This window comes from Malania oleifera, chromosome 3 (genome assembly GCF_029873635.1).
Source record: "Malania oleifera isolate guangnan ecotype guangnan chromosome 3, ASM2987363v1, whole genome shotgun sequence".
Taxonomy (NCBI): Eukaryota; Viridiplantae; Streptophyta; class Magnoliopsida; order Santalales; family Ximeniaceae; genus Malania; species Malania oleifera.
The window spans coordinates 123642497-123786675 of NC_080419.1; the positions used below are offsets into that span (position 1 = coordinate 123642497).

The window sequence follows — 144179 nt, forward strand, 5'->3', positions numbered from 1 at the left end:
TGATAGTTGTAAAGGATTTAACTGAGGTGAATCAGTTAAAGGACTACTTGTATAAGGAATTTGACATGAAGGATCTTGGTTTAGCCAAGAAAATACTTAGGATGGAGATTCGCCGTGACAAGACTGTAGGGAGATTATGGTTATCTCAGGGCAGTTATGTTCAGAAGGTGTTGGAGACGTTTAGCATGGCTGATGCAAGACCGGTATGTACACATCTAGTGAATCATTTTAAGTTGTCTACTGCAGTTTGCCCAAGTTCGGATGAGGAAATCCGGGACATGTCAAAGGTCCCCTATGCTAGTGTTATGGGGAGTTTAATGTATGCCATGATATGTACGAGGCCAGATTTGGCTCATGCGGTAAATGTGGTAAGCAAATTTCTCTATAATCCAGGAAAGCAACATTAAGAAGCTGTCAAATGGATACTTAGATACTTGTGGGGTGCATCGGGATATGGTATCATGTTCGGCAAGCAATAAGGTTGTCCTTCAATTATGGGATTTGTCGATGCAGATTATGCTGGGGATATGGATGACAAAAGGTCCACAACGAGATATGTGTTTACCCTTGTAGGAGGACCGTTATGTTGGAGATCTATAGTACAATCTTTGATTGCATTATCCACGACTGAGGCAGAATATATGGCAGTTGTCAAAGCTGCAAAGGAAGTCTTATAACTTACTAGTTTAGTTAGAAAGCTGGGGTTACAACACGATGGTGTGGTGCTGCATTGCGATAGTCAAAGTGTCATTCACTTGACGAAGAATTAGGTATACCATGCTAGAACCAAGCACATTGATGTAAGGTTCCACAGAGTACGAGAATTGATTGCTTCAGGTGAACTTATGTTGGAGAAAGTTCACACTTCTGATAATGCAACAGATATTCTGAACAAATTAGTTACTTCAAAGAAGTTCAAACATTGCTTGGACTTACTCCATGTCTCCAAGTGTTAGAAAGAAGATATACCCAACCACACGTTTTCTAGTTCAAAGTGAACCAGATCATGTTTTTGAGATTCTTTTAAGGGGTGTATAATCGCCAAGGTGGAGATTGTTATTTGTGACTCTTATACTTCTATTTTGATAAGTAAAGAAGGAAGGAAGAAAAACATGAATGGGACAGCACAGTAGGATTTGTCGATGAGGAGCCTATGCTCGTCGACGAGGGAACAGCAGAGGTTTGTCGTTTCCAAACTTCTGGCATCGTCGACGAGAGCCCTGTATTTGTCGACGAAGATTCGTCTTGGTCTCATCGATGAGGCACTGTGTTCATCGACGAGAGGCGCCTGGGCTGCGGTAGTTTTTCTGAATTTTAAATTTTTGAACGTTGAGTGGTTGGGCAAGCGGGGAGAAACCTCCGAAGAACTTCTATATATGTCATCTAGGCATATTTTGAGAGAAGAAATGATCATTAGAGAAGTGTATTATGTACATTTAATTTCCTTAGTGAAACTTGTGTGTTATTACTTCCATGGATGTAGGCCTTGCCGAACTACGTAAATCTTTGTGTTGATCTTGTTCTAGTTGTGTGTGTTATTTACATTTACTTCTTATTGTTTATTCCGCTACGTATCTTCATTCTACGATCCATATAACAACATATATAATTTAATGAGTTGATTAATGTTTTGAAATTGACACATAAATAAAATTATTAAGATTTTGAAACTATGTGATAAATTTGTAATTTAACTTTTATACAACTAATGATTATTAGATTAAAAAGTTTTTATAACCACTAATCGTAATTGAATTAAAATTTTGTACAGCCACTTGTATGGGTTGATGTCTCCCATTGGTAGATTTTTTTTATTTTATCAATGAGACTATTACTCATGATTATTATTTTAAAACTGCCCATAAATAAAATGATTATTTTATCTAACAATAAATCATAACTGAATGAAAATTTATTGATATAAATTTATATTGCAGTCTAACCCTCCTTATTAATTTTTTTTTTATTTTATTAATAGAATATGCTTTTATTCATGTTATTTATTTATGTTGTTAATTTAGATATATGATATATTAATAAATTAAATAAATATTAAATTTAGAGCTTGGAATACATCTACTTATAATTATTCACAATTAAATTTAAAACGAATGACATGAAGAGTTTATGTTTTCAGGTAAATAAAAAATTTTAAATAAAGTTTAAAATGTTAGAATAAGTTAATTATGTAAGTGTTTGCAAACGACTACTAGATGAGAGGCTTAATACTAGCATGGTCTAACATTATAGAAATTAATAAATGTAATTTAAAATTTTAAACTATCCAATATATTTGTAATGTAATAGGTCATCTAATTTTTGAAACTAACCGATAAACAAAATTGTTAATATTGTAGACATCCCATTTTGTCTTGGGACTTATATAATACAAATGGGTAAAAATACACTAATGCAATAAATGAAAAAATATAGGAAAAATAAATATATAGGGAAAATTAAATTTTTATATTGAAAATAAAAAAAATAGAAAAGGAAAAAAATAAATTAAAAAGGTGGACCAGATTCTCCATGCTTGCACCTGCACACAAGAATGTTAGTTAGGAAATTAGAATAAAGCCAATTGGTTTTTTAATGTGACTGAACAATTTAAAATTGATTAATCAATTTGATTAACCAATTCGTCATAAGTTTGATTGAACAATCAAATTTAATCTAGTTTCTTCCCTCAAGCCTATAAATAGTGGATTTTAGAAGAGACAATGACACACACAAAGACTGAAACATAGAGTGAGTAAAGAAAAGGATTTGTTCATTAAGAATTTTGAGGAAAAATTGTGAGGGAAAGGTTGACTGGCCGAGATTGAATAAAATTGAGGAGGACCGAAGATTGAAGAGCTACAGCAAAAGCTTGGAATTAAAGAGGCTCAAGGGAAGGACAGAATAGCAGATTCAAGAACAGAGGTTGGTCCTTTAAATTTTGTGATTAGTCAGTTTAATTTTGATTGAATTCTGCAATTTAAGCTTAAATCTAAACAAAATCCTTAGAAGGAAATCAAATTTTAAAACAGATAAATTTGAGACTTCTTTTGGATATTTGATACGGATCTAAAAATTTAGATCCAAATTTGGAAATGAATGCTTATACCCTATTATCCAAGACCCAACCTGAAAACCTAGGTCAACTTAATCCAGTCCAAGTCAACTAATCCAAATACCCATACTCGGATGTTCCTTGATCCGATCCAACAGACTTGGATCAACTTGACTTGGTTGAGTCAACTTGACCCGATCCAAGCCAACTAATCCAAATACCCATACCTAGATATTCCTTGATCTAGTCCAAAAGACCTGGATCGACTTGACCCAGCTCCAGGTCCAATAACCCAGGTCCAATCCAATAGCTCACAGCTCAACTCGGCTTACCCAAATTGATCAAATCATTTCCCAAACTGAGCCTATTGACCTAGGCCCAATCACCTATGAAAAAATAAAATTTGAAATTAAAAGTATAGGCCTAGAGGTACCCACAAAAATATATATTTAATTTCTATGATAATAGAGCTGGAGCTAGAAGATAGCCAGGAGGAGCTGAGTTGGAAAACGTGATGAAATTTATTTCATGTGGTGCAATTTATATCTATTTATCTCTCCGTTGTAACTTCCAATTTGATTGATTTTATCTTAATCGTAATTTAAATTCCAAGCCCTATAAATAGAGGGTTGTGGAAGATGTACAGTACAGTGCAGAGAGAGCAGGCAGGAAGAAGGGAGGAAGAGAGAGAGAAAGAGAGAGAATTGTAATATTTTTCAATGATAGTGAATATTTGGTGTGTGCTCCGTGGACGTAGGTCGTTATTGATCGAACCACGTTAAAATTGTGGTGTCACTTTGATCTGGATGCTCACAGGTTCCTAACAAGTGGTATCAGAGCCAGGTTGGAGCAGAAAATCCAGATTGGAAGTGATCTCAAAATTCAGAGCTCTCTCTAGTAGACCAAAAATGCGTTTTGAGGCGACCATTGCATTCAGCTCGCCGATACGAAGAGAAGGGTGCTAGCCGGAGTTCCAAAGGAGTTCAGAAGAAGCTGCACGCCCTCCCACGTGCCATGCTGGAGCAGAACACTTCGCCATGCACTGAACACGCACCGACGACCTATCCCTTACGCGCTGCATGTGTTACATGCGTCTTCCTCGCCCGATCCGTCTTGACTCGACCTAGTTCACTACCCGACCTGACCCGGCAAGTTACTCAGACCCGAGGTAACCCGAGATCCAATTCCTGACCCGGGTTTGACCTCCGCCTTAGTGCCACGTCAATAGGCCCTTGCCACGTAAGATGCCACATCATCAGTGGGCCCCTCCCCTGCCACATCATCAATGGACCCCACTCTGCTACGTCATCAGTGGGCCCCCACTCTACCACGTCAGCGCCACATCAACAATGCCACATCAACAAGTTTGACCATGTTTGACCAAACTTTGACTAAGCTTTTCGGAGTCTCTTTGGGTCCGTTTTTCGAGCGACTTGAACCATTTCTAGGGTTTTAGATTGTTCCATATCCAACTGTACTATCCATTTGAGCTAATTATATCTTTAGATCAGTGAATCGAGATGTCAAATGAAAACAGCTCAAAAATCAAAATGTTCAATGGAAACAAATTCGGTTTCTAGAAGATGCAGATAGAAGATTATTTGTTTGGGAATGAATTGCACTAACCATTGAAGGGTAAGCCAACATCCATGAACGAGGACGAGTGGGAGTTGCTTGATTGAAAAACCCTCGGAGCCATTAGAATGACGTTGTCGAAATTTGTGGCGTTCAATATCAAGCATATAACATTCACCAAGTCTCTAATGGATGCGCTCTCTAATATGTACGAGCAGCCTTCAGCCGCAAATAAGATACATCTCATGAGAAGACTATTTACGATGAACATGTCTGCAGGTGAAAGTTTCAGCGAACATTTGAATAACTTCAATGAGTTGTCTGATCAACTCGCCTCAGTCGAGATAACGTTTGATAATGAGATTTAGGCCTTACTGATTCTTAGTCAGCTGCTTGAAAGTTGGAATGGTGTCATTACTGCCATCAGTAGCTCCGTAGGAAAATCGAAGCTTATATACGATGAGGTCGTCAACATGATTTTGACGGAGGAAATAAGAATGCAGTCGAACCATGGCTCCACTTCGAGTTCAACCTTGAACATGGAGAGTCGAGGCAGAGGAAATAGACATGGATGATCAAACAACCGCGGAAGATCTAGGCACAGACGGTCTAAATCCAGAAATCACAGAGGTACTCAGGACACAGGTTCCCAAAGCACAAAAGTTATTGAGTGCTGGAACTATGGAAAAACTGGTCACTACAAGAACCAGTGCAGGAGTTAGAAGAAAGAATTCAAGATGAGGGCAAAGACAGATGAATGGAAAGTTTCAAAAGGTGTACTAATGATTGTGCGAGGTAAGAAAAGTGGGACACTTTTTCTAACCTCCAATGCCTTCATGTCTATTTCAGTTGCTGCAAGAAATGACGACAGCAACATCTGTAACCAACAACTTGGTCACATGAGTGAGAAGGGACTCAGGGTGATGCACTCAAAGGAAAAATTGAGTGGTCTACAGTCAGTGCAGATTGACATGTGTGAGGATTGTACAATCAGGAAACAGAAGAGGGTTAGTTTCAAATAAACAACACTCATGCCCCAAAGAAGAAGGGACTAGAACCGGTCCACTCAGAATGTGTCGGGACACATCAACAGAATACCGAGAATCCTCAGGTGGAGGAACGAGTGGAGCAGATCGTCGCACCACCATCTCCTACTCCAGCTCCGGATCTTAGGAGATATACTCGGCCCCATATACCAAACAAAAGGTATATTGATTACTTACTTCCTATAGATGGAGAAGAGCTCGAATGCTATGATGAAGCATGTCAGGTGGCAGATACGAGCAAGTGAGAGCTTGTGATGAAGGATGAGATGAAGTCCCTCACCTCCAACAGGCCGTGGAAGTTGCTCAAAGGCCTTCACAACAAGTGAGTGTACAGAATCGAAGAGGAGCATGATGGCTCCAGAAGGTACAAGCCTCAGTTGGTAGTCAAAGGCTTTTAGCAAAAGAAAGGGATTGACTACATCGGCATCTTTATACCAGTTGTGAAGCTGACAGTCATTAGATTAATCCGCAGAAATCGAGCAGATAGGAAGATGGTGACTACAGAGAAGCTGAAGTTGTGTTCAACTTCAGTTGGTCTTCATGCCTGAAGTTATATTTTGAGCACATCATTTATTCATGATATTGGTTGAGGAGGCGTCTCTGTCTCCAAGTGAGAGATTGTTAGAGCTGGAGCTAGAAGACAACCAGGAGGAGCTGAGTTGGAAAACGCGGTGAAATTAATTTCACTCGGTGCAATTTATATCTATTTATCTCTCCGTTGTAACTTCCAATTTGATTGATTTTATCTTAATTGTAATTTAAATTCCAAGCCCTATAAATAGAGGGTTGTGGAAGATGTAAAGTACAGTGCAGAGAGAGCACAGAGAAGCTCAGAGAGAGCAGGCAGGAAGAAGGGAGGAAGAGAGAGAGAGAGAGAGAGAGAGAGAGAGAGAGAGAGAGAGAGAGAGAATTGTAATATTTTTCAACAATAGTGAATATTTGGTGTGTACTCCATGGACGTAGGTCGTTATTGATCGAATCACGTTAAAATTTTGGTGTCACTTTAATCTGGATGCTCATAGGTTCCTAACATGTGAAATCTAAAACTCATTAATTGATCATTAAGTAAGCATAAAAAGTTTATATTTATTTATTATTAACTTTTTGTCTGCCCATAACATATAAATATTATATTGTAATATTTCAAGTAATTTTAAGCACATCGTATAATATATTTTAAAGGCTTTTCTTTCTTCCCCTAACAAGATATCTCTCATGCCTATATTTGTATATGTTTTAAAATTTCAAACTAAATATAATTTTTATAAATAAAATTAATCCCATGTTGCGCGGATTGAATGGAGTATGTTTGCATGACCGTAGCCAACCATGGCATCCCTAAGTTTATATATTCCAACCTGACCTGAGTTGCGGGTGCGTCCTAGACCTCCTCACGTGTCTGTAGACCCTCTCCGCAAAGCTTTTTATGAAATGGTGTGACCTCCTCTGTGAGAGAGCCATTCTAGGGCTTGAAAAATGCAACTACCCATAGAAGTAGGACAAGATATTTCCAATATATATATATATATATATATATATATAAAAAATGCAACTACCCATAGAAGTAGGACAAGATATTTCCAATATATATATATATATATATATATAAATTTACACTATAAATTAATAAAAGTACGAATAAGATAAATTATTTTATGTAAAATATTTTTACAATTTAAGAGTAAGGAAAACTATATTTTAAAAAAGTAAAATTTAACCAAAATTAGATAAACTATATGTATAAAATATATTTTGGATAAGCTAAACGTTTGAACCTAAAAAGAATTTTATTTAGCTGAAAAACAAAATATGCTAGTAGTGTAAAAGCTAAATCCTATCTATCGTATATCATTTTCTAGAAAAAAGATATTGTTATCCTTTAAAATTAAGACAAATATATTTCCTTAAAAAATATATTTAAGAAAAATTAGATAAATTTATGTTTTAAAAATTAATTTAAAAAAAAATGCCATTCATTAAAAAATAAACATATATTATAAAATGTGTGTATCAAAATAAAATAGAAAAATTCCTCTTATGCCTTGTAAAGTTATTATAAAGTGTCTAACATAATTTAGTTAAATAATAATATAATATTTGAAAATAAATTTTTTTTCTGAGGTAAGCACAGGAGGGGAAAACTCACGACATGCGTTGCACATTGGTACGATTGAATAGGAGTGAAGAAAACCGCAATAAGCATATCACATCTTAAAGAAATATTTAAAAATAGGCCTAGAAATACCCACAAAAATATGTTTCAAATTTCCTTGAAATTTAAAGAAATCATTCATTCATCATTAAGTAAACATAAGAAGAATAATGATGAGTATTTTAAGAATCAAATCACAATTTAGAAATTATAATAAATTTATTAATATTTTCACTCAATAAATATATTTATTGAGATTAAAAAAAAATTACATGTATTTATTATTAATTTTTTCCATCTACACATGATATATAAATATTATATTATCATAAATTAATTAATTCTAATTAGAATATTCATATCATATCATATCATATCATGTGTTTAGATGGTGCCATAGTAGTTAGTCTCTCATATCTATATTTTTAAATGAAATATACATTTTTATGAATATATTTAAATTCACTTTGCACCGATTACATTGCCTAGTGCATCTGCATCATCATTGACAACCATGGTATCCCCAAGGTTATGTGTTAGTCGGAGATGCGAGCATATCCTAGACCCCTCACTTGTGACTAACCCTCTCGGTGGAGCTCTACGTGAAATGATGCGACCTTGTCTGCAAGATAGTCATTCTAGGGCTCGAAAATTGCTACTACTATTAGAAGTAGGACTAAACATTTTCAAAAGAAATAGATTTTTATATGGAATATAAAGTGTAAATATTTTAATCATTTTGTCCACAAAAAGATCCTTATTAATTAAATGTTAGATTAAATATTTTTAAAATAGTTTTTTTAGAAATTCGATCAAAATTAGATAAAAGAAAAAAAAAACTTTCATTCACTTAAAAAATAAAATAAACTAAAAATATATATACATATATATATATATATATGATTAGATAAATTATTTTATGAAAAAAAATATTTTTATACTTTAAAAGTGAGATAAAATATTTTTAAAAGCTAGTAAAATTTAACAAAAAATACATAAAATATGTGTATAAAATATATTTGGCGTAAGTTAAATGTTTGAACATAAAAAGAATTTTACTTGGATAAAAAAAATCTGCTAGTAGTATAAATACTAAATTCTATGGTACATAAAAGCATAATAGTGTATCATTTAGTTGACAAAAGATATTATTATCCTTTAAAAGTAAGTCAAATATTTTCTTAAAAAATAAATCCAAAAAATTTAGATAAATTTATATTTTATATTTTTTTAAAAATAAAAAATATGCTTAATTAAAAAATAAAATACATACTATAAAGTGCATTTATCAATATAAAATAGATAATTTACTCTTCTATATTCTAAAGTTATTACAAAGTGTCTAACATAATTTAGATAAATAATAATAATTTCTAAAATATTTTTTTTCTCTAAGTCAAGTTGTTTTCACTTTATTTTAATTATTTTAAAATAAATTTATACCTAAAAATGCGCTTTATTGACAAAATGATTGAACATTAATTTAAAGTAATTTTACACGTCATTTTAACATATTCAGGCTACGAGTTAATTTTCTAAAAGAGTAAAATAGTGAATTTTTACTATGTTGATTTGGGAAAATAAAGGATGAATCTATACATGGCCAGGAGTAAAATCTCTAAATACGAAGACTCCACATAAATTGAAACTAGAAAACAACAATCCTCCTTACATACTAGGGTTCGCAATTTGAAATTTTAATCTCATAAGTTTTGTACAAGCACTTAAACATAGAGTAATACATACTACTATGGTGCAGCACCAAAGTCGGGAGGGGGTGAAAGCCGCCCGTCCTTTGACGAATCCTGTTAATTCACCAGCGTAATGCATCAAGAGAGAATTGAACCCCTGATCTTGGACACTATGTCAAAATAATGGTGTTTATAACTACCAATGAGAGTGTTAATGGAGAGTTATAAAGTAATATTCTAAAATGTTTCATAATCAAAATTATTTTATTGAATAATTATGTATCCATGGGCTATAAATCATGAAAATATTGTATTTTTTTTTTTTACGAGTGAAAATATGTTGATAATGATAATTTTAAGGGAGATGGAGGAGAAGTGAAAATTGTTTTTAAATTTTAAAAATGGAAATTACTTTACTAAGTTATTTACACGTGCACAAGCTGTAAACCGTGTGAATAAATGATATTACTTTATAGGGGCAAAAACATGAATGACTCATCAGCTCTCATTTAATCGTGGAGATGACTATAGCTAAATAAAATAAACAAAAATAGAGTTTCTATAATCTCTTTTCAAAATTGCTCCCTTTACATTGAATCAAATCATTCAATGTATAAACCTAGTGTATTTGATAACTTCTCCATCGATTCTCTTATCCCTACTCGACATATTCCTCAATGTCCCTCACCGAACGTGATCATATAATAATCCAGGAATTGCACCGAGGTATGCGGATTGGCTCGTGCATACTATATGGATTCAACTTCAGTATAATTCGAATCAATCAACATTAGTTGAAGCAATGAAAATTCTTCCGATTGTATAGTCGAGTACGTCTGCATCATTGTTGCCGACCATGGCATCCCCTGAGCTGTGGGCGCATTCTAAACCCCTCTCTTGCTAGTGGACCCCCTCACAGAACTCTTCGTAAAATAATGTGAGCTCCTCTTTAAGAGGGTCATTCTAGGACTCGAAAAAGTGCTACTACCTTTAGAAGTAGGACTAGACATTTTCAAAAGAAATAGATTTTTATATGATGCATAATGTGTAAATAATTTAATCATTTTAATCATGAAAATATCCTCATTAATTAAAAGTTAGACTAAAATATTTTTATGAGAAAAATATTCTTATATTTTAAAAGTAAGATAAAAATATTTTTAAAAGAAATGAAATTTAACCAAAATTGGATAAAAAAAATAAATATATATGTGTTGATTGTGCTTTGGTTAAGTTAAATGTTTGAACCTTAAAAAAATGTTTTTTAGCTAAAAAATAAAATATGGCAGTAGAATAAATACTAAATTTTATCATACTTAAAAGCACGAATAATGTATTATTTTGCAAACAAAAGATATTATTATCCTTTAGAATAAGACAAATAATTTCTTAAAAAATAAATTTAAGAAAAATTAGACAAATTTACATTTTAATTTTTATTTTATAAAAATAAATTTAATTAAAAACTAAAATATATATAGTGGTATTATAAACACTAAATAAAATGGGTATATCAAAATAAAATAGGTAAATTTCTCTTATGTCTTGCGAAGTTATTATAAAGTATCTAACATAGTTTAGATAAATAATAATATAATTTTTGAAAAATAATTTTCTTTTAAGTCAAGTAGGGGAGGGAAATATTCATACACTTACAATACACATTGGTACGACTAAATCGGAGGAGCGAAGAGAGCCACAACAAGCACATCACATCTAAAAAATAAAATTTGAAAATAAAAATGTAGGCCTCGGAGCACCCACTAAAATATATTTTTAATTTATTTGAAATTTAAAGAACTCATTATTTGATCATTAAGTAAACATAAAAAAGAATAATGATAAATATTTTAAGAGTGAAATTATAATTTAGTAATTATAATAGATTTATTGATATTTTCACTAAAAGATTATAAACTGACATTTTTTAGAAAATTTAAAAACAAAAATTTATATGTATTTGTTTTTAATATTTTTGCCTACCCATAATATATAAACATTGCACTACAATATTTCAAGTAATTTTAATTAGAGTATTTATATAATATCATATCTTATCATATATTTAAAGATTTTTTTTTTGGTCCTAACATGCATTTTTGCTATAAGTTTTACAGCGATGTTGTTCAAACTAGTATTAAGGTTGACCCATGCTCACATGTAGGGGTGAGTATAATTCGGTTTTAACCGAATTAACTAACCAAATTCGGTCTGTTCGATTCGATTAATTTTAATTTGGTTTAGTTCAATTTTATAATTTGGTAAATTCAGTTATTCAGTTTGCGGTTCGATTATGGAGAAAGTGAATTTCAATCAACTGATTTAACCGAATTATGTAATTAATTAATAATTAAATATAAATTATATAATTTAGGGTTCCCACAATTCTATAAATCCATAAAATTCCTGAATTATGTAATTAATTAATAGTTAAATATAAATTATTAAGTTGAATTTTGAAAGTATACAAATTATACAATCATATTTTTTTTTTCTATAATTAATTATAATTTGATTCAGTTAAATTCGTTTAACCGAAAAATATTTTGTTGGCCTTTCCAAATTAAAATATAAATTGATATGAAAGCGAGTTTCTTCGAAAAGAAAAAGTTTAATTTTTTTATATTTAAAATAAAATCGAGATTCAAATTTTGAATATGCTAATTTTGTTTAAAATCTAAAAATATTCTTAAAACTGTAAAATAAGGGTTTGAATTTTGAAATTATTCAAAAATCAAAACAATAAAATTGTGATCTGATCTTTTTCAAAATAAAGCACAAGATTTCTAATTTCAAAAATTCTGTTTGGATGCGTATTTTTAAAAAAACGTATTTTTATTGAAATTTTGAATTTCTAATATTCAAATTTTAAAATTATGAACTTTTTACTTATTTTAAAAATAATTTTAAAATTAAAAATAAGAATTTTTTTTAAAATGTTAAATTTTTTTAAAAAAATGTGACATGAAATTTCTTTTCCAAAATCAAACAAAAATTTTATCTCTTCAATTCTCTATTATCTCCTAAAATAAAAAATTTAAATATATACAAGATTCATATCTCTTAAAAAATATTAAATTTTAAAAAATAGATATTATCTCTTTTTAACTCAAGATTCACTCTGCATTTTTTTTTTGTCACACACGCCATGGGAAATTCTCATCCAAAGTTCAACAGCAATGCCCATGAAAAGCCCCTCGAGGAAGAAGAAGAAGAACACCAAAATCCTTCCACATTCACTTGTGAAATATGCATAGAACCCAATACGTCGAGTCGGAAGTTCAAGAATGGGGGAGCCTGCTGTCACCCATTCTGTGCCGACTGCATCGCCCAGTACGTCCACGTCACCGTCGCCGACCACGGCTTTCCCGATGTTATATGTCCCGGCCTGAGATGCGGACGCCTCCTGGACCCCCTCGCTTGCCGGCAGATACTTCCGGCGGAGCTCTTCGTGAAATGGTGCGACCTCCTCTGCGAGAAGGCCGTTGTTAGGCTCGAAAAGTGCTACTGCCCCTACCGCGATTGCTCCGCCCTGATCGTCGACGAGTGCGGCAGGCGCGGAGGGAGGAAGAGCTCGGAGTGCCCCGTGTGCCGGAGAGGGTACTGTTTCCGGTGCAAGGTCCCCTGGCACGCCGGGTACCGGTGCCGGGAAAGTGGGGAAGTCAGAGACCCGAACGACGTCATGTTTGGGGAATTGATGGAAAGGAAGGAGTGGGTGAGATGTCCTGTGTGTGGACACTGCGTTGAGCTTCGCTCTGGTTGCCCTAAGGTCATTTGCAGGTATTCAACTGGAAGCTCAGATTTTTCCTAAACAATGGCTTCAAAAACTTCCCCTTTTTGAAATTAGGCTTTCACTTTGTATCATTTCATCCAAATTTTGATTATTATTATTATTATTATTTTTGGCGAAAACTTAAAAAAGGTAAGTGCCTTTCACCTTCTTTTTTTTTTTAATAAAAAAATCTCGTAAGAGTTAAGTGTTCATGATGAATGTATTTGTTCCTAGACTTGGTATTAGATTTGATTTATTAAATTTTAGAATTGATGAAGGGTGTGGGGATGTGGATGCAGGTGTGGGACAGAATTCTGCTATGCATGTGGAGGGAAGATTTCATCATCATCTTGTTCATCTTACTTAAGGTCAGGGTGTAGGTGCAACTGGTGGAATTGGGATCCCTTTCATGACTTCATGGTGCTCTATCTTTGCCTAGTTGCTGTGGCTTTGTTGCTTGTGGTTTGTTCCATGACTGTAATAGGTGCATCAGACTCCAATGGCTAACCATGCCCCCCCCCCCCCCCCCTCTCCCCCGAGCAAAAAAAACTTAGATCATGGATTTGAACATTAACACTAGTTGACACATGCACAAATACAGGCTATGTGTCTTTGGAAACAGTATGGAAGCTCCCGTCACTCTCTCTCTCTCCAAATTATTCTGACATGGATGTATGAATGAGATAGTCATTTGTTAATGGAATAACTAGTATTTAGAAATGATGTATGATAAAATTAGAGACTATGAGCAAAAGTCCAACTCAATATTTCAGTTTTTATACAATGCTGGATGGTTTACTTAGGCCAACAATGTACTTTCTTTTTTAAAAAAATAAAATAAAATAAGGAAGCCCCCCTCTTGTACTTGCAATGAATCTTGGAGCTCAAGGCCAAGTTTCGATAATGTACTTTCTTCGGAGTTATTTGGAAGACTTGCCATCCTACTAAGATTCATTCTAAATTTACCTTTCTTAGTATTAATGTTAGTCATACTCGTCTCTTTTCACAATCTTACACACCAACAACACTTTGATTATAGATACAAATTTCCAATTTTGAATGGTTAGATACCATTATTTATGTTGAAGATTAAACTTGAGAACAGTGAGACGGTGGCAGCAAAAATTTGACTGCAGAAGCTTCATCAACCGGCAGCCCACCTCCATTGAAGTTAAGCAAAATTTGGCCACCAACCTTACCAAACTAGCCACCATTGTTGATTATTTGTTTTCTGTAATTGCTATAAATAGGTGAGTGTGTGTGCATTATATATGTGTGGTGTGTTGAGAGTGGAAAGCCAGTGAGTGAGCGAGAGATTTTGTTTTTGAATTCCTCTTATTTTCCAGATTGAAATATATTTGTTTAGTATTTATCCTCACTGAGTTTCAGTCACATCCAGTGACTGAGCGTTCCTCTCCACCCATCAGTGGTATCAGAGCGTCCAGAAATGCTGAAATCTGCCAAACAGAGGCAAACAAAGAAAAAATCTGATTTTCTCCCAGTTTTGAAGTTGCTCAAAATTCAAAATTGAGCCTATCATTTTGAAATTCGATTCAAGACGATTCCAAAGGTGAAAACCACGTCTCAAACGGACACCGGAGGACTCCTCACGCGCTTCCACGCACTTCCCACGAAGACAGCGCTCCTCCCACGCGCCGACGAAGACTCCGGCAGACCGCTACACGCGCCTCACGCGCCTGCACGCGTCTTCTTTGCCCGATTTGCGGCTAGGATCCGCGACCCGCAAACCGGATCCGTACCTGAGACTTGACCTGCACCGACCCGCTCCAGCAGCGGACACGCAGCACGTGCAGAGAACGCCACGTGGCGTAACGGGATCATTAACGCCGTTAAAAGGCCGTTAAGTTAAACTGGTTAGTTTAAAAAATTCACCAGAATTTCCTATAGTCGGTTCAGTGATTTTTGGACCGGTTCTTTGCAAACCAAAACCGGTTCCTAAGGTTTTTCAATCTTTTGAATTTATTGGTGGCATTAGATTTACCAAAATTAGTCCCCATCTCTCTGTTTTTTATATATTAAATTCGATGGCTAACGGTACCATCCAATTGGTCATTCCAAAATTGACCCGAGAGAATTATGACAATTGGTCCATTCAAATGAGAGCCCTTCTAGGTTCTCAGAATGTCATGGACATCGTTGAAGATGGGTACAGAGAAAGCCCATCAAAAGAAGTCGAAGCAGTTATGCCCGATGCTCAAAGAACGACCTTGCGAGCCGATCGAAAGAAAGATTGCAAGGCAAAATCCATAATCTACCAAGGCCTTGATGAGGCCACGTTCGAAATCATCGCCTTCGCGAAGACATCTAAAGAAGTCTGGGACTCTCTCCATCGAACACACAAAGGTGCAGATAAAGTAAAAAAGATACATCTTCAGACATTGCGAGGTGAGTTCGAATCTCTAAAAATGAAGTCTATTGAATCCATTGCAGACTACTATACACGAGTAATGGTAGTATCAAATCAAATGAGAAGAAATGGAGAGATTCTCAATGACGAGAGAATTTGTGAAAAAATTTTGCGATCTTTAGATCTAAAATATGATTATATAGCTGTGACCCTAAAAGAAACAAAAGACTTGGAAACAATGTCTGTAGAAGAACTTGTGGGCTTACTCCAAGCCCATGAGCAAAAAGTCAATAGAAGAAGTGATGATAAAGCATTGGAGCAAGCTCTCCAAACGAAGTTGTCCCTCATTACAGATAGATACGACAAAGGGGGGACATCACAACAAGGAAGAGGACGAGACCGAGGATCTCGTGGAAGAAATTCTGAAAATTTTAACTCTAGAGAAGGTGGCAGAGGCAGAAGAGGTCCCACTAGAGGAGGAAGAAATCAACAGAGTTATGTCCTACAAGGCAGAGGACAAGGAAGAAGAGGAGGATACAATAATCGCTATAATGTAGACAAAAGAAACATTCAATGCTACAATTGTCACAAGTATGGGCACTATAGCAATGAATGTTGGGGGCGACAACAAGAAAAGGTTAGCGAGGAGGCCAACCTTGCCGAAACTGATCACGCAAATGGAGAGTCGTTGATGCTGATGGCACACAATGCAACTCCTCAGGACCAGAGTGTTTGGTACCTTGATTCTGGAGCCAGCAACCATATGACTGGCAGAAAGAACCTATTCTTTGAACTTGATGAGAAAGTTCAGGGGGAGATCTCTTTCGGCAATAATTCTAAAATCCCAGTCCAAGGGAGAGGAGATGTTTCATCAAACAAAAGTCTAGAGATCATGCTTACATCTCCAACGTCTACTATGTGCCAGCCATGAACACTAATATACTTAGTCTCGGACAGCTCGTGGAGAGAGGCTATCGAATTAGCCTCAATGATAAGCAGATGGTGATAATAGATGCTCGAGGAAAGCTTATTACTCGAGTTCAAATGGCAAAGAATCGAATATTTCTGCTCACCATCCAACATGATACGCCAAGGTGTTTGAGCGCTATCATTAATGACAAAGACTGGCTATGGCATCTAAGGTATGGGCATCTAAACTTTGAAAGTTTGAAACAATTGGGAAGCAAGAAGATGGTGAAGGGCTTACCCAATATCCATCATCCAAATGTGATATGTGAAAACTGTATTTTGAGTAAGCAACACAGAAACAGCTTTGGAAAGCAAGCCGACTGGAACTCAACCATGCTGCTCCAGGTAATACACACAGATGTGTGTGGTCCACTAAGACCTTTTTCGAATGGACAGAATCGATACTTCTTCACCTTCATCGATGACTACAGAAGGAAGACCTGGGTCTACTTCTTGAAAAGGAAGTCAGAGGTATTCGATACGTTCAAAGAGTTCAAAACTCTTGTGGAGAAACAGAGTGGCTACCGCATCAAGTTACTCCGGTCAGACCAAGGAGAAGAACCTACACAGACAAGAGAAGTGGCTATCGAGCCACAAGTTCCCGAGCTGCAGACACCTCCATATGGTTCACCACAAAGGAATGAAGCTCCATCACCAATAGAGCGTGAAATCTCAGACATGAGACCTAGAGGAGCTCGAAATCTAGCCGACCTGTATGAAACTACAGAACCAATAGAAGAGTATGTTACTCTATACTGTCTATTGTTGACAAGAGACCCAATTAGATTTGAGGAAGCCAACGAAGAAGAAAAATGGAGAAAAGCGATGGATGAGGAGATTCAATTCATCGAAAAGAATAAGACTTGGGAGTTGACAAATCTCCCAAAGGGCCGCAAAACCATTGGTGTGAAATGGGTCTACAAGGCCAAAAAGAATGCTCAAGGAGAAGTTTAGAGATACAAAGCAAGACTTGTCGCCAAAGGCTACAAGCAAAAAGAAGGGATTGATTATGGAGAAATCTTTGCCCCAGTTGCCAGACTTGAAACCATCAGATTACTTATTTCACTTTCAGCACAAAATGGATGGAAAATTTACCAGCTGAACGTGAAATCAGCATTTTTGAACAGTTTTCTGGAAGAAGAGATTTATATCGATCAACCACCTGGATATGTCAAGAAGGACAAAGAAGATAGAGTGTACAAGTTGAAGAAAGCACTCTATGGCTTGAAGCAAGCACCTCGTGCGTGGAACATGAGGATCGATGACTACTTCCAGAAGAATGGATTTGAGAAGTGTCCCTACGAGCATGCACTATACATAAAGATGGAGACAGATGGAAGCATGCTGATAGCTTGCCTATATGTTGATGATCTAATCTTCACCGGCAACAATCCAGAGATGTTTGCCGCTTTCACAAGGAGCATGGTCAAAGAATTCGAAATGACGGATATTGGCTAGATGGCTCACTTCCTTGGCATAGAAGTCGTGCAAAGCGAGAAAGGAATTTTCATCTCCCAGAGCCACTATGCAAAAGAAGTATTGAAGAAGTTTGGGATGGACAAATGCAACCCAGTGACAACTCTAGTTGAAATGGGATTGGAGTTGAGAAAGAATGAGCAAGGAGATGTTGACCCCACATATTTCAAGAGTTTAGTTGGAAGCTTGAGGTATTTGACGTGCACCAGACCAGATATACTCTATGGAGTTGGACTTGTCAGCAGGTACATGGAGACTCCTGACCAGTCCCACCTGAATGCAGCGAAAAGGATATTCCGATATGTCAAAGGTACCATCACCGATGGTATGTTTTATTCATCAAGAGGTGATTGCAAACTTATCGGCTATTCAGATAGCGATTGGGGAAGAGATTTTGATGAAAGAAAAAGTACGACGGGATTCACATTTTTTATGGGAGATACATCGTTTACATGGTCTTCGAAGAAACAACCCATCGTAACATTGTCATCATGTGAAGCTGAGTATGTTGCTGCCAGCTCGGCTGTTTGTCATGGTATATGGATTAGGAATGTACTAAAGTATCTGGGATTTCTTGAATATAAACCCATACAAGTTTACATCGACAACCGATCAGCGATTGCACTTGCGAAAAATCCAGTTTACCATGAAAGAAGCAAACATATTGATACTCGGTATCATTTTATCAGGGAGCATGTCAAAAATAAAGAAGTGGAATTGATATCTTGCAGAACGTATGATCAGATTGCTGACATTTTCACAAAACCACTCAGGCATGATATTTTTGCAAGACTGAAGATAATGCTCGGAATGACAAAGTTAGGAGAGTCAAATTTAAGGGGGGATGTTGAAGATTAAACTTGAGAACAGTGGGACGGTGGCAGCAAAAATTTGACTGCAGAAGCTTCATCAACCGGCAGCCCACCTCCATTGAAGTTAAGCAAAATTTGGCCACCAACCTTACCAAACTAGCCACCATTGTTGATTATTTGTTTTCTGTAATTGCTATAAATAGGTGAGTGTGTGTGCATTGTATATGTAACGTCCCTCAATTTCTTAATATAAAATATCACATAATAAATAAAATGGTTAACCCGAACCTGTGGGTAGCGGGGACACCTGTCATACACAGCGGAAAACCTAGCAGCAGTACACATAAAATCTCAAACATCCAGTTATAAAATATAATAATAATAATAATATATTTAATTAATATTAATAATAATATATTTTATTAATAAATAAAAATAAATTTTAATTAATTTTTTTTCTTTTTTTTCTTTTTCTTTTTAAATCTGATTAATTAATTAATTAATTTTTTTAAATTTTTTTTTATTCTTTAATTCTTTAATTCTAAATTTTTTTTTTTTTTTTTTTGGAAATCAATCCACTAATCTTTTATATCTCTTTTTGGGGTTTTTACATTCTCCCATCCTTATAAAAATTTCGTCCTCGAAATTTGCCATTCCCCTATTTCCCTTCTTTAGTGAAAACACTTCTAATTTTTATTGATTACCCTCACTTATGGCGGAGGAATACCGTGGTTACAACGAGGGCTCTGAGAGATTACAACTATTCAAAATTCTCTCAAAACCATTCACGTTTCAAAACTAAAAACTCTATCTATCTCACGTTACACTATACAAATAAAAACTACAATACTATTCCATTCACTTGACTGGCTCAGCTCTACACTCAACCGAATAAGTGCGGATATCTCTGGCGCATTTGATTCTCTAATTCCCAAGAAGCCTCCTCAATGGCATGGTTGCGCCATAGAACTTTTACCAATGGAATCTTCTTTGTGCGTAGTTCCTGTTCCTTCTAGTCAAGAATCTGCACTGGCACTTCCTCATAAGCTAAAGTATCACCCAACTCCAGTGCTTCATATCTAATCACATGGGAGGGGTTTGGGACGTATTTCCTCAACATAGAAACGTGGAATACGTCATGGATCCTAGATAGGACCGGTGGTAATGCCAAACGATAGGCAACTGGACCCACTCTCTCAAGAATCTCGAATGGTCCAATATACCTAGGGCTCAGCTTACCCTTCCTCCCGAACCTCATAACACCCTTCAGCGGTGCCACCTTCAGGAACACGTGATCTCCTGTGTCAAACTCCAATTCTCGCCGACGAGTATCAGCATAACTCTTCTGCCGGCACTGCGCTGTCCTGATCCTGTCTCTGATGAGTCTGACTTTATCTTGAGTCTGCTGTATCAGCTTTGGCCCTAATACCTGTCTCTCACCAACCTCATCCCAGTACAATGGGGATCGACACCTCCTGCCATACAGTGCCTCATATGGTGCCATTCCAATGCTGGCCTGGTAGCTGTTGTTATACGCAAACTCAACTAATGACAAATACTGCATCCAACGACCTTCAAAATCCAGCACACATGCTCGTAGCATATCCTCCAAAATCTGTATCGTCCTCTTTATCTGTCCATCTATCTGAGAATGAAAAGCTGTGCTGAACAACAACTGAGAACCCATGGCCCCTTGCAGACTTTTCCAAAAACGAGATGTAAACCGTGGGTCTCTATCTGAAACTATAGACACTGGGATGCCGTGGAGTCTAACTATCCCCTGGATGTATAATTCAGCCAATCTGTCCATGGAGTAGCTAACTCTAATCGGCAAAAAGTGGGCAGTTTTCGTCAATCGATCCACCACTACCCAAATAACGTCCTGTCCATGCAACACTGGTGGTAATCCTGAGACGAAATCCATTGCTATATGCTCCCACTTCCACTCAGGAATGTGGAGTGGCTGCAACGATCCCGCCGGTCTCTGATGCTCAGCCTTCACTTGCTGGCACGTCAAACATTGACCCACAAACTGAGCTATCTCCCTCTTCATGTTGCTCCACCAGAAGGACTCTCGGAGATCCCTGTACATTTTAGTGCTACCCGGATGTACAGTATATAGGGATCGATGTGCTTCCTCCAGAATGACTTTCTTGATCTCAGGATTGGCAGGAACACATAACCTGGTATGGAACCTCAGGGCTCCATCATCTGAAATGCTGAACTCTAATTCCTGACCATCCTGTACCTTTCCCATAAGCTCTACTAGTTCTGCATCATTCCTCTGAGCTGCTTTAATCCTCTCCTGTAGAGTTGGCTGCAAAACCAAGTCAGCAATGAATGCCTGGTGATCACCCTCTACCAGCTCCACACCGAGCCTCTCCAGATCCATCTGAATCGGATGCTGAATCTCCATTGCAGATACAGATGATTCCACTGATTTCCGACTCAAAGCATCAGCAACCACATTAGCCTTTCTCGGGTGGTAGCTAATAGTGCAGTCGTAATCCTTTATTAGCTTCAACCATCTCCTCTGCCTCATATTCAATTCCTTCTGCGTGAAGAAATACTTTAAACTCTTATGGTCAGTAAATATCTCACACCTACCCCCATATAGATAGTGCCTCCAAATCTTCAGCGCGTAAACAACCGCCGCCAACTCCAGATCGTGGGTAGGGTAGTTCTTCTCATATTCTTTCAACTGTCGTGAGGCATAGGCTATCACTCTCCCCTACTGCATCAACACGCATCCGAGCCCCTTATGGGACGCATCGCTGTAAATTACGAACCCCTCTTCTCCTGAAGGAATCGTCAACACAGGCGCAGTGATGAGTTGCTGCTTCAACTCTTGGAAGCTCTACTCACATTCATCAGACCACTCAAACTTTGCTCCTTTCCTGGTCAATCTGGTTAATGGGCCCGACAATCGAGAAAAGCCCTCAACAAACCTGCGATAGTACCCAGCCAATCCCAGGAAACTCCTGATCTCATGCACGTTCTTTGGTTGTACCCAATCAACTACCACCTCAATTTTACTCGGATCAATAGAAATACCACCCTTGGATATAACGTGTCCAAGGAAGGTAACCTGTTCCAGCCAAAACTCACACTTCTTGAGCTTCGCATATAGCTTCTTCTCTCGCAATACCTGCAACACTATACTCAAATGCTCCTCATGCTCCTCTGGACTCTTCGAATACACCAATATATCATCAATAAATACTACTACAAACCGATCCAAGTACTGGTGAAAAACCCTGTTCATAAGATCCATAAACACCGCAGGAGCATTCGTCAACCCAAACGGCATAACTAGAAATTCATAGTGACCATACCGTGTTCTAAATGCCGTCTTCAGAACATCTTCCGCCTTGACTTTCACCTGATGGTACCCGGAGCGTAAATCTATCTTCGAAAAGATCTGTGTCCCATGTAACTGGTCAAACAAATCATCAATACGAGGGAGTGGGTATTTATTCTTGATAGTTACTTTATTGATTTCTCGATAGTCGATGCATAATCTCATCGAGCCATCCTTCTTCCTCACAAACAAAACTGGTGCTCCCTAGGGTGACACACTAGGCCGAATAAACCCCTTAACTAACAGCTCCTGCAACTGCTCTTTCAATTCTTTCAGCTCTGCCGGTGCCATTCTATAAGGCGCCTTCAAAATCGGTGCTGTCCCCGGAACCAGATCAATAACGAACTCTACCTCACGATCAAGAGGTAGTCCCGGCAAATCCTCTGGAAATACATCAGAAAAATCTCTCACCACTGGGATATCCTCCACCCTCAATTCCCGTTCTGATACAGCCTTCACATAGGCTAAATATCCGTGACAACCTTCTGATAGCAATCTACACGCCTGAATAGCAGATAATAACTGAGGTGGGGTGCGCACACGTGATCCCACGAATCTATACTCCTGTCCCTCTAGAGGTCTAAACACTACCACTCTTTGATGGCAATCAATGCTAGCATAGTGGGCAGCTAGCCAATCCATGCCCAAGATTACCTCAAACCCATGCATGTCTAAAATCACCAGATTAGCTAACAAATACCTCCCTAGAATATCCACTGGACAGTCCCTGAGTACCTTCCTACATACCCCTACGGTCCCAGTTGGCGTAGCAACAGACAAACTAATTTCTAACTGCTGAGGCTCAAACCCACACAATTTAACATAATCCCAGGCAATAAATGAACGCGTCGCCCCAGAATCAAACAAAACAGTAGCTTTAAATGACAGTATTGAAACAGTACCTGTCACCACATCTCCTGCCGCCTCAGCATCGCCCGGTGTCAAAGCAAAAACTTTGGTTGGGGCCGTATTCCTCTGCTGGCCTCCTCGTGGTGCCTGGTAACCTCCTCGTGCAGGTCTAGGAACAATACCAATCTGTGTCGGACACTCCCTCATCATATGTCCTGGCTCCCCGCACCTGTAGCAAACACCTCGCCCAGCACGACACTCTCCCAGGTGTCTCTTCCCGCAAGAAGGGCAAGCGGGAGATGGCTGTGCACCCTGGAAACCGCGATTCCCTATCCTCTGTCTCCGGTCCCTATAATAGCCAAGTTTCTTCCACGCGGCACGGTCGGCTCCCTGCTGAAAATCAGAAGGTATGGATCTCTTCTTCTGCCTCTGCTCCTCAGCCTCCAATCGCTCACCAATCTCTGCTATAGTAGCTCGGTCGACCAACTCGGTGAAGTCCTGCAACTTCAATATCGATACCTGCTTGTAAATTTCTCTCCTCAAGCCTCTTTCAAACTGTCGTACATTCTTCGTCTCATCTGGAATAATGTACGGGGCGAAGCGAGATAGCTCGATGAACCTCGCCGCGTACTGTTGTACCGACAGCTGTCCCTGCTTCAGATTCAGGAACTCCGTAATCTTAGCCTCCCTGGAAGAGGCTGGAAAATACCTGTTGAAAAATATCTCTCTAAATCGCTCCCAAGTCATCTCTACAGGTATAGTCCTCTGCTGCTCTAATACTCTCATCGCTAACCACCTCCTCTCGGCCTCTCCAGTCAGTCTGTAGGTGGCAAACAGCACCTTCTGCTCCTCTGAACACTGCAGTACTGCAAATATTTTCTCCATCTTCTGCACCCAATTCTCAGCAACTGCGGGGTCCATTCCTCCTGAGAAAGCTGGAGGATTCATCTTTATGAACTTCTCAATCGTACAACTGTGGCTTACAGACGGACCACCCTGTTCTCTTGAACTCCTGGCAATTTCTGCCATAACCTGCTGTGCTACGCTGTGTAAGACTGCATCTGAATCACTACCCGCAGCGCCTGAGGGTCCAGCACCCTCACTCCCACTGGCGTGGGCACTATTTCCACCGTGGTCCATCCTGAAAGAAGAAATAACTTAACTCAAAACCTCATTCTCTATACATATCACTCGGCTCATATGGTATATTTTCCTAATTAACTCGTCACTCTTGATCTTAATTCAAGGTTCAATCCTGAAATCTAGATACCCAACCCGACGATAGTTTACAATGAATTTCCTGAAATCGTCACCCCAGGAAAATCATACAAACCACCACGGAAGTCCTGCATCTAGACTACAAAACCAAACCTCCAGTTCCCTTATCCTATACTCTGGTATTAATACTGCTGCACTCTAGAGTCTATAGAACCTAGTATCCTAGGCTCTGATACCAAATGTAACGTCCCTCAATTTCTTAACATAAAATATCACATACTAAATAAAATGGTCAACCCGAACCCGTGGGTAGCGGGGACACCTGTCATACACAGCGGAAAACCTAGCAGCAGTACACATAAAATCTCAAACATCCAGTCATAAAATATAATACCAGAGCATTCTATACATCCTCACATACATCCAAATATCTCTAGGGTCAAACACAAAATAACTCTGACACTATTACAAAATCTTACGCTTCTCACAGGGTAATCTCACTAGCTCAACGGCGGCCCTGACCCGCCAGTCTCTCAGGAGCTCCTGAAAAATTAATTAAGTTTGGGGATGAGACACTTCTCAGTAAGGGAAAATAAACTAAATACAGCTGTGTGGCAACATGAATATTTAATGCATTTGTACGTATACAGTACATTTCATAATTCTATAAACATAATCATATCGTACTGGGTAAACATATATTTTCACATCTGTTAACAAATCATATCATACATAAAATCATCTGTTATAACTGTAGTACTGAAAACAAACTCAGGATGACTAGCTAGCTGGTGTCATGTATTACCCCCCATGACGGGTTGTGCAGCCCGAAGGCGGGACCCGACAATGGCTGGCCGACCACTGCCGAATCAAATATGTCTGTAAGTACGATGAGCCCGCCACACCCTGGTCCGGACTGCTAGGTGGACGTCCATACTCTACTGAAAGCCACATCGACTATCCATCTCCCATCCCCTCGTGGGACGGTAGCACTAATAAGGCCTCGTGCCAAAATAAACCCATAGCTACGGTACCGAGCTCCTGGTCTGAACTAAACTAACATCCTGGTTGTGAAAACATATAATACATGATCATACGTAACATCATTACGGCCTCGTGCCGAAAACATAGATACGGCCTCGCGCCGAAATCATACATATGGCCTCGCGCCAAAATCATAGTAAATATGGCCTCGCGCCAAAAACATAGATACGGTCTCGTGCCGATAACATAAATATATGGCCTCGCGCCAAAATCGTTTCAGGTATATATATACTGAAAATACAACATTTATCACATAATCGTCAAAACCATCACAATATAACTCATATTTTCATAATACCTGAAATCATGCTTTGTTCGTAAAATCTTTCACATCATAATATATTTCACACAAAATAATATTCATGCCACACATATACTGTTAAAAGTCATACTTCATATTCTAAAATCGTGAATTACTTACATCTCATACATACATATACATTTTAATCATCATAGCAGTATTTTCCCAATCTTACATTTTATTCGTAATACACAATATAACATATGCTTTTCTAAAAATAAATTTAGAAATAATCAATAATAATTTGTATGAAAAATTACTGCTTTAGTTTATTCCCTTACCTGACTATTGAGAAATTCCTTAGGACCCAAAATTTCACGCCCTTGGCGCCTGAAATTTAATTCCTGCAATTTACATTTTCCCCAGATTAATTAATTTATTTCTCCAAAATAATACTCATCTAGCCTTCCCTAGGCTCCAAATACCTCAAATTAATATTTAAACTATTATTTAATATCCCTACTTAATTTTTCAAATTTTACCTGCGGGTCCCAAAATTACACCCGCGGCGCTCACCCGAGCCCTAAATTTCAGAAATCCTATTTCAGTCGCAGATGCTTAATATTTTAGCATTTCTAAATTAATGCTAATTAATTAAATTTATTATTATTATTATTATTATTATTATTATTATTATTATTATTATTATTATTGTTATTATCCTCCTGAAGTTTCAGCAAGCTTCAGGAGAAGTTACTTTTCTTTTTCTTCTTCTTCTTCTTCTTCTTCTTCTTTATTTATTTATTTATCTTTTTTACTTGCAACTCTCAGAACTCTCTCTCTCTCCTCACGTCCTCTCTCCCTCTCTCCTCGATTTCGTGACGGATTTTCGCCCGATCGAAAATCCGAAGATACCACTGGACTCCATTCGCTGCTGCCGTCATTTCTACCGAAGCGGATCGGTGGTAGGAGCGGCGTAAGCGTATTCCCTGGGGTAAGCCATTTTTCCTTTTTTCTTTAATTTCTTGCAAAATATAAGCCCAATTGACGAACGAACACCACCACGAGAATCTAGAGATGATTCTCTACAAGTCTAGTGGGACGAAATTCTCGTGGGGGTGTCGGGCCAAAACTCCAAATTTGGGGTGCGGCGATTATTAAGGGACTTATTTTTAATTAATTAGCATTAATTTAGAAATGCTAAAATATTAAGCATCTGCGACTGAAATAGGATTTCTGAAATTTAGGGCTCGGGTGAGCGCCGCGGGTGTAATTTTGGGACCCGCAGGTAAAATTTGAAAAATTAAGTAGGGATATTAAATAATAGTTTAAATATTAATTTGAGGTATTTGGAGCCTAGGGAAGGCTAGATGAGTATTATTTTGGAGAAATAAATTAATTAATCTGGGGAAAATGTAAATTGCAGGAATTAAATTTCAGGCGCCAAGGGCGTGAAATTTTGGGTCCTAAGGAATTTCTCAATAGTCAGGTAAGGGAATAAACTAAAGCAGTAATTTTTCATACAAATTATTATTGATTATTTCTAAATTTATTTTTAGAAAAGCATATGTTATATTGTGTATTACGAATAAAATGTAAGATTGGGAAAATACTGCTATGATGATTAAAATGTATATGTATGTATGAGATGTAAGTAATTCACGATTTTAGAATATGAAGTATGACTTTTAACAGTATATGTGTGGCATGAATATTATTTTGTGTGAAATGTATTATGATGTGAAAGATTTTACGAACAAAGCATGATTTCAGGTATTATGAAAATATGAGTTATATTGTGATGGTTTTGACGATTATGTGATAAATGTTGTATTTTCAGTATATATATACCTGAAACGATTTTGGCGCGAGGCCATATATTTATGTTATCGGCACGAGACCGTATCTATGTTTTTGGCGCGAGGCCATATTTACTATGATTTTGGCGCGAGGCCATATGTATGATTTCGGCGCGAGGCCGTATCTATGTTTTCGGCACGAGGCCGTAATGATGTTACGTATGATCATGTATTATATGTTTTCACAACCAGGATGTTAGTTTAGTTTAGACCAGGAGCTCGGTACCGTAGCTATGGGTTTATTTTGGCACGAGGCCTTATTAGTGCTACCGTCCCACGAGGGGATGGGAGATGGATAGTCGATGTGGCTTTCAGTAGAGTATGGACGTCCACCTGGCAGTCCGGACCAGGGTGTGGCGGGCTCATCGTACTTACAGACATATTTGATTCGGCAGTGGTCGGCCAGCCATTGTCGGGTCCCGCCTTCGGGCTGCACAACCCGTCATGGGGGGTAATACATGACACCAGCTAGCTAGTCATCCTGAGTTTGTTTTCAGTACTACAGTTATAACAGATGATTTTATGTATGATATGATTTGTTAACAGATGTGAAAATATATGTTTACCCAGTACGATATGATTATGTTTATAGAATTATGAAATGTACTGTATACGTACAAATGCATTAAATATTCATGTTGCCACACAGCTGTATTTAGTTTATTTTCCCTTACTGAGAAGTGTCTCATCCCCAAACTTAATTAATTTTTCAGGAGCTCCTGAGAGACTGGCGGGTCAGGGCCGCCGTTGAGCTAGTGAGATTACCCTGTGAGAAGGGTAAGATTTTGTAATAGTGTCAGAGTTATTTTGTGTTTGACCCTAGAGATATTTGGATGTATGTGAGGATGTATAGAATGCTCTGGTATTATATTTTATGACTGGATGTTTGAGATTTTATGTGTACTGCTGCTAGGTTTTCCGCTGTGTATGACAGGTGTCCCCGCTACCCACGGGTTTGGGTTGACCATTTTATTTAGTATGTGATATTTTATGTTAAGAAATTGAGGGACGTTACAGTATATGTGTGGTGTGTTGAGAGCGGAAAGCCAGTGAGTGAGCGAGAGATTTTGTTTTTGAATTCCTCTTATTTTCCAGATTGAAATATATTTGTTTAGTATTTATCCTCACTGAGTTTCAGTCACATCCAGTGACTGAGCGTTCCTCTCCACTCATCAATTTATACAGAGTTCAATATTATTGCTAAAAACAATTTACATCCAGTGTACACTAGCATAGTAAAGATTGTTTAGATGATAATCACTCAATTAGGTTTTTTTTGGGTTAGTTTCTTTACACCTCCCTTGAAGCTTGAAAGAAGAAAAAAGAATAGAGAGAAAAGACAGGACCCGGGGGGGGGGGGGGGTTGGGTTGTTGGTGAGTTAAGGGTCAGAAGGGCTCAGTGACCTTAGATTTTTTATCATAAAAAATAACAATAATAGTCAAGAGGCCTTTTCGAATTTAACTAAAAAATGATGGATGGAGAGGAATACTCAGTCACTGGTTGTGACTGACATTCAGTGAAAATAAATACAACAACAATGTATTTCAATCTGAAATATAAATACAGAGAAATTTCAAAGATAGCTCTTACTCTCTTGCTCACTGGTTTTTCACTCTCAACACACCACATTACATTACACACACACTCAACTATTTATAGCAGATACAGAAAACAAATAATCAATAATTGTGGGAGTAAATTTTCAACGGAGGTAAGCTGGTAGGTGGAGTAGGTTGCCTACCGATTCTAGAAAAATCAACGTAAGCAGTTCATTTATCCACACATTGGTTGATATGGTTGTGCGCCATAGTTGGAGACAGAAGCCACCAACCCTAGCAGCTTATGTTGATTTTGCAGAGGAGACCAGTAGCCCTCCACCAACCTTGCCTACCATGGTTGAAATGCAGCCACCAACCCTGCCCACCTTGTTTGAATTACACCCCCCTTTAAAGGCTATATAAAGGAGATGTGTGTGTGTGTGTAATTGTAAGTGGGGCAAGATGTAGAATTGGGCATGACTATGTGTGTGCGCAGCAGAGAGCTGTGTGCAGAGCTATGTGTGTGTGCAGAACAGAGTGTCTGCAACAATTGTGCTGTGAGTGGGGCAAGATATAGAATTGTGTATGGCTGTGTGTGTGGCAAGAACAAAGAGTTCATGTGTGCAGAAAGTGTTGTGTGGTGTGTTGTGTGCAGAGTGTGCAGAGAGTGAGGAACAGAGAGTTGTGGCGAGAGAGAGAGGAGAGAGAGAGAGAGAAAGAGAGAGAGAGATTTGAGTTGAGCAGTGTGGCTCCTCCTCCTTGTATTATTCTCCCAATTTATAGTGAAGTTGTATGTGCTCCGCGGACGTAGGTCGATTCGGCCAAACCACGTAAATCTGGTGTTCCATTTTTGTTATTTATTTTTGCGCGTGTGTGATTGTTGTTCGTAAATCCACCCCAACAAAAAATAACTCATAGAAGTCAATTAATACTCTTAACCCAAAAAGTAAAAAAAAAAATTGAGTTATCATCTAATTGAGGATTGTCAATATTTTATAATTTTCACCGGTTATATGGACTTATTGCTATAGTACTTCAATATCTAAAATTATTTTTTTTGGAGATTAAACTATTCATGTAAGATAAATTTTTTATTGAAAATTAAAATAAAATTGACCGGTGAACTTTTAAAATACAATTAAAATAATAATATCCTATCACTTAATTGTGAAGAACCAACTTGGCATTAGCCACGCTCAATATATGACTATATAGGTTCGAATTGATTGATTTCATTCAATTTCTTACACTTGTTCTAAAGCCCAAAATAGGAAAAAAATAAAAATTGGTGAGGGTCAAATGGCCTTACTACCCCAGGTACTCGGTCATTTAAAAAACAAAAGAAAAACAATAGCAAAGAGGCCTTTCAAAATTTAGCCCCATCAAGGTGAAATCAATATTCTCAAGCAAGAAAAATAATTGATCATCCGATGAAAAATTATATCTATATAATCACATATTTATAGTAACTTCCTATTAGTTTTGGCGAAAAAGAAATTTGATATTCTTTATATGAAATTTTAAAGATGACTAAAATGTGTCCGTATGAACCATCTTTACAAAGGTATCACTAATTTACAAATTATCTTTTAATTATAAAATGTAAAAGTTATGAATATATAGATAATTTAATAAATTATTTTTTAAAAATTAAACAGAAATTTTATCTCCCCAATTCTATATTATCTCCTAAAACAATAAATTTAAAAATATAAATAATTTAGATCTTATCTCCTCAACTCAGTAATATCTCTTAAAAAATTTTGAAATTTTTAAAAAATATTATCTTTTTTTTTAAATTCAATTAAATATTTATATATATATATATATATATAGAGAGAGAGAGAGAGAGAGAGAGAGAGAGAGAGAGAGAGAGACACACACACACAGACACACATTAATTTCCTCACTCTGCATTTGTTTTTGTCACACGCCATGGGAAATTCTCATCCTAAGTTCAACGCCAATGCCCATGAAAAGCCCGGCGAGGAAGAAGAAGAAGACCAAAATCCTTCCACGTTCACTTGCGAAATATGCATAGAGCCCAATACGACGTCCAGGAAGTTCAATAATGGGGGAGCCTGCTGTCACCCATTCTGCGCCGACTGCATCGCCCAGTACGTCCGCGTCGCCGTCGCCGACCACGGAGTTCCCGACCTTATATGCCCCGGCCTGAGATGCGGACGCCTCCTGGACCCCCTCGCCTGCCGGCGGATACTCCCGGCGGAGCTTTTCGTGAAATGGTGCGACCTCCTCTGCGAGAGGGCCGTTGTAGGACTCGAAAAATGCTACTGCCCCTACCGCGATTGCTCCGCCCTGATCGTCGACGAGTGCGGAGGGCGCGGAGGGAGGAAGAGGTCGGAGTGCCCCGTGTGCGGGAGAGGGTACTGTTTCCGGTGCAAGGTCCCGTGGCACGCCGGGTACCGGTGCCGCGAACGTGGGGAAGTCAGAGACCCGAACGACGTGATGTTTGGGGAATTGATGGAGAGGAAGCAGTGGGTGAGATGTCCTGTGTGTGGACACTGCGTCGAGCTTCGCTCTGGTTGCCCTAAGGTCATTTGCAGGTATTCAAATGGAAGCTCAGATTTTTTCATAAATCATGGCTTCAAAAAATTTCCCCTTTCTGAAACTATGTTTTCGCTTGGTATGATTTCATCCAAAATTGATTATTTTTTGGGGGAATTTGAATTTTTTCTAAGGGACCGGGATTGATTTCTATAAGGGTTTTTGGAAAAATTCTTAAACCTTTTTCATCATTTGGGCAATCTGCAACCAACATCAAAGTAAACAATGAAAATATTTTTACAAGGGCCAAAGATTCTGACTTGCTTAATATTTGTCAAAAAAGGCATTAATTTTCTCTAATTTTTTTTTTAAAAAAAATCCAGGAAACTGTTCCGAAATTTTTAAGAATTTCAGATTCTTTTGGATTCTATTTGGAATTCAAAAAACTTCGAGAGAAAGGTAAACATGAAGGAATTCACGTTCATGTTAGAAAAAAAATCAAATTTATAAACAAAATTTTAATTTTACACTCCATTTTTAGTTTTTATCAATTTTTAAACATATTAAAATATATATTCATTTTGAATATGATATTAACTTAGAAAAAAAATATAATGGAAAATATATTTCCTTCTCATTTTTTTTATTCATTTTTCAAGTAAAATTCTTAATCCAAATAGACCCATAAAATTTATCAAAAAGACACTAACTTATCCTTATATTTTTTTTAAAAAAAATAAATTTTTGAAAGATATAAGTGTCTAAAACATCATATGTTCTTGAAAATTTTAAAATCTTAAGAGAGATTTATGAAATTTTGAAATCTCAATGGAGGTCAGTATATTATTTGGGGAACCTAAAGAAAAGTTAGCGTCTTTTATGTTTTTTTATTTAAATAAAATATCATATCGAAATAGAAAGTTAAGTATTCATCATAAATGTGTTTGTTCCTAGACTTGGTCTTTGGTTTGATTTATTAAATCTTAGAATTAATGAAGGGTGTGGGGGGTGTGGATGCAGGTGTGGGACAGAATTCTGCTATGCATGTGGAGTGAAGATTTCATCATCATCTCGTTCATCTTATTTAGGGTCAGGGTGTAGGTGCAACTGGTGGGAATGGGATCCCTTTCAGGACTTCAGGGTGCTCTATGTTTTCTTAGTTGTTGTGGCTTTATTGTTTGTGGGTTGCTCCATGTTTATAATAGCTGCATCAGACTTCAATGTCTAATCATGGACCCCAAAAGAAAAAAAAAAAATGAAAAACTTTGATCATGGATTTGAACATTAGCACTAGTTGACACATGTACAAATATAGCTATGTGTCTTTAGAAACAATGGACACACATACATTGGTTCTATGTCAATCTATGGAAGCTCTCTCTCTCTCTCTTCAAGTTATTCCGACATGGATATATGAATGAGATATCATTTGTTAATGGAATGGTTAGTAAATATTTTTTGAAAATTATATACGATCAAATTAGAGGCTATGAGCAAAAGTCCAACTCAATGTTTCACATTTTATAATAATGTCCCCTCCCTTCAAAAATTGAGAGAAGCCATATCCGTGGGGATGAAAACCCTTATCTTCTCAGAGGGAGCCAAGCAATGAACCGTGACATTCAATATTAAGGAAATTTGCTAAGAATCCTAACAGTTGAAGATTTGCGAATATCCTTCTGTATGCAGCGATATGAGATTCTTCAGATTGTATTACTTGAAATTATGTTTGTATTTGATAGTCTAAAATCTCTTTAATTTAGTATTTAAATACTTTTGAATTTGATAGTTTAGAATCTCTTTGATTTAGTATCTAAATACTTTTGAATTTGTAACAAACTATGCCTTATATAAGTCCTATATATAGGATATCTCTACATCAATAAAAGCGTCCTGCATTTTCTATAGGGTATTAGTGCTCTTTCTCTAATGAGCTTTTTTTTTTCTTCTCTTTTCCTTCTCTTTCCTAATGGTTGTTTCTTCTGAATCTGTTGTTGTCATCACCATAGACACTCCCAGCAGTGGCAACTCTTCTCTTATTGCCATCAATGTCGGCTCCCAGCTTCCATTAAAGCTTACCCCTTCCAACTTCCCTTTTTGGCGCTCCCAACTGACGTCATTGCTTATTGGCTATGACCTTCAGGGCTATATTGACGATACAACCATTTGTTTGTCACGAACCATTTCTCCTAGCACCTCCTTTGCTAGTTCATCTTCAGCAGATGTCTCCAATCCAATTTTCTGGCGTTGGCTTAAGCAAGATAAGCTGATCCTCCATGCCATCCTTGTATCTGTCTCCGAGCCGGTTATATCGTTCATTGCCACTTCCACCACTGCTCATGATGCTTGGTCCAAGTTGCAACGATTGTACACCAATCGTTCACGCACTCATGTTATACAAATTAAGGTGAGAGTCTCGCTTGGTCTTAGAGTATCTCCACGCCATCAAGGTATTTGTAACGACTTGAAAATTTTTCTATATTTTTTTTATTTTTTTTACATAATAAGATCTGATACCACAAACTATAAACAAAATCAACTCAAATCCAAAGTGGGATACCAAGGTTATACCTATCCATACATACATACTATCTATGCAACGAAAAACATAATGACCATGTTCTCATATATAATACCAGAGTACTACTGTCTCCATAAATATACATGTACATCCTCAAAAAGAAACCATAGAATATTCCAGGGACACATAAAATCCATCTCACATCTCAAACACTTACCCTGTAGTTAGGGTAGAACTAAAATCTCCTCTATCTCGGAGCTTGCTTCACTTGTCGATCTGGATTTCCTGAAATGTTTGAATTCTAGGGTGAAACACCTCTCAGTGAGTGGGATAGAATAACATCAGTGTGTGGCACATGAGTTCTATTGTGTTATAAAAGTATATTGTACATAATTAACTGTATCTGATAAGTTAGGAAAATTTGTACCCATACTTATATAAGTATGATAAAATAATACTTAATTTCTCAACATAAGCATACTGCGACATAATAATTCTGTATACATGTAAATCGTCTACTATAACTATACAATACTGAAATTTACCCCTCAATAGATAGTTAGCTGATATCATGTTTTACCTCCACATGATTGAGTTGTGCAGCCCGTAGGCGGGACCTAGCAATAGTTGACCTACCATGTTAAGTCAAAACTGACTCATCTGTAAGTATGATTGGCTTGTCCAGTCTGGTGCGAACTGACAGGGGGGCACACTACTCTTCTTTGGGCTAAATCAACTATCCATTCACCAACACTTTATCTGAGACGTGTGGTGGCACTTATCTAGATTGATAACTACGGCACCGTACTCTAAAACTAAACTAAGTCATTAGGGTTCTGCTATCATATTGTACATATCATAAATAATTGTAATATAATTCGTCTCATGTTTCTGTGTAAAATCTGTCATATTAACATTTCTGAATAAAGTGTTTTATATATATATATATATATATATATATATCTAGTCACGACATTTGGGCTAACTGAAAGTATCCTGCATTTTCTATATTCAAAGCCTAGTTTCGATAATGTATTTTTTTGGAGTTATTTGGAAGACTCACCAACCTACTAAGATTTATTCAAAATTTCCAATTTTGAATGATTAGATACCACAATTTATACAAAGTTCAATATTATTGCTAAACCAAATTTTCATTTAGTGTACACTGACATGGTAAAGATGATGTAGACATCCCATTTTGTCAGGGCCCAATTAAACAAATAATAATAATAATACATTTATTATTATTTTAATTGTTAACAGCAGAAAAAAAAAAAAGAAAAAAAATTAGAAAATACAAAAAAATGGAAACTTGCATGCCTGCACAACGACACACGCACACCACCACAGCCGTGCAACTCTTGCAGCCCCTCACACAGGCACGGCCACCACAGCAGCCCACTCCAGTCATCTTCATCCCCATTCCCTCATACTCCTCCTCCCTGCAACCCAGCTGCACCACCTCCTTCCTTCTCCAGATGACGCAGCACCTTCACAACTCACCTTCACGGCTTCCACTTTCTCACACAACAACTCACAGCCACCCTCCTCAGCAGCATCCATCTCCGGCCACCACCCGACGTCACCTCCCACTCTCTCACACACAGCCATGGTTAAACACACGCTGCACACACACACACACACACAAAATGATGCACTACACACACACACACACTTTAAACACACACTTAAACACACCGCAAAATACACACCAGCACACACTTAAACACATGCACACACTTTTACACACAGCAAAACACACACCAACAGCACACAAAACAAAATGCACAGCAAAACACGCAGCAAAATACACAGCAAAACACACTCAAACACACACTCACGCAGCAGCGCACACGCCGTCCGGTGTTTCCTTTTGGTTCGTAAGGAAACGCCGCTCATGCTTTGGCTTATATTTTTCTTCACGGATCTCCATTTTTTTTTTCTTTCTATGGAAATTTTTTCTTTGGATTTGATTATCGACATTTATTATTATTCATGTACTTTCCCAGGTTTTGATTAATTCATGTTTTTATTAATTTAGGATTGTTGTTCATTGTTGTGGTTTTATTTTGTTCTTCCATTATTGTTGTATTATTTATAGTTGTAAATTCATGTTTATTGTTATTTAATATTCATTTAGGCTTTCATTGTAGTATTATTTAATTTTGTATATTCATATTTATTATTGTTGCATAGTTGTCTAATTACTTTGATTTTTATTGTTGTATTATTCAAGCTCGTATATTCGTACTCATTATTGTTTTGTTGTTTATTCATTTAGGGTATGATTGTACTATTTAATTTTTCATGTTTGTAAATTCATTATTTTTACATAGGGATTATTTGTTCATTTAGGTTTTTATTGTTATATTATTAAATTTTTTTTTAGTTTGTATATTCATACTTGTTATTGTTAGATATTTGTTGCTTATTCACTTGGGTTTTTATTGTTGGATTATTTAATTTCGTATATTCATATTTATCATTGTTATATAGTCGTTTATTCATTTAGGTTTTCATTGTTGTTATATATTTGTTCATTAATTTAGGTTATTGTCGTATTATTCAATATTTTTATGGTTCTAAATTTATATTTATTTGTTGTATTCACTACAAAAAATAAGGTTATTAGTGAAGAATCAAAATCGTCACTAATAATTACAAAACTGTCACTAATGGTATTGGTGACGGTTTTGTGATTATTAGTGACGATTTTGAATTAGTCGCAATAACTGCGGTTACTAATACCATTAGTGACATTTTTGAATTATTTACTATTTTTTTATTTGTTATATGTTCATAATTAGGGTTGTTCTATTTGAGGTTTTGAGTATGGCAAGGTTTATTTAGGGTTTTAATTATCATATGTTATATTGAAGATTTGGATTAGTGCATGTCTCATTTAGGGTTTCAAATGTTGCATGTGTATAGTAGGGTTTGATGTGTTCCCATATTTATTGTTGTATATTAATGGTAAAGTTCTAATAATTATTGTGGTATAGTTTACACATTGTTTCTAGGATTTGTTTGGTTTTTATGATATTCTTGTGTATTAAGGGCGATGCTTAAATTATTTTCTTTAGGGATTGTTTTGTTTCCATAATTTTGTTTTAATTTTGTTTCCATGTTTATTTATATTACACTTAGCTTTTAGGGTTTGATTTATCGACATGTTTGCTTATTTAATTGTATATACTTAGGAAATTTGTTTCTTTAAATGGAGTAAAACAAAAGGTTATTGAAATTTAATTTGGGATAATTTTTAATTAGTTAGGTACCGTTTGTAGAACAGGTGTATAGGGGGTGCTAATACCTTCATCTCGCATAACCGAACTTCCAATCCCGATCCTGATATACGTAGACCAATACTATTTTTAATTAAATATTAATCAGGTGTTCTAATCACACTAATACAAAGGGTTAGTGGTGACTCCATTTCCTATTTTTCCCAAAAATCAAACTTATCATTTTTATTCGCCTCCTCGGGGCACCCTCACTCCCGAAACGTCACCACAAATTGTTTAAGTGATAATCACTCAGTTAGGTTTTTCGATTTGGGTCAATTTCTTTACACCTCTCTTGAAGCTTGAAAGGAGAAATAAGAAAAAAAAAATTTTGGGAGGGGGGGGGGGGTGTTGGTGAGGTAAGAGTGAGAAGGGCCCTGTAACCCTAGGTTCTCTATCATAAAAAATAACAATAATAGTCAAGTGGCCTTTCAAAATTTAGCTAAAAAATAACCTTTAGAAGCCAATTAATACTATTAACCAAAAAATCAAAATAAAAAATGGACTGATCATCTAATTGAGGATTGGATAACCACACGTATAGTAACTAGTTGCTAATTTTGGCAAAAACTAAAAATCAATATTTTATAATTTTCACCAGCTATATCGACTTATATAGTAAGTACTTCAATGTCTATTTTTTTTTTAGACTAAATTATTCATGTAAGATAAATTTTGATTTTTTTTAAAAAAAATAGTCATTCAAAAGACATTTTTACTATTTTTCATTTGTCAGTCATAATAGAATTATTCTTGTAGAATTAAAAACTTAACAGGAAAATAAAATAAATTGTAAATAATTTGTATCTTTATTTAATATTTTAACTAAATTTATTTTGTTTTTATTATTTTAGTCATATTTTAATTGTTATTTATTCAAAGATTAAATTAGCCTAGTTAGGGTTTTAATTTGTTTTAGCTTTGAAAATAATGATTTGAGTTTTTAGTTTTCAGTTATTAATTACATGTCTAGAAATCACATTTCTAGAAAGAAGATGTCACCCCCATTATAATTTGGATCACGAATAGACTTGTGTTATGAGCATAATGCAACAACAATGATAGTAAGTTTTGAATCCCACTATATATGTGAATTCTTTTTCTTTATGCAAACTTGTAATTTACTAACAAATAAATCACAAGAGTGCGTCTAAGACAAAATAAATGGTACCATTAATATTTTTCAAAATACTTTTAATTTGTATTAAGATTTAACAGTATCCCTCTTCACAACCCCCTACCCTCCAACTTCAATTGTCAGAAACATGAATTATCAATTTTAAATCATCAGGCGTATTTATAAAGATTGTAAATAACATGGTAAAGATTATTTAGGTGATAATCACATCTCGATATATCATAAGTTAAGTACTTCACATATTGTGAAGGATTTTACATTTGTAAACATATTTAGCCTACTTCTCTTGCTAAATGCACGTTACCTTTGAAGGTATTGATAAGGAATTATATTGTTTCAACGATTACAATATGATTATCATTTACTTACATGAATTTCTTACTAACCTACTTTGCATTCGAGTGCATTGTAAACGTGTTTTCATGATTAAATCGTTGTATATTTTGTTTAACTAGTAAAATGAGAGTACTTTGACTAATACAACACAAGTTTTCATTAGATGCAAAGTGTTCGATCTATGCTCCATGACTAGTGTGTGTGCCTCTATATGAATACTAGTGACATATATGCAAATACATCTACAAGTTCTATAGAATTTACATAATGTGTGGTGAAAACAATGAAAGAGAAGTACAACAATTCTATGTTAATCGACGCCCAAGCTCGTCTTTCTTTCCCTCTACACAGATTGTATATTACATGTATAGTAGTTAATTATTTTTGTTTCTTTTAGTTGAAATTGTTTTCCTAATATTAGCTAGGCAAAAGAAAAGAATGATGGGTAATTTCCTACCTATATAAGGAAATATGCATTTTCCTCACATTACTTAAAAGGATTATTCAAATATAACTTTACCTTTATATTAAAGTTAATTCCCAATTTTAAATAGTTAGATGTCTTTCTTTATACAAAATTATCAATTACTGTTACTTGTATAAATAAATTTTACATCCAATTGATGATCAATACCCCCTCCATCATGAGAAAAAATTAGGTCTTTCGAGAGGCGTAAACTAAACTTGAGACCCATGTAACAGAAAGACATGAATAAGCTTCAAAAAAGTCACATTTAAATGTTATTATTTTTAATAATACTTACAATTTGACATATCCAAGTACTAAAAATTAAGATTAATTATAAAATTTAATCAAACAATACTTCTATAAATAGAAGTGCTTGTAATATTAAATTTCTAAATTAATTGTAAAACTTATTCAAACAATATTTTTGAAAATTCAAAACTCACCACGGCAAATTTTTTTAAAAAAATCTCATATATATATATATATTGTGTGCGACACTTGTTGATACACACCATGGGAAATTCACACCCTAAATCACTACCCCAACAAATCACTACCCCAACAAATCACTCATCAGGTAGAAGACGAAAATGCTTCCACTTTCACTTGTGAGATATGCATAGAACCCATTACGACGGCGGCTCGGAAGTTCAATAACGGTGGAGCCTGCGCTCACCCCTTCTGCTCCGACTGCATTGCCCAGTACGTCCGCGTCACCGTCTATGACAACGGCGTCGCCGAAATCAGGTGCCCCGGCCTGGACTGCAGGCTGCTCCTGGACCCCCTAGCCTGCCGACGGATCCTCTCGGCGGAGCTCTTCGTGAAATGGTGCGACCTCCTCTGCGAGAGGGTCATTCTAGGGCTGGAAAAATGCTACTGTCCTTACGCCGATTGCTCGGCTCTGATCATCGACGAGTGCGGCGGCGGTGGCGGCGGAGGACGAGGGAAGAGATGGGAGTGCCCCGGCTGCCGGAAGGCGTTCTGCTTCCGGTGCAAGGCCCGGTGGCACGCGGGTTACCGGTGCCGGGAAATTGGGGATGTGAGAGACGCGAACGATGTGGTGTTTGGGGAATTGATGGAGAGGAAGAAGTGGGTGAGGTGTCCTGTGTGTGGACGGTGTGTTGAGCGTCGTTCTGGTTGCTTCCAGATTCGCTGCAGGTATTCAAATGGGGATGAACTGAAAGCTGAGATTTTTTCACAAAATCATGGCTTTAAAATTTTCCTTCTTTTTTTTTTTTTTGGAATTTGAAGTTAATGTGCAAGTTTTTTAATTGGTATTTCAATCCAAAAAGTATTTTTTTTTATTGAGATTAGAAGTTTTTGTAGGTTTTTTAATCCCAGAAATGATTTTTCATTTGAATTTTAAAGGTTTCAATTCAGTATTTAAATTTTTAATCCAAAAATGATGTGATTATTAATAAGGCAACATTGGTTAGAGATTGAGATTTTTTTTTTTTCCCAAAAATGAAAAAAGAAAAACTTGTGTTTTAAGTAAATTCCCTTTTAAACGTCAACTTTGTATTTTAATCTAAAAAAATGAAATTTTTATGGGGATTTGAATTTTTTTCATGTAACATTTTCTTAATTTAGGTATGAGAATTGGGATCCCAGGTGGTGATTTGACGTCGTTTTGAAATGGATGCAGGTGTGGGACAGACTTCTGCTACAAATGTGGGGAGAAGATCTCTAGGTCAGGCTGTGGGTGTACCACTGTAACTGCAGGCTGCCGTTTGGTTTCTTTTGGGATATCTTTTATTTTTATCTTCTTCTTGTTTTACCTTTCTTTTGTGTATTGTTACCACAAAATTCAATCCAAAGATTAACCATGGTCCAAAATTATAAATAAAAAGTAAGATCATTGGTTCAAACTTTTATTTATATTATTAATATATATACATGTAAGTATTAATTCGTGTGTAGACAAATGTATCGGCTAATTTTATAGAAGTTGCATAATACGTTTCGAAAACTATTTTTTATGCAAGTTTTTTCCTCTTTTACTCTTTCTACATAGAATAGAAGAGGGTCACAGTTTGACATTGCTTTTGGGATGAAAGAAAATAAAATCAAATAGTAACAATTCATAATTCTCTGTATAGAATTTTGAATCATTATGTGGTACATTTAAACATGTAATTTTCATTCATACCCACTTAACTATAGGGAAGAAAATAAGGAGAGAGATTGCTGATGAAGAAAACAAAATGGAAGCATTTGCATATAGAAGTGAAGACGTAGATGGTTGAGTAATAGGAGCAACACAATTTGAAACATTTTATTATTTTATGTCTCCATTTTTATATATATTCTCAAATTTTCATATCATATATCTATTTTTTTTTTAATATTTGAGTTATCAAGTCTTTACATAGAAAGAAGGGAGGATTTTTTTGTATCTAAGTTAAAAAATGCAATGGTTTCCTAGTATAAATATGTTATAGGAGAAAGTGCACTTCTACAATTATACCCCTTAAACTATATCTAGTGGTGACAAAACGAGTCGAAATTCGATGGGTGACTCGTGACCCGCTGGTTTAAATCGAGTTTGAATTTAATTCAAATTGATCCATTTATAAATGGGTTAATCTAGACCCGCCTATTTATTAAACGGGTTAGGGGTTCGAGTTAGGTCACCTATCGAGTTACTCGTTTATGACCCGTTTAAAAATAAAATGAAGAAATAATTTTTTTTAAATGTCATTGTATATGAAATGTTTAGTTTTTTTTTTTAAATAACTAAATTATATATTTTTAAACCGATGATCCATTTATTAAACGGATGGGTTTGAGTTTACATAATAATCACCCATTAATAAACAAGTTGACCCAAACCCAAACCCGTTTAATCTCGACCCGTTTATGATCCATCCGAACTTGACTTGTTAACCTGTTTTGTCATCTCTAACTATATCATCTACCATAAATGCTCCCTTTGAAACATTTCTTAAACTACCTTCATGACTATAAAAAAAAAATCATTCTATTAATAAAAAAATAGTTAAATTTAACGAATATTGTAATGCATATTAGTATACGACTGATAATAACTTTTTTGGACAAAATTACCCTTATAAGTCTAAGGAATAATTGATAAATTTTAAGGAATGAGTATGGCAAAAATGGCCATAATGGAAAAAAAATGAAAATATTTTGGGACACGACAAGAAAGTAAAAGAAATAGCATTTTAAACACATAAAAATTAATTGAATTATACAAATAAATTAACAATATATCCGCAATACAATGATAGCATAATGTACTTAAATAAAATAGCATATATTATACACATTGTACATAGCATATATCTTATAAATTACATTGTACTATCCCAAAAAATTAATTAAAGTAATAAATTAACTTAATGAATAAAATGATTTTTATTTATTCATAAAATTTGATGCATTTGATGCATCATGAATATAAGTAATATTCGAAATTTAAGTTTATAAATTTTATTTGAAAGTCAAAACTTTTTTTTTTTTTTTTCACTTTAACAATTTTAAATAGAATATAACTGTTTAGTCTAGCTAATTGTTAGATATTAGCCTAAAAACTAATTAATCAAATTTTGATTTACTGCTTGAGGGGTATTATCCAATTAAGCGCTAGCCATGTGTGCTGCTCATAGGAGTGAGCACAATTCAATTTTAATCGAATTAACCGATCAAATTTTGATCCAATTTTATAATTTGGTAAATTCAATTATTTGATTTTCAATTCGATTATAGAGAAAGTGAATTTCTGTTAACTAAATTATGTAATTAATTAATAATTAAATATAAATTATATTATTTAGGGTTCCCACAATTCCCTAAATCTATTAAATTCCCAAATTATATAATTAATTAATAATTAAATATAAATTATTAAGTTAAATTTTGAAAGCATATAAATTATACAATCATTTTTTCTCATAATTAATTATAATTTGATTCAATTAAATTAAGTTAATCAAATTAACTAAAAATTTGGTTCAATCGAACCGATTAAGTAGTGTAATTCAAACTGTTCACTTATAATTGAGAGTTAATAAAAAAAATTCAATTAATTGACTAAATTGGCCAAACCAACCGCACACCCCTAACTACTTTAGAGGAGGCACTCTCTTTCTCTCTCTCCTCAATATTGTAGCTAGCCATCATCTTTTTAAAAAATATCTTTGGGAGAATCATTCAATTGGAATATATCATCGAGATAGTCATATTTTATTCAAAATGGTCCGAATTTGCTTTTGTAAAAGATACAACAAAGATTATGAGCAAAAGTTCAATTCAATATTCTTAATTTGGGCTTTTGCTTACCCCACTACATATTAATCGTTTTTGTTTCTTTTAGTTTCTTTAAAGCATTTCCAATATTAGCTAGGCAAATGGAAATGCACTTCCCTTGAAGTTACTTGGAAGGCTCCCCTTCCAATGAAATGTACTGAATTACCAAATACTTTTTGAGAATTATAAGCTCAGAGAATACAACATGATCATCCAATTAACAAATCAAGCGGAAGCATGCACCTCCTGAGCACAAAGTTCTCAAAGCTAAATTGTAATGGGAAGGAAGATTGTGGCGCAGGCTACAAATCTACGTTGCATAAGTTGTGATGGTGCCATAACAGTCCTCATTTAATTTAACATAACCAACTGGGAATACAAATATGAATGCTGAAACAGGGAGAGTTCCCAGGGGAAAACATTTACAGATACTGTTACATGTCAATGCATGAGTACCCACTTGGGTTCATTGCAGTTCACCCGGATTGCATCATTTCTTAAAGGTAAGAGATTTTTGGACCTTTTTCAAGAGGAGAAACATCGTCTGATCACGCTTAAAGATGGCCAACTTAGGCAAATCTCCTTCCAGCTCCAATAGGAGTCCACCAAACGAAACATGTATCACCCTGAAGCCCCAAACAAAACAAGGTGAAGGAGGCCATCAGAGTCTCAGACATGACACATTAAAGTCAAATTAATGCTCACAGAGGAAATGAAGTTCTCTTTGCACTAATCATCTAACTGAGAAATTATCCAATATTTGTAGTGGTGTATGAGTAGTTATTAGGTGATTGGAACGGGACATGACATGCTTAGGAATAAGATGCCAACCATCCCATGAGAATCTACACCACCAAAGAAATATATGGACATGTTCTATGGGCGTAATGGATTTCAAGGATTCTCAAATATCTGATGGATTCCCAACTCACATTCCTGGGAATCTTCAAAGATTATCTAAACCAAGCAGTTGATGAATGTAAATTGAAAATTGTCCATGTCAAAGAAAAAGCAAAATGACCATCATTACTTTTCCTCTCAAGGAATGAAGAAACTGTCTCTTTAAGCTGATGGCAACAAATGGGTCATAACCAATGCAGCAAATATATGTTTAAAAGGTAAGCAAACGTACTGTTTAATGTTGGGTTCAGAACCTTTCTTTGTGATATCATACAACGTCCCATGCATTACATAATCAAAATCATCTGCAAGCGACTTTCCCCGTGCCTGAAATTGGGTTACAATTCAGTATGTTTTGGAAATTCAACATTTTTGAAGTTTGTCATAATATAACAAGAAGAAAACTCAAAGCATGTCAAAGAATAATGCAAGTACCTAATATTCTGCAACTTCTAATTTCATACTTAAGACCAAGTCCCCTAATACATTTCTACAGATTATAAGCATATCGGCAAGATTGAAGACTGAGCACCATTTTTGATCTTGAAGTACAATTAGAACATTGGCAAGAAATGTCCATAGCATTTCCAATAGCAATTTTATAATTAAAGAATAATACCAAACTTTAATACCAAAGTCAAAAATCCAAAAGAAAATTGGCAATTTTTGACCAAGAAGTCTTTACAACTTTCTATGTCAGGGAATCTCCAAGGTAATGGCAAAATCACATTGGATTTATATTAGATAAAATTATAGAACTTCTAAAAAGCAAACCTGATAACAAAAGGGATACGATTAAAATGGAAAAGTGCTCCTCAGCTATCATGTAGTTATAGAATGCCTATTAAGAAGATAGGTTTACAGAATGGCTGTAAAACCAATCCTGTTATGTGGATAGAAATGTTTTTTTCCTGAACTACTTTTAATGTACACTATACTTTGTAAGCCAGTATTGTTATATTTCTGGTAAGTTTAAGACAGAGTTAGGTGCCACGCCTATATGGATTATGGATAAGAAACTAAAGAAAAATCATGATCAAAGAAGTGCAATGAAGAGAGAATGTTAACATTAATCTAGATAAGTGACACACAAGAAAAGAGAGATTAAGAAATAACTACAAACACAAGAGGCCCAGGTACCATCAATTGAAAATGCAAAGAAAAAAAACTTGAAGAAAGAAGAAGAAGAATAAAGAACCAATTTTAAGATAAGGACTATGGGGCAAGTGTATTAGAAACAAATAGATACACCATCAATAAAGACAAACTCAATTGAGGTGGAGGACAACTATGAAGAACATAGGTGATGCAATAGTGGCAGCAAGGGTAATGAATCAAAACAGTATATGTACCGACTGCCCAGAGGAGAAAGAGGAAAAAAGGAAGGAAGGAGGAGATAAAGGGAAGGGGATACAATTTGGGGGAAGAACATGCGCTCACTTTCCAATTCAAATTCATCAAAAACTAACTCTTACATGGCCTTCACACCCTATTTATAAGAAAGCCTAAATTACAAGAAATTTCATATAAGCCCCAAAGAAGCATGAATTAAAAACAAACCCCTAAAAGGCACATCTATTGCAAACCCACCCCCAATTTCACATAAGCTTAAACACACATGATAAACTGCTAATTAACTAAAACATTGGGCTTTAGGACCAATAACTCCCTTATCCAATTCGTCTAAATCAGTCTCCAACAAGGGTCTAATCTACCCATGGTCAAGCTTCTTGTTCTACATCAATCAGCCAAGGTAATACCAAAACAGATTAAATATGAAATTCCATTTTCAAAAAAGGATTGCTCCAGATCAATCTGAATGTTAAGAGAGAAAAAGAGAGAGAGAGAGAGAGAGAGAGAGAGAGAGTTCATGCAACTAAACTATGGTTAGCTTGCCCAAATGGCCTAGTTGCCGTTAAAGTTGCTGCAGTCCGCAGATGGCCTCTACAATTTGTCACTGACCTCAGCTCATAGAAATAAAAATTTAGTAATTGCTAATGTTGCCTCAGTGCTTAACCAGCGATTCGGATAACCAAGGGGACAGAGAATAGGTGGTGGATGTGGAAGACATTCTTCATCTCCACTGTGACTGCCAAAAGCCAAGGATACTTGCACTGCCTCCTCATACCAAGGTAATCATTCCACCTCTTTTCTCAAAAACTTGAAATGGGTGAAAGATAAAAAAACTCCAGCAAATGTTCCTGCAACATTCTGCAATTGAAAGAATTATCATAACATGTTGGACCATATGGTGGGCCCAAAATCCTCACATGATACAGGGGGTTGCTATGGCCACTTAAGCGCAAATTTCAATGATCAATAGACTAGTTGATGATCACAAGGACTATCTTCCTTTGGTGAAAGATGTTTGGCAGACCCAGATTGTTCACCCCCCATGTTTATTCTCATGTCTAAGCTCAAGCTCCTCAAGATTGAGTTGAGAAAATTCCATAGATTCGTTTTTAATAACAAAAGTGAGAGGATTATCTGTGCTAAGAAGGGTTTGGATCAAGTTCATCAGTCACTGAATTCTTTGGGTCACTGTGATTAGAACCTGCTGATAATAAGCTCAACAATTATTCTGAGCTTGTTACAACTGAGTAAAACTTATTGAAGAAAAAGTCAAGAATTCAATGGCTCCAACATGGTGATAAAAATAATTATTTTTTTCAAGTTGTCATCGCCAAAAAAGGATAAAAACACTATCCACACTCTTTGGTATTCAATCTTACTGGTGTTCTGCCCTTGTTTTACCTAATTCTATGATGACTAACCTTGAAAGAATCTTCAAAGACTTTCTTAGGAAGGGTAATGATTGGAATTCCCAGGGCTGTAAAGTCTCTTGGAAGGACGTTTGCAAGCCTTTGAATGAAGGAGGCCCCAACATAAAACATATTGTTGAATGGAACAAAGCGTCTCTAATTAGATTGGAATCTCTTTTCTTGCAAAGAGTATCTTTGGGTCTCTTGGAACATTCATATGGGTTGAAGGGTAAGAGTATAAGAGTTTTTGGGCCATTAAAGTGCCTGCTCACTGTTCATGGACCTGGAAAAAGATTCTTGGGATTAGGTAGAAATTCAATCCCTTCGCTAAACACAACATTGGTGATGGTAAAGCAACTCATTTGTTCTATGACAGCTGGACTAATAAGAGTCCTTTGCTGGACCACTTTGTACTTAATTACTCCCAAATTCTTCGCTATCCTATTTGCTCCTTGGTGGCTGCTGCCATTAACGCACAAGGAAAATGGAATTGGTGTCATACTTCAAATGCTACAGTCAGATCCTTCAACAGTAGGTGGTATCTTGCCCAATACTCATTGCCTCTCCAAGACTCCATTCTCTACAGGATCCTTCTCTCAAATGCCTGCCTGGCACCATATAACAGAGGAAAACAGCACTGTTATTTGGAACAGAACTCTTTGGTTCAAAAATCACACTCCCTGATTCACCTTCACTACTTGGCTGACTATCTTGAACAAGATCCCTTACTTATACAGAGTTCAGAAATGGAACCCTGTGTCATATGCTCAATACCTTCTCTGTAATGAATGAAACAACAAATCATCTTTTCTTCAATTATAGTTTCATTTGATTTGCCCATTGCAGGAATTCTGAAGTTTTTAATGTTGCCAAGCTCGCTCCTACCTGCAATCAAGAGCTTTGCTGGATTGCACATTCTTGCTCTTCAGACTCAGCTACCTCCCGAAAAAGCAAGCTGATCCAGTCTGCTGTTAGCTACTACACATGGAAAGCTAGGAATCAGAGTGTCTACCATTGTTCTAGTTCAAGAACTGATTTGCTTTTTAGTATTATTGTTCAAGATGTAAGGGTCGGAGATGTATGGGGCAGGATGTCCTAAGTTAGGATCCTCCCTTGCATTTTTATTCTTGGTAAACCCTTTCTCTTTGTATTCCACTTGGGCATAACATAGTCTCCCAAACATTCTCAACACCAAAAGGAAAAAAAGTTAGTAAGCTCTCATCAGCTTTCAATTTTTAAAAATAATTTTAGACCCAAATTGCAAACTCCCACTTTAAATTTTCCATCTTGCAAATAAGGCATATCTTGTCTAGGCAAAATTTTGGAATCAGGATAATTCAAAAAATTGGCTAATTTTTAATTAATGATTTCCATTCCTTAATGGGCGATGAAGAATAAAATTATCACTGTATTTATTCCATCCCTCTCTTTCCTTTTTATGTCCACATGTCGCCACAGGGGAGGGATGTGGATTTATCAATTTTTTTCTTATTAACTTATCTTTTTCCGTTACCTTAACCGCAAGGAGAAGGATGCCGAACGCAGGGAGAAAGTAGAAATAGCTACTTGAACATTACAATGGAAGTGACTCAAAATTTCCTTGCTGCCAAGCTATGTGAAACCTGCTGAACTCCTTTTCTCTGTTATCCTTGGTTCACAGAGTAATAGATCAAGGTATGCAACAAGCAGAAGTCATGATAAAGGGTCCTAGTCCAATCCATAGGAATCAATAGAAAAGGAAGATCGCTTATGATACACCAGACCCGAATCCGTTATTGATAGAGTGAATAAATCTGTCATTTCTTGAAATCTCTCTTCTAATTCAAAATCGTGGTGTAACACTTAGTGATAGAATTTTATTCCCAAAGCATCATAAAGCCATCCTGTCATGAGCTTTCTCCCTATGCATCTCAAACACAGTGCCTCTACTCTCCTCCTCCTCCTCCTCAAAATACCTCCATAGCCACGCTGCTTTATCAGCTGAAATAGGGCACCAATCTAAGCCCTAAATCATAGCCCCCAACATCCTCCTTTTAAAAACATGTTTCCATGAAAATTGGTAATCATACCCACAACCTGATCAAGATCTCCAGTAACCAAACCCCTATCACGCTCTTAACTCTTTATGAAGCTAATTCTCCTACAACTAGCCACCCTATTACACAGTCATGTACTATAAATCTATGATACCCCTCAAAAGACCTTGTTCAAACACATTAGACCAATGAGAGGAAAGCTTAGTGGTGTTGTATGTTTTGGCTATTATTTGGTGTGTTTTGTTGGGAGAGAAATGCTAGAATCTTTGATTCTTTAAAGGTGTAGCCACTTCTGAGAGCATGGTTTGGAGCAGATCAGTGTTCCTTGCGTCCCTTTGGAGATCAGCCAATGGTTTCTTTCGTCATGTTCCTTGGGGGATTTGCAGTGGGATTGTTGGCGTTACTCTGTTAAAACTGCCTTGTAATTATTTTCATTTTTCGTGTCTAGCTATTTTCTTTTGTAATTGGAGGATTTACTGTGTGTGTACTGACTATGAATAAAGAAAGAAATTGTACAAGCCTTATGATGTAGGACAGCCAAGAAAGAATGAAGAGAATAGGAAGAAGAAAGAGGGAAGAAGAGAGGAAGGAAAAAAAACAAAAGAGAGGGCGTAAAAAATGTTCCTCCATCACATTCATTTAGAGGAAGCACCCCGGTACACTCTTAATTTCAAAATTATGCATCAAATTGGGAAGTTTTATTTAATATGGTAATTTCTTATATTTTCAGAGATTTTAGAGTTTTAAAGCATAAAAAATATCATGGCACTCACTCCACATTTTTTTGATGAAACAAGATATTCATTACACATGAGAATTAAACTTACATAGAACCTAAAAAACAAAAGGTAAGAGACTCATCATGCATGCCAACAAAGAAGAGAAGAACTACATTAGAAATGACATTACCAGAGAAACAAAGTTTGTAACTGGTGTGCCATCCAAATTTAATGTAGGGGCTAATACCATTTTGAGTTTATCCCCAACATAAACAGGATACATCTCCGCATTCACATCTAGCTCAACAGCCATGCCTAATTGCTCACTCCGTGCCACAATGCGAGAAACTAAAGAAGCAGTTTTTATGGAACTATTAGCTCAAATGACTGACAGAAACAAGGAAACCATGACCGTAATAGATAATTTTAAAAATATCTAGTTACCTACAACCCACAAATACCTTTGTTGGATTTTTTACCACCTGGATCCAATTGATTGACAACAATCACATCATCGAAAAGATACTTGACCATCCTCACCAGAAAGTTATTTCTAAACAGTAACTGTAAACCTACAAAATGTACAAGAAGTACACAAACACAGTAAGTAGGGTGTGTGAAATTATAATATTCACTGGGAACATGAATTTCCAAACAAAACACATTATAACTACTAATAACATTGATATGCAACAAGATGTCCTCAAAGCAATTTCATATCTATTAGTTAAAAGCCCCTAACAGCCACAAAAATGCTGATTGTGAGAGAACTAAGGCAACCAATCCCATTGTAGCGAGTAATGACCTGCAAATATCTTGTCATGAGTGCTTCAGCAATATGAGGTAATTACACCAAGCATTTGGACAGGGTACCAATTGTCGTACGAAGTCTAATTCATGTACCCATTGCGTTGGTTGTCAATGTGTTAATTGAGCATTGTAGGGATCAAAGGCGCATAAAAGATACTGAGATTGAAGAAGAATGATATATCACAAGCGCACACACAAGATAAAAATTTTACGTTCTTAAGTGAATGCTTCTATGTCCACAGTTAAGAGAAACAAGAGGCTATTCATTGTTTTAGAGAGCTTGCAAGAGTACAAACACCAAAGGCCAACACACACTGGCAGGTCCAGGGATGGGTGGGTGCCTCACCCCCTGTAACCCCCCTCCCCACTTGGTTTTTCTCTCTCTTCCCCTTTCTCAAATGTCCATTAATTGTGATCGAAAGGTATTTGTTACTGATAATACACTATTGTCTCCCCCCTGCAGCCCTTGTTGTTGGATCCATTGAAGATTAGGCATCAGCTACGCAACAGAATAGTCCATCTTCCTTCACATACCTTTTTCCCACCCTATCCCAAGTTTTTTAAGCGTGACACTTTTCATGACTAAATTGTCAAGATGTCTCCTTAAGAGACAAATAATCTTCTATTTGACTATAGGTAAGAATGTAATATCTATTATGCCTTAGCATATAACAATCTAATCAATTCATCAAATCATAAATAGAAAGCGGGGAAAGTATGAAACAATATATCTCATAATTCTTTTTTATGAAACAATATATCTCATAATTCTTTTTTTTTTATTGAATCTAGTCTTACCCCCTATTCACAAATTCTAGCCCCAGCACTACTGACATCTAGAACCTAAGCCCCTCTTGGGAGAGGGGGGGGGGGGGGGGTGATCATGTTCCACCATTATTTAGCATCTCAACCCATGGAATAAAAACTCCGTCCCATGTAATCAAGTGTTTATCAACCAACATCCCTATACCCTTGTGAAACTGCTCACGCACCTCTCATCTCTCATATCTCACCCCCTTAAATGTTTAGAGCATGTTTAGAGCCCCCTCAATTTACAAAGCATGTACCTTGGCCACCAAGCACTTCGACGTAAAGTCAATTTGACCCCCTAGGATACTTTGTCAACAAATGTTACTCGTCAATTTAGGCTCTCTTCATTTGCACTTAATAGCCTCTAAAATAGAAGCTGAGCTCTTAATGGTCCAAGTGAACCAGCCTTGTTTGGTAAACGTCTTAAGTAGTGCTGAATTACTTATTTACCCCTGACTGAACTAGAGATTTTCCAATTAATTATTTGCAAAGAATGCAATTGAAGGACTATTGGATATTTTTGCACCTAAAATTTGAAAATTCACAATGCTCCATGTCTATGACACACCCCAGCCATCTCTCAAAACCTATCTCACATACATTTCAAAGTTAGTTAACAAACAGCAGAAAAAATTTAGCATTCAGATTTAGAAACTGTTCCAGTTATATTCAGAACTTGTTTCACAGATTTAGTACCATGTTCTGTATTTAGCACTAAACACTTAATTTTACCAAACATGCCCTTACACACTAAGTGTTCACTCCCCCACCAAGTAAATCACTTGATCTTCCAAGAAAATCAGTAAATAAATTATTTTAAATATTAAAATAGAATATAAATAAGAAATCCCCAACATGCACTTAAGTAATGAAATCCATCTGAAATCTGCAAAATTTCAAATGGATTGCAGGTATTCATACTTTTGCCAAGTATGCTGTGAAGTGAATCAAACCCAAGAACTTTGGAACTAAGCTTAAGCCTCCAACCAGAAATTCGAAGGGAGCTTGCTAAACACTAAAGTCTAAAATTCATCTCCAAAAAAAAAGTGGATACACAGTGTCAACCTAGACTTCAAACATGGGGCTTGAAAAATTAATAGTGATAAGGATTTTTTAATACTCCATGACCCCCAACCAACTGGACATTACAAGTGAACCAAGTAAGCTGTGAAGTGAACCAAACACATGGACTTTGAAGCTAAGCTTAAGCATCATACCAGAATTCAAATGGATCTTGCTACAACAAGGTCCAAAATTCATCCCTAAAAAGGATTGGATAAGCCAGAAATTTGACAAACTAGACTTCAAATGTAGGATTTGAAAGATCAATAATGATAAGGGATTGAATACTCTGACACCCAACCAAACCTACCAGAAATTCAAATGGAACTCACTAAACACCAAAGTCCAAAATTCATCTGCAAAAGAAATTGGATAAGCATGACAACCTAGACTTCAAACATTGGTGATAAAGATTTAAATACTCAATTGCCCCTTGGCCAACAGGTCCTTAAAAGTGAGCCAAGAAAGTTGTGAAGTGAACCAAACACATAGCCTTTGAAGCTAAGCTTAAGCCTCAAATCAGTATTCAAATGGATCTTGCTACAAAGATGTCCAAAATTCATCTTCAAAAAAATTGGATAAGCCAGAAATGTGACAACCTAGACTTCAAATGTAGGATTTGAAAGATCAATAATGATAAGGGTTTGAATACTCCAAGACACCGAACCAACTGGGCTTGGGAATTAGGTCTCATTTTTCAAAGTTGACAGCCAAGCCCAGAAAGAAAATGAACATATAGCAAAATAATATATCAAACTACCTCCAAGTATCAATAACAATACAGCAGCAAAATAAGCTAAACTGGGAAAAGAAAAAATAAGGTACAATATGGCAAACCAGAATTCAATATGAGAAATGCAACTAGTGTCAAAACACTAGTGGGGCCTCTATTATTTTAAACAACATTTTTCAATCAATGTTTTTCTGTCATAATATTCTGAAAACAGCCCTTCATCATTCACATATAATTTGCATATGAAATTAGACTGCCAAAAAGATGGGAAATGAGTAACTTTGCACATTTTCTTTAGATCCAAAAGCACCATGCAGTCTCATCCTTCTTGCAACCATCCAAGACTTTCTCCCCCTCCATCATTAAAAAAATTCTTGGCAAACACAGAAAGCTCTCTGTAGGTCTTTTTCAGAGTTCAAACATTGATGTCAATGACCTACTCAAGAAAGATTTCTGTCTTTGACTACCAAGTTCGCCGTCTGTGCCTGCCATCCAATGATTTTGCAACTGATATGGTCCACTCCTAACATCACCAGTGATTACATTTTTTCACCATTAATTTGTTCGAAATTTTAGAGAAGTCCCAAAACTTCTCAAAATTACCAATATTTTATTTTACAATTTTTTTCTTTATTCTTAAAAAAGCACTTCTAACAGGTATTAGAGATACCTATTCACAATAGGTTTCTTTTGAGACATATCCTTCAATGAACAGGTGTTTGTGTCCCTATGTAAGGAGGAGAATAGTGTCACTCAAAAAAAAAACCCCAAGAAAAAAAAAAAGCCATGTACACACACAACATCCTCTCCTCTCTTCTCTTCTTCTTCTTCTTCTTCTTCTCTATTTTTTGATTTTATGCTTTAAATTATATTATTTATATTTGGGCATTAATCTAGATTGTTCACCCCATCTCTCTATCGATGTGCCAATAAAATAAGACTACTATGAGCAAACTTGGGTTTAATCTCTAAGATGGTGTTTGCTGATATCACTCACACATAGGGAGGCAATACCATCTTTTGATATTTGATGATTTGATTTGATCTTGCTGATTTTACAGCATATAATATAAACAGATTAATCTACATATATTTTCCAACAAGATTATCTGTTTGCCTTTGTTTTCTCTGATCATTTGATCAACAAAGGAGATGTTTTGAGCCCATATTTTAGGACATTCATCTGCATCAATCATTTGGGTACCTTTCATTTTGATCAAAACTTTACTCATTTTGGTGGATGTGCTGTTTAATATATTTATCTTCTGGTAATAACATTGGTGCTAGGTTGTTACAGGCAAGGTTATCCAAATCACTTTTTTAACTAGGATCAGTGGAGGATAATAGAATCCGATGCAAAATTATCAGAGTTTACAAGCTATGAGAAATAATATTTAACAAAAAAAAAAAAGACAAGCATATACTTGTACAAAAGTCCAAAATAAGCTTTCTTCCGCTTTATTGAGCACAAAACCCAAACAAATATCTTGAAAACCAAAATTATTTGCATTCCATTCTTGTAAATTATCAACAGTCATATCTTTATTTTTTTCCCTTAAGTTTTTGTGTGATTCGTCCAGCGTTCAGAAAGGACAATAAATTGAGGTTCAATTATCGCTTACAGCTAAAACGGGGGCAAGTCAAAGAAGCAGACGGAGAACTACGTGCACAAAATCGAGGTTTGCTATATATATATATATATATATATATATATAAGAAATAAAATTGAACAGACAGAGCGTTGTGAACAGTGGCAAAATAACCGAGAGAGAGAGAGCAACAAGCACAAAATATATACATTAGTTACGAACAATGGCAAAGCAAAGACTTCTGAGCTACATGCCACAATTAGAAGTAGAGATTTGCTCGTAAAAGCTTATCGGCATATTCAACACTTCGCTTGGGAAAAAAAAAAAAAACCATTGAGCCAACTTACCTCGCAAAGATGCTAAGAGAGAGAGCTCCACGGTCCAGCTCTTCACGGAGAAGTGACTCTGAGAGAGAGAGAGAGAGAGGAGGAGGAAGATGAGGGTTTGAAAGCCACGGCCGGCCACTCAAGAACAGCAGAAGTGACTTCTAAGTTCTAATGCCTTTTACGACTACTGAAAAAGAGGGAAGAAATACATTTTTTTCGTGTTTAATTATAAGAAAAATAATAAAATAAATAAATAATAACATAAAAATATTTTCTAAAGTTTTAATAAAAAAAGACACAATTTTTAAGATTTCAAAAATTTTAAAAGTCTTTTTCAATATTTTAAAATTTTCACAAATAAATTTATCTAAAAAATACATACCTCCCTTGTAAAAAGAAAAATAAGTATTTTTAAAACCAAACATTATTCGAAGAGATGTGTATGATTTTTGAAATCTAGGTATATGAAAATTTTAAAATCTTAGAAAAGGTAAGTGTATGTTTATACCTATTAAAATTATATATTTTTATGCTATATTTAAAAATTTTAGATTTGAAATTGTACTATATTTGAATAAGATATAATATAAAATGAATTGAAATTTGTTTAAGTTAATTATTGTGGACCGTCCCTTTTTCGAACTTGCATATGTGGGAGCTTTATCCATCAGACTACCTTTTTACCTAAATTTAAATTTAAGGTTTAAAATTAATGCTTTCAAATACCTATTTATGAATTAGTATCTCTAATGTCTATTAGAATAGGTACTTTTTATATAAAATTATAAATTTAAAATATCAATAATTTTAAGAAATTTGAAAATTTTTTAAAAAAATTTCAACATAAAAGAAAAAAAAACATGGAGTGAAAGATGAGTTTTTTTTTTTTTGTAATTTTAATTTAAATATTTAATATATTAAAGTGATGCACCACCTAAATTATTGCCGAGTATTTTTATTTTTCTCCATTTTTTTTTTTACCAAATAAATTTCTAAATGCAATCCTGGGGCGCTTCGGTAATATTAAATAAAATTCGGGGTTATTTTAGAAACTCAGGCAACCCAGGGTGCTTTAAAATGGGCTCCTGGGCAACGCCCGCGAGATTTCGTTATCCACAAGAAATGGCTGTGTCTCTGCTACTTCCACTGGGTAACAATTCCGATTTCAAGCTTTTCTATTCCCGATTTCAAGCTGTGTTCTTCGTTTATTTTGTTCAGTATTCTGAATTAACATTAACATTTTCTGCATATGCATTTGTTTTGATTCATTTTGACATTGGAAGCAATGCGATTGCGACTCATCAGCTGCGTTACTGCGGCGTTTTTTTTTTTTTCTCAATTCTCATCAAAAGGGAATTTCCAGTGTTTGTTTGATGTTTTCCGATGGAAAAGAAATAAACAATCTTTTTCTTTAGACTGGAATGTATATAATCATTCCCGCCCCCGCCCCGCCTCCCCCTCCCTCGGTGCAAGTGGAATGGTTTTTCTGATAAATGTATGGCCTGTTTAATTTTGGATTTTTTTTATTTCTAAATTTCAGTGGCATTTTGCTTTTCTTTTTTTCAACACTAATGCAGAACTTTCTTCCAGGTTTGTATGCACACATTAAAAATTTGGAAAATAATGGGATATTTTTTTGTAAACCTTTAGAAAAATGGAAATATAAAACAAAAACTGTTTACTGCAGCTAAATTGGCTGGATGCTACTCCTTCCCCATTGGGTATGTATTTGTTCTTTCTAATTGCTATTCCAAGGATAAACTGAATCATGGCTATTTGTTGAAAAATTTGTTCCCACTTTTCGCAAATTTTTCTTTTTGGATGTGTACCTATCATATATGGCAGTGTGCACAAGAAGAAATTGTTATCTTAAACTTGCATATTTCTTCATTTTCTTTTGCTTGTTCATTTCAAAGTTTTAAAGGCAGAATCAAGGTTCACCTTGATGCTCACCTCAAGACAAGGTGTGCCTAAAATGCATTATTGTCTAGCTGAAATATCAAACTCTTGAAAGGTGAATGCATAATACAGCAATGCTTATGCATCTGCACAAAATGTGCACCTTTTACATCTTTTAGGTTGAGGTTTTAGCATATTGGATTTGTGAATTTGAAGTCATACTTGGTTAGCAGATTAGGGCTGACAAAATTTACTCAAATTTATGTATGAAAAGATTAAGAAATGTTCCAATCTAAGTGAATCTCTGAACCTTGAATGGCTGAACCTAAGCCTTTACATAACACTCGAAGAGTTGCATGGATCATGGACATTATTTGAACTTTGTAACATTATGATTTTCACTTAGCATGTTCTACTTGAATGAAATCAAGTTTGTATGATTAGAATGACCAGCAAGTAGTTTACAAATTTTATATATATATTGTAATTTTCCTATTTTCCTTATTTTTAATATATATAATTTATTTTTTTTATTAGATACAAAATTAAATTTTCAAAAAAGTTTATGTCTTGACACATTGAGCCTTACGTCTCACCTTATTAGGGTTAAAACGCCTCGCGTTACACCTTTGTCTTTTAAAACATTGTTTTCTGCAATACAATCTTTTCAAAGAGGCTTTTTTCCCTGGAAAAAGGAAAATTTTGATGCATGTGTTTTCTAAATCTGTATTATTATTAGTTGAGCCACATAATAATTTCTTTTTCCAAGTTTCATGACAAAACACCGAGTGAGATTTATGAAGCCTTGAGTTAAAACAATTTCTGAAAATTTTCCAAGGACTATTTCTCGTAGAAACACAGGAAGCTTTGTACTCATTTTCTTAAATTACTGAATAGTCAAGGCTGCATTGCCAGACCTCACACTGCATTATCTTAAAATAACATTTCCATACTGTGTAGACCTTGCACTGGATTTCCTTAAAGTTAAATTTTGCACAGTGTCATTGATAAGGTGGAGACTACATGATATCTGTGTACTACTGCAAATATTTATCTTACTGACTTTACGACCTAAGTTAGTTAATAGACCAAATATTCCTAGTGAATTTCCAGGATTTCTTGTTTATGTAGCTGAAATTTATTTAATAAAAAGTTTCATTTGAATATTGCCACATGCTATGTCACTCTGAAGGAAATATGTCTCCAAAAATCCAGGTGGAAGATGTTTCAATGACTTCTGTCTAGCATGATGGGGTGTTTACTTTTCATTATAGGTGTTACTGTTTGAGACTAGTCTTTGAATACATATTCCATTTCATGAAAAGATAAACACTGCAACAATTGGATCTCAAGCACTGAATATTTTTATTTGGCATTTTTTGCCTCATAGGAAGATCTGACAGCAATGCTTTCCTTCATATTTACGGCAATAACAGAAAGTTTGGATAAAAGCCCTTCACAAGGACAACATTGTAGGAAACAATTCCATTCTATATCTTGAATTAATTTGTCATTTCATATCACTTACTCGAGTGTATGTTTCCAATACAGTCATTGCATCATTTCACATAAATATGGGGAGAAACACTACCTAGAAAGAATTACAACTTCTGAAGAGAACATTGGCTTTAACGGGTAAATGGTTAAGTTGTTTTCCCTTTGAGGAGTCTTCCCTTTGGCACAAACTTTAAATTTCTTGCAGGTTAATGGGTGGGATACTAATTTGGGGTTGAGATATTCTTGTGATAGTTCTTGGAAGGTGTTTCACTGTTATATCCTTTTTTTTCCTTGATGGGTACCACATTTGGTTTCAGGAAGACATTTGATGGGGGTTTCTTTGCTTTGCAATTCTTTTCCTCATCTATATAGACTGCCTCATCGCACAATGAATCTATTTCTTTCTTCTTTACTTCAAAGGGGGATGAACTCTCTTGAGATTCTCATTTTCATAGGGCTCACAATGATAGGATTTAGGAAGGTGCTGGAGCTAACCTCCTTAATATGTTTGTTGGAGTACAGCCTTCCTTCCGATAGGAGGGATTATTGATTCTGGATTATTGATTCTGGATTCTTGCTTATTTGGGGAAACCCTCCTGTAAGTCTTTTTTGAGCATTGGATTCATAAAAACATGTCCTTCGTGCTTCATTGTTTTATCTGGAATGCCAAAGTCCCTTCAAAGACTAAGGCTTTTATTTGGTTACTTGTTCCTAATAGACTTAACACTTAACAATCTGTTCTAGAGCAGCAGACCCTTGAAGGCTGTCTCCGGATGTATTTTTCCAATGTTTTCATAGTTCATAATGTGTATCTCACTTGTTCCTTCATTGCTACATTCCATGGAGGGTGTGGGATAATCTATGTGGCCTATTTGGAGAGAGTTGGGTGTGTCCGGGACCTCCGGGTAGAGGATTTTTTTGGTCATCTCATTGTCTGGTTTTTGTAGGGGTAAAGATGGGTCAGCCTTATGCAGATGTGCAGATTTTTCTGTTTTGTGGAGAATATGGTTGGAGGAGAATGCTTGTATTTCACACGAAATATGAGGGTTTTCTCTATGCTTTGGGATAGGATTTGTTGTGGGCTTTTGCAGCAGGTTTTCTCAGAGGAGTCTCTTTCTCAGACTTGCAGCGTGATTAGTGGGTGTGTTGTTTTTGAGTTTTATTGTTTTCTTTTATCTTCGAAGCATGATTTCTTATGCTCCTTTTGTACTTTCTTTTCTCTTTAATAAAGTATCTTAATTTTTTTTTTGATAAAAGAAATACAGTTTACTTGGAGAAATCTATGCCTTATTCTTTGCAAATGAAATGGGATATAGAAAAAAGCAAATGGTGTTTGTCTGTTCGTGATCAGAGACTCAATATCGGAATTTTGTCCGATTGTCTCATTGTTGTTCTATTGCTGGTATATCTCTCTTGAAGAAATTTTTTACTAACCTAGCACCCACTGTGTGGATGGGTCAGGAAATTTTGGTAGTTGACACTTGGTGGAAATTTTTATTAGGTATTAGTTTTACAGTTACCCTCTCATTTGTTGTTAGTCAGAAAGCTATGAGAGAATAATTTAAGAAATTGTAAAGGAAAATTTAAGTTGGAGACAAGAAGAGAGACTCAAAAGTATTACCTTTATATAATACTCTAGATTCAAGATAGTCTTGATACATGTAGTAAGTTCTTTTCAGGAAAATAATTGCTTAATGGTTGTCCTTTACTGCGCATGCTTCTGTAACTGTACTACGGGATCATCATTATTACATGGTACAAGTCTCATTCATTTGAATTCTGTTTAAACATTACAAACATCCAGTTGAGCTCATGAAGAAGCCTGCATACAATTTGGATTCATGTTTTTGTTATCCACTATTTCTTTTACAGTTTATTTGTTTACTTTAAACCCAGCTAATATATTCTCTGTATTACAACTTCACAGAATATTTAAAACAAATACCATAACTTGAAGTGTACCACCTTTTCAGTTTTACACCACATGCTAAATTAGTGTTGGTTCAGGTTCTGCTTTTCCTAAAAGTTTGTCTTCAAATCACCAAACCATTGTTGGAGATGCAATTCGTGATTTGACTCTTCAATACTCAAATTCAGAACTCAGAGTATCAAGGGCAAGAGAATGTTGCAATGAATCAACTTTGGTCAAACGGAGGGATGTGATTGGCTTCATTTTTGGGGCTTCTTGGTTCCTTACAAAGTCATTTAATGCCAATGGAGCTGGCTTGCCCCCAGAGCAAAAGCCAAGACTCTGTGATGATCCATGCGAGAAAGAGCTTGAAAATGTATGGTGAGACTACATAAGCCCTAACTGCTACTGTTTCTTATAGCTAATGTCATCCTATCATACAATAGCTAAAGAGTTTCCAAAATTTTAATGGAATTGGCCTCCAACAGATCCATAGTGTCTGGCTTCCTATCCTACATTAAAAAATCAATATAATCAATGAATCATGTGCATATTTGTCCTTAGATGTTGTTCGGTTATCTCTTTATCTAAAAGTTTAAGCTGTTAGGTTGCAGGACAGCAATGCATATCAAGCCTTGACACGTCCTCACATCTCCAGCACGAATGCACGAAGAGAGAGATAAACTAGCGCTGAATAAGATCCATCACTAGGAGGACAATAATTTTAAACAAGCATAAATGCAGGCAATAAGGCTAGAATCCTGGACCTCCTCGCAACCATGGTTCTAATGCCATATCACAAATCTAAAATTATTGAATATTTAACAAATAAAATACAACATTTTGGTTACTGAAGGAGAAAGAAAGAGGGAAGAAAAAAGAGGAAGAGGTCGACAGTTATGTACAACTCCAGATTTGCCTCTTTATTTATTAATAATAAAAAGATGTGGTGGACAAAAATACCCCCACTGACACCATGTAATTACTAAAATAATATATTCCCTTCTAACAGTCTCCCTCAACCTGGAGGTGTATAAATATAACCTAACTTGAGTTTGTTACGACCATTAGACAAGGTGGGTTTAAATGAAGCCTTTGTGAGAACATCTCCTAAGTCCAAACTCATCACAGAATTAAAAAATGGAGGCCTCACAACCTTTCAGAGCAACAACCCACAAAATGGTCATCAACTTTTTCAATGTTCTTTGTCCTCTCATAAAACCCTAGGTTGCTGCAAATATAAATGCAACTTGATTATCACAAAGCATATCTAGGAGCTTTGTTATCAAGAAGACCATCTTTGAAATAAGAGACTTCAACCACATAAGCTCACTAACAATATGAACAAAAGCTCAGCATTCTGCCTCGGCACTAGATCTCGCTACAGTTGTTTGTTTCCTGCTAAGCCATGTAACAGGACTACCATCCATAAATGTACATTATCCAATAGCAAACCTTCAATCTTCAACAATGCCAGACCAATCTGCATTAAATTATCCCAGGATCTCACAATTTCTATTACCTTTGTTAGGAGCTCTCTTGAGATAGCTAAAAATTTTGCAAATAGCATCCCAATGTGGCTACTTGGATTTTCCATAAATTGATTTGTTACCCCCATGACAGATAATATGTCAAATCTAGTGACAATCAAGTAAAATCAATTTCCCAACCAACTTCCTAATTGTTTCTTTTCAAAGCCCAAATGCACAAGGAGAGATGAACAATGAATAAACAACAATATTTTAATGCAGTCAGATAGAATCCAGGATCTCCTTGCAGCCTTGGCTCTGAAACCATGTTACAAATCTGAAATAAAAATGAATATTTAATGAATAAAACACAATATTTAGGTCACATTTGGTTCCCAAAATGTTTGTTCATAAGAATAAAGTGGTTATAATAAGAAGAATTTGATGGTTTACATAAGAAAATGTGTTATAATCAGAAAGAAAATAATAATGTAAAAATTTTTATGAATCCATAGCAAGGAGTAGACAAGGAGTAACTATTCTCAAATTTTATGATGGGAATGTCTATTCCTTTCCTGTTGGATACAATAAAACAAACTTTTTCTTCAGTTACCTTTTTCTAAACTATCATATCCCTATATAATTTTTATTACATTTTCATTGTATTTTATCCTATTCCTAGGAATAGGTATTCCATTAACCAAACATAACTTTTGGTTATAGAAGGAGAAGAGAAGGAGAGAATTAAGTATTGGAGGATCCAGACATCTTGATGACTATAATTTGCATGTTAACAATATCAGCACAAGCTTTCTCCATAGAGACCATCAGAACAACCCCCAAAACACCACAATCCAGCACACATCAGTACCAGCAAGGATTGCACAGAAAACACAGTAGGAACCACAACACCAGAGGAAATAATAGAAACAAAAAATGACAGCTACAGGGAATTATGGCTGGTAGCAACTAGAAGCAAGTGCAGGAAAGAACAGGAAATAGAGTCATCTAATACCAATAAAAAACCAACCAGCAACTGATACAAGATTGCAAGCAAACAATCATGAATACACACAGCATCAATAACATAATTATCACACCAGCCAATGGAACATCAGAACAACAGCAGTATACCAGAAACAACATGCAATTACCTTCACATCAGCAACCACTATGAACACCAACCAAGAATGGTGCACAGCCTAACCAAGAGGAAGAGTGTCCCTAAACAACTCTCTAACAAACAGACAATCAGATTTGACAACAATTAGGGATACAAAAAAAGAAAAAAGAAGTCCAAAATAAACTCAGATAAATCAGATTTAGAAGAGATCAATGCTTTGATGCCATGTTAGATTACCATTTCACCTAAAAGCTTAAGCTGTTAGGATGTGGGCCCATAATGTATATTAAGCTTTGACAAAAATTTTCTATACATAATCTCTCATGCACTGCCAAGTGATTTGTTTGAAACTTTGAATATTTTTCATGTCTTCATGTTGGAGACTTGTGTGAGAATCAATTGCATTGTTTCTTCTGTCAATGAGCTTTTTAATTCTGAATGCTTCAGTTGACGCTCAAATTTGTTTAATGGACTTTGAAGGATTTATTGCTTTCTCCAGATAATGGTCTGATGCTGAGTATGGAAGCTTTTCTTTTTTAATGAAGGTATCTATGGTAACTACAGAGTCTGGTTTGCAATATAAGGATATTCAGGTTGGCGGAGGCCCTAGTCCACCAATAGGTTTTCAGGTATGTAAATTACATAGGATGTCGAAGCTCAGTTTCATTCTAGGAAAGATGTTGACTGTTATTTTGTTTATCAGAAAAAAAAAAAAAGGGGATATTTTAGGTTTTAGTTGGGATACTCTTTGTGCTTTGAGTATCTGATAGGAGAAGGTATTTTGGTAGTTCTAAGCTTTGGGGTTTGGTTGTATGAGTCATCTTGTTTTGGTTTAGTTATTTTGAATTTAGAAACTCTTCTTTTGCAGAAATTTCTTGTTTTAGGAGTTCTCTAATTTTGTTAGAATTTTGTGTATTCTATTAGACGGCGGTCCTTGGATCAATGGTAAGGTTGCTCCATTGTAACCAATTGGTCATGGGTTTGAGTCCAAGGAAACAATCTCTCTACTTAAAAGCAAGGATAAGACTGCGTACACTGTGACGATCCTCCCCCTATCCTCTCTAAGTGGGGAGCCTTGTGGCCAGGGGAAAGTCTTTTTTTTCTTTTTCTTTTTTCATATATTCTATAGTCTTGTGTTTAGTTTTATTTTACTTTGAGTTCAAGTACAAGTCCTTGGGTTTCAAGTCTGTTCATTACAAGTAGATTTATTTTTTTAATTCTATCAATTGATTAGAACTGCAATTTGAATGAGATTAGCTACATTTGATTTGAAAATCAATGCTTGAACTGTGCTTTTATTAACGACTCTTGCATAAGGAGCAGGAAAAACAAACTTTTCAAGCTTATAAATGTTAATGCTTAATACCCTGGGGGACACCCCAACGGTTAGTTTTTAGGTTCAAAATCTTGGGAAGGGGTGGGGAGGGGTTTGGGATGGAGCATAAACTAACCACTGTTGTAGCTCAGGGCCAACCAATAAAACAAAAAATTGGAAAAAAAAAAGGGGGGGGGGGGGGGGGGGGGAATGAATCTTAGGAGTTGGAATCTATGTTCTGATTGAGCATTTTGTGCTGCGTTATTCTGAATGCCAACTATTTGAAATTTCACATGGAAGTCATTATGTACCTCACCTGCTTATCAAGAACCCAGGCATACATACATGCACTTTTATTCATGTTAAAAGTATCTGTTTATTGATTTATTTTTGGTGTGTAGTCTTTGTAAAGCCATATCTTCAGTCACGGCATGAATTTCCAATCTCTCATTTTTATTTGTGACTAGTCTGTTCATCTTGTGCAATTATTCCTTGCTGCCTGTAAATATGTCCAGATCCCAGAATATCTTAGTTGGCACTCCCTTATGTGTTACTATTAAGAACTACTTTTTTTTTTTTTCCAAAACACATTTAACTTCGATTCTGTATTGTCTTCCTCATGACAACATTCTTCTTAAGGTCACTATTTGTTATCCATAGGGCAGATTACTGGGGTTTATTTTAGGATGAACACCACCAATGGCGACATCATCATTTATGCATGTCCAGTATATAGGTTTGGCTGGTTCTGTAATGATGTAATCACTAGAGTGAAAAGGTGTTGAAGCCTCTCTCGACTGACCAGTAGAGAGTTTTTCGCTGATATTGGTAGTGGGATTACATAAGTCTATGTCTAGAGTATAACGCAGAAACTTGCTTTGACAGGACTGATCACATAGTATTATATGAAATGTCATATCTTTGATTTCTTAAGGATTTCTTAGCTCCTGTGGTCTTTAAGAACCTCATCCTATCTTTTTCCAACTGGAAGCTTGTCAAACATTGTTTTACTCCTCTTATGACATTTAAGCTACAAAAAATGCACTCCTATTTTTGCATAAATGGAAATAAGTCTTATGATCCGTGTTACCAATGGTCTAAATTCTAAAATGGTGGAAATTGGTGGCTTGGTTGAATTATTTGAGGGTTAAAATATTGACACAGAAGGTAAAACTGCAGTCTGAACCCTAACTGCTTTGTCACGACAAACAGGCTGGTTGTGGTATCTTGAGGAAAGAAGACAGCCTGGCTATTCCTAATGTGTGATTTTCCAGTGTATTATATTCATCTCTTTGTTTTTATTTACCTTCCCTGCTCTAATACCAATCCCTTTTTTTAATGCTTGAGGACAGGTTGCGGCAAATTATGTTGCCATGGTTCCATCTGGACAAATATTTGACAGGTAATAAGTAATGTCATCGATTACATGCATATGCTGCCAATTCTATAATGTATTTTGGCATATAGAAAATAAAATAGGTAGTGAACCTATTCTTGGACAACTTATATGGAAGAATCTTGAATTCGATTAGTCATTCTTCTTTAAGCATTCTAGTGTTGTACAGGCATGCAACTAGAAGATCGTCAGGTCAGCCTACTGCATGCGTCTGCTTATACAAGGTCTGCAAAATGTGGATGGTTGGCAGCCTTGGTCCCATTTTTTTAAGAGCCCAACTCATGGATTTGAACCTAGTTGACCATTGGTGGATATGCACTTGCCAATGTGCAGAGTTAAATAAAAAACAAGAGAGAGAGAGAGAGAGATAACATTGGAAAAATGTTAAAAGCTTTAAATAGAGAAAATAAGAATAGAATCTCCAAAATATGTGGTTTCCTCATAGTAACTGTTGGTATTTACTGTCTGCTACGTAGTGGCCTCTCTTGTCGTTCTTGACCCACTAGGCTAGGTTAGATGTTTAATTTGGAATTTGTAAAGAATGCACTCAGGATTGAAAACAAAAATGATAATTTTTCTCGATGATATAATTCTGCTATGTTTTGGATTTTTGCTCTCACAACTCTTATTTTCAATCTCCCAGTTCATTGGAGAAAGGTCAGCCTTACATTTTTCGTGTCGGCTCTGGTCAGGTAAGAACTAAAAATAGCATCCAATATCTTTTGGTTGACTTTTGCATAGGTCATGAGAAGATAAGAAAATGAAACTCTTATTATGGTTCAAGTATTTTATTTTGTGAGAGCATTTATGGAGTCAGGTACCTTATTCTTCTAGGTTTAGTTCCTTTCCGATTGCTCAGTCATCAATCATATGAAGGAAGATGATCAGTCATCAATCATATGAAGGAAGATGATGCTGTAATTTCAATGCAAAGAAAAATGTTTAATTACTTGATGAACAATGAATTGATGGCAGTGTTTACTGCTCCATGATGGGGCAACTGTACATACTAGTGGGGGGATTTTGAGACCCGACTAAACTAGAGAGCCTTTACCTAGACAAGGAGCTGTTTTTGCTTTACTAATCTTTTTCTATAACATCATTGCTTACTAACAATTAAATGGATTCAAAATGACTAGAGTAGGTGATCAAGGGACTTGATGAAGGGATCCTGAGCATGAAGGTTGGAGGGAAACGTCGGCTTTACATTCCAGGACCGGTAAGTCTTTACTCATCTTCAAGCTTTTATTAACAAAATAAGACAGAAAACTTTTGAGTGGGTTCTCAAGAAAGCTCTAGAGGGCCATAGTCACTCCCCTGCATCAACAACACTCCACCAGCGCAGCCACTGCCCCTTTAGTTTTAGGCTTCTAGAACCATTTTCTAGACAGCCTGTTTTTGGTGTATTGGGTGAACGGAGAACTGGCTGCACTCCCTTAAGTCCCAACATTTACTACCTAGTTGGGTTTCCATGAATGAGTCAACCTAAGAGAAGTCATTAACCAAAGTTTCAGTTTCCTAAAACACGATCCATAGTACTTCTGTCTGCATGTCCTTTTATTATCCAGGTCTGATTAATGGATGAGAAATTTGAAAATCCAAGTTTGATAAATTGCTCCTGTTTAGTGATGCAAGGAGTTTGCATTCTTTTTTGGTCAGTTGGCATTCCCGAAAGGTCTGACTTCGGCTCCAGGAAGGCCAAGGGTGGCTCCGAACAGCCCAGTTATTTTCGATGTGAGTTTAGAGTATGTACCAGGCCTGGAATCAGATGAAGAGTAAACTCCATTTTTGTCTCCAAAGAATTACTGCCACAGGTGCTTTGCTTGCTTCCATGGGGTGCCAATGGAGGATATTTCATCAGCTACCATAAATGTTCGCCTTTCTTCTTTGTTCAAAGCTTCTTCATATGCAGGAGCTAGAGAACAAGTCTCTGGTGTAAATCAATACTTGTTATTTCATTGTTTTCTTCCCAATCAGCATGGTAGCTAATATCTTGCGTGTGTTTACTCGGGATCAGCTCGACTTTATTTATTTATTTATTAGCTCATTCAATTCTATTTCTTAAGCTAGTGTTGGGGGGGGGGGGGTGAATAATTGGGAGAGAGAGAGAGAGAGTCACTGCTCATGAGGAAAAAATGGGCTTTAAAAATGGCAAAGAAATACACAAATTTTACATTCCAAACACCATATCCATGTTACAATTTAAGTAGTGCAGCTTTTATTCACATAAAGAAGTAAGGGCAATACAGTAATATCACTTTTTGAGCTCTCCTGTGCTACAATTCCAAGAACTAAACCCACTGCGCGCCATTTTTATTTTTATTTTTCTTTTTTGTGTTTTTAAATTCAAGGTCTCAAAGCGATAACAGTAACAGTAACCACTGGTGCCATCCAACGGTCGAGAAGCACTGTGTTCTTACACATGGATTACGATGGCGCCACGTATCCAAAGATCATGAAAAACGATCAGGCATACCTAACCGGATAAACCGAGATACACAGAAGCAGCGACGCCGAGCGCGTAAACCCCGATCGCCGCCCCCACCACCTCCTTTCCCGGCCGTGTCACCGCCCCAATCCCTGCAATTCCTGCGATAACCACCGGAACCCGCCGGAGAACCGCTTTCCCGGCATTGGCCAGGACGGCGCCGGCGAACAGCTCCACGGCGAAGGCCTTGAACTGGGCTGGGCCGAGGGTGGTCTCATCGTGGGCAGGGCCTGCCACAGCGCGGAAGGCCCGGTCGACCTGGGCCTGGGTTGGGGGGTCGGGGACCCACTTGGAGATAAGAGGATGAGGGCGGGCGAGGTGGAGGCGGTGGGAGGCGGAGAAGAGCTGATAGGGGAGGACGCCGGGGAAGGCGTGTTGGGTGAGGGAGAGACAGTGTTGGTATTCTGAGGAGCAGGCTGCTTCAAATTCTGGAGAGGCTTCCAGCTCTCCGGCTACCCTTCTCGATGCAGATAGCCATTGTCCCATCTCTCTCTCTCTCTCTCTCTCTCTCTCTCTCTCTCTCCAATTTCTAATCACTTCCAGAAAAAGAGAGTAAAGTTTCGTAGTTTCTTAAAATTAATTAAGCGTAAAGAAGTCGATTAATCTTTAGATACTACATTAAAAAAATTCATAATAATTTTCTTGTTAGAATAATGAAGCTCAACAATTTCAACTATCGTTAAAAATTAAGGCAGTTCTTAAATAATTTATTTACTTTTATATACTAACAAATCTATAATTTATGTATGTACATATATATATATATATATATATATATATATATAAAAGATAGTCTGTTTTGAGTTTTAATATGAAATTTGAGTTCTCAAGCAAAATGTTCAACCTATCCTCAAATGTGATACACCAATACACTTACCCTCATTAAAAATTCAACAGCTCTAACTGGTTACCCTTGCCTCTCATAAGAAATGAGACTAGCTTGGTTTGGATTTAGAAATGTATATGATAGTTATTTTTTATTTGTACTTCACAATTTTAAAGTAAAAGTGATCAAAATATGAAAGTTAAGGTAGATGAATGGTATAGTATTAAAAAATAAATTAAGGAACAGATATGATCATAATATGATAGACATAAAAGAAATGTACGAACAATTTAAGAGTGAGCAAATTACTATTCATGAAATGCCTGAATAATAAAAGAATGACGACTTAATGGATTGGTCATTTAAATTGTAAGTCAAAAAATGCACGAGCAATTTAAGAGTGAACAAATTATTATTCATGGTTTTAGAAAATGAAGAGCTAGTCAAATAAAATATTTTTAATCAAGTGAATTGACAAAAAATGATTCATATAACCAATCTCACTTAGCGGGAATCGAGATTTGTTATTGTTATTTTTATTTGTAATAAGGAATAGACAATCTCATACTAAAACATGAGAGTAATTATTCATTATTTATTCCTTATTATGAACTTATAAAAAGTTTAATTATATTATTTATTTTATGGTATTAATATATCTATTTGTGCAACTAAATCGTAACTAACTTTTATAACTAATCTACTATCAGGAGGAGTAGACATTCCATGAACTAAACCATACCTTGACTAACCAAAATAAAATATCAAAATTTTGATTAATTTTTTTCCTCCTTAACACGTATAAATTGCCATGAAAATGGCTATAAATTCATACTTAATAATGATGTTCGCACTTTTTCAAAGGTTACAAATTTTGGATGTTTAAAAAATTTAATCCCAAAGTTCGAATTCATAAACACAAATAGTTCAAATTGAAAAATTAAAATGCGTCTATACAAAATAAACATGTTAAATAGAAATTTGCATTCCTAAGAAATCTTTAACAATTCAAAAAACCATGAACCAAGAGAAATTTACTTTATATAGCTTTCCCGTCCTATTGGAAGTGCTGGAGTTTTCGGCGGAACCGTGAGGCTTGAATCTCTGTTGATGGGTTCTCTTGGATTTCAATTTTCTGAACTGGGTTTTAACCAAAATCTCGAAGCTCTTAGACTTCCCCGACTCCACCACACGGCACACCTTCATTCTTCCAGCTTTACTTCTATTGGGTTGGCACCAAGGACCATTTGTGGTCTCAGACGCAAATCCAGAAAGCATATGTGGAGATCAAGGGTGCTCTCCACCGAAGCGATTCAAGCTGTGCAGTCTCTTAAGTTGGCCAAACCCTCTTCCTCTAAATTAGAAGAGGTCTTCAATACCAGACTCAAGAGGCTCTTGAAAGCAGACTTGTTGGGCACATTGGTTGAGTTGCAGAGACAAAACGACTTGGATTTAGCCCTCAAGGTAATTCGTTTTTGCTCAATCTTGGTAAAGCGAAGTTGGAATTTTGCTCAGCAGTTCCTGCTTTTGATAGCTTCAGTTAATCAAATTTCAAAATCATACCAAAGGGTGTCTTTTTTTGTTTTTCTTTTTTTTTTGGCTTCCCAGGGGGGTAATCTTTGATTGGAATTTTGTTTCATTTTCCTTGATTGTGCTTGTGATTCTTTGGGCAGGTTGTAGTCATAGTGACTAATTTGAGATTATGGAAGTGTTTTCAGCATATTGTGGGATTTGGTTTCAGTCGGAAAAAGTATTGGAAATAGTTAAAAAAGTGTTGAGATTATGCATCTGGGGATATGCCAAATTAAGTTTGAAACTATTTGTGCCAAGTTACTTTCATGTCTGTATTAATAGCATTTTTAGATTACAGTAATTGACCTTGTTGTTTGTTTAACTATCATGACATAGATTCAAAATACACAACCTACTTGTGTGCCCTTGCTCCTCACTATTGAGTTTCTATGTAAAATGAACAGCTGGTTGAATAATTAGGACCAGAAAATTGTGTTGATCTTCTTGTGGCTAATGGGGTGGATGATGCTTTGTTGGACAGTTGATGGATTTGCTTTAAAAAAATGAAATTAGTGATTGTCTTCGATTTTTTTTTACTTTGCAATGACTCACGATTTGTAAGAGAAGAGTACATTAATTAACTTGATTTGATGTTTCAAATTGTTTGATTCCATCAAATTTGAATGGTCAAATGTATTAGAGAATATTTGAGAATATGTTTGATTCCATCAAGTCATCTTATCATGTTACCTTTTATTTGATTTTATTTTTTTAAACCAGACTTTCACATTGTATTCCATTTCTATTGAAGGATCAGATTCCCAATATTTTGTGATGTTTTGTGTACAATTGAATCTGTATGTTGATGATGTGGATAGCAATGTTGGAAGGCCATTTTACTTGTTCTGTTAGTGTTGTGGAAATCACTTAATTTCACATGGTCTGTGTCCATCATTTTAATAGGCAGTATGATAGCCCAGTCCCTATGGACTTCCTGTTTGTAGCTGTATAAGATGAAAAAAAAATTTTTACACATGCACCCCTTCTAAATAATTGTCTCAATTGTAATCTAGATTTCATTTGTGCCCCCCCCCCCCCCCCAACCGCCTCAAAATACCCAATGTTATTTGTTTTTAAGGGATTGTCAAAAAAGACCTTACGCTTTTGTTGGAGCAATGTTTCTCCTTAAGAATCAATGCAATATCTCCCTTGTGTTCAAAAAGGATCTTATGTTTTAATTGGAGCAATCTTTCCCCTTAAGAATGGCTGTCGGAGCAATATCTCCCTAGTGTTAAAAAGGTTACCAAAGTTTGCACATTTCATGCATGTCCCTGACAGATGGGAATAATATATTGAAAGAATTGGGGCAGTGTCAATTTATAAACTTCCAAAAGGGGGCAATTCTGAATCCTGATACAGAGATGTTCTCTCTGTAAAAATGCAGCAGCATTAGTGAGTGACATTTCACTGCACTACTCTTCGTCTAGAAATTTCTGGGATTTGGATTTGTCTCTTCTTGTCTTATCTCGGGCAGTAGCTGGGTCTATTTTGAAGGAATTTTCATTAGGGAAGAGGTATAAATACCTAAAGAAAGAGGAAAAAAGCCTCCTCGCTATTCCTTCTCATATTTGTTTGCATTGTGTGGAGGTAGAGAAATAGGAAGGGTTTTGGCAGGAGTTAAAATGCCTCTCTTTATACTCAATGATAGACAGTTTAAGATTATATCTGCTTATATTAATGGACAATACTTGCTGGACATATGCACGGATTTAGATTTTTTTTTTAATTTCATATCATGTATATGATTTTCTTGGTGTTTGTGCTGGTGCGCTGTCACCCCTTTATGCCCTTAAAATACTTTTTTTTTTCCATAAAAAAAATGTGCCAAAGAATCTTTACAAACCTGCTTTAAATTTTAAAAGCTGTTCTTTCTTTGTCGCTCATGGTGTGAGTATGCCAATTTTGCCATAACCATCTGTTGCAGTAGAAAACAAGCAACCTTCTTCACCGTCTCCACTGTTTGTGGGAATTCATTGGTGCAATCAATTTATATTCTTGCCTAAACGCAATTATTGGCATTTTTGGTTGAACAAATGCACATGTAATGTCTAATGTCTTTTTGAGTGTTAGGGGAACATTGCTCCATTTCTTAAAAAGAGGAAACGTTTCATCAATTAGGAAACAAGATCTTTTGTCTGCGGCAACCTAGTGAGATATGCACAGGGGCTGGGGGGTGGGGCATGGGGGGAACGTTCTCCCAAAATGCCTTTTCTTTCAATTACCATTTTTCAAATCATGTACAGATTCAGTTTTTTCTTTCATTTCAGTTGGTACTTCATATGAAATCAAATCTGGTCTTTAGGTGTTTGAGTTTGTGCGGAAGGAAGTGTGGTACAAACCAGATCTATACTTATACTGTGACATGATTCAAATGTTGGGAAAGAACAAGCTGATTGAAAAGGCAGAAGAGCTTTTCTTTGAACTGAAAAAAGAAGGCTTAGAGCCTAACACGAGGGCCTATACTGAGATGATTGGGGCATTTCTACAAGTAGGAATGGTTGAAAACGCAATGGAGACATATGGATTGATGAAGGCATCTGGTTGTATTCCAGATGAGTTGACCTTGACAATTTTAATTAGGAACCTTGAGAAGGCTCGATTAGATGACCTTGCAGCAAGTGTAAAGAAAGAATGTGTTGACTATGTAGACTCTCCTGAGAAATTCCTGAAGGAAGTCAGCAGTAAATATGTAAGGAACCTGATTCACAGTTTATTTCCATTTTCTTTTGCTTTGTATTATTTTATGTATGCTAAATTTTTTAATCTTTGTCTAATGCATGCTCAATCATTATGGTAAAATAAATCATCAGTGTTTACGAGTTGTTATTTTGTTTTTTGTTTTTTTAATTATTATTATTCTTAGTTTCCCTGGCTTCAAGGTAATATTATGGCAGCAAAAGGGTTCACCCATGCTGTAAGCCTGTGACTTTGGCGCCACGCTTAAGTTGTTTCAATAATGGCAATTTCAAACCCTCTAATCAGTGTAAAAATTTTGGACTATATGTGATCTCGCCATCCCCTTCCCCAGTACACCCCCTGAGAATAACACCTTTTATCGTATCTCCACCTAAGAAAGTACCGTGGACAGGTTTGGATGCTAGATCCAGGTGAATGAGGCACCTATTGCCATTTTAGAAGAATATAGATTATGCCACTTGCCTCTTACTATAGTCCTACTCTATTTCGACCAATGTTACCTTCTTTGAATCTACACCTTAACTGCACTGAGTCTCTAATTGCTTCTGATTTCAATCAGTTTCTTCCTCAGCCCAATCTTCTAGATTCAAGTTTGCTGTCCTTACCCAATCATCCACCTGTGTCTCCATATAGTTCAAGTCCTTCTCAGTGTTGTTATCGTCCTAATTTGCTGTGTATTCACGATGGTAGGTTCAAGGAAGAGATTCCCCTCTAGCTTATACTACCATGCCATTAGTTTCCTCATTTGACGATCATATTTCCCACAATGTTGATCCTCCCATTGTTGTCCAGAAAGTTAAATGCACTTGTGCACAATATCCCATCTCCAACTTTGTTTGCTATTACTTTTTATCATCCTCCTATTATTGTATTGTTACTACTCTATCTTTTGCTGCCCTTCCTAAATCTGTTTCTGAAGCCTTAGCCCACTTTGGGTAGAGGAATACGATGGTTGAAGATTTGAATGCTTTACAGGACGATGATACTTCAGAATTGGTATCTTTTTCTCCTGAAAAATTTGTGGTTGGTTGGTTGTTGGATGTATTCTATGAGGGTCAACCCTGATGGTTATGTGGCTTGTCTGAAGGCATGTCTCATTGCTAAAGGGTATACTTAGGTGTATGGTTTGGACTTTGGATTATTCTAACACTTTTTCTCTAATTGCCAAACTTACATCAGTATGTCTCTTCATCTCCTTGGCCACCACTTGTCATTGGCCTCTGAATTAGTTAGGTATGAAGAATGCCTTCTTGCATGGTGGTCTTGAGGAGGAGCTCTAACCTAGGTTGGTTACTTAAAGGGAGTCAGGCTTAGTGTGTTGGGTCAAGAAGGCATTATATGGTTTAAAACAATCTCCTAGAGCATGGTGCAGTCGATTCAGTGTTGTAGTATTTGAGTTTGGCATTTGATTGTGTGTAATGGATTGCTTTGTGTTTTATTGTCATACTTCATTGGGTAGGATCCTTCTTATTGTGTATGTGGATGATATTGTAATTATAGGTGATGATGATCAAGGTATTTAGAGCCTAAAATATTTTCTACAATCTAAGATTTGGGACCATTGAAACCAATTATTTGGGACCATTGAAATACTTAGCGGGTTTAGAAGTATCCAGATCTCGTATAGGAATTGTTTTGTCACAATGGAAGTATGTTCTTGATCTTTTGGATGAGGCTGGGCTGTTGGGATCCAAATCGGCTGACACACCCATGTATTGTAATAGCAAGTTAGTGCTAGATATAGGTGATTTGTTGCCTAATCTTGGACAATATCAGAGGCTTGTTGGAAAGTTAAATGATCTCACAGTCACTCGGTCGGACATATCTTTCGCAACAAGTGTTATGAATTAATTTTTGGATTTTTTGAGGACAAGTCATTGTGTTGTAGTAATTTGCATCTTGAGATGTCTCAAAGGTTCACTTAGGAGAGGTCTCTTATATCGAGATTAGGGTTACACTTAAATTCAAGAATATATTGAAGCAAATTAGGCCGGCCGGATCACCTTTAGAGAAAAGATCTACAACTAAGTACTATATCTTTGTTGGTGGTAATTTGGTTTCTTGAAAAAGTAAAAACAAACTATAATGGTCGGGTCAAGCATTGAATCGAGGTATAGGGCCATGGCTTTGTTAAAGCTTGATATACATTGTTGGCCCACAACCTAACAGCATAAGCCTCAAGGTAAAGTGGTAATCTAACATGGTATCAGAGCTGGTTACCAAGAGGTCTTGGGTTCTAGTCTCATCACCCGCATTTATTCTGTGGTATTTAAAAATTTATTGTGTGTTTATCTCTTCACGTGTTGTCAGGCTGCACGTGCAGGGGAGTGTTAAAGCTTGATACACATTGTTGGCCCACAGCCTAACAGCTTAACCTTTTAGGTAAAGTGGTAATCTAACAGGCTTACACTACATGTGAGCCTGTTTTGGCTGAAAAACATGTTGGAAGAATTGAGTTTTTCACATTCTCAGTTTATGGAGTTGATGTGTGATAATCAAGTTGCTCTTCATATTGCCTCCAACCCGATCTTCAATAAGCATTCAAAATAGGCTGAAGTTGGTTGCCATTTTGTTTGGGAGGAACTTGTGTAGATGCTTATTGTCACCACTTATATGAAGTCTGATAAGCAGCTTTCTAATTTGTTTACCAAAGTTTTTTTTTTTTTGCAGGGGGGCAGGGTTAGGGTGCTCATCTTAAATTTATTTGTAACAAGCTTGGAGCATATGATAGCTATGCTCTAGCTTGAGAGGGAGTGTTAATCGTCATTTTAGTCATTTAGTATTATTAGTGCATTAGTGTTACGTAAATAAGTAAGAGTTGGAACGGATTTTATGGTCATTAAAATGTAATTGATGTTTGTTATAAATAGAGGAGAGACCTATCATTGTGTTAGGTCATTCATTGAACCAAAAATCTCAACAGGTAGAAAGTTGTATCTGGCTGAATCAAAATTGAAGGGAACTTCTTGAATTTGGTGGATTAAGCAAGAGGAGATCTTTAAAAGAAGTAGATTTGGTGAGATTATAATGTGGGATGAGATGAAGCGAGCAATGTAGGAGCAATATGTACCTCCCAATTACTAGCAACATGTTCATCTCCAACTTTTTGATTTGAAATGAGAAGACAGTAATGAAGTACATTCTACCATTTGACTACTCATGCTGACATGGAATGGAAAGAGAATGTGATGATAGCTTTGTACATGGAAGGATTGAAGCCAGCTATTGCCTCCAAGTTTGCTGCATGTTGTCTCACTATAGTTGGGGATGCAGTATAAGTTGCCACTTGATCTAGGAGGATATGTAGCGTACTCCTCCTAGAGCCACATCAACCTTTCGATTTGAGAAGAGTATTAGTGGAGCTGTACGAGAGAAGACAATTGAGCAATTGGGTAAAGGAATAACACCCATCGGAAGACTGTCAAGTATTGTTGGACAACTTCTAAGTAGGGGTGTACAAAAATTATTGAAAATCAGCCTAAAACTGGTCTGAAATAAGTTTCAGTTGGTTTTTCAGTTTTTGGTTTAAGCTTTGGTTCTTAAAATTAGAAAGTTTCAGTTTTGGTTTCAGTTTCCAGCTCAAAACCGAACCAGTAAATCAAAAACCAAATTAATTAAATAAATATAAGCATTTTGATATATTATATACATCTCAATGTCTGTATATTTATATAAATATATATATTTTTTATAACAAAAGAAGAGATTTCATTGATAAGAGGAGAATTTACAAAAAAAAGAAAGACTTCTCCCATCAAAATTCTGACAAAATTAAGAAAAAATAAACTGAAAAAAAATTTGGAAAAAACATGATATTCAGAGCAGAAGTTTCCTTCAACTAACTCCCTTAAAGCAACTGAACCCAACACAACATAAAGAAGCCAGGTAATAGACTTTCTCCCAAACCAGCTGCCAATTTAATTTTCTCCCTAAAAAAATTTGTGCATTATGCTCCAACCACAATCCCCACAACACTGCAAAAATACTACATATCCAAAGTGCAACCCTCTCCTTCCTTTTATCAAACCCCTCAAAAGAAATAGACAACAATTCCTCCACTGATGTTGGTTAGACCCAAGATTCTCCCATCACACCAAGTAAATTATTCCAGATTCTCCAAGCATAGTCACTATGCAAAATAGATGAGGTGCCTTTTCAAAATTCAAATAGCATAGCAGGCAAACATCTACAGATAATGCCTTCAAAGGTAGCACGCAAACATCTAGAGATAAGGCCTTCAAAGGTCTCTTGGTCTGCAGCAGGTTATTGGTGTTGATTTTATTGGGCACAATCAACCATATGAAAGCCTCTATTTTTAGGGGAGCTTTTGCCTTCCAAATAGATGAAATATAGGGGAAAACAAGAATTGGAATGAGTCAAAAACTCAAAAAAAAAATACTTACAAGAATATACCCCTGAATGATCCAAAACCCAAGACCGAGTATCCCTCGGTGGAGAAAGATGACAGTTGTTCAATAACAACAGTAAGGATGTAAGTTCCAACAGTTCTCTATCATTAAGAGATCTTCCAAAATGGAAGTGACATGAAACCAAAAGGCTACCAAAGTCAACCACAAAGAAAGAATCATACTATCTTGTGCTAAGTTCAAATGAACAAGGAGAAAAAGATGTGGCTAGATTATCATTCCCCAACCATGGATTTTTCTGAAATTGAATCCGAGAATCCATCCCTACACAAATTTAATGTGACATGTAAACAAGGGATAAATTTGAGAAATAGATCTTCATTGGCTTTCCGATGCACATCGCAAACTAACATTGGTGGTAACCCACCCCATGCTTCTAATCACACTATGCGAAAGGGAATGATCTTTTTTTTGGGGGGGGGGGGGGGGTGGGGGGGGGAGGGTATAAAAAATGGCGATGTTTTTAGACACCAAAATTTTTCCAAAACCCAGCACTCCCTCCAATTTAGACCTACAAACCTCATCCCACCTTACTAGATGATACCTAAAACTCCCAATTCCGGACCCTACAAGAATAACCTCATGATTTTCTCAATCTCCACTAGAATCCTAAAAAAAGTCAAATCATATAACTTGATATTAGATAAGTAGGCTTGGATGAGTATATAAATATATATTTTAAATCATAATTTAACTATACCTATAACGTCCCTCAATTTCTTAACATAAAATATCACATAATAAATAAAATGGTCAACCCGAACCCGTGGGTAGCGGGGACACCTGTCAAACACAGCGGAAAACCTAGCAGCAGTAAACATAAAATCTCAAACATACAATCATAAAACATAATACCAGAACATTCTATACATCCTCACATACATCCAAATATCTCTAGGGTCAAACACAAAATAACTCTAACCCTTTTACAAAATCTTACCCTTCTCACAGGGTAATCTCACTAGCTCAACGGCGGCCCTGACCCGCCAGTCTCTTAGGAGCTCCAGAAAAAAATTAATTAAGTTTGGGGGTGAGACACTTCTAAGTAAGGGAAAATAAACTAAATACAGTTGTGTGGCAACATGAATATTTAATGCATTTGTACGTATACAGTACATTTCATAATTCTATAAACATAATCATATCGTATTGGGTAAACATATATTTTCACATCTGTTAATAAATCATATCATACATAAAATCATCTGTTATAACTGTAGTACTGAAAACAAACCCAGGATGACTAGCTAGCTGGTGTCATGTATTACCCCCCATGACGGGTTGTGCAGCCCGAAGGCGGGACCCGACAATGGCTGGCCGACCACTGCCGAATCAAATATGTCTGTAAGTACGATGAGCCCGCCACACCCTGGTTCGGACTGTCAGGTGGACGTCCACACTCTACTGAAAGCCACATCGACTATCCATCTCCCATCCCCTCGTGGGACGGTAGCACTAATAAGGCCTCGTGCCAAAATGAACCCATAGCTACGGTACCGAGCTCCTAGTCTGAACTAAACTAACATCCTGGTTGTGAAAACATATAATACATGATCACACGTAACATCATTACGGCCTCGTGCCAAAAACATAGATACGGCCTCGCACCGAAATCATACATATGACCTCGCCCCAAAATCATAGTAAATATGGCCTCGCGCCAATAATATAAATACAGCCTCGTGCCGATATCATAAATATGGCCTCGTGCCGATAACATAAATACATGGCCTCGCGCCAATAATATAAATACGGCCTCGTGCCGATAACATAAATATATGGCCTCACGCCAAAAACATAGATACGGCCTCGTGCCGATAACATAAATATATGGCCTCGCGCCAAAATCGTTTCAGGTATATATATACTGAAAATACATCATTTATTACATAATCGTCAAAACCATCACAACATAACTCATATTTTCATAATACCTGAAATCATGCTTGGTTCGTAAAATCTTTCACATCATAATACATTTCACATAAAATAATATTCATGCCACACATATGCTGTTAAAAGTCATACTTCATATTCTAAAATCGTGAATTCCTTACATCTCATACATACATATACATTTTAATCATCATAGCAGTATTTTCCTAATCGTATATTTCATTTGTAATACACAATATAACATATGTTTTTCTGAAAATAAATTTACTCATAATCAATAATAATTTGTATGGAAAAATTACTGCTTTAGTTTATTCCCTTACCTGACTATTGAGAAATTCCTTAGGACCCAAAATTTCACGCCCTTGGCGCCCGAAATTTAATTCCTGCAGTTTACATTTTTCCTAGATTAATTAATCTATTTCTCCAAAATAATACTCATCTAGCCTTCCTTAGGCTCCATATACCTCAAATTAATATTTAAACTATTATTTAATATCCATACTTAATTTTCCAAATTTTGCCTGCGGGTCCCAAAATTGCACCCGCAGCACTCACCTGAGCCCTAAATTTCAGAAACCCTACTTCAGTCCTAGATGCTTAATATTTTAGCATTTCTAAATTAATGCTAATTAATTAAAAATAAGCCCCTTAATAATCGCAGCACCCCAAATTTGGAGTTTTGGCCCAAGACCCCCACGAAAATTCCGTCCCACTAGACTTGTAGAGAATCATTCCTAGATTCTCGTGGTGGTGTCCGTTCGTCAATTGAGCTTATATTTTGCAAGAAATTAAAGAAAAAGATAAAAATGGCTTACCCCAGGGAATACGCTTACACTGCTCCTACCACTGATCCGCTCCGGTAGAAATGACGGCAGCAGCGAATGGAGTCCAGTGGTATCTTTGGATTTTCGATCGGGCGAAAATTCGTCACGAAATCAAGGAGAGAGGGAGAGAGAGAGAGATTGCAGGTTGCAGAGAAAAGAAAAGAAAAGAAAAGGTAAAGAAGAAGAAGAAGATTAAATTGAATTTGACTCTCCTGAAGCTTGCTGAAGCTTCAGGAGGATAATAATAATAATAATAATAATAATAATAATAATAATAATAATATTTAATTAATATTAATAATATTATATTTTTATTAATAAAATAAAAATTAATTTTAATTATTACTATTATTTTTTTCTTTTTTTTTAAAAATCCGTTTAATTAATTAATTAATTAATTTTAATTAATTTACTTTTTTTTTTTTGAAATTCATTCCACTAATCTTTTATATTTTATTTTTTGGGGTTTTTACAATACCTCTCTTTTATACAGAATAATTTTATATTTTTTAATTGTAAAATGAAAATAAGTCAATGACAGAATCATTGTAATGCAGGGGAAGGGCGGGGCTTTTATAGACGTGGGGAGGCACCTTTAACTTCCAAATCTTTGATGTGGGACAAGGAGGCTTAAGTAACTTGAGTCAAGTTCAACTGCTTGCAAGTTGCTATCACACATCGGATATGCTTGAAAGATTGAGGCTGTCATCTCCTTACAAATAAGCATGCTCCTTTACCCTCACCAATAGGTGTAGTGGATTTCTCTTATTGGGCTTGCATGAATCTTATACGGGCCCACATGTATTTTTTGGTTTGCACGCAGAAAATTAATATAAAGATAATTGTTATGTAAGGCTTCAAGCATTTTATTTCTTTATTGCTCTAGAAATCAGTTTATAACCCAAACCGAACCATTTAACTGAGATATTTTTCTGAAAGAAAACTGATGGTTTTGCTTCATATTAGTTAATTATTTTGAAAAACCAAGTTATTCAGTTCAGTTTTTGGTATTGGTCAGAACCAAACTGAATTGAACTGATTACACCCTGACATCTAAGTGCCAACCGTCAATCAGATGCTTCAAATGTGAAGATTTTGGGCATCGAGCTGCACAATGTCCTACCTAGTCATGGGCCACTAATGGCTGTTGCGGAAAAAGAAGATGATGATCATGCTGATGGCATTCCAGTTGTTGAAGCTGAAACAGAAATCTCAAGTGACTTAGATGATGATGGCAACATGAAAATATGTCTAGTCCTTCGACAGTATACTCTCTTCCCACAAGTTAAAAAAAAAAAAAAGATTGGAAGGCAGGCCAACATCTTTCAAACTCAAGTGATTTGTCAAAAGAAGCTTTGTACTTCAGTTATTGATCCTGGCAGTTGCACGAATGTATTTCTTAAGAAGCTGGTAAGTTAATTTGGAAGTTGAACCTCATCCAAATCTATACAAAATTGCTTGGGTGAACAATACCAATTCGAAGATCCATGATCGTTGCATGCTTACCTTCAAGATTGGTTCAATCATGGAGACACTGCAATGTGATATCCTTCCTTTCAAAATTGGTCATATCCTTTTGGGCCATCCATGGTAATTTTATGGGAGGGTTAAGCATGATGGGTATGAGAATTATTATGCACTCTCCATTGACAAGAAGTATAAGTTGGTGCTATCTTGAGCTCTTCCACTCACCAAGTTGAAGTGTGTCGCCGGTTCCTTTCTTATGAAGTGAGATGATTCTATTCATTGTGATGGACTCCTTAAAACTTTCCCCAACTCGACAGTTCTTTGCAAAAGGAGGGAATTGATGTGGGATAAGAAGTTTGCTAAAGGGAGTGAAGGAGCTTATTGAAGCTTCAAACTTTGATTCTCACCAGCTGATGGCAACGAAAGCAAAACAATTTGTGACTCTGGAATTCCCTCATGACTTTGAACGAAAATATCTCAACCAAGGATATACTCATATACACATGGGGGCCATCAAGCTCTATTTAACCTTTCATGGGAGGAAAGGTCTTCCAGTTAGTTCCAAAATTGCTTTACTGGATTCCAAGTTCTGCAAGTATGAGCATGCCTGCATCACTACTATGCAAACAACATTAAATGCAAGAACGATGAGTTTCACGATCTTTCCAAACTACTGCATACCTCTGACTGATCCAAGTATAAGAACAACTCTCAAGGTCCAAATTCAAATTGTTGGAGCTCCGCAAATCTCTAACTCTTGTGCGGCCACTCTTCATCACCAGATGGTTTACAGACTACAAAACCATTCCTTTGACCTGGTTGCACCAAGAGAAAATCAGGATGCACTCCTACCAGTCTCGCTCCTAGTCATGTCCATATTGCCAGACAGATATCCAGAGAAGAGCTCATCAAACTCCTTCCAGAAGCCTGGATAACCAAATATGAACAACTCCATCATATCCCCAAACCAATCAACCTTCATAATCCCGTTTACAAAACCATGCCAAATGGAGATGTCCATATATCCTTTCCAAAAACCCATGAATCCACAACTGATTCCCAACCAGCCTTCCCTACCATGATGATTCAGCCATACCACAAACCTCCTATCCATCTAGAAGAGCAAAAGGCAGAAATCAAACCATCATCCCATATTGTCAACTTGGCAGATCCAAAAGCATTGGGATCTAATATCCCAATTCCTTATTTCCAAAGAAATGGCGCTCTTGTGTATCAGCCCTACACAAAGGACAAACATAAACGGTTCGATGTAGATTGCACATGCAATGACTGCCTAACAAACCCCATTTATGATTTTAAAGATAATTAGAAAAGAAAAAATGGGGAAAGAAAACAGAAGAAAATGAATTCTCAACAGCGGCTCAAAGAAAGATATAAAGAAGGAGATCCAATAGTAGGTTTGTTGGGAGAACCATCTGGAAAGTTCGACTACTATGTCAACTACAGAGCTGGATGGCCATATGAATATCCAGAAGAACAGCAAGGTAATGATAGTAGGTATCCCTACAAAGGTGATGATGTTCCTTAGGTCAATATGATCAGGACCTCAAACTATGAAAATGATTTTCCACCATTGGAGTATGAAGACCCAAGACTTAGAACAAGACATTCCTGGAAGATTAGAGACCCTAGCATCATCAATCTAGACGGATCCTCTATGCAAATTTCTATAGCTAAAGCCACCCTCAACTGGCTATCTAAAAATGCCCTTGCCTAGAACAAAATGCTCCAGCAGATTGTTGACAATCAAAGGGAATTTGCAAATAAAGTTGACAACAGATTTGACATCACAACCATTCTCATCGATAAGTGCCAAAGCCAGATCCAGAGAGTCCATGAAGAACTCATGCAGATATTCAGCACACTTCATCCTTCTCACCTGCTTTAAGAAAAAGAAGCAGAAATGCAACACCTCAAAGCTCAACTGAATTCTCTCAAGTAGAGTCAGCAACAACGACACAAACAGACCAGGATTGACCCATTATTTCCACCAACTAGCTTGGCATTCAGTTCTCCTCAACCAACGTTCCAACCAATATCAATGCAAGCTTCATTCAAAGGAAGTGATTCCTTTTTGCATCTAAAGAAGAGGCAGCATACACAACAACAACCAACCCAAACCGAAAGGGTTGAAACAACGCAAGCCTCTTCTGCCAAGAAGAAAGACAAACAAAAGATTGGTGAAACCAGCAGCCATGAACCTAATGTGGGAATTCTGACAACTCCGTCTCCATGCTTCTATCCAAGCTGGCGACACCTTCCCAAGACTATCCAAAAGAAATTCAAAAAAGGATGAAACACTCCCAGCTTTCCAAATAATGGAGGATGATTCGTCCCAATGTTTATCTGAAGAAGAGGATTCATCCCCTAAAGCGACAATGATGACTCAACCATCCACTCATAGATCTGGATATGAAAATCCCTCTGATGAAGAAGAAATTGAAGACAACATCAATCTCTCTGAAGGAACTTCGTCAACCAATCCTCCCCAAAGCTCGAATGCTTCAAATGCAAATGGTCCATCTATCTCTCTCGAAGGACTTCCACCTAATCAATGGCGAAATAAGATTCTAGAACTTCATGCCTGGTGTACAGTAGAAGTTATGAAAGAAGGAATCACGTTAAGAGAAGTTATCACTCGAGTTGTCTAGAAGTTTGTCGGCAAATTGAGAATCTGGTGGATTAACCTTGGAGAATATAGACAGCTTCAACTTTCACAGGTTTCAAGCTTGGATGTGTTCATCTCCCAAATCCTCAAAGAATTTTGTGGAGCATGGGAAGATCACATTACCCAAGCCCGAGAAGAGTATATGAAGATTAAATGCTGCTCCCTTAAAAGAAAAGAACTTAAGAAACATTATAATCTTATCTCTGAAAGGTATTATAGTTTGTGCGAACCTGATGACATCAATCTAAAGCAAGCTTACCTAAATAGGTTGCCAGATCCACTTGGAGAAGAAGTGCTTCGAGAACTCTAGACGAGTGGAAAAGACTAGAGAATACCTCTTTAGGTAAACTCTATTAAAGTGCTCTTATGAATCTAGATGCGCTCTGCAGAAAATACGACATGTATAAGAGAGTCCAGAAAGAAGGCATAAAAATTACTAAAGAATGCACGAGGAAGGATCTTCGTATCAAGTGCAAAGGAGATAAACATTGCTCCTGCTCAACAGGAGAACCCAGAGAAGTAGATTTCCAAACACAGGAAATCCAAAAAGTCAACACACAAGAAGAAAAAATGGAAGTATCTGAGAAAAAGGAAGCATCGAAGAGACCCAAAAAGACAAAGATGCTACATCTACAATCAAAAGGGGCATTATGCAAAAGATTGCCCAAAGAAGCAAAAACGAGTAAGACTTGTTCAAATGTTGCACAAGAATGCAGACTGGGACTTTGAGGACGACATTGAATCGGTATTATCTTGATGATGATGATCAAAATGATGAGTCAATCCTCACATTCTAGCAGACAAATGAGACAGATGGATCAACTGATATTTCAGACGATGAAGATGACAAGCTCGAAGGTTTCCAAATCTATGAATGCTCCAACATTCGACCCATCAGAAATGATGGTTGTCCCAACATAACAAAGGAGGATGAAATCCTCAACCTTTGTTCCATCCAAGAGACAATGGCAATTGAGTTCAAAAGAGAAAATCATATTACTCCAACAGCTCCAGTCTGGGTACTAGCTGAAAAGTACTCAAAGCCTATCAAGGTCATTGCTCTCTTTGATACACCGCATGCAACTTCTTGGATCTCAACTTCCCGCCCAAATACAAATGGAAACCGTGTTCCCAAGGTTTCAAAACTGCCAATGGATGAAACACATGGGCAAGATCTAGTAGACAGAACAAGGACTCAAGTTTCGAAACTATCTGCTCTAGTGGACAAGGACTCCAATAGTTTTCCATATCAAACAAGGGAAGAAATCAAGGCCCAGCTCATCCAATTTAACTATGCAGATAATCACAGTAAATTCCTGAAGAAAAGCCCAAAGTCGTTATGGAAGAACCCAAAATTCTTTGTCAACCTTCCTTTCAAGAAAAATGAAGACATTAACCCAACGAAGGCAAGTCACAAAGGAATGTACCTAGATCATTATGCGTTGGCCCAAGCCGAACTAGCCCAATTACAAGATGAAGGGCTAACTGAGCCCACCAAATCACAATGGGCTTGCAAAGCCTTTTATGTCAATAAATGGGCTGAGCATACGAGAGGAAAACTCAGGTTAGTCATCAACTACCAGCCACTTAACCACTTTCTTGTTGATGATAAATTCGCATAACCAAATCAGGCTAGTCTCTTTTCACAACTTTCGGAGGCCCAAGTCTTCTTAAGATTTTGGCAACTAGGCATTAGCCCAGAAGATAAGCCCAAAACAGCGTTCTGCATTCTAAACTACCACTACCAATGGACTATCATGCTATTTGGGCTTAAAGTTGCTCCATCTATCTTTCAGAAGGCAATGATCAGAATATTCTAGCTCATGCTACATTATGCGCTGGTTTACATTGATGATATCCTATTATTCTCAAAAGATGAGGAAACACATGGCAAACTTTTGAATGATTTTAAGAAACTAATCACACCATATTGGATTATGCTATTTGAAAAGAAGATGATCATTGGAGTTAATACTGTGGATTTTCTTGGTATGAAAATTAGCCAAGGAAAGTACGAACTCCAATCACATATTGCAACACAACTTAGCACTTTTCCGGACAACTAGATGACGACAAAGCAATTGCAGCAATTTCTTGGTATTGTCAATTACATGGCAAACTTTGTCCCAAAGTTAACGACATACACAGCACCTCTACACCAGATTTTGAGAAAGGAAGGATGCACCATTATGGGAATTTAAGCATACCATAGCAGTTCATGCTTTAAAAGCAATGGCGATGAAGCTGTCACCACTCTAAATTCCTAACAAAGGAAAAAGAATCCTTCAAACCGATGCCAGTGACTACTATTGGGGTGGAGCTTTAATAGAAGAAAAGAAAGATGGGACTAGACATGTTTGTGGTTACAAGAGCGGTGCCTTCAAAGAATCGGAATTACATTATCACTCCACTTTTAAAGAGATTCTAGTAGTAAAAAGAGGAATTGAAAAGTTTGAATTCCATCTAATCGGCCATACTTTTACAGTCGAAATGGATGTCATCTTTTCCAAAGATGATCCAATTTAGGCAGAAGATCTTACCACAAGGCCAATTGCTTAGGTGGGCAAACTGGTTCTCGAAGTATAAATTTGAGGTAAAGCACATCAAAGGAAAGCACAATGTTCTTAGTGACTTCCTCTCCAAACTAGTCAATCCTCAAGTCCTTTTCCTTATGGCATCTTCATCCAACCAATCTCTTTCTAGCCTTGTCCAGACTCTCCCAAATGAAGTCCAAGATGACTTTCTTCGTCATACAATAGGGAAAAGTAACAAAAAAATGATCCAAAGTCTGTAGTCCATCCTCCTTTCTAAATATGGACTTGTTGATGCTCCAATCAAATGCATTGACTGGCATCCACTCTTTCCATACATCAATGGTCCCAATGCTGTCCTACATCAATTTTCCTAAAGAAGCCTTCCTTCTTCTCTAGTATCTTGCAAGATCTTACCGTGTTTGTATGATCCTCCACAAACTATGGACATTTTCCTTCCTCACCAACCATACACAAAGGCCTCAGCAGTACAGTTATCTTAAAGACTGGCTTCTCCTTTTCATGATAGAACAGCAATGGGTTGAACACCTCGACTTCATGACTGGATTCCCTTATCTTCTTGTCACATTCCACTTACAGGGTGAATTCAAAATAACAAAGGGCACAGGTTGTTGACATTTTTCCAGTACGTGAAAGGATCAGAAGTTTCAAGGAAAATCCCTTTGCTAACCCACACTTGTCGGCACGTGACTGGATTAATACTAGAAAAAGCCTTTGTTATATTAATCATCTTAATCCAGACAAGTTACCACAAGACTTGTACAACCCAATTCATTTCCAAGATGATGGAAGGGTCAAAAATACTCGTTACCCTGTACTGTTCCCTCATTTTTATAGCATATATCTCACGAACAAGCTGACACTTTACTACGTGGAACAGACTGGCACCAATGGAGGCATTGATGACCTGGAGGTCCTGTCAGTTTATCCTGAAGAAGAGATAGAAGACTGTAGAGCAAAACACAAGCCCTAATCCAACCCCTGACAAGATCACATGGCCGTTTTTCTTTAGCTTTTGCTTTATGTCCTTGTCAATGCGGAATCTTTTGCTTTATGTCTTTGTCGGTGTGTAAGCGTTTGCTTTATCTCTTTGTCAGTGTGTAAGCTTTTGATTTATCCGGTTGTAAGCTTTACTTTAGAAAAAGCAAAAGGTGTGGTGTATATTATTTTGGCTTTTGTAAAGGAGATAAAGGAAAAAGAGTATGCCAAGATGCCAAGGCATATTCCCTCTCTCCTCATCTATATAAGGATATGGTTAAGAAGTTGAGAGGCAGAACCAGTCGGAGCTTCTAAGTCCATTATAAGAAGTTCTCTAGTTTCCTCCCTTGTAATCTCTCTTTTCGGTAATGAAATATCTCTCAGTGTGTTTGTTCTAAAATACTTTGTCTCTTCCGCGCTATCTTGTTCATGATCCTACACTAAGTGCCCAATTGGTATCAGAGCCAATTGGGCACTTAGTCATCCAATTTGGAGGCCTATGTCAAAGAAGAGGGTAATGGATTATTGGGTCCTAAACCAAAATGTGCGTAGCTAATTAGTTGTTTATTGCGTGTTTAGTTGCTTGTGGTAGGATTATGTCTTTTGGTGGCTTTTTTGTAATATTTGTGTATTTTAGGGGTGTGTTTGTAGTTTCTTGTAGTTTTAGGAGCATATGTGTGATTTCATGTGTTTTTGGCTTTCTTGTAAATGGTGTGTGAAAGCATGTAGAAGGTGTTGGTTGATGAATTTGAGTCAAAGTGAATGTGTGATTTCCCCCTTGTATCTTGTTTCTCCTTCCTCCTTCCTCCTTCCTCCTTCCTCCTTCCCTTCTCTCTTCTTATCTCATTTCTTCTGTCCTGCATTAAGGAGTCTGAAGTATATATGCTGAAACACGAGTTTGCCTTTGTTGAATACAATCAAGTATTTTGGGAGCGTGCTTGTGTTCCATTTGAAAATTTTTGAAGTCAAAACTTAATGAGCAGTGGCGACTTTAGCCACATTGCTTCCAAATGCCCATGCTTAATGTGTGAAGAAATATTTTCTTACGACTCTGCTGATGTTCTGCCACATATTTATGATCAGGATCTTCTTTTGTGTTTATTGATGCTGGATTTCTTCAGCTTGTATCTGACTCTTTTTTGCTATTCCAGCAGGGGGGGTGTCTAGATCTTGTCTAAAAACTTGCTGCACATATTTATGATTGGGAACATCTTTTGTGTTTATTGGTGCTGGATCTCTTCAGCTTGTATTTGACTCTGTTCTTTGCTATTCCAGGTGAGGAGGTGCCTAGATCTTGTCTAAAAACTTGCTGCACTTGCAGTGCATGGACCTGTTTCTTTATGGTGTATTCTAGATGCTATATTGCAATGGAAAGGACCTCACCCAGCTCTCATTGAGCCTAGTTGAGGATTTGTGTCGAAGCAAGAGGGCGAGAAGGTACAGAAAGCACTTTGGGGCATTTTGCTTCCATCAGTACTTTCATGGTTTTCTTTTGGCTCCCATCTGATTCGAGAAAAATAGTCCATGAAGAAATTTTGACACCAAGACTTTGTGGTGCCACATGTTTAATAGGGTCTGTTGATAAAAAATTCTCTTGTAATTAAGGTAAATTAAATTCCAGTCAGATTAATTTTTGTTTTCTTTTTGTATTATTATGCACTGATTTGGGTATTAGATCAGTTTTGATGCCTGTTCAACAAGCATAATATTAGGATTTTGAGTCTTATTGTGCATCCTATGGTTCGCTTTGGTAAGGAACACTGTATTTGTTCTCGTGAAAGATGCACTACATTGCTCAACTTGCACGGTATCCTTTGAAACCTTTGCAATTCAGGAATGAATCCACAGGAACGGAAATGAAAAATGAATTTTTATTTTTTGAGCTAGGTCCTTTTATTAGGAAAAAACCAAAAAACCCTTGAGCTTTGGTTGTAATTTTCACTTTTAATGACCAAAAATGCATGAATGAAAGTGAATCCCACTTGAGAAATGAGAATGAATTTTTCAATCCCACTTATTTTCCTCATTTCCAGTTTTGAAGGTCTGAATCCCCTTTGTTTTGGGGTCCAACCAAACATTTAAGGCAAAACAGTATTATAGCCTATGGGTGAGCATTCTGTCAAGAATTGGGTTAATTAACTAAATTAATTGAAAATTTTCGATTTAAAAATCTCATATCAAAATTTTATATTTAACCGAAGTCAAAATTGTTCGAACCGAATTTCGGTTAAATCGATTAATCATAATATTTATATATATATATATATATATATATATATATAATTATTTATTATTAATTTATACTATTCGGTTCATTTGCCTAACAGAACCTAAAAATTGAAAATTGAAATTCAACAAAAATAAAAAATTGTAACCGATCAAATTTACTCAGTTAACTCTGTTTTAATCGAATTATGTTCACCCCTACGCTCCAAATGCCAAACCATCTGACTAGCTGATAGAAAAATACAGTATTGCTTTTGTTGGGGAATTGAAGGATGAAACAATCTTGCACTGAGGATGCTGAAAAGAATTCACCAAGAATTTGCAGCCAAATGATGTAAATAAAGGAACTGCCTCAAAACTCCTCTATTCATAAAAATTTTAACTGTTGTATAGGAAGAGTCTTTTTCCTTTATAATGTGAAAATCTACAAAGAAATGGTAAAAGATACAGACATTACAAACCACAATACAACGAAGATTACTTGGTTTCTGCTTGCTATGTAAGCATTAACAGACGGAATTACATGAAAAGCTGCTTCAATGAGCCCCAACAAATTAAGTACAAAAAAAGGGAAACAAACAATAGAGTGAAAAAAAAAAAAAAAATCAGGCTGTTAATATAAAACAGAATATGATTATTCCCTCTTTAGCTGGCTAGGTGGCTAGGGGAGCTGTTGAACATGGTGTGCCACATGTATGCTCTTGAAAGCACCATCTCAAGCTCCAGGTGCGTCCAGTTCTGAGTGGGAAGGTGCTGAAGGAACATCACCATCTCTTGGAATTCAAGCTTCTGAAGTTTATCTGACCACTGAGAAATAGGATAGAATCGTCAAAATCTTAATTTCATGTTTGATCATTTGCAACTGATTTTTCAACAGAACGTCAAGTGAAATAAGGCATACTTCAAACAACGAACTGGTATTCCAGTGGGTCATAATCAGAAATCTTTAAAACAATTCTAAAAAAAAATAAAATTCATGATGTAGTGGAGCAAAACACTGAATAAATATTGATTTGAATGTACAAATGGTTCCGTTGGTGCTAGAATTATGTATATGAAATGCTTCAAATTGGGTTTTGTGTCGCACAAAATGAGTAATTGCAGAAGTTGTTGAAGATAAAGAACATCTCTAGATGGGATGATATTTTAGAAATTCTATAATGATAGCAAGACCAACACAAGCTCCTATTTCTTGCAATTCTTGAACATGTGATTAGGTTTAATCAGTTATCCACAAAATAAGGAGTTAAAAGACATAGAATGGTTACTAAGGAGAAGATTTTTTGAAATATTACATGATCGATCATAGATAAACTTGAGATCAACAGGAAATTTTATGAGCAGTTGCCAACTTGCAATTCTAGCAATTTAATATGAGATTATAACTACAGGCAATCATGGAAAAGCTTATTCAGAGAGTTGCTTGTATCTAGAATGGGGTTGTTGAGATGAGTGTGTCAAAATACAAGAAGATATAAATTAAGAAAAATTGTGTATATGAGATTGACTTGTGAATTCAAGATGACATGAGAGACTTGGTTAAGATAAATTGTACAATGTGAGGTGGAGAAACAATGGATGTGTTGTAAGCAAGAGTGATTTGATTGGGATGAATGACACCCACAGATAAAGAAAAATGTGAGGGCTGGATAAAATAAAATAAAACAAAACAAATAGGATAGTCTAAAAGTAAGCCGATAAGAGAAAAAAAGATTCAGGTAGAAAATACTAAGGTAGTGTTAGGAGCATGGATTTCGGGACATGGGTTTGGAAGAAACTCAACACAATTTTCTACTATTTTTTGTCCAAGTCCACACAAATCCAAATCCAAGGCCCGAACACCATGCTCCCAAATGCAGGGAAAATGTTAAAATAAAGGTTTAGTAGTTGTTGCATTTGCCACCAATAAATACTAAGCCTAGGCAACAAACACGTCTACCAAGAATACATTCCTAAGCAGATTTTTTAAAAAGCAACTATACATTCATTCAAGTAAATTGTGTCAGCAGAAATATAAAGAAGTATCATCTTACTGTTAAAAGAAAACTGGCAAATATGTACACAAGAAAGTCTGGCAGTGCATCTCCTTCTGCAAGATATGTGTCCCACAAGCGCGTAACAAGTTGGAAAGGAATCTAATACAAAAGCAATACATAATTAAGTATTCATATTGACTAATAAAAGAACATGGTCCGGCCCCATATGTCTTTTGTTGCAGCTCGCAACCTTGAGATTATGAGCTCAGCCAATTTTGTTGATTAACTACAGAAGAAATGTGAAGGAAATTAGTACAATTTAAAGTAGAGGCAGACCTCACGTATTAGAAGACAGTTGAACCAACGGAAAGCAAATTGAAGAAACTCAAGCCCTTGTTCCTCCATGTGTCTTGAAACGGGTTCTGAAGCAGTTGAAAAGAAACAGATTTATCAACTGAACTGAGCATAGCATATTTCAGTATTGATTAATGGAAAGCTGGTAGATATCAACTTGAATGCATAGAAAGCAAATGAGATAATAAGAAATGCACATCCTTTTATTCTAATAACAGTTAAAGAATTGAGAGGATCAGTGCCCAAAGCAAATTGCAGAAGAAAATAGTTCTCTACCCCTTCACATGCAGAAGAAGGCAACATATTAGCACATTAAAAGATGACACATTAAGTTGCTGTTATAGGCATACAAAGCAAGCTGTGGTGGATCTGACCACTACACTATTGAAAATTTGCTCCACTTTAACGGCTTCATGAACACAAATTTCCATCACAAGAAAAGACTTGTTATTTAGCTAATACACACCACAATTGTGCCCCCATTTATACCAGAACTCCAAATATTGCCCATCACTGAAGCTCAAATAATACCTCTTGGAAGAAGAGTAGAGGACATTTTCCAAAATACGACAGTAAAAATGTTGTTGTCCTTGTTCAAGCTATTGAGTAAAGATGTGTTTGTATTTATTCAAGCTACAGTTGCCAATGCTTAAACAACAGAAGCTCCTGTACTCATCCCTTAGGACAATAGAACAGGATAACAAACTTGACACAATGTTCAAAAGCAAACAGGGGATATGAGTGGTTCGCATCTCCTCCATACGTAAAGAATATAAATGAGAAGTTGATTTTCTTTTTTAATAAAAAAAAGGTGCAATTAGAAGATATGAAGAATATACAATGAGAAGGATAAGAAATCCTCCTACAATGAGATAAAAGCCCAAATAATTTAAAAACACAAACTATTTAATGAAGCCAGCCACTCCTGCTGGAAATTTGAAAGACATGTTCCCTTAAACACCCTGCTGCAAAAGCCTAAGGAGAAACCATATAGCATATCCTACACCAAAGCAAAGATAAATTCAATCCCTTACCAGTGAAATCAAATGCATTTTGTTCCAACCAAATCCTCCACGAAACAGTGAAAACCATATATCTCCACAAACGTCCAGCATCCTTACACCTCCTGAAGTGTCACGAGCCAAGCTTGTTTAGGGCATTATGCTTGCCTTTGACTACTTGCGTTGTGTGCATGGAATGGGTTATCATCACATAAATAGTTGTGTAGGTTTTATGCTTTGAGTAGGTGTAAGACTTAGTGTAAAGAGAGAGTATGACTCTTTGGATAAGTTGATGTTTCCTAGTGCCAAAGCTAAAATAGCATATAAAGCTCTTTAAGGGTTAGCATTCATTAGTATTGTAAAACTCACTAGCATTTGTTGACCGTGTTCAGCCTACTTGCCTCCATTGCTAAACACATGTTGCTTATGGGGGTATTAGTCAATGACTTACGTTGTTTCAATGTTTACCGCTTGCTTGCCATTTGCTTTCATGAATTGTTTACTATTTCCCTTATTTTACATTTAACAGCTGTGAATGTGCTCTGTTGGTAAACCGCAATAATCTTTGGCTGACTAGTTAAACAAGAGTGTTTTAGCTAGAGCTGCAAGCCCTTCACAAAGTGTGAAATACTCGGCCTGTGACAGAAAACCTCTAAAAAAAATAGTCAAAAGATCGTCCACTGTTTTTTAACAACCCCAATTCTCCCTATATAATCCAAAAAAATATATTCCAGCGTAATTAAAGATGTGAGCCAGAATTTAAACTGTTAAAGCACAATACAAACATCTGGGGCCAATGCCTTCAAAGGCCTCCTACTCTGCGGCAGATTGTTGATGCCTATCAAGAACCATCAACCAATTGATAGCTTTAATCTTAGAGGGAGGTCTGGCCTTCCAAAAGCCACAGTAAATCAGAAAAGACATATTGGAACTACTCAGAAAAAGATTCCAATGAATCCAAACATCCTCGGTGACAATCCTCCAACAATGAAAACAGAGAAGAGAGCTCCTCCACCTCCCTATCATTTAAAGTTCTACAAAATGAAAATCCAGAGTGGCAGAGTGGAACTGTTAACAAAAGAGATCATAAAGGAAGAAATGACAGAACTATGGGCCATAGAAAGGCGATAAAGACGAGGAAAAGTAATACATAAACCAGAATACTGCAACCAGAAATGCTCCCTAAAGCAAATATGAGGATCATCTCTCTCTCTCTCTCTTCCCCCCCCCCCCCCCCCCCCCCTTTCTCTCTTTCTTTTAATCAGCAAAAGAGAGATTCGTTAAAGGGCATCAAGGGAATGCTACCCATGCAGGGTGTCTCAAAAATAAAGAATTACAAACAAGCCGACAAACAGAAAATGTCGCAACCCACTATGCCATGCAGTAATAGTAGAGCTCCAATGGTATTTAAAAACATGTAGGGGAGTCGTTGTTCCTTCTCAAGCTTGCTTATTCCTTTCCCTCCACACAAACCAAGGCAAACAGACTGAAGGACAAGGCTTTCTTCCTCTCCTTACTAGTAGTGTGGATTCCTTTCCATGCTGATAACTCTCCTTCCTCTATTCTAGCAATAGAACAATGATGTCTGATTGAGGAGATGGCCAGGTCCCATAGGGCTCTGGTCCCAGAATAGTGCAAGAGGATGTGATCAATAGTTTCCCACACCTTATATAAGCACAAGATTATCTTCTACTTCATGACTCTCCAAAGCTGTTTCCAAAAGCTGTATTGAAAGTAGATCAGGATTTTAGCCCTAAACCTCAAATCTTAGAGGTTGTTTAACAATTCTCCATTTGACTAGATGATATATGAGTTCCTCCTCCGAACTCCTCCAAAGCAATCTCTTTTGAATCCCCCAATATTTTTTCATCAACTAAGCAAGGAATAGAGAGGGACATGCAATAGACCGGGAGGTTGGAATGAGTGCTCTCTACAAGGGTAAGTCCCCCCCCCCCTCTACCAGGTAATTCTTTCTCCAACTTAACTTCCTTTCGTATCATTCAATGATTGGATCCCAAACACCTTCGGCTCTGAAATTAGCACCAAGGTGAAGGCCAAGGTAGGTGATTGGAAGTCCCCAATTTGCATCCCAAGACCTCCACAAGGAGAAGGCCCCTTAATTATGTTCCCATGTAGAATAAGTTTGCTATTCCCAAGTTTACTTTCAACATAGTCAAATCCAAGGTGGATGCACCTGAGATTGAAAATCTGAAGAGGGTCATTTAACAGAAAATAATGGTAACGCCCACAAATAGGAGGTGGCAGACTTCCATTTTGCTCCAGTTCATTCCCATGCTAAGACCATGGAGGAGGCCTCCATCGTAAGATTTTTTCAACATAAAGCTTAAAACTCCCATACCAAGATAAACAATAAGAGGGAGAGAGGAACCCCTCGCCTTAGTCCTCTAGTAAAGCAAAAAACATCTGATGAACAGCCATTAACGAGCATTGAGAAGGATGGGGTTGAAAAATGCATTGATGGATCCACCCAGACCACAACTCCCCAGAAGCCATTTCTCTGAGAGTTTATGAAGAAGAAAATCCCAATTCACATGATCGAAGGCCTTTTCATGGAAAGTTTGCAAACCAGCCATTCTTTCCATCCTTTCTATAGGCATCCACCACTTCAATAGCAATAAGGGTTGCATTGATGATCTGCCTTCTGCCACAAGCATGTTGGTGTTGGCAATTGACCTGTGCAATTGTTTTCTAAGCCTCGTAGTAAGGATTTTGGGTAGGATGCTAATTATTCCAATCCAATTAAATTAATGAATTTTAGTTATAGAGGGTCCACTCATCTTATAGATACTACCCATCAGATATGGCAAAAATCCTAGATGTCGCAAACCCCAATTTCCTTGGGGCTAGGGTTATAAAAGTGAAGTTCAGGCTGTAAAGGTTATCAAAGATGCTGGTAATACCCTGCTCGAGGAGTCTCCAGATAGTTTGAAAGAAAGCTAATGTAAAACCATCATGCCTCGAGCTTTATCTCCATGACTTTCCCTGTCACGTGAAAGAAAGTCAACGTAAAACCATCATGCCCTGAGCTTTATCTCCATTGCTTTCCTTGATAGCATGAAAGATTCCTCCTTCCAAAGGGTCTTTTAAGCCAGTGCATCATGAAAGGGTTTAAAGTGCTGAAAGTGATACCATTAACAGCTGGTCTCCACGGCTCTGGCTCAAAGAGAAAGCAATGGTGGACTACTCTTAAATTCAAGGGAAAGCTAGCTAAGTTGTAGCCTCAAAGCACAAGGAGCTGAAGGAGACATTGACATGGTGTAAAAAGAGCACTTTCGGAAATATTCATTTGAGGAAAATTTGTTTTACTCAATGGCTTGAAGGAGCTGGATGAGGAGGAACTAAATCAAGACCTCAATGTTAAAGCGTAAGGCAAGGAGACTCTTGCTTAGGGAAGAGCTAGATGATGTCATAAACATGGAAGATGTTATATTGAGAAAGCAATCCAGAGTTCTTTGGCTCAAAGAAGGCAATCAGATATGAGAATCGTCCCTTGATTTATGTTTTGTAACACGGGTGACTAAAGGGAAAATTTGGGAAATAAACCTCCAAGGACTCAAAGAACATATAATACCCAAATTTGCATCCCAACCATTCACCTACAAGCCAAATTTATTTCTAATAACTCTTCCACAGGGAATTCACCGCTAAGAGAAATCAACACAGGCATTTACCCAATAGAGATGTGTTTGTACACCAATTTTCGAAGACCCACACCCCTTTCCTCAGATTATCAAACAACCTTCAAACATACCAAATGACCCCTCTTCTTCCCTAACCCTGACCAATGAATATCCTTCATAATTTTCTCAATCTTATTAGCTGCCCCAGCAAGAACTCTAAACATAGACAAGGAATGCAAAGGAATTGTAAGAGAGACAAAAAAGTGCTAGACAGCAGAAGAGTACAACAAACAACACAGAGGCACACGAGACCCAAAATCTAACTGCCCAACCCCTGAAGAAATGAGGCTGAACTCTAAATTATCTAGCTCGATGCATGCAGATAATTAAGATGATTAAATGCATTTTTAAAGGCATACTCATTTTGAAAAACCTAGAAATGAAGGCTATTAAATAAATTTACAGCCTTTCACTCTAACATCAACCAATTGCTCCAGTCACGGCCCTAATCAATAGAAGCAGGACAGAATCATCATTCTTCCCTAGAAATGAAATGTTTCAGATTTCTCATTTCTCTATAAACTGAAACATAAACAAACGCAAACTAGATTCCTCAAGGTAACGTAAATCTTCATAAGAAAGGAAAGGGTGCTGGCAAGAGAAATAGAGGACAAAGCACACATACCATCAATCCGCCTGACCAATTCCTTCAGCTTAAACACAAGCCTTTGGATACCTGGTTGAGCAAATGTGTAATGATCTTGCATACCATCAAGCAACTTTGACAAACACCAATAGCAATCAGCTTCTATGTAAGAAATTTTCTCTGGAGATAGATCTGAGATCACCCAATTATCCACACCTCCTTCCAAATATTCGGCCAAGAATACAACTAAAAAGGGTGTAAGAAGATCATTTATTCCCTGAACGTATCCACTTGCAGGATGCCGAATAGCCCTGTAAACAAATTAAGAAACATTACAAAAAATAAAATAAAAAAATACAAACCATAACAACATTAGTGGAAAATTCTTACAATGAGGACATTTTAATAGCCATACAGCACAAGTCAACCATCTCATAGTGCCAGAAATTATTCAAAATTGGGGAATGATATCCCTATAGCAATGACTTCGGCATCCAAAGATAACTAAAACAAGGGAACCAAGCCCACTGAACAAATATTGACAGATAGAACTTTGAGTAGAGGGAAATAGACATATTTACTGTGCTGGAAAACTTAAATTACTCACAAATTTTAAAAATAATATAGGGACTTTTTCTTATTACCCATTTCGGCCTCCCTCATGATGCCAAATTCAAATATATGAGTTAGCGACCCTATTGTTGAACGATTTGAGAGGAAATTCACCAAATGGAGAAGGAGTCACCCCTCAAAAGGTGGGAGACTTACCCTCATCAAGAGCACCTTATCAGGCATCCCATAGTCCTGTTCTATTTTGTCTCATTGTCTTTCTTCCCTATCCCTAGTTTGGTTGCTATGAGATTGGAAGGAATTCAAAGGAGATTCATCTAGGGAAGCACAAGTGAGGAATTTTAACATCGTTTTGTTCAATTGGAGTGGGGGGTGGGGGATCAAACAACCTATACAGAAAGGAGATTTAGACTTGTGTACTTTCAATAAGGCCCTCCTTGGGAAATGGCAATGATGATTCATAAAGGAGAAGAATCATTTTTAGAGGGAAGTCATTGCCTCTAAATTTGGTCTCCACCATAATGGTTGGGCGTCTAAAGAGGTGAGCGGAGCTTATGGTGTTGGTGTTTGGAAATTCATCAGGAGGGGAGGAAATATTTTTTTGCTCTCTTGTTCATTTCCGAGTGGGGAACAACAAGAATGTAATCTCCCTTTAGCATAAAATACACTTCCATCTTCAGGCTGGCCAGTAACAAAGAAGCCCTTATTAGCAAGCACCTCAAGCTCACAGGTCATGGGACTTCTTGGAATATTCCCCTAGTTATGAATGTCTTTGATTGAGAAATCAGAAATTTACAGTAGCCTATATAAAAATCTAGTGCCAAAACACTACCAACAAGCCAAAGTGGACACTGGATAAAAATGGGAATTTTATGGTTAGATCCAATTACAAATATAATTATCTTACTTTTCCATCAGAAACCAGCAACAATTTCCCCTGGAAGCCCATGTGGAGAACTACAGCCTCCCCACAAAGGTTGCTCTCATTCTTACCATTGACAACTTCCTAAAAAGGGCCCTGCGTCTAGTTACTAGGTGCTACATATGTCAGGAATATGCTAAACTTGCATTGCTCCTGGACTAGAATTTTTTGGGACCTGTACATTCTCCTTATCAGCCGGAAGGGGGTTACTGCCAGAACAGTGGGGGATGAAGTATGGACTTGGAAAGGTATCTATGCTAGAACAAAAAGGAGGAAAGCTCTTCCCTCATTCCCCTTGCCATCTTTTGGTCAGTGCAGAGGGACAGAAACAGGATAGTTTTCGAAGGATCAGCTACAACCCCTTCATGTTGTCAAAGATTGATGGTTGCTACTGTTTCTAGTTGGCGGTGGCACAATGAATTGTTTCTGAGTGACGCTTTGAATTTTTTGACACCCTGCAGTGCGGATGATGTCTTTTGTTTGTTTGTACTTGGGTGGCATCCCCTTGATGTCTTTTAATGAATTTTCTTTGCTGATATTAAAAAAAAAAAGAGACATGGAAAATCTACCTCATGTTCACACAATTTGTAAATTAGAGTATTCCATGCACTAGTATTAGATGAAAAAAAATTCTTTGATAGCATATTATTAGACAAAAATAATGACAAAACATCTTTCTTATGGATTTATGATAGCAGCAAGAGCATAAAAAGGCTCAAAGGCTTTGATTCTAAGGCCAAGCTTACTTTGATATTTTTTTCATTACTTATTTGTGTTCGAGAGTCCCTAGGATTCAACAATTGTAGCCTTTTTTGAGTCCCTATTATTTCTAGTGCTTGTTCAGTTATGGTCGTGTTAAGGGAAAAAAAAGAGGTTACTGCAGCATCCTTCTTTTTTGTTACAGTAGCATATTTCAATTTACATGGACAACAATTTTCAGTTACTCACAACAGGGGCCTTAGTGCCCCCCATTGGATTCTCTTAGTCAAGGTTGTGATTCAATCAATTCACTAGTTACAACTTAATTTTATTCTGTTTTTCCACAGTAAAAAGCTTTACTCTGCAGTTGGGAGCATTCCTGCTATTGACATTGAAACACCCGCATAAATGACCAGAGAACCAATGTCCCTAGGATGATTCACTAAAGCTAAGCCAATCTTTTTAAGATACCTTATATTTAATTCATGCACCTTCAATACAATAGCAGAACACTGTCAGGCTCCAAAAGATGCAAGCTCAGCCATAGTAGAAAGTAATAAAAAATTGTATAATTTAAGAAAATTATATGGGCACCAAACGACAAGAAAAAGGAGCGAGAGTAGGAAGTTAGAAACTGGTTGTATGTGGCAGAGTGGTGCAATTCTGCATAAATTTGAAGATGTAGCCATACCAGAACACCACAAGGAATTTAACCAAAAGATCAAGTATACTAATACAAGTTGCAAGTAAGAAGAACTTGATTCAGTTAGTCTCATGCTAAGGCTGGCGCAGTAAATTTTCTTCTTCATACACATTTAACTCGTAAAAGAAATAAAAGGGGAAGAACATTATCAGACCATGTATAAAGAATGCGCTCCAATGATTTCTGAACTCCCACTTGTTGAAAGAAAGAGACATCAGGTACGGTTCTAGGGCAATCAACAGAAATCTAACACGAACACCAAGAAAATATGGGTACATCGTAAGACTGCTGTCAAGCATTTGGAGAATTAATCAAAATGGGCATTCAGTCAGTACTGGAATTACCTGGCGAAGCATGCTGATCTCATCATCTGGACGTTCACTATCTGGAATGTCATAATACTGAGAAACACAATCGAGATATTCAAGACGTTTCCTTTTCAAAACTGCCTCCCTTCTATCTGAATTAGGTGGTGCATATCCCTGTTGTCAGTTCATATTTAAATTTCACAGAAGCAACAACATTTGAAAAATAGAGGAAACTTTGACATATTAAATGCCACATTAAGTCAGCTCATCTTTCAATGTCACATCCCTTGAAATGCATGTTCTATGCCCTAAAATTAAGATCAATGGGAACAAAGAATCCCAATATCACAGGAGTCATACAGAGCTTTAACTGAAAAGCACTACAAAAAGACAGAAACATAAACCTAACTTCTTAAGATTCTCTCATATTATTTCATATCACAATCAGATACAAAGGTAAACATCAATTTCAACTATGATAAAACCAGATTCAGAAATTTTCATATTTCATAACCAACACATACTATCAATTAAATCTAATAGCTTGGGCTGTTGCGGATCACTTGAAGTGTCCCATCCAAGGTCCCACAGAATTCCGCATGCATAGCAATGAATTACATGGAATTTTAATCATATTATGGAGATTTAGCTAAATTGAAGTCCAAGCAGCATGCGAAAGACCACTGCCCATAACACACCAAGCCAATATGACAGGAATAAGTCCCTTAATAAGGAATTTACTCCTCACAATAAAACATCAACTTGCAAGTGACAACTGACAACTGACAACCACCAAGTCTCCAGCAGGTAGAAAAAAATCACAACTCAAAAGAACCAAGGAGTGCTCGTGCGGAAAGTCTTCTCTCACCTGGAGGAGAGATGCTCTCTCATAAAGGAGGTATCCCCTGTGCACTTTTCAAGCCTCCTACCTAGGAGGCTTACAATTTTTTTCCCCAATAGAAAAAGCAGAGATTTCATCATTAAAGAAAGAATGTACAAAAAGGATGATAAGATTGTCCTATGGAAAAAAGAAGATATAAAAAGAAGAAACTACAATCAAAATCAGAATGCCTTCCAGTCTCACTGAAGATATGAAAAGCACGTCCCTTTAAACAGCCTGCTGCAAAGGATGAGAGAGAAGCCAAATGAATCATTTCCCATGGAGAAAGGCAAGACGAGATGTAGACCTGAGGCTATCCAAAAACAAGATAGTGTCTTCAAAGGCCTTGTACTCTGCAACAAATTGTTGGTGGTAACTCTATTTAGAACAACCAGCCAAATAAAAACCTTTATCTTAGAGGGGATTTTATCTTTCTAGATAGTATGATGAAAAGGGAAGGACATATAATTTCTAGTCAAATGCTGAAAGTAAGATTCAGAACAATAGACTCTTTAAGCATACAATCCCATAAATGACTATGATTCCCAATTGAGAGATGACAACCCCACAAAAACAATGAAGAAGAGAGTTCCTCCATCTCTTTATCATTTAGAGACCTATGAAAATGGAAAGAACTAGCAGATCCATTTGAAGAAAGGAAGCAACGACATCATTATATGCCAAGGAGAGGTGATATAACCAAGGAGATGAAAAGCACAGGATTCCCCACCTATGTGTCTCTTTGAAATAAAAGACCCATTGCCCACAACATGTTTGATTCAAGGGATAGATAGAGAATAGATCTGGGCAATACACTTCCAAGGACGGTTGGAACATTTTATTCCCTAATTAGCATCCAACTCACTAACGTGCAAGCAAAATTTACTTTTTATAGCTTTATGCTGAAGGGAATTCTCCTAAAAAAGAAACCACCAAAGCCATTTTCCCAAAAAGGCAGTGCTTTTAGACACCAACTTTCCAATAACCAAAGGATTTACCTTAGACCTACACACATATCTCCTAACTAAACAAATGACCCCTCTTCTCCCCTAATCCCAACCAAAGAAAATTACTCATTACTTTCTCAATTTAACTAGCACTCTTACCATAATCATAAATTTGACAAATAACAAAGAGAGATACTAGAAAAATAACCACCTAAAGAAAATAAAGCCTCTTCCACCCATTCGAATGCTTAGACACTCTCCACCACCATATTTCAAAACCCAAAAGATCTAAAATTTTCAAACCCCCAACCACCCCCCTCCCACTTCCCAAAAGGAACCCCTAAACAAGTCAAGGGCCACTCTAAAACACCACACCCCATTAGCCAGGCTAAATACAAAGATTTACTGATATAGTAGAACAAAAGTTAATAGTAGTGATGATCCCACTCTCCCAAATTTATTTTAAACTAGAAACTTTTTCAAAAAAAAAGGGGAGCTTAGGCACAACGGTAAGGTTGTTGCAGTGTGACCAGGTCACGAGTTCGAAACATGGAAACAGTCTCTTGGAAAAATGCAAGGTAAGCTGGATACTATAGACCCATTGTGGTCTGCCCCTTCCCCAAACCTTGCATATGCGGGAGGTTTGTGCATTGGGCTGCCCCCTTTTTTTTTTTTTTTTAACCTTCTCAAAAAGTTGGAGAATTGTAAACATTTAAAAAAGACTATTATCACCTGAAAGAAGGATAGTATACTAAAGATGAGACACAACCACCCCCTCACCACTCACCCCAATCCCTGTCACAAACCTCTATCCTCCGTCCTATCTATCAATCTACCCAAGGCCAAAATATCAACAAGAACAAACAAAGAAGGAGACAATTCTAGGAAGCATGGATACTCCAAAAGGGTGAAGGTGTCGGTATTGAACACGTATCCGACACAGATACACCTCAGACACGGCCGGATACGTGTTTAACATGTATTGGCAGCCATTTCTTATACACACATACATATATATATTTCTGAATGCTTTCGGATATGGAAGGATACATCTAGATATATGGGGGGATACGTGAAGGATATAGTTAGCTTGAAACACCGAGTTTGTAAGCCCCTTAACTGATTGAAAAAAAAAAAAAAAAAGAGGCAGAGAAGAGAGAACACGGACAATTGAATGACTAAACTGTAGCTCTCCCTCCAAGCCTCCACCGCTAGACATCTCAGCTTCATCACAGCCTTCAAAGTTTGAACAACTTCTTTGCGAGACTGCAACTCTGCCAAAGGGAAACTTGGACTCGAATGACAAACAATGCTTGCCTCCAAGCTTCTTTACTCTTCAGTTTTCTTGCAAGTTGTAACTTGAGTCCCCCTTCCCTTTGTATTCCTCATCTCCTTACCTATTTAAAATACCTCATTGATGATTGAAGGCTTGAAGCCATAAGTCCTTACTCCTCTTTCTTGATTTCTTTTTCTTGGATGTTATTGTTGGTCAATTTCTTGTGAGTTGTGTAGTTGATTGTGCACTGGTGGGTGATGATCAATGTTAATTTGAGAATTTCAAAGACTTAGTGTTTGTTACTCGAGGATATAATGCTTTGAGAACAACTCTTTTACAAAAAGCGAAGACACACACTGAGAGGAATTTGCAATCAATTAGAGGGACTTTGAAAGCAAAAGGAGTGGGCATTGTGTCCAATGGGTGGACAAATCCACAAAAAAAGGTTGTTGATCAGTTTAAGGCCAAAATAGAGAAAATAGGATGGGATCAAGTTTTCTTGAAGGCTGTTGATGGAACTAAAGAATACAAGGATAAGCATTAGAGATGTTGAGTTAGAAAATGAGATTCCCATTATTATTGATAATGCACTCGTGAAGAAGGTTGCAGGATCAATTGTGCAGTCTAATTATCCACATATTTTTTGGACTCCATGTGTGGTGCATCTCAGTCTAAAGAATATATGTGCCATGGTTTTAAATCACAATAGTAGGTAGGGCAACGTAACGATAACAGGTGTAAAGGGAAATGGGAACAGCGGATTTTACATAGCAGGAAGCAGGTATAATGACCGTGAATTTTTTTCAAGCATGCACAACCTTGTGCATATTAGTGTACTTGCATGTTTTAAAATTTTAACCCTCAAAAAGAGTTTTAGTGTATTTTGGATCCTTTAGTTCAACTAAGTTGTTTGGTAAGGGCAAGAAGTTTACATTTGTTTTAAACCACCATCGACAGAAAAATTGTGTGCATGAATGTTTATACTTCTCATTATTCTTATGTATGATAATTTCTTTTGTGTGCTAAATTAATTAATAAAACAAGATACATTATACACTCCATTAATCTAAGACACGTAAGACATACAAATAATACAAGTATAAAATAACTAGAAAATAAAGAAGGTTGAAGTTGAAAAATAGAGAACATAAATATCAAATTACTAATATTATCAAAATAAAATATTTTCCGAGCAAGTTAGTATTTTCAAATTGCTAATTAATGCATTTCTTGTGAGTATTTAAAAAAAATGTTAATTTTGTATCATTATCATCCTCATTATAATCTTTTCCCCCTCTCGCCACATAGTATATTGAGAATAATTTATGAAAGGGAGAGAAAAACTGAGAAGGAAAAGTAAAAAGTAAAATATTTACTTTTGATGTAACAGTCCTGTAGCGGTTATGTAACATCCGTGGCCGCCTTTACGTAACGGTCACAGTCCGTAATGGCCATGATTTTTCTTCCCACTGATTTTCACGGTGTGTAACGGTATTGGTAACCCAAAAACCCATTATGTAACGGTCACAACCATTATTTAAAACCATGATATGTGCAACAAAAAATACCAAGCAAAATGGAATTTATTAGGGGTGTAGTTGGATCACTAATGTGATGGCGGATGCTTTTCATTCGTTCACACTTTCACCACAAACCACTCCACGAGATTAGAAATTTTTAATGAGCATGTGCCACTCAAATTGCTTGCTTTAGCTGATACAATGTTTGTTTCAATAGTAGTTATACTTAAAAGGATGACGCTGATACAGAGAAGCCTCCAGTCATGGTCATTAGTGATGAGTGGGGTTTTTATAAAGAAGATGATATTAGGAAAGCTATGCATGTGAAGGAAATCATTTTAAATGATGTTTGGTCGGGAAAAGTTTATTACATTTTATCTTTCACCAATCCTATCTATAATATGCTTCCATCAGTTGATACTAATAAACCTATTTTGGAATTCGTAAGTAAAAGAAACCCATTTTAATTGTTATAGGTTTTATAGCCAACAATGGCTTACAAAGGGTACAGATTGTGTTGCTCCATACGTAGATAGTGAAATTTCTAAGGAAAAGAACAAATGCATTTGAAGATTTTTTCCTGGCTCTGAGGAAGAAAGCAAATGTGGAATTTTCCAGATCGTTTGGTTTCATGGACATTTCGGTAGTCCAGAATCCATACAAGACAGATACATTTTGGAACCAAACTATTGGTGATATGTCCACAGTGCATCAGCATGCATGCTTCAAACAATAGCCTTCAAGCTTCTAGGACAACCTTGCTCATTTTTTGTTGTGAGAGGAATTGGAGTACCTATTCATTTATCTACTCATTGAAGAGGAACAAGATGGTGGCAAAATGTGTTGAAGAATCGGTAAATGCACATACTAATGTTCAGCTTTTATCAAGAAAATCTTAAGAATACAAAAAAGACCAAACCAATTGTGGGATATTGGAGAAGATTCTTGGGATGAGCCATTTAGAGGTGCTAAGGTGCTTGAGATTGCAAGTCTTCCCCTTGGTGAACCAGATATGGAGGTTGTGTTTTTCAAATATGGTTATGGTGAAAATGATACTGCATAGTTGATGGATGTCTAATGACTCCTATTATGTTAATTAGTATAGTTATTGGAAATATTTTTTTATTTTTCTTGGAAGCATTGAGGGCTCGGACCACTTTTTGATTGTTGATGAATGATGAATGTTTCTTTGAGTTATTTGATATGAGTTATTGATGATCATGCAATTCATAATGGAGCATGAATGATGCCTATGACTTCAATATTTTTTCATTTAAAGGAAAAACCATGCCTAAATATATATTTTATATTAATTAACTAATGTATCCCCGCTGTATCATATCCTTGTTTTTACAAAATTACAGATTGCTATATTTGTGTTGTGTCATATCTGCACCCTGTATCAGTACTCAATGCTTCCTAGGCAATAATATATCCCCTTCCCTAACACCTCTCAAGGCCCTAAACGACTACTTAGGTCACCATTGATAATGACTAAATAGAATGGATTTGACAAACAACCCCCCCTCCCTCATCCAACAATGCCACCTCTCTCCAAAACTCTTTCTAGAAAAGATCTTGTCCAAGAAATTCCAACTGACCTCTGCATAACCCTTTTCAAAATCCAATTTAAATATAACCCACTTTCTTTCCTCCTAAACACCCTCAACTACTTCATTTTCTACCAAAATAGCATCCATAATGTTTTTTCTGACAAAGCACTTTGGCTCTGGGTCATAGCTTCCTCCACCACTCAACCCCTGCAACCACTTCTGCAAAGATTTTGTGCATACTATCCAAATTATATTCACAAGAAAAAAGGAAACAAGAGAAAAAAAAAATACTTCCAAGTCATTTCTGGGAAAGAAAACAAATTACACAAATCATAGGAAAAACAACCTTGTGCATTGTTAAATGCTTTTTACCTACATTTGCGCAACATATTTGTTTGGTCATGTAAGAATTAGACCATGAACTTTAAATGAGTTGGACAAAACCCAAAATATCATCCCAATTATCAAGACAGCAGCCTAGCAACACCAGCTGCTATCCCACTCTTTACCTACTATAGACAGTAAGCGTCAGACTATCAAATTCCATACATTTTGAAGTCCAAGCACCAACTGCATAACCATTATATGGTTCTTAAGTTGCTTAGAAGCACATGTTCCCTAAAATAGCAAAAAATGACAGCAGGATAGAGAATATGAACTGCCCAGCAATGTAAGTTATATGTTTTTCAACAATTGTTTATTTTTAAAGCGCATGCTCTTTTCCAAAGGTAAGAAAGTTGTGCTAGTTATGATTCAAAAGTTATACTATTTAAATGCTGGGCAGACCTTTATTCACTCCTCACACTTCCTAATTAGGGAAGGGTGGGAATTTGATCCAATCATCTAATTAAGGTTAAAGCAAAGTTTCTATAAAGTATTTAAAAGCAATGGTTCCAAATTATATATTTATAGATGGCTAACTAAAAAAAAAATGGCTGTGAAACATACAGCAAAGGAAGCAACATGAATTGAGATTATAGTTCATGGCCTTAAAACTAGGTTGCTTTCAGGTTGTATACAACTATACGTCAGGTTTACTGTGTACGTGGCTGTTTCCAACTCCAAAACCCTCCCTCTTGGAGTCTTTTTTGATAAGTAATAAGGTTATTGATAACAAAAATGAACACCAATTACACAAGGAGTGTACATGGGGTAAACAAATCAAAAACAGAAATTACAAGAATCTAGTAAATCAAAAACAGAAGCAAATAATTGGTTTCGCAAAGCAGCCAACCAATCCATCAAAGTTGCAAAGAAAAATAGCTTCAGGTCCGAAATGGATCTTTCCTTATCTTCAAAACACCTACTATTTCTCTCCCTCCAAAGACACCACAATAAACAATGAGGAACCATCAACCAAATAAACCCATTTCGAAAACGACCAAAGCTGCCTTGCCAACATGCTAGAAGTCCCACTACAGATTGTGGCATAACCCAGCTCACTCCAAACAAACCAAATACCATAACCCACAAGTCCATTGATAGTCTCTCTTCTTGCTTATCCAATAATAATAATAAAATCTCAAACTCTCCATTTCCCACGCAGGGTCAGGCACATGTAAGCATTCTAGGAATCAGCTTCCCAGGCCCTTCATGCAAATTCACGCATTGTAATATAATTTTACTCATGGTTGTAGTGAAATTGATCTATCAAAATTTACTATCTGGTTCGGGAACGCAACTAAATATTATGAACTGCAAACTCAAAAACAATTAATTTTTTTTCCTTTTAATGTGATTTTTGAATATGCAGTTGATAATATTTTAAGTCTGCAGTTCACATTATGAATTGCGAATTGAAGACTCAAAAAATTGTTCTGATAGAGGATCTTCATCATATGATATATCAGATATGTTAAGAGGGACAATAAAACCATTCCCAGGGCCTCACCTAACAATAGTACGCTTTTAGGTTAATCAATTTATTTAGCCTCTGTGATCAAAAGGTCTAAAGCCTGTACCTCACCTTTCCCATTCTTCTAATTAAATTAAGGGATAAGGTACAATAGGCCTATTCAAGCTCAAAAGACTTCCGTTAAAACCATTCCTAGGGCCTCATATAACAAGCTTAAGATTTTGGAAAAATCGCTCTCTTGACATGATGAAATGAGAAACAAAATCAACAAAAGATTTGACAGAAAAAGAAGAAATTTTATTGCAGAAGAGAGATTATATAAAAAGGAGCATAAGATTCTTCTTACAAGGGAAGAGAACCAAAAACAAGAAACAGATAAAACTACAAAACAAAACTGCCATCCAATCACATTAAAGATAAAGATAAAAAAATTAAAGAAAAAAAAACCATTTAAAACAACCAGAAAAGCCCACAATGATGCCATACACTGTATTCTATCTCAGAGGATAGAGCAAGACATTTTTTCTCCATGAAAATACTGGCATTAGTCTCCAACCAAATACCCCACAAAGACAACAAAATGTCCACAAATCTACAAGGCTAATCCATCTCTACTCCCTCCAAAACTTATAAATGAGATGGTTAACAAATCCTCCACCGACCGGGCAAACCCAACTCTCTCCAAACAATTCAAATAGATTGTTTCAAATCCTCCAAGAAAATGAAACAATGAAGGAACAACAAGCAAGAAGCAGATTCTGAACTTAAGCATAGTGAACAATCATCCAGAGAAAGAGTTTTAAAAGGTCTCCTACTCTGCAGCAGATTGTTAATGTCAACTCTATTAACAACTAACCAAGTAAAAGCCTTAATCTACAAGGCATCACCTTCCAAATTATGATGCAGGACAAAACAGGTTTTCAAGGATCAAAAACTCAAAAAAAGATGTGTGAGAATACTCCCTGAGGACAAAACCCGTAATCTACAGTCCCTTCTGATGGAAGGATGAACTCCTTACCCCAAGCATAACAAAGACGATCGCTCCTTACCTCCCTATAATTAAGAGACCTACAAAAAAACAAATCTCAAGAGAGCTCATTCCTATCAACTATCTCTACTGTAGCATCTGGCCTCCACCAGGCACCAAGTAGGTCGAAGAACCAGCAAGCAATAGCATGAAAAGTAACAGATACGCCGTAGGAGAGGTTAAGTAGGCCGATCAACAAGAGGAAAGTGATAAAGGAAGCAGATGGCAAAGAGGCAGTTTCAATAATGATCACAGCCAGATACTAAAGCCCCTTAAAAGCCAAAAACCTTTCGGATACCTCTAGTAGTGTATAAGCAGAGCCAAGAATAGGGAAGATCAAATTTTCAAAAGCTAGGCCCTAGGTAATCGATGGAGGAGAAGATCGAGAAGCATCCTGTCATGAAAAACAGTTGAGGAGACTCCAAAGAAGGCAGGAGGCCGAGAGGCAAAAAGCTCTCTCCTTAGGCCAAAACAAATTCTTTGCAGAGAGCAACCACAATAAATAGACATATAAGTTGATGAGGCTGAGGCTCAGAGGCTGTGCCAGAAGTTGAAGCCATAAGTGAAGGCTCAGAAGACGATACGGCCAATAGTAGGCAGGTATATGTTAGATTTAGAGTTCTAACCCCAATGAACATCAACATGGCTTTTACTTTACTAGCCATGTTTAGGGCAGTGGGCAGAGCATTCCTAGAAGGAGATGAGGAAGTAGAGATACATGCTCCAAGGATGGTTGGTTTGAAGGAAGATGAGAAAAGAGCTATCACAATGAATTGGCCGCCTTTATCCTTCACAAACCAGCCGAATCAATGACTCAGAACCTCAAATCATTATATATTGTCGACCACTTTGAAGGATGACTGGTGCACAGAGTAATTATAGATAATGGCATGGCAGTGAATATCATGTCGGTTTGGACAATGAAGAAGCTAGGGAAGCAGTTCTAGGACTTGAACTTGAAGCCTACATACACAACCATGAAAAATTCATGAATGGGAAGATGAGGGCTCTCCTGCCCCAGTATATTTGACCTGAAGTCAAGGATGAAAAAAGAGGCATTTTTTGTTGTTGATGCAAAGTTGAGTTAAAATGCTTTGCGAGGGTGAGATTGAATACACTAGGATATCTATGTGCCTTCTTCCAGTCACCAATTCTTCATTTTGTGGGGGCAAGATGATACTGTAGAGATAGTTGTAGCAGATGGACATCCGTTTATGGTAGAGGCTCATGCTGTGGAACCTCGTTTGTACGAAATTGGCCCCATTATGTTGTTGATGGCCAAAGAGCAAAAGAAGCCCAAGGGTTTCTCTATGTCTAAAAGCACTACAATATCGTGTAAAGTGGCAGCAGTTCCGTGATGGCAGAAGAAGCAACAAAAGGGGATTCGGTGCCAGAAATAGGTCTTTCAAGACAGTGGGGCAATCGCCCAACATTTATCAGTTCTCCACTTGACTGTAATTCGTGCAAGAATTGGTGGAATTGTTGTGACAGAGATAAGAACAAGGTTAGAAATAGATAGGGAAGGAGAATATATAAGAATAGCACAGGGCTGGTTTAAAGTTGATTATCTAAATACAATGGGGCATTTGAAAGCATAGCCTCACTATTTGACTAAGTCACACGTTACCAATCAAAATATTTAGTAGAGAGAGAGAGAGAGAGAGATGCAAGAATGGTTGTAGGTCAGACAGGAAATTATACATGTAACCTTATAAGAGAGTTGTACTAATTCCATGATTGTTGTTTCTTCAGCAAATTCTAATCTCTAGTGGGCCTCTTAGTAGGATCCGAACCCAGATGTAGTTCTAACCATCTATCAAAGAAAAAAAACGAATGGATCTTGTAGGATTCCCAAGAAATTCTGCAATTCTTTCAGAAGCAAATGACTAATCATCTGCTATTCACATTCCATGCATAGGCAGGAAATTGGGAAATATCAAAAAGGCATTTTGAGAATCAGTCTGATTCTCTATGTTTGTTCCATTTGTAGAAAAGAAGGATCCCAAAGAATTGATCATTCTTTTAATGTTGAGTTTCTCTTTGATTGATCAATGTGTGATATTCCGAAAGCCATCATATAGCTGTTACCACTACTTTAATCAGTTAACACTACTTTAGTTAGTACCATCATATAGCTGCCAACATATTTTCACATTGGTGGCATTTATTCATAGAGAAACTATTTATCGGAAGCCAATAGAAAATAATTCAACTTCCTGGTATTCACGTTGCAAAGAAGAACCTCTCCAGACAAATAGTTTACGTTAAGCAACCTTTTATTACAAATACAGATACTTTACCCACCAAAAATAATTAATAGAGTTCCATGTGACTACTAAACTAATAGCTAATACTAAAACATTGAACTTACCAAAAGAAGTCTCCATACACCAGGCCGCATATATGGTGGCACACCACTCCAAGCTAACTCACGCAATGTATCTGCATGTTGTGTAAAATATAATCATAAACCAAATTTATCAAAAAAAATCTGACTGATACAGATATAATTATATATGCACATTCATATGCATACATGTATGTACATGCATTTGTTGAGTGTGGATGAGAGAGGGACAGAGAGAATTAATCCACTCTCTCAGCAAGGATCAAAATTAAATATTTTTGTTTCTTTTTTTTGTTTCCACTTATTATAAAATTTGCCACATAAAATACATTTGATAACATTTATTATGTTTTCCATTATGGAAACATGTGCTTTAGAATTTTAGTTCTAAATGTGGGAACATGTTCAAGCTATGCTCAGAGACAAACAAGGAAAAAAGAAAAAAACAAATAAAAACAACAAGGGCAAAAGACACTAACCTCCCTTTGAGGTTTGGCCAAAAGATCTAATTGCTCTTAGTTTCAAATATCCCATAGACCTTCCTTGATATTTGCAAAAAATGCCCCCCCCCCCCCCTCCATGCATCCCAAAAATCAAATGTCAAGGATGGTCCATGGGATTTTTGAAATCTCAATGGTGGTCCACATCTTTTTTCTAGACCTTGGGGGGGAACATTTCCAAACATACTTTGATGCTGCACAAATAAATGTTGCACTCCAAAGCACACCAAAAATAATATATATACATACATACATACATACATACATATATATATATATATATATATATATAAATGTAACAAGTATTCACTACAAATATAGCAAATTAATAATAATAATGAATTCACTTTTGAAGATGTGGATGTCAAACTAATGCACCAGTTTACAAAGGAACACATCAAAAGGACATTAAAGCAAATCAACAGCTCATGGTGAACTGAAGAATTTCATGGTGTTCGATCGATGTTTAAAATCTATTCAAAATCTAAAAAATGAACTCCTTTAACCCAAACTACAAGAGGACCAAAAGCTCCCAAAATAAGGATTGGATTCTCTACAACATCGTCACTTATTTCTAAAAGAAGAGCTTTTATTTAAGAAAGGAAAAGAAGAATACAAAACAGAGGACAATCCTGTTAGAAGAATGAAAGCAGTCAAACAAAGTAAAGCCGTCCAATCTCTATATAAATCAGTTAAAGACGCTCCTATAAAAGCTCCAGAAGCATAACAACGAGAAAAGCCAATTACACAAATGATCAGTTGTCAATCCATGATCCTTAAAAATCTGTGCATGTCACTCTACCATATATTCCAAACACAAAATAAATAAATAAAACAGCACAACGCCACAACAGCCTACCCTTCTCACAACCTCCAAAAAACTGATGAGAAAAAGAAAGAAAAGAAGAAAAAAAAAACCGCCCAAGTCCAGAAAAGATCAATAGTCAATGGATGATCTTTGAATATCTGTCCATTTCCCTCCGCCAAATACTCCAAACAACAAAGACAGCACAATGCCACAACAACTTACCCCTCTCACTACCTCCATGCCCCGACAAACCTGAAAAGAATAGCCACTTCAAAACTTTGGGGACACCCATTGCATAGAAAATATACCAAGCATTCCAAGTATTCCAGACACACCAAGTAATGGAACAATGCAGAAACAAATGAGAACCAATCTCACTACTACACCAACAGAGAACACATGCGTCCAAGACTTATGAGGCTTCCATCTCTCAACAAATCATTATCAACAATCCTATTAAGAGCAGCAATCCAATAAAAGTCTTAACTTTGGAGGGAAGCTTAGAGAAAGACATCCCTTTTTCAAAAAAATCATCCTAATATTAACCAATTTATAGTTCGCATAACAAAGACTAAGGGAGCTAAGAAACAGACTTAAGGGATTCACATGAATGACATGAAGCCAATCCAAGCAATTCAAGGATTGAGCTGAAGGTCATAAGTACTAAGGATCACCCTATGCCAACAAGACTTAAGAATCCAAAGGGAACAACAACAACCATTGATTAATTTGAGTGCATTAAAACATTTTTTTCTTGGTCTTGACAAGGGCCTCAGAGGTGAGCAAGTGATGCCTTCCACAGATCTAGCTCCTTTTGGCCCCAAAGATTACATCATGCCAAACTCCTTGTGGCTATTGAGAGATTTCTGCTTTGGCAAGAGTCTAGAATTCATAGCCTACAAAATAATCAGCATCCTCTCAAAGTCTTCTACCCACACATCCCTATCCATATCCAATCACAATACAGACAACAGAGCAACACATGGAGCTCCATGAAGGACTAGGAGAAAAGAAATCTCAATGTATGATGAAGTCCAGTGGAAATTGAAATTCAAAACATGAACCCCACTGATTTTGTTGGTTAATTAATAACTGATAAAGAAGCAAAAAATATCATTAAGAGGCACAAGGGGGTGCCAACCCATGTACAAAATCATTTACATCACAAATTCACAATAATCAACTGGCTCTAAAAAAAACTGCACATCAATATAACCCCCATTATACCAAGAGTGAATAGTTTTCATCCATCTATGATCTATCTTTAAGTCTCAAGAGGGCACTTCCTCTCCTTCAAATGCTACTCTACTTCTTTCCCTCTGCACACCACAAAAATTAGTGTGTGAGGTATTGAATTAACAATTTCCGTTTTTTTTCATTTTCCCAATGCAGTTTATTTCCAATGAGGAAAGCATGTTACACAAGAGAAATGAGCAGAAGGCTAGGAAGCACTAATATTGACATGAGACACGGATACAATGCAATACCGACACATCAATACAACAATTTTGAAAAAATGAGGATACAACACATTAGGGATACACTAATTAATTAATCTAAACACACACACACATATATATATAGGCATACTTTCCTTTTAGATGACAAATATTGTAGTAATTTTGATTTTAAATGACATATAAGCACCATTTATGCAAAATTGTCAATTACTCGTTTAACAAACTATACTTATACAATCATCAACTACATTCATATTGCAGAGTATTGGTCCAACAACAAAAACACAACCCAAGGACATGGCTAATGGGGGCAATGAGCATGTCTTATCAAGAAATTAAAAAAAAAAATGAACAGAGATCAGCAAACAAATGATGGTTTTAATCCTTTTTTTTTTTTTTTCTGACAGGGCTGGGGGTTCTAGGGGTGGGGAGGTCCAGCAATGCTCTACAAGGCTGGCGCACAGGCACCAGTGCTTCAAATCCTAACCACTCAAATGTCAAAGAGCCTCTTGACTCTCAGTCTTTCAACTTCTCCTCAATTGTTTTATGGGGTTTAATTAACAGAATTAAAAAGGGCAACCAAACACAGCATTTCAGTGCAAGAAATGTCCTGGAGATGTCCTAGTCGTGTCACGGAGTGCTGGAAAATGTTTTAGCCATGTCCAAAAATAAAAATAAATTAATTAATTCCTTACATGTGTTGGATACATGTCAGGGAGTGTCAGGCAGGTATCAGTATCCGATACGTGTTGGACACCAACACTTCAGGCTTTCAAAAGTGTCTGTTTTTCCTAGGCAGAAAGGAACTGAATACACACCATTTTCTGCTTACCACACATGTTTAAATGGGACATTCAAACTGACATTACTACAAACTTGCAGGCTTGCATAAGAAAAAGAATAGGATCTGAATTTTCAATAAAAAATAGTCCTCGTTTTATATGCAGTTATATCTCATACTACAAATTACAATCCATACTATAAGAAACCATTAAATACTCTAGGACATACATCCCAGCAGATTCTTCAGATTATTATTTCTCCATCACTAGGATTAGAAAGAAACTACCGAGCAAGAAAATAAATGAATCATGATACCTAATATGACTGTGGGCCCTGATAGCTCTTTAGTGAACTTCATAATCCTAGCAGAGTCTGTAGCTCTAGCACCCATAGTAGACTTGTGAACCTCTCTGGATGTATTCTCGGTGCTCAGGGAGGATAATTTCAGCTTATTTGCAGATGCACTAGCACTTGGCTTGCTTATATTTTGGAGTTCTTCCTACATTAAAATTAAAAGATGTTGCACACTTAGAATTCTGAATAATTAATCTTTTGAAGAATATATGACATTAATACTTACACGGATGGCCAAATGAGAAGTATTGTCAATAATTACCTCAACAGGCTCGTCTACATGCTGACTTAGTCCAATGTCACTGTCTGAGAAATTCCTCTCCATATTTGGAGAGCTTTCTTGTTGGCCTACATTCTCTAGTGGTTCTGATCTCCGGGTTAGCAACACTTTCCCAGGAAAACTGCGTCCTTTAAGCAATCTAGATAACAGGAGAAAAAAAAAAAGGAAAATAAAATTGGTTCAAACTTGCACTAGTTTCTTGCCATGTTTGCAAAGCCAATCACCACATTAATAGTTAACCAATACCAAATCATGCGCTCAGTTTCTTGAAGTAAGAGAGCAACCAACATCTTCACTAATATAAATTCTAAAGATTTAAAATAGAAGCCAAAAAGGGAAAATAACACCATACACATTTCAAATGCAATTAATAATCAACGTAGCTCTGTTTAACACATCCAAACATCAAAGTTTAAGTGGGCCAGTGAGAAAAAATCATCCCCTAAACTTCAGCTAGTTAGTTAATATACTAACAGCATTAAGTCAGAAACGGATTAATCTCATAATCCATGTTATATATTTCATTCAGAATTTAACACCGAGAGAGAGAGAGAGAGAGAGAGAGAGAGAGAGAGAGAGAGAGAGAGAGGGAGAGCTGCAAGAAACTAGAACACTATAACCGCATCATGAAATAAATCAGTTTAGATTGTCCAAGAAAAACAGAACTTATCAATACATCCTACTTATTAAATAAAAGGGAAAAGAAAGAAACAGAAGGTTGAACACACTAACCCAGAATTGGCATAAATCAACAAATCTAAGCCAACAATTGCAACCCATGACCACACTAAACACACATTGTACCCTACAAGATACACCAAAATCAACAAAACCCATATAAAATCTTTCGACCAAATCTTGCAATTTCACAATTCCAGACATCAGAAACTACGATCTTCCCAAATGGGAATCTTTTTACCAAATGGGTATGTTCAAATCACAGCCACTGACGAATTACAAATGAAAAAAGAGAGCGCATAGTTTGGGGAATTGGGATCTGAAGAATAGGAAGAAATCGATAGCGTACCCTTGAACATTTCTGAGGGTCTGGTTAAACCTGGAATCGAGACTGGCGAGAGTAGTGCTGTTTCTCTTTTGCTCATCTTCGCTGTGGCTGCTGGATGTGTTCTTCATGGTTTTTGAGAAAGAACCATGGTCTTGAGTTTTTTTGGATATCCTTTTTCCGTCTACACCACTATACCAGTGCTCTGAAAACCGGACTAGACAGCGAACCGGCAGCCCCCGATCGAACCGGTCCGATCAAATGGATGACATCAGCGTGACACCGTAAACATGTTATTTCAAATATATAAAATAAGAAAAATTCATTAAAAAAATGCCAATGCGCATGTGTGTGCGCGGGTCTATACGTTGATTATTGAGCACCCATAGGATGACGAATAATTAACACAATCAAAATTTAAAAAATTAAAAGAAAGAAGCCTTTGTAGATTCAATGATGCCCCTACTTCAGACGACAATTTAATCAGCCACAATAGCAACACTACTTTTATGATCAATGTTATACGTCCATCACTCAAAAATTTCACCTTATTTTTTTCACAATCATGAGAAGAAAAGGAAGAAGAAGAAGAAGAGGAAGAAGAAGTACTACCTAGAAGCTACTATGGTGGTCAGCGATAATATGGTAAGACTACAAATGGCGTCGAAGATGCAGCTCAACAAAAAATCCAGCCATCCTTTCATCAAATCAAGGGTAAAAACCCTAACGCTCGACTCTATTACTTTTCAAACCAAAAATGAAAATGAAGCTCTCTCCACGCGTTGGAAAATCAAGGAGAAATGGATTACACATAATCAATAACGCTTTTGACGTCAACAAATGTCGCCATGAGAATTAAACAAGTCGAAGCTAAAACTAAAACCATGTATATCAATCTAATTTCTAGGTGATCGTTCGCCAAAAATAAAATCGAAGTACAAAAGTTTGGCCAGATGTTTGGGCCTCTTGTCCAAACAAAGATATGGGCTTGGCTAATGGATGATGTTAAACATGGACCCAAGTCTTGGGCTCACCATTAGTTTGGGCTGTGGCATTCTTTCCAACTCTCCCCGGCCCACCGGAGCTCCTAAACTGTTTCCAACACCAACACCCATCACGCGTAGGTGGGCATACGCATAATAACAAAAGATATAATTTTTTATCACCTTAGTGCAAATTTTTTTTTTAAATGTAATACTCCTAGGTCCGTTTCAATTAAGAAGGAAAGGAAAATAAAAAAAATTTTATTTTTGCTTATATTAATTTCCTTTTCTATTAAACACTATCAAAAACGAAAGTTTATTTAATTATGACTAGAAATTAAGAAAAATTAAATATTAATAAAGTGTAAATTCAAAATTTTATTCATGAATTTGGTATATTTTTTATTTTCTTTTTCACTTTTCTTGATAACCAAACATAAAAATATGGATTTTTGGATACTTTTCTTTTCTTTTCCTAATATTTTTTGAGTTCCAAACAGAACCTTAAAAATTAATCTAGAAGTGAAATTTAAAAAAAATATATTGTTTTTGTCATCCTAATCTTAATTGTGAAAAATTATCGGTCAATTGTAATCAGGAGTGATGCAGATGGTAATCAATGGTTTGTGTGATGCAAATGAGAAGAATGCGATATAGGTTGAAATACTGAGCGATGTATGTTACAACTCAAAACTCTTTTTTGATAGAGTCGGGTTCATTATAAATAAAAATATTATTTAAACTACCTAGGTTATATTTAGTTTACAGAATACCCATTTTTAGGAATAAATTAATTATGATTATTTTATACATAAAAAATATGTTATTACCATAAAGCAAATAGTAACATAAATTTTTTTTTTTAACAAATGCACAACATAACACAACAAGGAATTGCTATTCCCAAATTTCACCATAAAAAACTCTATTGATCTTCTATTGCATGTTGGATAAAATAATAAGAAATATACAAACAATAATTATTACCTCTATATTCTATCTTATTTTAAGGAATAGCTCATCAGCGAACCAAATGTAACTTTGGTCATGTGACCTCACTAAAATGGTTAAATTGGATAATCATATTGTCGCAACGTCCCGAAGAGGGGTCCTAGGACGATGAGGTGTAATCATGTTGAAATTTGATGAAATCGCCACTAACCTATTACTTACCTAAGTACGGTTAGAATACCTAATTACTATTCATTTGATTGGTCACTAGGCTAAACTTATGCGAGGGGAAGGTACCAACACTCCCTATACACTTGTTTGACAAATGGTACTTAATTAATTATGAATTATCCCAAAATTAAATTTAATAACCTTTAATTAACATATTTTAAAATAAACAAATAAATAAATAAACAAAGTTAACAAGAGGAAAAAAAAAAACTCAGTGTGATTTAGGAATGTCTAATAAGACCTCCAAATAAGGAGATCTTGTTAGATAAATCCCCTTCAAAGCTAATACATGTGAGGTCTAAAATATCATATGTCACGCCCCAAATCCCGAAATGGGACCCAAGGGTGATAATGTGATCTAACCTATCCCTCTATTATACAAATCATCACAGATACAGTACAAAGGATGAGGGTCCGATCCCGTGGGGTTCCCAGGCACCCTAAACACATCTAATCGAAATCATATACGTAGCGAAAAGACCATATATATATATACATATGCAGTACCATACCAGAGTCTATACATGAGCCAAATACAACTTTATCAAAACGTACAACCATGTGCTCAAATACGACTCAAAATGGCAACCTCACAAAATTACAGTCCTAGCACTTACCCAACGCTAAACGCACTACACCGGCCACTACGCTCCCTACACCAGGACGTTAATTCTGGTTACTCGAAGGACTTGTAAAAATATACGTACAGTAGGGGTGAGACACCTCTCAGTAAGGAAGAACACATGTTATATCGGTGTGTGGCATTTGAGTGTTATCATGATACAACATACACGCAGTTAAATGCCTTCTAGTACAAAATTCACACAGTGCATAGACGCACCCATACGGTAGCCATTTATACGCAGTCCCGTCACAATACATACACATGATCAGTAATCTCTAGTGTCGTCACACTCTTTGGCCCGAAGCCGCCCCGCGACATATGGCGTTGGCCCGTAGCCAACCCGCGAACAAGGCGTCACCGGCACATGGCTAGTGTAGCGACCCTCAATAAAATCTAACATAATGAATAAAAATGATCAACCCAAACCCGTGGGTAACGAGGACACCTGTCAAACACAGCGGAAATCTACGTAGTAGTAAACATAAAATCCAAACATCCATCCATAAAGCATAATACCAGAGCTTTCTATAACATTATAAAACTGTACTTCTATACATCTACATATACATCAAAATATCTCTAGGGTCAAACACAAAATAACACTGACCCTATCACAAAATCTTACCCTCCTCATAGGGTAATCTCACTAGCTCAACGGCGACCTTAACTCGCCACTCTCTCAGGGGCTCCTCAAAAATTAATTGAGTTTGGGGGTGAGACACTTCTCAGTAAGGGAAAATAAACTAAATACAGTTGTGTGACAACATGAACATTTAATACATTTATACATATACAGTACATTTCATAAATCAGAAAAACGTTCATCATATCACACTGAATATTCATACATTTTTCATATTTGCTAATAACTCGTAACGTACATAAAACATCTATGATACTGTAATACTGAAAATATACCCAGGATGAATAGCTAACTAATGTCATATATTACCCCCATGACGAGTTGTGCAACCTGAAGGCAGGACCCGACAATGGTTGGCCGACTACTGTCGAGTCAAATATGTCTGTAAGTACGATGAGCCTGCCACACCCTAGTCCGGACTACTAGGTGAACGTCCACACTCTACTGAAAGCCACATCGACTATCCATCTCTCATCCTCTCGTGGGATGGTTAGCACTAATCTGACATAGATATCTGATCTACACATATAGCTACGGTACCGAGTTTCTGAACTGAACTAAACTAACATTCGGGTTCTAATAAAATATAGTACATAATTTCATAAATATGGCCTCACGCCGAAATCATACATACGGCCTCGTGTCGAAATCATAGTAAATACGGTCTCATGTTGAAATCGTAAATATGGCCTCGTGCCGAAATTGCAAATACGGCCTGGTGCCGAAACATAAATACCTGAAAATAAGCTTTACTCGTAAAATCATTCATATCATGATTCACTTCACATAAAATAATGTTCATGCCACACATGTGCCGTTTAAAGTCATACCTCATATTCTAAAATCATCATTTCTGGCATCTCATACATACATATACATCTTAATCATAATAGCAGTATTTTCCAAACATACATTTCATATGTGATATACAAATATAGCATATGTTTTTCTGAAAATAAATTTACTCATAATTAATAATAATTTGCATGGAAAATGACTGCTTTAGTTTATTCCCTTACCTAACTACTGAGAAAGCCCCTAAAATTTCCTAGCCTAACCCCCGTAGGATTTCCTACTTAATACCTCGAAACTGAAACTTCCCAGTATTAAACATCATTATTTTCATGCGTACATCATTTCCTATAACTACCATAAAGTCTAATTTGGCTTAAAAAGCCTTACCTCAACTCAAGGATGATTTCCTACTTGCTTTCACCAACGATCCGCTCTAGCAGATTTGGAGAGAACTTTCCTAGGAGCATCGTGGTGACTTCGGATTGTCGATCCGGTGTAAATATAGCCCAAAAATGATGAGAGAGAGAGAGAGAGAGAGCACCGAAGAGGAGAGAGAGAGAGAGAGAATGAAGCTGGCTTAATTAAGAAGTTAAACTCGGATTTTTAATATTTATAGGTAGAGGATTTCGTCGACGAGCCACATCTTTCGTCGACAAATCCTTCAATAATTTCGTCGACGAAATTCAGTCCTTCGTCGACGAAATTCAGTCGGCTCAAATGTCTCTCGGTATTTCTTCGTTGATGAAACCCTGTGTTAGTCGACGAATCTAGGCAATCTTTTAAAATTATTTTTATCCCCCAAATGTAATGTTGTTGACGAAGTTTACGACCTCCTTCTGTTTCTGTTTCTATTTCCCTCTCTTTTTATTATTTAAATTCCATTATTATTCGGGTTGTCACATTCTCCCCTCCTTATAAAATTTCGTCCTCCAAATTTACCATTCACATAATTCATCATCCCTGATTAAGCAAAATGGTCTACTTATTTTATTATTCATCCTCACTTATGGCAGAAGAATACCGTAGTTACATTTCAAATCCTGAGAGAGTACATATATTGAAATAAAATTTTCCCCAAAACTAAAATACCTCACACTACTTAAAACATTACATGTACCTCTAAAAGAAAACATCACATATTTACTCACATTTCAAATTACATTTAAACTTCTAGGAATAGTTGGGGATATTTCTGTCTGATATGTTCCTCGAGTTCCCAAGAAGCCTCTTCTACTGCGTGATTCCTCCATAGAACTTTTACCAGAGGGATTTTCTTACTATGTAATTCCTGTTCTTTTCTGTCCAGAATTTGCACTGGTACCTCCTTATAAACTAGCGAATCATGGAGCTCTAACTCCCCGTAACTGATAATATGAGAAGTATCTGGGACGTATTTCCTCAATATAGATACGTGAAATACGTCATGTATCCTGGATAGTGTAGGTGGCAAAGCTAGCCTGTAAGTTGCTGACCCCACTTTCTCTAAAATCTCAAACGGACTGATAAACCTAGGGCTACCAAACCTCATAACTCCTTTTAACAGAGCTATCTTCAAAAATACGTGACCGCCCACATCAAACTCTAAATTCCTGCGGCGATGGTCGGCATAACTCTTCTGTCGGCTCTGAGCTGCGCTGATTCTTTCCCTGATAAGCCGAACTTTATCATATGCCTACTGTACCAGCTCTGGCCCCACAACTCGCCGCTCACCCATCTCATCCCAATACAAAGGAGAACGACATCTCCTACCGTATAAAGCCTCAAATGGTGCCATGCCAATGCTGGACTAGTAACTGTTATTATACGCAAATTCTACCAGTGGCATGAACTGAGTCCAACTACCCTTAAAATCTAGAACACATGCTCGGAGCATATATTCTAGTATTTGTATCATCCTCTCAGTCTGTCCGTCTGACTGAGGATGGAATATCGTGCTAAATGATAACTGAGACCCTAGAGCCTCCTGCAAGCTCCTCTAAAATCGTGACGTGAATCGCGGGTTTCGATCTGACACAATAGATACTGGCACCCCATGAGAACGAACTATCTCCTGAATGTAAATCTCCGCTAAACGGATAAGGGGATAACTGATCTTGATAGGGAGAAAATGGGCAAACTTAATCAAACGGTCAAAAATCACCCAAATGGCATTCTGGCCATATGTTGTCAACGGCAGCCCTGAAACAAAGTCTATGGAAATATAATCCCACTTCCACTTTGGGATAAATAGCGGCTGCAACTAACCCACTGGCCTCTGGTGCTTAGCCTTTACCTGCTGGCACGTCAAGCACTAGGCTACATATTAAGCAATCTCCCTCTTCATACCACTCCACTAGTAAGACTCTCGCAGATCCCTGTACATTTTCGTATTGTTGGGATGAACCATATACAAGGATCTGTGAGCCTCCTCTAAAATGGTCCTCCTAATGTCAGCATCAGCAGGAACACACAATCTAGAACGGGACCGCAAGACTCCGTCATTTAAAATGCCAAATTCCTCTCCCTGACCACTCTGCACTTTGTCCATCACCTCTACTAACTCTGGATCTTCCTTCTGAGCAGCTTTAATTCTTTCCTGCAGAGTAGGTTGTACCACTAGGCTGGCGATACATACTAAAGGATCACCCTCAACCAACTCTATACCGAGTCTCTCCAGGTCCATAATAATCGGATGCTGGATCTCCATAGTTGCTAACACTGGGCTCTTGGTCTTCTTGCTTAACACGCCAGCTACCACGTTTGCTTTCCCTGGGTGGTAACTGATAGTACAATCAAAATCTTTCATCAACTCTAACCACCTTCTCTACCTCATATTCAATTCCTCTGAGTGAAGAAATACTTCAAACTCTTATGGTCAGAGAAAATCTCGCACTGCTCACCGTATAGGTAATGCCTCCAAATTTTCAGTGCGTGTACTACTGCAGCCAACTCAAGATCGTGGGTAGGGTAGTTCTTTTCGTACTCTTTCAACTGTCTAGACGCATAGGCCACCACCCTGCCATGCTGCATTAACACACAGCCAAATCCTTTCAAGGATGCATCACTGTAGATGATATAACCCTCACCCCCAGACGGGATGATCAACACCAGTGCTGTGACTAACCTTTGCTTCAACTCCTGAAAACTCTGCTCACAGCCATCATCCCATTCAAATCTAGCATTCTTCTTCGTCAGTCGTGTCAGAGGCCCTGATAAAGCTGAGAACCTTTCAATGAAATGATGATAATAACCGGCTAACCCCAGAAAACTCCTAATTTCCTAGACATTCCTCGGTCTAGCCCAATTCACCACCACCTCAATCTTACTGGGATCTACAGAAATTCCACCTCCTAAGATTACATGCCCCAAAAACACAACTTTCTCAAGCCAGAAGTCACATTTAGTGAATTTTGCATACAACTTCTTCTCCTTGAGCATCTGTAAAACCCGCCTCAAATGTATCTCATACTCCTCATAGCTCCTCGAATAGACCAGTACATCATCAATAAAAACAACTACAAACTGGTCTAAGTATGGATGAAAAATCCTATTCATCATATCCATAAATATCACAGGAGCATTCGTCAGACCAAATGGCATAACAAGAAACTCATAATGCCCATACCTGGTCCTGAAAGCCGTCTTTGATATATCTTCTGCTCTTACCTTTACCTGATGGTAACCTGATCTAAGATTGATCTTTGAATACACCCGTGTACCCTGGAGCTGATGAAACAAATCATCAATACGGGGTAGAGGATACTTGTTCTTGATGGTTACCTTATTGATCTCTCTGTAATCTATGCACATTCTCATAGACCCGTCCTTCTTTTTCACGAACAGCACTGGAGCTCCCCATGGTGATACACTAGGTTGTATGAAGCCTTTATCAAGTAAATCCTGCAACTGGTCTTTCAATTCTGCCATCTCTGCCGGCGCCATTTCGGTACGGTGCTTTAGAAATCGGCGTTGTACCTGGAAGTAGATCAATAGGAAAATCTACTTCACGATCGGGTGGCAACCCAGGTAATTCATCTGGAAACACGTTTGTAAATTCTTTCACTACAGGCATATTAATAAGCTTTAATACATGTTCTGACATTTCCTTCACAAAATTCACAAATCCCAGACAGCCATTCTGAAGCAGTCTCCTCGCTTGAATAGCTGAAACCATCTGAGGTAAAGACTGTACTCGTGACCTTGTAAATCTGAATTATGGTTTCCCTGGAGATCTAAATATCACTTCCCTAGCACGACAATTTATAATAGCAGAATTAGCTGCTAGCCAATCCATACCAAAGATAATGTCAAATCCGTACATGTCCAACACCACCAAATTAGCAGATAAAATCTTCACCTGAACATCAACTGAACAACCACGAAGCACTCTACTACATCTCACTGCTGATTCAGTCGGTGTAGCCACTAATAACTCGACATCTAATGATTGCATTTTCGCCGCACAAAATTTAACACACCCCAAGGACACAAACGAGTGTGTGGCACCAGAATCAAAAAGTGCAATAACTTTAAATGAAAACATACTAACAGTACTTGTCACCACGTCGCTGGCCGCTTTAGCATCGCCCGACGTCAAAGTGAAAACTCTGGCTGGGGCTATATTCCTCTACTGGCCTCCTCGTGGTGCCTGGTAACCTCCTCGTGCAGGTCTAGGAGCAGGAGCAGAACCTGTATGTGTCAGACATTCCCTTATCATATGTCTTAGCTCCTCGCACCTGTAGTAGACTCCTCGCTCAGCACGACACTCCCCCAAGTGTCTCTTCCCGCAAGATGGGCAAGCTGGAGATGGCTGTATACCCTGAAAATCACGATTCTCGGTCTCTTGTCTCTGGTCTCTATAATAGCCACCTCTCTTCCACGTACCATGTCCAACCCCCTGCTGGGAACAAGAAGGTGTGGACCTCTTCTTCTGCCTCTGCTCCTCAGCTTTCAACCGATCACCAATCTCTGCTATAGTGGCTCGGTCAACCAGCTCGGCGAAGTCTTGCAACTTCAGTATCGATACCTACTTGTATATTTCTCTCCTCAAGCCCTTTTCAAACTGTTGTACCTTCTTCGCCTCATCTGGAATAATGTACGGGGCGAAGCGGGATAATCTCTATGAACCTCGTCGCGTACTGCTGTACTGACAGCTATCCCTGCTTCAGATTCAGGAACTCCGCAATCTTAGCCTCTTTAGACGAGGTTGAAATATACTTGTCAAAGAATATATCCTTAAATCGCTCTCATGTCATCTCCACAAGTATAGTCCTCTGCTGCTCTAAAAGTCTCACTGCCGACCACCATCTCTCGGCTTCCCCAGTCAGTTTGTAGGTGGCAAACAACACCTTTTTCTCCTTTGAACACTGTAGCACTGTAAATATTTTCTTCATCTCATGCACCTAGTTCTCAGCAACTGTAGGATCTGTCCCTCCTGAAAAGCCATAGGACTCATCTTAATGAACTTCTCTATGGAACTACCATGGCCTGCCGCTGGATCACCCTGTTCCCTCGAACTCCTGGAAATTTCGACCATAACCTGTTGTGTTACGCTGCGTAAAATGGCACCTGAATCACTACCCGCAGTGCCTGAGGGTCCAGCACCCTCATCCCTACTAGTGTGGGCACTACTGCCACCAGGGTTCATCCTGAAAAACAAGTAACTTAACTCAAAACTCCCTTCTCTATACGTATCACTCAACTCATATGCTATTTTCTCCTAATTAACTCATCACTCCTAATCTTAATTCAAGGCTCAATCCTGCAACCTAGATACCCAACCCAACGATAGTTTACCATGACTTTCCTGAAATCATCACCCCAGGAAAATCACACAAACCACCACGGAAGTCCTGCATCTAGACTACAAAACTAGACCTCAAATCCCCTTATCCTATACTCTGGTATTATTACTGCTGCATTGTAGAGTCTACAAAACCTAATATCCTAGGCTTTGATACCAAATGTAGCGACCCTAAAAAAAATCTAACATAATGAATAAAAATGGTCAACCCGAACCCGTGGGTAACGGGGACACCTGTCAAACACAGCGGAAATCTACGCAGCAGTAAACATAAAATCCAAACATCCATCCATAAAGCATAATACCAGAGCTTTCTATAACATTATAAAACTGTACTTCTATACATCCTCATATACATCAAAATATCTCTAAAGTCAAACACAAAATAACATTGACCCTATCACAAAATCTTACCCTCCTCACAGGGTAATCTCACTAGCTCAATGGCGGCCTTGACCCACCGGTCTCTCAGGGGCTCCTGAAAATTTAATTGAGTTTGGGGGTGAGACACTTCTCAGTAAGGGAAAATAAACTAAATATAGCTGTGTGGCAACATGAACATTTAATGCATCTATACATATATAGTACATTTCATAAATCGGAAAAACGTTCATCATATCATACTGAATAGTCATACATTTTTCATATTTTCTAATAACTCGTAACGTACATAAAACATTTGTGATAACTGTACTACTGAAAATATACCTAGGATGAATAGCTAGCAAATGTCATGTATTACCCCCCATGACGGGTTGTGCAACCAGAAGGTGGGACCCGACAATGGCTGGCTGACCACTGCCGAGGCAAATATGTCTGTAAGTACGATGAGCCCGCCACACCCTAGTTCGGATTGCCAGGTGGACGTCCACACTCTACTGAAAGCCACATCGACTATCCATCTCCCATCCCCTCGTGGGATGGTTAGCACTAATCTGACGTAGATATCTGATCTACACATATAGTTACGGTACCAAGCTCCTGAACTGAACTAAACTAACATCCAGGTTCTGATAACATATAGTACATAATTTCATAAATATGACCTCGCACTGAAATCATACATACGGCCTCGTGCCGAAATCATAGTAAATACGGCCTTGTGCCGAAATCGTAAATATGGCCTTGTGCCGAAATCGTAAATAAGGCCTTGTGCCGAAATCATAGTAAATACGGCCTCGTGTTGAAATCGCAAATATGGCCTCGTGCGAAAACATAAATACCTGAAAATAAGCTTTACTCGTAAAATCATTCATATCATGATTCACTTCACATAAAATAATGTTCATGCCACACATGTGTTGTTTAAAGTCATACGTCATATTCTAAAATCATCATTTCTGGCATCTTATACATACATATACATCTTAATCATAATAGCAGTATTTTCCAAACATACATTTCACATGTGATATACAAATATAGCATATATTTTTCTGAAAATAAATTTATTCATAATTAATAATAATTTGCATGGAAAATAACTACTTTAGTTTATTCCCTTACCTGGCTACTGAGAAAGCCTCTAAAATTTCCTAGCCTGGCCCCCGATAGGATTTCCTGCTCAATACCCCGAAACTAAAAATTCCTAATATTAAACATCAGTATTTTCATGCGTACATCATTTCCTATAACTACCATAAAGTCTAATTTGGCTTAAAAAGCCTTACCTCAACTCAGGGATGATTTCCTACTTGTTTTCACCAACGATCCGCTCCAACAGATTTGGAGAGAACTTCCCCAGGAGCATCGTGGTGACTTCGGATTGTCGATCCGGCATAAATATAGCCCAAAAATGATGAGAGAGAGAGAGAGAGAGAGAGAGAAAGAGAGAGAGAGCACCGAAGAGGAGAGAGAGAGAGAATGAAGATGGCTTAATTAAGAAGTTAAACTCGGATTTTTCATATTTATAGGTAGAGGATTTCATTGACGAGCCACGTCCTTCGTCGACGAATCCTTCAATAATTTCGTCGATGAAATTCAGTCCTTCGTCGACGAAATTCAGTCGGCTCAAATGTCTCTTGGTATTTCTTCGTCGACGAAACCCTGTGTTCGTCACGAAATCCTTAAAGCCTTCGTCGACGAAACCTTGTGTTCGTCGACGAATCTAGGCAATCTCTTAAAATTATTTTTATCCCCCAAATGCAATGTCATCGATGAAGTTTACGGCCTCCTTCTGTTTCTATTTCTATTTCCCTCTCTCTTTATTATTTAAATCCCATTATTATTCGGGTTGTCACAACTAGTCCTTGACTCCCATGGCATCGTACCAACGCTAATCTGGGGGATCCACACTCTTCGTCCTGATATGCCAAAATAGGCTCACGCCCTCGGATATAGAGCCGGACACTCTTGCCTACATGGTAGGCGATAACACGCCCTCAGATATAGAGCCGGACACTCTCAGTACCTGGAATAATTTCAGAACCGCGTTCCTACAAGCATTTCAACATATCACACACACATGCATGCTCATATAACCAAACAAACCACACCCATTTGGCAATCTAAAACATGGTTTTCCAAAAAAATACAGCTTAAACAAAGTCATGGCATGACCATCCCAATATCACAGTATAAATCACACATATACTCGATTTTCAACAAAACCTGGGATTTAGCCCGTCACCCCCTTTTTCCCAAAACTGTAATAATGAAAAACCCATAGTTTTCCCCGTCAGATCCCCCCAAATGAGTAGCCAAAACACACACAGGACCGTGGACCACAAATCCACTGAGTCCGATTTAAAAAATAACCAATATAAACATAGTTCCTTTTACCTCAACCTCGAAAGCAAATCTCGAACTCCAAGGTCCCTAAACAGTGAACCAAGTTCCAAAACCTACAAATGACAATATAGAATATGCTCACAACACTATTGCCTACAAAACTACCAGATTAGAAATGATAACCGAGCCTTACCTCGATTTTTTGCCAAAACCCAAAAATCTCCAAAACGAGATTTTGATTCGTAGAAGTTGTAGAGAATCCTTCCACGATCCTCGTGGTTACTTCCGTTTTTCGATTCCGTCAACGATCGACGAAGAATTCTAGAGAGAAGGAGAGTAGGGAGAGGTTTAGAGAGAGATATGTTTGAGATTTCTTAATGAGGAAGCAAAAGAAATTTCCTTTTATAACCCTTTGAACCGGCCCGATTTCGTCGACAAATTGGTGTCCTCGTCGATGAAGTCTTTAGGGATTTCGTTGATGAGACAACAATTTCATCGAGGAACCCTGATATTTAAATTTTCCTGAACCCCTCGGCTTTTTCTCGTCGACGAGTCTCTGAATTTCGTCGACGAGAAAAGCATACACTTCGTCGACGAAATCTGGCTTCGTCGACGAAGCCTAGTAAATTTCCAATTTTGCCCCTCTCTTAATATTTAAAACCCATTTATCATATTTCGGGTTCTTACATCATATTACCCTTTTTTAAATCATAAAGACACACACACACACACAAAATGGGAAGATTGTCAAATTATAAGTAAAAGAATCTTTTAAAACATCGCCAGATTTTTTCAAAATTTTTGTAGAAATTTTCTATAATTTTTTAACATTTTTCTAAAATTTTCTGGTATTTTTAAAGACTTTTAATCATTTTTTGGCAATTTTTACTTCCCATTTTCCCTAAATTTTGAGCTAAAATAACTCAAATATTTTTCCTAATTTTTTCATATTTTAATGATTTTTTATTATTTTTCTTCAATAAAAAAATTAATATATTAATAAAATAAACGATTAAAAAAAAATAGACCAGTTCAACTAGTTCCGGAAGTGGGGTTCACATGTCAACCGAGAGTGGTGACAAATGACAATTTTATTTTATTTTATTTTCAATTTAATGTAGCAAGGGTGACGTCAGCATGACATCACCCTGTGTCACGAGTTAAGCTTATTCAGGGCATTTTGCTTGCTTGTGACCGCTTGTCTCGTGTGTTTGTGATGAGTTTCTATCATGTAAATACTAGTGTAAGGTTATTTTCTGCTAGTAGTTTATTTGTATGCCAAATAAGGGAGTATGACTCGTCGGTCACTTTGATGTTTCCTAGTACCAAAATGATGATTATTTAAAAACCTTTTTAGGAGAGGATGAGTGTTCATCAGTCATTGTAAAATTCACTAGCTATTGTCAACGTGTTTAGCCTACTTGCCTCCTTCGCTAAACACACATTGTCAACGGAGGTGTTGTTAATGAATTTCATAGATTCAATGTTTACTGTTTGCTTGCCACGACATTCATGAATTGATTACTGTTTCCGCTGCTATTTGAATGAATATTAATGAAAGTGTTTCATGGATGAATGTTGGTAAACGATAGACTGACTAGTTAAGCAATAGTGTTTTAACTAGCGCCGCACGTTCTTCACAAAAGGTGTGAAAATAGTTGGCCCATGACACCCTGCCATGTGGCATCACTCGATTCACTTTTTTTTCATTTATGCAAATAGGGTGACATCAGCATGATGTCACCCTGCCACGTGTTATCTTTTAACTGACTCTAGACAAATGACAGGAATTGTTGACGTGATAGTAATCCAACCGTTTAGAGTAAATACAAATTGGACATCGTATAGATTGTGACACATGTCCCACTAACCCTCCCATATAAAAGTCATTTTTCTCTCTTTTTTCACAATTTCCCAAAACTCTCTCTCTCTCTCTCTCTCTCTCTCTCTCTCTCTCTCTCTCTCTCTCTCTCTCTCATGCTTTGTTTTCTTATTTGTTCTTCTCTTTCTTTCTTTCTCACTCTCTATTATTCTCTTCTTCTATGATCTACTCTCTTTTTTTCTTCTCTGTGATTTCTGATTTTCTTTTATTTTGTGTTTGTTTTGTTGGTTAACTCTTCAAGGATCAAAGATCCTTCAACCAAACATGATCCCTCAGATAAGTTCTCTTCCCCTAGATCTCTTTTATTTGTTTTTTGCAAGAGTCAAACAAATTTTATCCATATGTGTTTATGTTTGGGTTTGAGTTTGCATTGTTTGGCATCTGAATGGGTCGACCCACTGAATTGGGTTCTGGTTGACTCAGGGGTGAGTCAACCCACCGGTTTGGGCTCTGGTTGACTCGGGGTGAGTCAACTTGCTGGCTTGGGGTGAGGATGAGTTGGGTCTTGGATTCAAGCCTACTGTTGGGCTTGGGTCATTCGGTCAAGTTGTTTGGGCATGGTTCTAAAATCCTGAGCCTAGTCCATCATTGGGCTCATTTAAATACACAAGCTCATGCCACACTTATTTGGGTAAATAAATAATCACATCATATTTGATTCAAGAATATAGTTTAACATAAATGAAGGTACGATCATCTCTATATTATAATTTATTCAAATATGTGATTTTCCAATAGAAATTGAGATGATACCCGAAACCCCAATTTTCTAAGAAATCGTAACCCGAAAATCCCGTCATTTCACTCGGTAGATTTTTCCAAATAAGTATTCAAAACATCTGCATCATCGTAAACCATAGTTTTACCGAATCAACTGTCACATATAATTGAGATAAACAAAATCCCCTGACCTTTCCCCAAAAATTGAAACACGATCTAAACGGCTCCAAAAGTGCGAATTGAGTTCCCAAAACCTAAAAACCAAAGAACAATACTTTAATACAATCTTATTTACTACAGATTTACCAAACCAAAAACAAACTTAGACCCTTACCTCGATTTTGGGATAAAACTCAGAAATCCTCAAAACGAAGATTCGATCCACTATAATTGTAGAGATTCTCCCCCTGATCCATGTAGTAACGTCAGATCGTTGGTTCGGGTAATAGACAACTCGAGATCTTAGAGAGAGAGAGTCGGTTTGAGTTCTAGAGAGAGAGAGAGAGAATGTTGAGTTTTCTTAACCATTAAGTAGTTGAAAATTCAACTTATAAACCTTTGACCCGGCTAGACTCGTTGACTTAGTTTCGTCGATGAGTAGAAGAAGGGTGTTCGTCAATGATGGAGTTGGCCTCGTTGACGAGCCTGAGATTCCAAAATTCCAAAAATCTCTTAGTATCCTCTCGCCGACGATCCTTTGAATCTCACTGACGAGCCAGAGAGGATACTTCGTTGATGGGAGAAGGAGCCTCGTTGACGAGCCCTATTGTTTTCACCTTTTTAAATTCCTTCCCCTTTTCTTATTTGTTTAATCCACATTTCTCGGATCGGGTTCTTACAACGAGCCTCTTATCCATTCTCATTTGATTACAACGAAAGAGCAAGTCAAAATAGAAAAACTCACATTGGGTTTAGTGATAATTAGTTATGCAAACAATTATACTAAAAAATATACTTGGGAAAATAAATCAAATATGATAATTCATGTTAGATTAAGAAAATTATTGAGTTTTAGAATTATAATTTATGCCTGATTCAACTTAATAGTGGTTTGGATGAACTAATTTATAGTGGATGGGGAATAATTTTTTTTCTTCCGATTTAGTTGATAATTTATTTCGTGACATAATAATTACAGTTATGTTCAAATTTATAATTCAGTAAATTATAAAATTGACAAAAACTCAATTAATAACATAGAACTCTAGTAATGAATTATGGAGACTATTTTATTCACTTCTGCTGCATTTATACTATTGATTATGGTATTAGATACGCAGACGTTACTAAAGTAGCACCCCGAACCCACGTGGCGGGTTGGAGCATTACATATAGGGTAGAGTGCTTTGACATTCTTTACACAACACCTTTGGTTTGTATGAAAATACTTGTTAAATAATCTGAAAAAGCAAGCAATGGCATCCTTTTGAAATTCTAGGAGTGAGAATTGCCTCTACGATAATAATGAGTAATCCAATATTAAAATTTTTAACATTTAAATAGCCATGAAACAATTATGAGCCTTGATTGGTTGTTGATTAAAATGGTTAATAGGTTAATCAAGTACCGTGTGTCAGAACAAGTGTACTAAGAGTACTAGTGTTTTCCTCTGATACATCTGTACTTTTGAACCCTGCTCTGATCAAGCAGATTAAAATTATTGATTTTGGACCTAAGTTTATTTAGTTTAGAAACCAAGAAATCAATAGTAATCAGATAAAATAACCATGCTTAAATAATAACAGGTTAATGATAATTTCATTAAACATTAAAAGACGCTTAATCTCAAATTACTACTCTTTTGATAGTCATTCAAATGGAGACTCTAATCCAAAACGCGTCAACCTATGCATCAAATTATAAGTCCCACTGCAATGTGAGGCTGTAATCCATTTTCTGAACTAAAGAAAGGGCACAGAGGGGGTGAGAGTGATTGATACATTTTATGACAACCTCCAATACATGCAAGTTCTTATTGCTCCAATGGTAGAGGCCTAGGGGAAGAGTAATTAAAATAGGGGAAGCCACTTCTGACTAGGTTTTCCCGTGGGGGATGACATAATTATTTTGTCAGACCTTCTCACATCCATTACCAATCTAGTGTACGAGTTTAAAATGTTGCCATTATTTGTGAATATCCAGTGTTGGCCAGATGAAGCAGCAATGCAACTACGAATACTGACGACATTGAGCTCTTCGGATTCGTCAACATCACAAGAGAGACAAAGGTCTCGGTTCTGATGAGGCCTAATAGAACGATCCGGAAAGAGGGCCCAGTCTTGTTCTGCCTTGTCGTTCACACATTTCTGCAACAACACATCATTTCCATTTGCTTGCAAGCAGAAATCCTTAAACCCAACAATGGAACTCACAAAAGGCTCCGAACTATTCGTAGCCAGCCAACCTTGACGAGATGATTTGCTATTGGGCTCGACGGTGAGCCTGGTCCCGCTAGTTCCTAACTCTGCACTCAAAACAAGCTCAGACCCGAGATTTGTGATGGTTCCATTATCCCACATTTCCCAGCGGGTGGCATCAGGTACGGCATCAACGCAATCAAAAATCATCACATAGGACCCAGGACTGTAACCATTAGCAGTCAAACACTTGCCATTAGATCGAATGGTCCCATCTCTTTTCAAGGTCCAGAGCTGGTTCGCAACTGCATCGGATTTACAGGGCCGGAGAATTATTGGGTCACGGTTGTAGAAAGATCCGTCATTCACATCAGCACATAGTGCATTCCGACCAATGATGCGCACCGTGGGCTCCAGATCTTGACAAGTGTAGTTATCGTGTGTTGCCAGTGGAGGCGGCCTTATTACCAAGGTGGGAGACGACCGAGAAGTCTGTGGTTTTTGGCAGACGAACATCATGATCCCCATGATGGCAACTATGTCCGGCATGACGTTGGTCACTTGGAAATGGGTGTAGTCGGGTCTTTGTAAGTCCACTGATCGGGGAAACACGCCATCTTCGTCGGATCGTTGGATTCCTTGGGATAGACGATCCCAGCGTCGTACGAGGCGAGCTATGGCGGCATTTGGGAGAATACTACCATAATCTCCTGGCCTAATGGTTTGGGCCACATATTGCTCGACATATCGGAACCGCACTGCCTCTGAAATCATCATAATGCAAGTTATGATGGAACGAGCCACCACGGTTTGATCCACATGCAAACCGGAGTGCTCGATCAAGGCGTCGACAGATGCATCTAGCTCTCGGATTCCGACATTAATATCAGTTAGTTCGTGTAAATGTGCATATGTTAATAGCTGCCCGTAGCTGCTGGTGTAGTTGAGGGTAGATTGCTGTGTATCTGTGAAAAGATTAGTTGCAGCTTCTGGAGCATCTCGAAAGAAGAAGGATTGGGTTCCAACTCGATAAGCCACCACGTACATATTAGTAATGTCGATAGCCAGCGTTGCGGAATTCCCTTCGTGGTTCGTGAGTTGCACGAGGAGAAACCGCTGGTTATCGGGCACGGTGGACGGATTGCGCAGCACCGGTATTCCGTGCCTTGTATCTCCTGGATTTACCACATGTTCTCGAATGTTTTTCAAGAATTGCTTGTAATCCCCCTTGGTGACGTTGCCGCCGGTGTTAAATGTCATGGTGGGATAATTAAGGAAGAGGACATTAATATTGTGTTGTGGGTCTTCACCATCACTTTCTTCTTCTTCTTCTTCTTCTCTTGGGTGGGTTAGGAGTGTGGGCGGTTCTGCAGCTGGTTCATGGCGATGATGATGACCTATGTCTTTGTTGAGTACTGGTACGTCTGCTACTGCAGGTGTGGTTTGAAGAGGATGATGAAATTCCACGGTAGCCGGCGGCAACAGGTGGCGCAACCAAACTGGAACCCCGACGTCCATGGCGGTCCAGCACCAAAGCCATGCTACCAATGCTACCGTCCACACCATTAGGTGCGGAACTGAATCAAATATACCCATCTCTCCAAACACAAGAAGTCAAGTACTAGCTAGCTCCTCACTACACTCGCATATGTTTTGGGGAGCACTTCTAAATATACATATGCATTAATCATGGAAGCAGGTGTTGACGTTTGCTATTTTTTTTGGCAACAAGCTTGCATGAATGTGGCATAATTTCTCCATGGATTTAAAAATTGGGGCTTTGTTTGAATATGCAGGTGTTAATGTTTGCTATTTTTTTTTTTTTTTTAGCAACAAGCATGCATGAATGTGACATAATTTCTTCATGGATTTAAAAATTGGGGCTTGTTTTGAATCTTCTTTGACACATTTTATTAAATTAATTTTACATGGACTTCGTCATCTTATGAATTTTTTTAGAACAAAAATATACATCACAAGGTTTGGTGTATTAAATGAATAAATTAGAAATTGTGTACAAGGGATTATGATCATTAATTATTTTTATTTCATTTCATTATATTCTTTTATTTTATTATGCATGCAAAAGGCTAAATTTTCTAGATTTTGTTTGAAAAAAAGAAAATGAAAATAACAAGGAAAAATTTCTATTTCATTTTTTTCTTTCTATTAATAAATATTAGTAAAACTAAAAAATTACTCCTCTGTGATTAAAAATTTTAAAAAATTAAATGTTGATGAGGTATAAAAATTTAAAATTAAATATCTTGAAAAGTTATAATATTTCTTTCTTTTCAAAATTTCCCAAGCGAGTGTGCTTGGAAAAGCATTTCTAATCTTTCTAGCATTCCTGAAAAACTCCAAAAAATTAGCATCACTTTGAAAGTCCTTCTTGTTGTCTACTCTTAGTTCAGAAAATGTAGCAAGCTAGAAAACCCAAATTTGTCTACGAAAGGGCAATGGAGTAGTAGGTGACCTACAAATTCGATGTCATTTTTGCATAGGCAGCACGTTGAGGCCATAACCCAACCTCTCTTATACAAATTATCAGTTATGAGGACATGCTATTTGACACGAACCAGAGAAGTGTTAATAATGATTGAGTTATAATGTCCATTTTACCAAGTATATACTGTTAGACTGATATGATTTCACCAGTACAAAAAATAATTGTAAATGTCTAATTCAGTAGAAATATAGACATATAGTGAAATCATATAAATTCCTGTGTATAGTCCTAATACCTACCTAATATTTTCTTTATTTCAATAGTGTATATATAGGATCACCTTACAAAGAAAATATTAGGTACACTAATTATGTACATTTTTTTTTTTGGTAAAAGAGGACGGCGTCTCTTTTCTTAATTTTATTAATAACCTTCACTTATGACGGAAGAATATGATGGAAACTTGTGACTTACATAATAACCAAATAAAAAAAATACCCCATGCATCAAACCAAACAAAAGAAGAAAACTAGCATATTCCAATACCAAAAGGAAACCAACTACACATACCTCATATAAGTCGTACCTATCTTATCCAATCTATATAAACCTTTGATAACTTTAGGAAATTGACTACTATTTGTAAACAAACTATTCCTCCCCATGACACCTTGTCGAATCAAAATATCTGCCACTTTATTCCCTTCTATATAGAAATGATTTATAGAAAAATCTACTCCCTCCAATACACCAATAAGCTGCTCCCAAAAATTCCATAAATGCCATAAAAAGCATTTGTTGGATCTTATCCAATTTACTACAATATTTGAATCACATTCAATGTCAATATTGGTATGACGCAATTATTTGCAAAGCTTTGTTCCTTCCATCACTGCTCTCAATTCAGTTTCATTATTAGAACAAGAACAAAAATATTTTGAAAAATCAAAAATAAAAGAACCTGTACAGTCTTTAAGGATGCCACCACCACCCGCTAGCCTTAGGTTCCCCAAGCTACTCCCATCCAAATTTAGTTTCAACCTTCCTTGCCTCGGTTTTAGCCATCTCACAACTTGCATAGTTTTATTCTTTTTATTCACAATCTGCACCTCCAGATTCTGCAAAATCTGAACATCAACATCATTTAAATGAGCCATAACTGTCATGTTCTCACTCAAACCCCCATCCAATTCTTAATGGACAGCCACACATATGTACTACTCTCCAATTTTTCTTCCATTCTAGCCACACATCTCTTTCTCCACTACCTCCAAACTACTAAACAAGGAATTGTTGACCTTATAAGTCACACCCACTTTTGATTATGACAAATACTCTTGGTACTAATGGTTGTACTGAGAATTGCATGTAGGATCACTTTGAGTGTGCTTCAGGACTAAAAGACGAATCATGATGGCGTGCGGTGTTCATGCTGAAGAATGAAGATCTATGTGTTGTATTTTGTATTCATTTGATTAATTCTTCATTCTGGGTTGTAATTTATTATGAACTGTGTACGTGTCTGGCTTGTAATAATTTGCATCATGCATGGTACGTAGGTATGTTCAAAACAACTTTAGTTGGACCTTATGTGCCTACAAAAAGGACACAAAGTCCCCTACATCACTTATCTTATTCAGGGGATTCAAAATAAGGCTCAAAAGAAATAAATGGAAAAAGCTGACTGGGTTCAGGCGACCGAACAAGTCAACATGTTGACTTGGTCTTCGAGCACCCGAACCTTTTTGAACGTATCTTCCTCGGGCACCCAAAAGCCTGTCAAGGCACTTTTCAACTACTCGGGCGACCGATGGTTTACATTCAAATACAGACTCGGGCGATCGAACTGCTTGGTTCGATTAACCGAACTATAAGTCGGGCACCCAAACTATCAAACATTTGCTATTGACTTTGTTTTAGCCGACCGACTCATCATTCAGACATCCGAACTGCTAAAAGATGTATTTTTGACTGTGTCTGTTCGGGCACCCAAACCTTTGGTTGGGTACCCGAATCTCGCGGGTTAAAATAATTTTTACTGAATTTTTAAATGGGGTAAAAAGGGTTAATATTCTTCATGGTCTTTTAAAAAAATCTAATTATACCCATTATATCCCTAACGGTCAAAAATCTCTCCTTGCCTATATATACTCATCCATTTGTCTTAATTAGTAAGGATTAGCAAACTTGATTAGGGAAAAAATTCTCTCATCTTTCAAAACCTTTTATTAGCTATATAATACTTACAAACACTCACATACTCTTCATTCTTGATTTCTCCAAGCATTGTGAGTAATTTCCAAAGCTATTGTGTTTAATATCCGTAACTTAAACTCTCACTTGTATTATTGTTTGATTGATTTTCTGAGAGAGTTTTGCATTAAGGTTCTTCCACCAATTTCATTTGATAAATTTGGTGTGGAACAACCTTGAAGGTTGTGGTTCTTGCATTGTTGTTGTAAGGTACCTAAACCTAAATTTTGCGTGCGAAAATCCTTTTCAAGTTATTGATTCAAACAACTCTATTGTGCTTTGAATATTAGAATATATTGTTGAGTTTGTTTGCTTGAACTTGTTTAGCATATTCTGAAACCCTAATCTGATATTGCATTATTCACATAGTGTGTTTCAAATATTGCTTGAGTATACACTCTATCTGAACTGAAATCTTATACGTGAATTGAGTGTTTAGCACACATTAAAGCACTGAGCATATTTACATATCATCTGTGCTTGCATTATTGATTGAGCTATACTGGTGCACATATCTGCTTGTCTAAAAGCAAATTTTCGTGTACATACTTTTATACACATTGGTTGTATTTCCAAGTACGAGCCTGAAGAGGGAGACTAGCATCTCAAATTGGCTTAGATCCGGTTAGGAAAGTTAGGTGCGCCATCTTGTTAAGGCGTGTCGGTTGAGGTCAGCCCTTTGAATTGACCTGATTGTATTAGGTGTCACTCCACCCGTTTAAGTGAGTATTATAGTGGTAATCCTTGTGCTTGTTAACCAAGGTGGGGACGTAAGCAATTTGGCCGAACCTTGATAACATATTGTGCGTGTTCTTTACATTTCGGCACTTTCTTTACTGCATGTGTATGTTTATTTTTTAATCACATAGATTGACCCTAGGGTGTGTTACACTATTGTTAAAACCAGTAATCCTAGGCGATAAACTTTAAATACCCCCTCTTGGGGTTGCACTGAAGCTAACAATCGGTATCAGAACCTCATAACTTAGACTTAGACGTCACTTAGTAAAAGATCATGATGACTCATGTTAGTGCATCCCCTTCATGTGAGGGAAGACTAGTCACACACCCACCTATATTCTGTGGTAATGATTATGCTATATGGAAGTTTAGAATGACTGTGTATATGAAAATTTTGAATTGGAAATTGTGGAAAGTCATTGATCAGGGTGATTGTGTGCCAATTAAATCTATTGGGTGTACTAATGTTCCTAAATTTAAGAGTGAACTGAATGATCATGTAGGGACTTAGTACAGGTAAAATTTGATGCCATGAATACCTTACTACATGTTTTAGATTCTAATGTTTTATGTGAGATTATGGCTTGTAGTAGTGCTAAGCAGATTTGGGATGAACTTGAGTGAAGATACGGTGCGTCCATGCAAAAGGAAGATTTCTCTCCACACGACTCTGGTTCCACTGATCTTAAGGAAGGTAACCTGTGTTTTGCTGCTTTAACTGATAATGAGGTTATCTCAGTTCCTTCTGCTTTAGTAAATAATTATGAAAATGATTCATGTGCTAATATGAATGATGCGTCTGATTATGAATCATATGATAGTAGTGATAATGAGAGCATGCCTACTTATGAAGAACTGCAAATTGAATATGTTAGAATTCATAAGTCACTTGTTAAAGCTAATAAAAGATATACTGCTTTGAAGAACAAGTATGATGCATGCTTTAAGAAATGTTACTCGAAAACTCTTGCTGAAAGAGAAAATAATTTGAAAATTAAAAGACTAGAGAGCAAGAATGAATCATTAGAAAAAGAATTGGTTGTTTTGACATCTAAAGCTTCTAATAATAATGAAAAGAACCACTTGATTGCAGATCTTAAAAGTAAAGCAAACAATTTGTCTAAAGAACTTTTGATACTTCAAAATGTTTGCAAAAATTTGGAGAACTCAAAAATTCAAGATCTAGAAAAGAAAATAGAAGACCAGTCTAAGATCATCCATACATTCACTAGAGGTAAAGAAAATTTTGACAAACTCTTAGGTTCACAAAGGATGACCTTAGATAAAGAAGGTATAGGTTTTAATGGAATTGAAAATAGGAAAAAGAAGAATATATACATTGGGTACTTTGTAAAAGAATCAAAACACTATGCTAGTACCTCCTCTAGTCCATACATTCACACTATATGCATCTTATGCAAAAAGAAGTGGCACACAAAATTTGATTTCCTGTTTAAAAGAAAAGGTGTGAAGCCCAAACAGGTATGGAAAATTAAGGAATCATCAACCCCTAACTTATCGAAAATAAAAGGAAGAAAAATGGTATGGGTTGTTAAGAAGGAAAACCCCTTGAAAGTCAAGGAAGAACTTGCTCACATAGGAATTACATGATCACAAAGCTTATAAAAATGATTTACAAATAAATGAAAGAGAGTTTTGGAGAGTAAAAGATTTGTCTCAAAAAATAGTTTTTGCAATAAAAAATAAGTTGGGACAACTTTGATTAACAAGAGGTTAAAAATATTTGAGAGAAAATATTTGCTAATCAAAGTTATTAATTTAAGATATGAAATGGGTATTTATAGTTTTTCTAAAAAATATGACCATTGGGACCTATTGGGAACCCAAGAGTTTCGGTCGCCCAATCCTCAAGGCCGATCGTTCGAATAGACACAAAGATAAAAGATGAATTTTTGAGTTTGGGTGCCCGAGGGTGAGTCCAATTGGCTAGGCCAAGGCAATTTTCCAATCGTTCGAGCTTCAGTCGTTCGGCAAGTGGTTCAGTTTGCCGAACCTCACAATTCGGTCACTTGGGGTGATTTTGAATTAAAAGTTCGGGCGGTCGGGGAAGGTAGAAAAAGTCATCTAGAAGTTTCGGTCGACCGTAGACAGTACGTTCAAATATGGTTTAGTTGCCTGACCCTTAGTCAACAATTTGACTTTAGGCTGGTTTGGTCGACCGAGACATTTATAACGCCAAGGATTGGTCGCCCGATGCTATTAAAAAATGTGCATTTAAGTCTTACTTAGCCCCTATTCTTTTTTAACCCCGTGTGAATAAGCTTGCGGCAATTTAGTTAAAGGGTATAAAAACCCAAGGTCGATCGACCTGCCCTAAGGTTTGTCTATGGCCTTCGATTCCCTATGGTTAGTCTAAGGCCTATCTGAGCATTAAGTCATATCATGCAAGATGTATCCATTTATTACAGACTAAAGATACATAAAAATTAATACAATACAATTAAACTTAAATGTCTTATTCTTCTCCTATGCTATTTGACATCATGGAATACGCCAGTTTTGAGCTTTTAAGTCCTATCTTGGCTTCCATGTTCTCTTAATTTTATGTGTGACCTGAATTATACATGTTCAGCACTTAAACACATACATAAGAGACAGTTGTCTTTGTTAGCATCAAAATAGAAATCAGACTCAAAAAGCTAACACACTTCCTTTGCACTTGCACTCCATCAAATGGAGGATTGTTTGGGGTTTGAATGACAATATAACTTTGATTATTTTTTATTATTATGTTTTGTTCGTAGTTTCATACAAGTTAGCAAAACCTATTTATACATTTCTATATTTTGTGTAAAAAATTTGTCCCACATATTTATGTTAATGTTAATATTAATATTAATATAAATAAATGAGATTGTTGCATTATTATAAAATTAACACTGAACCTATTTTTTATTTAAATTTCTCCCTAATTTGTAATTTAATTTTGAATGTAATATGTTTATTATTAATGCATACATGGACAATAATTATCATATTGATCATTTATCTTCTCAAAATACAGTCGTGCCTTCTAATTATTTTTTGTAGAATCACTATGCTATGATTCAATGA

The 144179-nt window shown here is 36.8% G+C and overlaps 9 protein-coding genes across 12 annotated transcripts; 5 read left to right on the top strand and 4 right to left on the bottom strand.

Annotated features, from left to right (window-relative positions):
* Positions 1-12664: 12664 nt before the first annotated feature.
* LOC131151548 (E3 ubiquitin-protein ligase RSL1-like) lies at positions 12665-13795 on the top strand. The gene is made up of 2 exons (XM_058102790.1): positions 12665-13296; positions 13588-13795. The coding sequence occupies exons 1-2, from the start codon at positions 12665-12667 to the stop codon at positions 13793-13795; spliced, it is 840 nt and encodes a 279-aa protein (XP_057958773.1).
* Positions 13796-30959: 17164 nt separating this feature from the next.
* LOC131151549 (E3 ubiquitin-protein ligase RSL1-like) lies at positions 30960-32757 on the top strand. Its single transcript, XM_058102792.1, has 2 exons — positions 30960-31588; positions 32550-32757. The coding sequence occupies exons 1-2, from the start codon at positions 30960-30962 to the stop codon at positions 32755-32757; spliced, it is 837 nt and encodes a 278-aa protein (XP_057958775.1).
* Positions 32758-33498: 741 nt separating this feature from the next.
* On the top strand, positions 33499-41148 carry LOC131151550 (E3 ubiquitin-protein ligase RSL1-like). The gene is made up of 3 exons (XM_058102793.1): positions 33499-33979; positions 39790-40438; positions 40926-41148. The coding sequence occupies exons 1-3, from the start codon at positions 33499-33501 to the stop codon at positions 41101-41103; spliced, it is 1308 nt and encodes a 435-aa protein (XP_057958776.1). The 3' UTR covers positions 41104-41148.
* A 2731-nt stretch (positions 41149-43879) lies between these two features.
* Positions 43880-55510, bottom strand: LOC131150934 (DNA-directed RNA polymerases II and V subunit 8A-like). Of its 2 annotated transcripts, none has more exons than XM_058102015.1 (5): positions 55318-55510; positions 50428-50538; positions 50157-50314; positions 44682-44776; positions 43880-44175 (listed from the first exon to the last, which is right to left on the bottom strand). In XM_058102015.1, exons 2-5 carry the CDS (start codon positions 50498-50500, stop codon positions 44040-44042), a joined length of 462 nt encoding a protein of 153 aa, XP_057957998.1. In that variant the 5' UTR covers positions 50501-50538; positions 55318-55510; the 3' UTR covers positions 43880-44039. The 2 variants fall into 2 exon arrangements, with proteins under 2 accessions (XP_057957998.1, XP_057957999.1); XM_058102016.1 differs by having other exon boundaries at positions 50411-50538; positions 55318-55502.
* An 871-nt stretch (positions 55511-56381) lies between these two features.
* Positions 56382-67959, top strand: LOC131150935 (peptidyl-prolyl cis-trans isomerase FKBP16-3, chloroplastic). Of its 2 annotated transcripts, none has more exons than XM_058102017.1 (7): positions 56382-56446; positions 60700-60977; positions 63739-63822; positions 65861-65910; positions 66548-66596; positions 67049-67123; positions 67564-67959. In XM_058102017.1, exons 1-7 carry the CDS (start codon positions 56419-56421, stop codon positions 67681-67683), a joined length of 684 nt encoding a protein of 227 aa, XP_057958000.1. In that variant the 5' UTR covers positions 56382-56418; the 3' UTR covers positions 67684-67959. The 2 variants fall into 2 exon arrangements, with proteins under 2 accessions (XP_057958000.1, XP_057958001.1); XM_058102018.1 differs by having other exon boundaries at positions 56390-56446; positions 60790-60977.
* Positions 67960-68097: 138 nt separating this feature from the next.
* LOC131150936 (uncharacterized) lies at positions 68098-68979 on the bottom strand. The gene has a single exon (XM_058102019.1). The coding sequence runs from the start codon at positions 68876-68878 to the stop codon at positions 68381-68383; it is 498 nt and encodes a 165-aa protein (XP_057958002.1). The 5' UTR covers positions 68879-68979; the 3' UTR covers positions 68098-68380.
* Positions 68980-70184: 1205 nt separating this feature from the next.
* LOC131150937 (pentatricopeptide repeat-containing protein At1g62350-like) lies at positions 70185-90122 on the top strand. Of its 2 annotated transcripts, none has more exons than XM_058102021.1 (3): positions 70185-70682; positions 73093-73479; positions 89599-90122. In XM_058102021.1, the coding sequence occupies exons 1-3, from the start codon at positions 70329-70331 to the stop codon at positions 89623-89625; spliced, it is 768 nt and encodes a 255-aa protein (XP_057958004.1). In that variant the 5' UTR covers positions 70185-70328; the 3' UTR covers positions 89626-90122. The 2 variants fall into 2 exon arrangements, with proteins under 2 accessions (XP_057958004.1, XP_057958003.1); XM_058102020.1 differs by lacking the exon at positions 89599-90122 and adding an exon at positions 81195-81490 and having other exon boundaries at positions 70210-70682.
* Positions 90123-90884: 762 nt separating this feature from the next.
* Positions 90885-118138, bottom strand: LOC131150938 (GTPase-activating protein gyp1). Its single transcript, XM_058102022.1, has 10 exons — positions 117987-118138; positions 116942-117098; positions 116641-116824; positions 112799-112869; positions 101406-101543; positions 101216-101307; positions 98207-98478; positions 92862-92947; positions 92583-92684; positions 90885-91356 (listed from the first exon to the last, which is right to left on the bottom strand). The coding sequence occupies exons 1-10, from the start codon at positions 118091-118093 to the stop codon at positions 91195-91197; spliced, it is 1371 nt and encodes a 456-aa protein (XP_057958005.1). The 5' UTR covers positions 118094-118138; the 3' UTR covers positions 90885-91194.
* Positions 118139-135313: 17175 nt separating this feature from the next.
* Positions 135314-137257, bottom strand: LOC131151551 (ricin-like). The gene has a single exon (XM_058102794.1). The coding sequence runs from the start codon at positions 137255-137257 to the stop codon at positions 135314-135316; it is 1944 nt and encodes a 647-aa protein (XP_057958777.1).
* Positions 137258-144179: the final 6922 nt, after the last annotated feature.

Excerpts from the sequence above, each read along its gene's own strand:
- LOC131150934 (XM_058102015.1), bottom strand. The coding sequence starts at position 50,500 with ATGGTCAAGTATCTTTTCGATGATGTGATTGTTGTCAATCAATTGGAT. Across the intron at positions 50,315-50,427 it reads TGGTAAAAAATCCAACAAAG|TTTCTCGCATTGTGGCACGG; the intron begins GTATTTGTGGGT and ends CTGCTTCTTTAG. Across the intron at positions 44,176-44,681 it reads TCTGAACCCAACATTAAACA|GGTGATACATGTTTCGTTTG; the intron begins GTACGTTTGCTT and ends TTGGGGCTTCAG.
- LOC131150935 (XM_058102017.1), top strand. The coding sequence starts at position 56,419 with ATGGCTGTGTCTCTGCTACTTCCACTGG. Across the intron at positions 56,447-60,699 it reads GTCTCTGCTACTTCCACTGG|GTTCTGCTTTTCCTAAAAGT; the intron begins GTAACAATTCCG and ends GTGTTGGTTCAG. Across the intron at positions 66,597-67,048 it reads TTCGTGTCGGCTCTGGTCAG|GTGATCAAGGGACTTGATGA; the intron begins GTAAGAACTAAA and ends TGACTAGAGTAG.
- LOC131151549 (XM_058102792.1), top strand. The coding sequence starts at position 30,960 with ATGGGAAATTCTCATCCTAAGTTCAACGCCAATGCCCATGAAAAGCCC. Across the intron at positions 31,589-32,549 it reads TGCCCTAAGGTCATTTGCAG|GTGTGGGACAGAATTCTGCT; the intron begins GTATTCAAATGG and ends GTGTGGATGCAG.
- LOC131151550 (XM_058102793.1), top strand. The coding sequence starts at position 33,499 with ATGGTTGTTTCTTCTGAATCTGTTGTTGTCATCACCATAGACACTCCC. Across the intron at positions 33,980-39,789 it reads AGTATCTCCACGCCATCAAG|CACCATGGGAAATTCACACC; the intron begins GTATTTGTAACG and ends CTTGTTGATACA. Across the intron at positions 40,439-40,925 it reads TGCTTCCAGATTCGCTGCAG|GTGTGGGACAGACTTCTGCT; the intron begins GTATTCAAATGG and ends AAATGGATGCAG.
- LOC131150938 (XM_058102022.1), bottom strand. The coding sequence starts at position 118,093 with ATGAAGAACACATCCAGCAGCCACAGCGAAGATGAGCAAAAGAGAAAC. Across the intron at positions 117,099-117,986 it reads ACCCTCAGAAATGTTCAAGG|ATTGCTTAAAGGACGCAGTT; the intron begins GTACGCTATCGA and ends CCTGTTATCTAG. Across the intron at positions 116,825-116,941 it reads ATGTAGACGAGCCTGTTGAG|GAAGAACTCCAAAATATAAG; the intron begins GTAATTATTGAC and ends ATTTTAATGTAG.
- LOC131150937 (XM_058102020.1), top strand. The coding sequence starts at position 70,329 with ATGGGTTCTCTTGGATTTCAATTTTCTGAACTGGGTTTTAACCAAAAT. Across the intron at positions 70,683-73,092 it reads ACTTGGATTTAGCCCTCAAG|GTGTTTGAGTTTGTGCGGAA; the intron begins GTAATTCGTTTT and ends TCTGGTCTTTAG. Across the intron at positions 73,480-81,194 it reads AGGAAGTCAGCAGTAAATAT|GGGAAGGGCGGGGCTTTTAT; the intron begins GTAAGGAACCTG and ends ATTGTAATGCAG.
- LOC131151548 (XM_058102790.1), top strand. The coding sequence starts at position 12,665 with ATGGGAAATTCTCATCCAAAGTTCAACAGCAATGCCCATGAAAAGCCC. Across the intron at positions 13,297-13,587 it reads TGCCCTAAGGTCATTTGCAG|GTGTGGGACAGAATTCTGCT; the intron begins GTATTCAACTGG and ends ATGTGGATGCAG.
- LOC131150936 (XM_058102019.1), bottom strand. The coding sequence starts at position 68,878 with ATGGGACAATGGCTATCTGCATCGAGAAGGGTAGCCGGAGAGCTGGAA.
- LOC131151551 (XM_058102794.1), bottom strand. The coding sequence starts at position 137,257 with ATGGGTATATTTGATTCAGTTCCGCACCTAATGGTGTGGACGGTAGCA.